This window comes from Corylus avellana, chromosome 2 (assembly GCF_965113065.1).
Source record: "Corylus avellana chromosome 2, dhCorAvel1.hap1.2, whole genome shotgun sequence".
Classification (NCBI taxonomy): domain Eukaryota; kingdom Viridiplantae; phylum Streptophyta; class Magnoliopsida; order Fagales; family Betulaceae; genus Corylus; species Corylus avellana.
Genome location: NC_142491.1, coordinates 43,239,928 through 43,375,297, shown reverse-complemented (window position 1 = coordinate 43,375,297; position 135,370 = coordinate 43,239,928). Strand labels below are relative to the sequence as shown.

At 34.8% G+C, this 135,370-nt stretch overlaps 15 protein-coding genes across 15 annotated transcripts; 6 read left to right on the top strand and 9 right to left on the bottom strand.

Moving 5' to 3' along the window:
- Nucleotides 1–1,779: 1,779 nt before the first annotated feature.
- Nucleotides 1,780–6,048, bottom strand: LOC132166947 (Pyridoxal phosphate (PLP)-dependent transferases superfamily protein). The gene is made up of 2 exons (XM_059577814.2): nucleotides 5,721–6,048; nucleotides 1,780–3,200 (listed from the first exon to the last, which is right to left on the bottom strand). The coding sequence occupies exons 1-2, from the start codon at nucleotides 5,949–5,951 to the stop codon at nucleotides 2,049–2,051; spliced, it is 1,383 nt and encodes a 460-aa protein (XP_059433797.2). The 5' UTR covers nucleotides 5,952–6,048; the 3' UTR covers nucleotides 1,780–2,048.
- Nucleotides 6,049–16,800: 10,752 nt separating this feature from the next.
- On the bottom strand, nucleotides 16,801–18,687 carry LOC132167709 (GRAS family transcription factor). Its single transcript, XM_059578722.2, has one exon. It carries the CDS (start codon nucleotides 18,641–18,643, stop codon nucleotides 17,066–17,068), a length of 1,578 nt encoding a protein of 525 aa, XP_059434705.2. The 5' UTR covers nucleotides 18,644–18,687; the 3' UTR covers nucleotides 16,801–17,065.
- An 18,229-nt stretch (nucleotides 18,688–36,916) lies between these two features.
- LOC132169418 (caffeic acid 3-O-methyltransferase-like) lies at nucleotides 36,917–40,378 on the bottom strand. Its single transcript, XM_059580483.2, has 4 exons — nucleotides 39,963–40,378; nucleotides 37,568–37,881; nucleotides 37,409–37,473; nucleotides 36,917–37,338 (listed from the first exon to the last, which is right to left on the bottom strand). The coding sequence occupies exons 1-4, from the start codon at nucleotides 40,376–40,378 to the stop codon at nucleotides 37,045–37,047; spliced, it is 1,089 nt and encodes a 362-aa protein (XP_059436466.2). The 3' UTR covers nucleotides 36,917–37,044.
- A 4,386-nt stretch (nucleotides 40,379–44,764) lies between these two features.
- On the bottom strand, nucleotides 44,765–47,624 carry LOC132162255 (histone-lysine N-methyltransferase). The gene is made up of 3 exons (XM_059572517.2): nucleotides 47,434–47,624; nucleotides 45,420–45,488; nucleotides 44,765–45,159 (listed from the first exon to the last, which is right to left on the bottom strand). Exons 1-3 carry the CDS (start codon nucleotides 47,611–47,613, stop codon nucleotides 44,962–44,964), a joined length of 447 nt encoding a protein of 148 aa, XP_059428500.2. The 5' UTR covers nucleotides 47,614–47,624; the 3' UTR covers nucleotides 44,765–44,961.
- A 180-nt stretch (nucleotides 47,625–47,804) lies between these two features.
- LOC132167487 (uncharacterized) lies at nucleotides 47,805–49,501 on the top strand. The gene is made up of 3 exons (XM_059578484.2): nucleotides 47,805–47,917; nucleotides 48,074–48,139; nucleotides 49,013–49,501. Exons 2-3 carry the CDS (start codon nucleotides 48,090–48,092, stop codon nucleotides 49,245–49,247), a joined length of 285 nt encoding a protein of 94 aa, XP_059434467.2. The 5' UTR covers nucleotides 47,805–47,917; nucleotides 48,074–48,089; the 3' UTR covers nucleotides 49,248–49,501.
- Nucleotides 49,502–49,588: 87 nt separating this feature from the next.
- On the bottom strand, nucleotides 49,589–54,983 carry LOC132167479 (uncharacterized). Its single transcript, XM_059578472.2, has 7 exons — nucleotides 54,849–54,983; nucleotides 54,625–54,763; nucleotides 53,244–53,345; nucleotides 52,895–53,019; nucleotides 51,804–52,090; nucleotides 51,632–51,722; nucleotides 49,589–50,257 (listed from the first exon to the last, which is right to left on the bottom strand). Exons 1-7 carry the CDS (start codon nucleotides 54,960–54,962, stop codon nucleotides 49,880–49,882), a joined length of 1,236 nt encoding a protein of 411 aa, XP_059434455.2. The 5' UTR covers nucleotides 54,963–54,983; the 3' UTR covers nucleotides 49,589–49,879.
- An 840-nt stretch (nucleotides 54,984–55,823) lies between these two features.
- On the bottom strand, nucleotides 55,824–62,564 carry LOC132180335 (Ribonuclease II/R family protein). Its single transcript, XM_059593132.2, has 7 exons — nucleotides 61,999–62,564; nucleotides 60,904–61,307; nucleotides 60,748–60,801; nucleotides 60,571–60,639; nucleotides 57,565–59,793; nucleotides 56,890–56,961; nucleotides 55,824–56,776 (listed from the first exon to the last, which is right to left on the bottom strand). The coding sequence occupies exons 1-7, from the start codon at nucleotides 62,117–62,119 to the stop codon at nucleotides 56,360–56,362; spliced, it is 3,366 nt and encodes a 1,121-aa protein (XP_059449115.2). The 5' UTR covers nucleotides 62,120–62,564; the 3' UTR covers nucleotides 55,824–56,359.
- Nucleotides 62,565–68,612: 6,048 nt separating this feature from the next.
- Nucleotides 68,613–77,115, top strand: LOC132166978 (uncharacterized). The gene is given in 6 exon segments (XM_059577856.2): nucleotides 68,613–69,171; nucleotides 74,979–75,104; nucleotides 75,259–75,410; nucleotides 75,578–75,737; nucleotides 76,711–76,866; nucleotides 76,868–77,115. Coding segments are annotated over 6 exon segments (1,140 nt in total). The 5' UTR covers nucleotides 68,613–68,664; the 3' UTR covers nucleotides 76,907–77,115.
- On the top strand, nucleotides 69,854–72,723 carry LOC148587767 (S-locus lectin protein kinase family protein). The gene has a single exon (XM_088513771.1). The coding sequence runs from the start codon at nucleotides 69,854–69,856 to the stop codon at nucleotides 72,515–72,517; it is 2,664 nt and encodes an 887-aa protein (XP_088369897.1). The 3' UTR covers nucleotides 72,518–72,723.
- A 3,300-nt stretch (nucleotides 77,116–80,415) lies between the features above and the next one.
- On the bottom strand, nucleotides 80,416–83,063 carry LOC132167416 (flavonol synthase/flavanone 3-hydroxylase-like). Its single transcript, XM_059578383.2, has 3 exons — nucleotides 82,609–83,063; nucleotides 80,801–81,128; nucleotides 80,416–80,714 (listed from the first exon to the last, which is right to left on the bottom strand). Exons 1-3 carry the CDS (start codon nucleotides 83,061–83,063, stop codon nucleotides 80,502–80,504), a joined length of 996 nt encoding a protein of 331 aa, XP_059434366.2. The 3' UTR covers nucleotides 80,416–80,501.
- An 11,656-nt stretch (nucleotides 83,064–94,719) lies between these two features.
- Nucleotides 94,720–96,925, bottom strand: LOC132167442 (flavonol synthase/flavanone 3-hydroxylase-like). Its single transcript, XM_059578416.2, has 3 exons — nucleotides 96,300–96,925; nucleotides 95,063–95,390; nucleotides 94,720–94,976 (listed from the first exon to the last, which is right to left on the bottom strand). The coding sequence occupies exons 1-3, from the start codon at nucleotides 96,839–96,841 to the stop codon at nucleotides 94,761–94,763; spliced, it is 1,086 nt and encodes a 361-aa protein (XP_059434399.2). The 5' UTR covers nucleotides 96,842–96,925; the 3' UTR covers nucleotides 94,720–94,760.
- Nucleotides 96,926–99,315: 2,390 nt separating this feature from the next.
- On the bottom strand, nucleotides 99,316–106,714 carry LOC148587766 (flavonol synthase/flavanone 3-hydroxylase-like). The gene is made up of 5 exons (XM_088512806.1): nucleotides 106,530–106,714; nucleotides 106,312–106,462; nucleotides 104,813–105,264; nucleotides 99,629–99,956; nucleotides 99,316–99,538 (listed from the first exon to the last, which is right to left on the bottom strand). The coding sequence occupies exons 1-5, from the start codon at nucleotides 106,712–106,714 to the stop codon at nucleotides 99,326–99,328; spliced, it is 1,329 nt and encodes a 442-aa protein (XP_088368932.1). The 3' UTR covers nucleotides 99,316–99,325.
- Nucleotides 106,715–112,306: 5,592 nt separating this feature from the next.
- Nucleotides 112,307–116,158, top strand: LOC132190452 (uncharacterized). Its single transcript, XM_059605443.2, has 4 exons — nucleotides 112,307–112,394; nucleotides 115,431–115,534; nucleotides 115,642–115,786; nucleotides 115,886–116,158. Exons 1-4 carry the CDS (start codon nucleotides 112,376–112,378, stop codon nucleotides 115,918–115,920), a joined length of 303 nt encoding a protein of 100 aa, XP_059461426.2. The 5' UTR covers nucleotides 112,307–112,375; the 3' UTR covers nucleotides 115,921–116,158.
- An 8,971-nt stretch (nucleotides 116,159–125,129) lies between these two features.
- On the top strand, nucleotides 125,130–127,658 carry LOC148587765 (flavonol synthase/flavanone 3-hydroxylase-like). The gene is made up of 3 exons (XM_088513278.1): nucleotides 125,130–125,591; nucleotides 126,504–126,831; nucleotides 127,403–127,658. Exons 1-3 carry the CDS (start codon nucleotides 125,134–125,136, stop codon nucleotides 127,613–127,615), a joined length of 999 nt encoding a protein of 332 aa, XP_088369404.1. The 5' UTR covers nucleotides 125,130–125,133; the 3' UTR covers nucleotides 127,616–127,658.
- A 2,370-nt stretch (nucleotides 127,659–130,028) lies between these two features.
- On the top strand, nucleotides 130,029–130,539 carry LOC148587764 (uncharacterized; the record flags this gene model as incomplete). The annotated part of the gene is made up of 3 exons (XM_088512805.1): nucleotides 130,029–130,151; nucleotides 130,238–130,385; nucleotides 130,485–130,539. Coding segments are annotated over 3 exons (306 nt in total), but the record flags the coding sequence as incomplete, so codon positions are not given.
- Between the last annotated feature and the right edge of the window lie 4,831 nt (nucleotides 130,540–135,370).

The following is a 135,370-nucleotide window of genomic DNA, read 5'->3' as shown; positions in this document are numbered from 1 at the left end:
CCAAATTAAGGAAAAATGATTTGGAAGCTGCTGCTAGTACTCTTATCTTATCGATTCGGCTTATGTAATGTTATTTTACCATGTATGTTGTAGTTTAAGCAACTGTCAAGATTGAATCTTTCAAAATCTTTCTTTATTTCCTCTCTCCTTTTAAAAGCTTCTAAAAAAAAGTCAACTTTGAGATTTAATCTTAACCGTTGTTTACACTATAACATACATGTAAGCCAAATCCTTTGCTTATTACGTCCACAAAATTTTGAAATATAAAAATATAGAGCTTCAATTTTATAGTTGGTGCTTCAAATTTAATTACAATATTATAAGAAAAATCGATGGGAATACGTGTCATTTTGTGGTTACAGGCTTACAGCCAACTTAAAACTCTCCAATCGCATGCATGTTGACACTCGATTAATATGTGAAGAGTAGTATTATTCTTTTTGAAAATCCTGCTGTGGAGTTCTCTTCCAATCTTACAATCTCTACCGTTTATTTTTTCACACGAGATCTCTAGTTTATTTTTTATTTTTTATTTTTAATTGAAAGCATCCCTAGGTTTTAATGTGATTTCAATTTGATATTTGGAATTTGAATTTTGACAATTAGATTTTTAGATTTTTCTCTTATTTTCAAAAAGGTCCCTCCATTTACTTACTATCCAATTAATTAACGGTATGACTTGTCATACATACTAAACAATTAAACCATACTCTATGAGTGTAAGAGAATATGAGCCAAATATGTATGACCTGTGACACGTGTTACATATAGTAGGCACATGATGTGTCAAATGAAAGCCACATGTCATTAATTGATTGATTTTACGTAGCATACCGTTGATTAATTAGACAGTAAGTTGATGAAGTGGCTTGTTTGAAACCAAAGAAAACCATGACGACCTATCTGTCAAAATTGAAAAAACCTAATGACTAAATTGAAATCCCACAAAAACTTTAAGGACTAAATTTGATTTTAATTTTTTCCTGGTTAAAATTGTGAAAGTGACATTTTACCATTTTAGGGAAAATTGACATATGGGTGTCCCTTTACTGCCAACCAAAGATCACGGGGAGCCGATGTGGTACTTTGAAAATTCTTAAGAGCCAAAGACTTTGGAATGTTGACGAGGCTTTTAAGATGCCAAGAATGGTACTTCTTCAAGAGAAGTTGGTGGGTTCGGAGCTTCAAAAATGCATGCAAGTGTATGCAGAAGGTGAGCTTCGAGAGTGAATTCTATGGTGTAAGGATCGAACGAAAGAGCTTCGTCCTGTTTGCCAAGAAAGCCATGATAATTACATCTTATTTTCTCTGGCCTTGTTTGATCCAAATTTGCTTGAAAACCCAATGGGGTTTATTGCGGCAGAAAATCTTGAAGTCAAAGAACGATGATGACTTAAACTCCTGCAGAGGGAGGCTTCAGAGCTTTTATCATCAGACGAAGTTCAACTGCATGCGTTTATGGAGTTTCCAGTCACTGAGGTACTTCCGTACTTAAATAATTGCGCTTTTAAGATTCCAATGAATTAATTACCATAAATAATATCTGCCTAACAAACCCTTTTGAAAGTTTTCTTTTTTCCTTCTGGGTTTTTTTGGCTGTGTTTAGGTTGGGGTGACAATGGTGTGCGATTTTATTATGATTTTTGGAGCAAATCTAGAGATTTTACAATGTGTACATGATTATCCCAAGAAAACTAGTTTTTTTTTTTTACTATTCCTAATTTTTACTCAAGACGATTATAGGCTAGTATATACTATATATAATAGAGAAAGTGGGAAGGCACAGCCAACGACCATTAACCGTCTGTATTGATGTAACAGCAATAATAGAATACAACCAGCAAGTAGCGAAAGGATAGCCATCACAACAAATCAACAATGGATGAAATTTGGAGGAACAGGACATAGTCATCCCCTGGTTTTCACCTTTGAACAGGGCAAGCAATTTTATTAATTAATTCATAAAATAAGAAAGTAGGAGAAAGTCGTCTTCAAATTGGTAGACATAAACACAACTTCAAACTCCATCCTAAAACCATGCTGTCGGATCATTTTCTCATCAACTTCTCCTTCATCCTCTCAACTGCAGCCTTCAGAGTCCCCTCATCCTTGCAGAAAGTAAACCGCACCAGATTCTTTCCATCTTCAGGGTTCAAGTAAAATACACTGGTTGGGATTGCTACAACCCCAACTTCCTTGATCAGGTACTCGCAAAAAGCAACATCATTTTCCAGCCCAAAAGGGGTATGATCTACAACCACAAAGTAGGTCCCGCTCGATGGAAATACCTTGAAACCAGCAGCCTTCAATCCCTCCACTAAAATTGTCTTCTTTGCCAAGTAATCTCTCTTTAGCTCCACATAGTAAGAGTCTGGGGCTCTTAGTGCTACTGATGCTGCCCACTGCATTGGAGTGCAGGTAGCAAATGTGAGGAAAGAATGTGCCTGCCGCACTCCCCATGTCAAATGGGGAGGAGCTATTGCCCACCCAATTTTCCATCCTGTTAAGGAGAATGTCTTCCCCAAGGAATTCAGAGTAACTGTGCGCTCATACATTCCAGGAAGAGATGCCATGGAAATGTGATCCATTTCAAACGTCAGCTTATCGTAAACCTCATCGGTAAAAACCAACACATCATTCTCAATGCAGAGGGATGCAATCGTATTGAGTTCCTCTCTGGTGAACATCTTTCCTGTTGGGTTGTGTGGAGTATTTATAAGAATTGCACGCGTATTCTTTGAGATAGCGGACTTGAGCTCATTGATGGGGACAGCAAAATCTGGAGGGCGCAATGTTATACATTTAACATTGGCACCAGCCATGGAGAGTGTGGCTTCATATGAATCATAAAAGGGAGCAAAGAGGATCACCTCATCTCCAGGATTTATCAACCCTAAGATAGTAGCAGCAATCGCTTCTGTGCACCCAGAGGTAACAGTGACTTCCTTCTCAGGATCTACCACAAGCCCAGCATCTTTCTTGAACCGTTCGACAATTGCATTGTTCAAGTCTGGAACTCCATATCCACGAGCATATTGATTTTTCCCATCCCTAATGGCTTGGATTGCTGCTTCCTTCACAAACTCAGGACCATCAAAGTTGGGAAAGCCTTGGCCGAGGTTTATCGCTCCATGCTTGATGGCGAGACTACTCATTTGTGTGAAAATTGTAGTTTTGAACTTCTCCAAGCGCTTTGCAACCTAACAAACAAATGCCAATTCACTAGATGCAAGGAATAGTAGAAACGATACAAATAATGACACACCATTCATTTTTTAGAGAGAAGAGAAAACTGCACAGAAGTTTTCGCCATCAACAAGGCAACTAACCCATGTTTAAAGAAAGAAAAGGAAAATCACAACAAAGCCAAGCCAACAATAGGTCAGGCTATATGACTTTCAATAGGATAAACAAAGTTCAAACCCAAAATTGATATGTGCTTCTATGGTTGCATGCACATGTAATATTTACGAGTATGCATTTATATATGCGTTGGTGTCACTTTTTCTTTTTCTTTTTTTCCTTCTAAGCATGCATTGGTATTCCTACATATATAAAAATCTATGCATGTGTAATGTGCGCACACATGTAGCTGAATCAGAAATGAACATTTGATGAAGCACACTATACTATGATCTGGACTGGAGATGTCATAATCACTATGTGATATCATCCGAGTCAAATCGCTCTGCTGGGAGAGGGGATGAGGGTAGGGGAGATAGGGCTAGCATCTATCAACTCCAGACCTCTAATTTGGAACCACAGATGTCAAAAGATTCTGGACGTAATACAGTGAGAGTGAAAAAAAAAATTCTATGATGAGAAACTTAAGCCCTCACAGAATATGAAAAGCTTAAAAAAGATGGAAAGGTTTTTACAATTGGAAAAGAAGACACAAGCCACCATATTGTTGCAGAAGAGAATACTTCCGCATAACCCAAAACAGATATAGTTTCAGAAATTGCAGAAATTCCATTCCTTTGATCTGTTACTGTTAATCGCATTCACCTCATTTGACTATCCAAGCACTGAATTCCCTAAGAAAGTGGGAATAGATCTTGGATCATTTTGGAAATTTAGAATTATTCACAATGTGATGTATTTCAGCTTCAGCGGGATTAAATTAATCTCAAAGTATAGCTAACAATTAAGTCACATTCATAATTTGTAGTCAACTAATTACCGTTTGAAATTACCAGGAATGTCCATGCAGCACTTTATTTTTTAAACTTTTTCCTTTCCAAAAACTTAACCTTGATTTGGTATTAAACTAAAAGTTGCATACTAGTGAACAGAGCCTCATTCCCCTAATGTGGTGAGTAGATACTGGCCCAATCTTTATATCCTCCATATCAAAGGCACACCTGGCTAATAAATGGTCAACTTGTTGCCTTTGAAATATGAAGAAAATCATAAACATTTAGATGTCTGCTATCAAAAACCTTGACAAGCTCAATAAAACTATCCATGATAGGTATAAGAAAAAGAAACAATCATCAAGAAAAGTCTCCCTGCCGAAGGTTCACAACCAAGTAAAACTCTGAGATGCAAACTCCTGCAGTAGCCAACCATCAGACTATTGAGGAAACCATATAATAAAGTTCTCTTAGAAGAGACTGCATCCCTTTTACTCAAAGATGGATGACCCATCAAAGGCGTACCCATAACATGGACCGATTGCCTATAACAAAACACATGCACTAGCACGCTCTTGGATATAAGCAGAGGAAGTTGACAGCATGGATAATTAACATTGTTCTAACTCGCGCATTGGTTGTTTCAATAAAAAGAAGTTTCTTCAAAATAGTTATTTCCCAATATATATATATATATATATATATATATATATAACTTTCCCTCCACTTGTGTTTTTAAACTGTCCCCACATTGGAAAGAAAAGAGAAATTTTGGTGCCTTCTAAGTGAATTATGTTTCACAAGGATTAAATTGGCTTACAAAAGTAGACACATGACATTGGTGTTTCGAACGCACACTCTGCCGAGTTGGGCCGCATCACAAAGTCACATTGGCGCTTTAGGCGCACTTTGCACTGTGCACCCTCACTTGAACGAACATTACTTTGATTCAAGTTTTTGCACACAAATAACTGCTTTTTTTAACAGTCATATATCAACGGTTATTTTAACAATCATATTTTCGCTCCTATATAAATCAATCAGTTCTATTAATTCATACTCAACTTTTCTCTTCTTTCTCTTTGGCTGTTATTGTTATGATGCTTCAGCGTATACCATGAGGGGTCAACGCAGTTTAATTTCTAGTAATTTACACCAAAACTCAATCTAGTCACCCTGAAAACACAACCTTCGAATATCCCCAACCAAAATAATAGCAATCAATAAAGTGAACAATAATCCAAGATACAACTAGACTCCAAAAATTCTTAATTTAATTCAAACCGGCTAAAATTTCAGATACTGTTTTTTTTTTTGAATACAAATTTCCGATACTATGAAGGGGCGGGGGGGTTGGAAAGCACCTTAAACCAAATAAAAACAAAGGGCAACCATTTTCGAATCAAGTCACACCCATTTTAAACCGAATTCAAACACAAAGAGACACATGCAACAAGCAAAAAAAGAAATTATAGTTATAAAGGAAATTATACGAAATGGCAAAGAGGAGGAAAACCCATTTCATCTAAAATCAGACCCACAAAATCAAACACAAAATATAGAAGAAATCAAATTGGGTAATACCTGCAAAGGCTGAGGGGTCTTCTGGGTCGATCCGTTATGAGTCGAAACGGCATCTTTCTCTGTCGAAACGGCAGACATGGTGGCCACAAAAGATGGGTAACCACTGCTCCCCCTTTCTCTTCCTCTCCGAACACTATCGACGTGGAGACTACGCAAATGCTTTGAAAAGTAGAGCACTGTGGATTGCCTGAACCGAATTCCAGGGCATGTCCAGGTGCATTGGACCTGCATGGCAGATACAGTCGGATCTTCTTTAGGGTTTTATAGCGAACTAACTTCAAAGAGCATAGACACCACTAAGCACTAATCATCTTTGAGTTCAAATCGACTACTTTGTTGTGGGGCAAACCTCGTACGCGTGGTTCATGCCACCAGGCATTCAATATTGAATATTGACCGTAGGATGGGCTGATTGGGTGGTCAACGAGGATTTTGATTATGTATATTGGCATGGATTGGAGCAGCAAAAACCTAATAATTCCAAGAAAAGAAAAAAGGCAAAAAGATGTAATAGTTGGTGAAAAAAATAAAAAGTAACGAGCGTTTTGGGTTGTTTTTTGTTCTCAGTACACGTGGTGTGATCTTGTGCGTTGGAGGAGGCAAAATGTCGACAAAAATGGTTATAAGATCTTCACTTATCCTATACTTCATTGGACCTGGAATGCTACAATGCATTCTACCCACTATCTCTTCACCTTATCATCTTAATTAAAAAAAAAAAAAAAATAGTGAAGAGAGAAGAGATGGTGGGTAAAATGAAAAAAAGCTTCTCTCTTATGGGACGGATGGTCCATATCATGAAGAGACGATGACTCAGCATATATTTTATTGGATCGATGATCAATATCTTAGAGGATTGATAGACCAGCCTTTTTTTTTTTTTTTTTTTATCATGATCCATATTATGAGTTTTGGGGTCCAATGGACCACAAAGAGAGACGCAGCCCAAGCCGGAACCAAGCCCATAGTCCATCTCGCTGGGAATTGGTCTAGCAAATTTAAGGGGTCTAGGCATTTTCCAGCCGTCCAGCGGTGGGCCAACCCCTGTGAATGAATTGTTCAATGAGGCCCAAACGGTAGAGAAAGCTCACGTGTGCGGGCTCGATCAGCCCATTTGAAGCTTTTTATTTATTTATTTATTTTATCCAAAGGAGCCCAACTGAAGTGTAGAACAAAAAAAAAAAAAAAAGAGTTAAAAAGGGATCAAGGTTGCACCAATGTAACTGTAGACACGGCAGCACACAAACATATTCACATGAAGACTATGATTTTCAATTCTTTTTTTTTTTTTTTTAATTGAATAAGGAAAGGGCTATAGGTAGGGGTGGGCAAATTAACCGTTACCGTTTAACCGGCCGTCTACCGGCTTCGACCGAACCGATATAAACCGTAGCCGATATGCCGATATCCTTATCGGTTAAAAAAAGTATACCGGAATTCGGTCCCGTCCGGTCCCGTCCGGTTAAGCGGTTCTTATCGGTTAACCGGTTAACCGATAAGAAACCGGAATTTTTTTTTTTTTTTTTTTTTTTTTTTTTAAGTCCTAGTCCCAAAACGGCGCCGTTTAGTCTTTTAGAGAGGTTTCCAAATTCCCACAAGTGACACAGGTTTCCGAATTTGTGTAATGGTGTTGCCCATGACTTATTTTCCTTTTGCTAAGTGACTTTAATTAGTTAATACTTTGTTTATTATTCATTAATGAATTTTATTTTAATTTGGGTTTGGGTAGGTTTGATGTTTTTTTTTTAAGTGATGGCATTTGATGAGATTTCTTTGCCTTTGGTAAAAGCATTTTTCATTAACTAGTTTTGCTAGTCTAATTAGCATTCATTATGTTAATTAGTCCATTTGCTTTGGAAAAATGTATTTTATAATATTAAAAAAAAAAAAAAAAAAAAATGAAGTGGATCAATATAAAAAAGCTTCAATTTTTAGCCCAAAAAACACATATTTGGGTCCCAACAAAAAGTATTTGGTCCCTAAAACAACTCATTTTTAATAAATTATTTTATCCCAACAAAAAGTATTTGGGCTCTCAAAAGTCAAAAAAACTCATTTTTGATTTTTGGCCCAACAAAATAAATCAATATAAAGCTCTCGGTTAAATCGGTTAACCGGTTTAACCGGACCGTTTAACCGTGTACCGTTTTAACCGAAATTATCGGTTAAAATTCTTATTGGTTCGGTATCGGTTAATAAACCGTTTAACCGAAAATTATCGGTTAATAACCGATAAGGTCCTTAACCGGACCGTTTTGACCGATACCCAGGCCTAGCTATAGGGAAGGATTTTTCCCACTTCTGATCCGAACGGAAAGAAAAGTGGGAGATCCTGAAAACGAAAAAGAGGTAGGCTCCCCAACAATAAACTCAAAATAAACTAAAACAACACAGAAATAAAAACTAAAGGGAAAGCCACCCCAACAACAAAGCCCAAATGGTAAAAAAACAGTGCAAATACAAGAACAAACTCTGGATCCAGTCCAAAAGGACCAAACAACAGGCAATGGTAATTACCAATGATCCCAAAAGAATCATAAGCAAGCCGGGCCTATTCCAGGACCGCACAAGGCGGTATAAATTGCAAATAAACTCCGTGAAGAGATCATTGCGGGTAAAACAACAACCACTGTTAAATAGTTGTTGCAGAGTAGGCACTGCAGAGAACCAAAAGGAAGCCGGTATAGGACGACCACCAACATCAATCTCCTCCTCAAAATCAAACCAAGTCATGACAGGGAGATAAAAAACCACAAAAAACAATACTAACAGCAAAATAAAACTAAAATTACAATAAAACAAAAAGAAAATTACAACAAAACAAGGCCAGGGGCGGTGATAACCAGCCGAAGAACAGATCGGGCACCGGCAAGTGGTGGACTGAACGAGGATCGGCTGGCGGAAAAGGGGAGCTAGGAGGACAGGGAGGATGGTGGAAGGCCTTGATTGGTGGATGGGTCGGTGTGGAAGAGTAGATCGGGTTTTGAAAAAACCCAATCTAAACCCCCAAAAACCAGATCCACAACTAGGAACTTCGGCAAAGCAGTGAACGGCAACGACGATGTCGACGATGGACTGAACGGCGACGGGCTGGGCGACGACGATAGACTGAACGGCGACAGGGTGGGCGACAGGCTGGGCGACGGGCGTGAACGACGACGGTGGCTGGACGGGTTTCGAATCTGCACAAGAAAAAAAGAACAAAACACAAGAAACCCAAACAAAAAACACAGCAAAGAGGGAAAAAAGAAGGGGAGGGGGAAAGGAAAAGGCAAAAAACCTTTTCCTCCACCCCGGGAAGGCCGCACAAGGCGGAGAGAAAGACCTCACTAGGAGGCGGCTGCGGAAAAAAACCCTAAGGGTTTCCCAGAGTTTCTCTCTCTAGGGTTTCAATTCTTGGATATAGCAATAGTTGGGTGGAAGATTTATAATCATATATTAATTTAATGATAAGTTGTAAATATGGGTGAAGTAAAAGAGAGCACGCCGTGTACAAATTTTTTATTTATTTATTTTTTTTTTATAATTAAAAAAAAAAAAAAATTTGCACAGGCGTGCACAGCATGCCGTGTGCTGTGTATCAGCACTCTGTAAATATACGCGAAGAGGATGGGATTGTATTTATTTATTTATGAGAAATATAGGCATTTGGGTTAAGTCTCTCAATGCCTATCCATGCATTTGTAAGTTTGTTGACCATTTCTCTATTTTTGGTACAAATCTTTGCTTGCCTCTTGCGTCATTCCAAGCAAACAAAATAAGGTAATTTAATTTACAACTCCCCACGACGATCCTTGCAACCCTCAAACAGTACTGTATTTATGGACCATATCCTCTATACAAACTTGTATTATTATCATTATAAACGTTGACTTTTTCCCCTTTTTACTTCCTTTTTTTTTGGGGGGGATTCGAGGTCATGATTATTGACTGTCATTTTCCATCTAGAACGGAAATTTTTTCTAAATTGGTTTGAATGAAATTTTATTCAACTTACTTTAATAAGTGTTAAGTGTCATTTTTTACATTTTTTTTTTAATATTTTTATCAGTCATTTATTATCATTCTACTAGCCTACGAAGCTAAATATTAATTTTTGAGAAAGTCAAATATGTTATATGATACTTGACACTTATTAGAATAGGTTGAAAGAAATTTCTTCCAAATTAGTTTGAAGGAAATTTGTGTCCTTCCATCTGACATATACCCATCCATGAAAATCTTTTTATTTTTTATAATTATTATTATTATTATTATTGGGTCAAACGTACAATTGACAAATTAATCCATATCCAATAAGTACTTGGAATTGAATCCAAGGCTTTTATTTTGATTATAAGGGGAAGTATTACTAGGCCAAAATGTCAATAGTCATCCGTAACTTTTGATAAAATTGATAGTCATGAAAACAACGAATAATATATCCATAGCAAATAATTGATTTTCAGTGCTCCAATAAAGTTATAGCAATCATGTTCAAAGTTCAAACATATAGAAATATCATTTATTTATTTTGTCAACACAACTCGTAAAAAATCTCTTCCAATTAAAGCACTTATATTATTGGCTTTATTTTTTAATTTTTACATGCATGAGAATTATACAAGAGAGTCTAATACCCTAAATGCTACTATAATCCAAGAAACAAATCAAATCTATGAGATTTTTGAAAAAACACATTCGACTCGCTTGCCTCACATTAAGAAAGTAGGAATAACTTTGCGGATTGCCTCTTTAGGGTGTCCAACCCTGTAAATTTCTAGTAATGAAACATGCAGTTCCAGAATGTTAGTAAACATGACCCAAAAAACCCGGAATATGTTGAGAATTCTACCGTTTGCATGTGCTTAAGGGTTTTAGGTTGAAAAAAAAAAAAAAAAAGAATAAAAAACATAATAGAATGACTTTGTTTTTTTTTTTTTTTTTGAAAGAAATACATTCTAATTTCATTGATAATAATCACGAGCATAAAGCTCTTACATCGCAGGAGTACAAAGCCCTGAAAATGCAAATTATAGCCGAAGCTATAAGGATACAACATCACCTAAAACCTCCGCTAACCTATGACTATTTTTCAATTGAAATAACAGATCTGCATAAGACAGACGCAATCTAATGCATAGATAGCGCAAATTCCTCCTCGACCCAAAAGCCAGGATGAAGTTCACGTCCACAACTCGAAGGTTTGGACTAAAATTCATATCCACGAACTAAAAGATCTGGACCAAAGTTCAGTTCACATCCAAGCAGGCAGATCGAGTGGCCAAGCCTTATTACAAAACAGAAGCAAGAAAACTTTAATAAAACGTGGGCGAACCAAAGAGGCAGGACCTTATTACAAGCAAATAACAGGAATGAAATGCATACAGGGATAAAACATGAACAAAGACAATACGAGGAAAATAAAACAAACGGGAACAGGCACACGCAGCGTGGATGCTGATTGTGCACTCGCCGGAAACCGACACTGAAAGGGAACGATGGAAGCACGACGCTGTGGGGATGCGGAAAAAGCCCAAAATAGTGGACGGAGGGTGGCGAAACCGATCGTCAGCTGACCGGAAAACCATCGTAGCAGGAGACGTTGAAAAGCTCATCGCTGGAGGGACACGAGGAAAGACCCAGCATCGGACGGTGGGCGGCAGGGCGGGCGGATGAGATTGGCGGCGAACATAAAACAAAACTGGGGGGAGTTTAAAAGAAACCCCCAAAATCAGCATCCACACCGAATGGCACACAAGCAAGGCTACAAGAACATCACACAAAAAACGCAGTAAAAAAACAAAAAGGAAAGGAGCAGAAAACAACCAGAGAGCCCCATCAAGGACAAAAGCGGAACAAAGAGGAAGGGCGGCAGAGAATGACTTATTTGTTGTTACAAGACCAAAAATAGAAGTTTTAATTGTCAATATATTACACATTCAGACCTTTAATTATTATAGGAACAAAGCTTATGAACATTTGAGAGAATTTTCCAATATAAACATATTCTAAGAAACTTTATTGTAACCTGTTCTTTTTTAGGAGACAAAGAAGAAATAAAATAGAGAGTATATCTTGAATAAATCGGGTTTATAATTAAATTTAAGGCCGATAATAAAAAGTGAACTGAATATATATATATATATATATATATATATATACACATATATCATGCATCCATATGATGCTTAGGCATGCGATAACAGGATCCGTTGAGGGTAATTAATTAAGGGCTTCGTCTGTGAAACTCAAAATAAAAATAAATAAAAATACAAAATATACTCAAAAATATTTTTATTTTTTATGTTACTTCATAAGACCCTCTTTATCCAAAAATAAAAAATAAAAAATGGCCCCCAAAATACATTAATAAAATCACTTCAAAAAAAAAAAAAAAAATCACTATTAAAATGTTCAACACCAAATATTTGAAGACCTCTATAAAAAAAAAAAAAAAAAAAAAAAAATAATAATAATAATAATAATAAAATAAAAACTTGAAATTCAAGACAAAAAGAAAATTCAGAAATTACAGCAACTCAGCAGATGAACAGGATTTTGTGTTTAAAAAAAGTATAGGCAACAATTTCCTGCGTTTATTAATAGGTTTAATTAAGCTTTTTTTTTTTTTTTGGGGGGTGGGGTGGGGGGGTGGGGGTGCATGGGGTATTGCAGCTGTCTTTATTTATCTATTTATTTGCTTAATTACTACTTAATTAATAATTAATTTATATATACCTTGTCGCCCTCTAGAGAGGCCATTAAAATCACAGAAGGGCCAATTTCATCAGTATCATAAGCACAGAAAATATTGGGTTTAATTATTCTTCATGGCGTCAAGTTTCCCCCGAATTTTAAGGCTACATTTGGATTTGGGTGTTTCAAAGGGGTAACACATGCTGCAAATGACCCAACACTCCCTTGTCAATTATTTCACTATAAAATCCACGTGTCACTAAAAGGCAAGTCAAAAAATTGCGAACTAAACCCGGCCCCGACAATTGTAGATAATTTACTAGCTAACACAAAATGAGACACATTTTTTAAATATGAATCGTAGCACAATAATTTAATTTAATTTAATAAACAATGCAAACAAAGGTAGTTATAGTAACTGCCATGAGTAATGTTATAAGTCTTCTTAAAGTCCTCCTAGAGTCATCACAGATGTGATGTGGCTTTTAAAATCACCAATAGATAAAAAGTCAATAAATCACATTTGAAGTTTAACGGTGATTTTAAAAGCCACATCACATTTGAGATGACTATAGAAAGACCTAGGAAGACTTATATATAGCATTACTAAGGTGTCATACAAAATTACTAATGCTTGAGTTTGAACCAAAAAAAAAAAGTAGTACATGTGTGTTTATGTTATTGATTCAGGAATAACATATCAACGTTGTTGGGTTCTCACAAAATTTTAGATCGATCGATAGAGGTTTTCAACAATTTTGTTATTTGAATTGTGTAAAGATAATCTTATGAGCCCCACATTTTGAGAATATTTCGACCAGTCCACCCATATGTTGAGACATGAAGACTTTATTAGAGCTCTCTTGCATGTTTTTAATAGACAATTACTACAAATTCGGATGCGAAGGAATGAGAGATGAGAGAAGGTTGGAAAGATAATAAAATAGGTTAATATTATTTAAATGTGAGTACGTTAATCTATTATCATTTTACAACCAAATTAAGGAAGAAATTAATGTCTTAGAATTTGAAGAGAATTTTCAAAAATCTAGAAAAATATCTTGAAATATCAAACACAATGATTGAGAAAGAGAGAAAAACATGTTTTATGAAGAATCCAAAAGGAAAATTTATGAAGGACAAAGGATAGTTCAAAAAAGGCAGGGACAATTAGTAGTATTAGTGATGAATGATGATGCATATAAAGTTGGATAGAAATCCAAAAAAGAAAGACTTGTTAATGGGTGATAGCGCACATTCTAAGGAATCTTGGATCCAGTTCTGTCAGTTAGTCGCTGTGAAAGAGATGGACATGCTAACCACCAACGCCTCTCTCTTTCTCTCTGCAGGGTGTCTGTTGGTTTACGGCAACATTCAACTGCTATTTTGTTCATGCAACGTTCGAACTAGAAGCACATCGATCTCTTCCATTTCTTAGACATGCAACATAATTAATTAACGGTTCCTTCTCATTTCCAGTTGGGACAACTTGGTATACACAATCAATTTCTAATTAATATATGGACCACTTTTAATCATTTGTTTCAAGGCACAAGAATCTGCCTAGCTTGAAATCTCCGGCCATTTTCCTTGTATTAAAATCACATTCAAGTTTGGGATTCTTTTTATTTCTTGGTTTTTATTAAAATCAAACTGAACACAACAGAAGTTAAAGGCAGAGCTCAAATTAATCAAACACGTCGCATAATTTCAAAGACAAAATTGACAAATAATAATTGGCTGGAGAGCAAATTAACTAACAATCATATATTGCTTGTTAGTTTTTAATTGACGTGTTTTAATGAAGTTTAAGAAAGAAGAAAAAATGACATTTGGTTGGTTTGGGAAGTCCAGTGTGATTTTAAAAGTCAGGTCAACAAATATATATGGAAATGAGAGTGTAAAAGTGAAAGTCTCTTAACATTTTTCTTAAAAAAAAAACACTCAAAAAAACGATGTAACCACGGATGCTAAACAAAACATGCATCTACCTATAACCAACACCAAGCTCTCTCTCTCTCTCTCTCTCTCTCTCTCTATATATATATATATATATATATATATATAACCAAATTCTTGAAAAATATCTTGAATCAAAGACAGCGATAAAGATAGAAACATCTTATCATGAATCCAAAAAGAAAATTCCTGAAGGGCAAAGGATAGTTTAAAAATGGTAGTGACAAGGCGTCCATATATATATATATCCAAGTAATATATGCATACAAACATGGGAAGAAATCCAAAAAATATATAGTTGTTAAAGGGTGATAGGCACATTCTAAGGAATCTTCCACTGTCAGATTGTCACTGTGATTCTCGCCCAACTTGGCTGCAGGCTTACGTATGAAAGAGATGGATATTGCAAACCACCAAAGCCTCTCTCTCTCTCTCTCTCTCTCTCTCTCTCTTAACTCAGAAAAAAAAGAAAACTCTCTGGTTGTCTGTTGGTTTACTGCAGTTTGCAAATGTAACAATATTAAACTGCTGTTTTTTTTGTTCATGCAACGTTCAAAAAGTAAATAATATGTACCCCGTTTATTAGTATTGTGTAATGTGTACACACCATTAAAAAAAAAAAGAAAAAGAGAGAGAGTAGTATTAAATATTGATAATTTGAAAGAGAAGAAGAAAAAAAAAAAGAGAGGGTCAAATGAGCGGGTAAAATGATGGCATATTAGTTGTTGATTTGCATAGAATAATCAAGACATAATTGGTGGACATCATGTTATCGAAATAAAATATGTATTAGTATATTCTATGGTCAAGACTTGAATCTGTAAGATATTACCGAAATGGAATATATATATATATTGTAATCTCCGAATGAAGTAATTAAAATTGTATATGAAATTTGATAGATTTATATATCTAGAAAATTGGATCAATTTCCGTTGAGATAATCTTCAATTCATTTCAATTACTAGGAGTGTCAACCCGGTCCGGTTTCCCGGTTTTTGGCCAAAACCGGAACCGGGTACCCCGGTTCCCAATTTTGGGAAACCGGAACCGGAACCGGGACCCCGGTTAACCGGGGTCCCGGTTACCGGCCGGTTCCGGTTTCCACCCGGTTTTCCGGACCGGGTAACCAGTTTTGGCCAAGTCATTTGAGTTTTACTCTTCAAGTAGACATTTTTTTTTTCCAGTATAGAAAGATTTAGTCTTTGTTTTATGAAAAACCGAGTCTTTGAGTAAATGTTAGTGATAATTTCCAGTTTGAAAGGTTATTGAAGCTTTATTTCATTCTGGAAACCAATAGATTGGAAGCATTACAGGTTCTTTTACATACCCTTTTTCGCATTTGTCCTTTTTGGGTGTGTTCTAGCTTGAAATAAGATTTAAGATTCTGATGGGATTGGTGTAGGATGCAAATTTTTTGGGTGTATTTTGTGATAAAGCTTTAGGCCTGTAGGTAGGATTGTTCAGAATGGTGGAAAATGAACAAGAAATGTGATCCGAGAGAAAGAAAACCCTAAAGTAAAAATAAAAACCAATATATATATATATATAAAATATTAAAAAAATATTATTATATATATGCACCCGGTTCCGGTATTCCCGGTTAAAACCGGGTGCCAAAAACCGGAACCGGAACCGGGGTCCCCGGTTTTTGGTTTTTCCCAACCGGAACCGGAACCGGTTCCCCGGTTTCCCGGTTCCCGGTTTTCCGGTTCCGGTTCCGGTTTCCCGGTAATTTTTGACACCCCTATCAATTACCAAAAAAAAAAAAACTTCAATTACCAAGAATGATAACAGGAACAACAGAAGCTGGTTAATTATTATATTAGGAAAGTAATTAATAATAATTGATAGTAATGAGATTACCAAGGCCATGATCAGAGATAGTCAAATAGTACTCATATATATAGGATCCGAGGATCTGGCTTAGGTGTGGTAGTTATTGGAAGCTAGCCTAGATTAACATAATCAAGCTTCAACCAACTTTAGAAGCATGATTGAGAATTACGTAAGATTGTTTGTTAGAATTAATGATCTTTAATAATGTTTTGGTAACACAAGGATTTAGGCATAACTACTGAAAGTACACAAGTATAATCTCCTGAATTAAGATTCTATTTGGTTTGCATCCGACTCACGAGTACAGCTTTCCTCTAATTGGTCTTTAATTAATGTCTTCCCCATCAATATCTCTGACATACTACAATCAAACATTTGAAAGCATTCTCAAGTACTGCTCCTCCACATCACTTCTTCCATTAGAGTAGGAGTTCTCCCATGAAATCTCTCCTTTTTCTTGTATTGCTTAGAGCCTAGAGGGGAAAAAATCAGATGGAGAGATGGAGAGAAAGAAAGAGAGAAAATTGAAGCACATTTATTATCCATTTGAAGATATATAGTGTGGCATACTTTTATTACAACACAACAGAAAGGGAAAGGGAGATGGAGCTCAAATTCTAAAAAGCCACATTAATTATCTTATCTTAAAAACGAAATTGACAAAACCGTGCCTGGTTACAAATGAAATTGGTCCCCTGCACTGCACATTTTGTCGACCGACCTAGAAAGTAGAAACTTAATTGGGGAGATATCGAGAAGGTTCAAGACCCACATCTAGGTGTTAAACACTAACAACACAGAGAGCTGAAAAGAAAAACGATGGAAGCAGACACAAAAGCACACAAATTAATGGATATTGAGCAGATTAATTAAGTTACAGGGTCAGAGTCCGGCGGCGTCCAAACAGAAGCTGACAGCAAACGCCGCGATTTCCACCCCAAAACAATCTTGTTATTCGCCAGCTCCTCCACCCTATACCCGTCATTGAACAGGCCCAACAAAAGCTTCGATTGACAATGGTTTGCAAAGCTTATGGGTACAGCCCTGAGCCCTCCCGCAGCCAACCACTCCCCCCAAGACCCACTCTCGTCCTCCCCAAGCCCACGGTAGATCCTGGCCAATGACCCGGCTATTCGGGGCCCGAAGAACACCCGCTCCACCAAAGCCCTGGTCCGGCTCTGCATGGGCGACCCGGCTTCCAGCGAGTCGTACACCGCCGAGTAGTGGTGCAGGATGTCCACGAACCGGTCCAGGAACTCGCCGCCTTTGCCCACGTGGCCCATCTCCTCCTCCACCAGTGTCACAATCCTCGGGTTGAGGGTCTTGGCTCCGGATAAAAAGGAAGCCACGGACTCGGGTGCCCGGTGGTTGAAGTGTGGGAGGTGAAGCATACAATTGATCACAAGCGCCTCCCCTCTCACCTGCTTCAAACCCGACGGCCGAAACGTCTCGTCAGAGTCCAACCGACACTGGTGGAAAGAGAAGGGCTGACCGATCGACGCCGCAAACGCAGTCAATCTGCGGCCTGTCTCCTGGACGGTGGAGATCGATTTTCTTCCGCGGCCGGAACCACCGGCACGGGAGATGGCGGTGATTCGGAGATGTGGGGCCGGGGGGGCATCCTTGCGGGAGACGAGAGCTTGCATGAGGGAGGCCCACTGGATGCCTTCCATGATGTCGTAATCGACGATGTGGACGCGGCGGTCGTTGGCGACGGCCTCGAGGATGGCTTGGTTGGCGGTGAAATGGCCGAACTTGACGTAGGGTGACATGTCCTGCAGGAGCTGGAAAGCGTGCAGCACATCCGTTTGATTGTGGTGGTCGTCACGGTGGGAACCGCTGGTGATGAGGTGCTTGGTGTGGACACCGCCGGCGCTTTCTAGCAGCCACTGCAGGGCCTCCGTGAAATACGCCGCTAGTCTTTCCATGTTAGTTCCATCTGTGGGAGAGACCAATCCCTTGAGCCGAAACAATATCACTCGGGCCAGATCCCGGCTTTTGTTTGCCGGTTTAAGCGCCTCCGCCGCCGCCAACAGGAGGTGTACTAACCTCAGCCCGTTCCTGTCCACGCCGTTGGTTTGTTCTTCCACCGTCATCACCTCCACCTCGGTGGACTCGGAGAGAGACGACGACCCTTCTTCGACGGACGACGCTTCTTCCACCGACGACCCGTCTTCAACAGACCCGGTTGGAGCCAGGTTGTAGACAAGTCCTCCTGCATCGTCCATCATGGACTCGATGACGTCCAAGTCGTTTTGGCCTACAAGATGTTCCCAGTCCTCCACTGGGGGCCAGTCCGGCCAGTTACTAGAGCCCACTCCACTCACTTCATATTCCATGGCTGCCGTGCCAGTTGCGCCGGAGTTGTTGCCATAGCCTGAATAGTCGAACCCAAAAGTATGGTCCACGGCCATGGCCAAAGCTATGGCGGAGCCGACTAAGCTCATACAAGAGAGAGAGAGAGAGAGAGAGAGAGAGAGAGAGAAAGAGATCAGAGATAGTGTCTCAGTTGGGCGTGTCGTGCGGGAGATAACTAGGTGTACTTTTAAGGCTGATCAAGAGACAGCGGATCGAGCTTCGCAAGTTGCTTACTTTTTGTGTTTTAAGGTTTTTTTTTTAACTGGCCCTCACCAGAGACTTGAATGATGAGCTGCCGATCCCAACGTTGCCTTTCCTTTTTATATAGCGCGGGTGCTCCACCTTTCAATTACCTTTAATTAACAATTAATGCCTATAGAATTCCTGTGATGCCCTTACAAAGTGTCTCTTTTGTGTTTTCCACCTCTATATTTAATTTTATTTTTTTTAACTAGCTAGGGAGTAGGGTGTACAGTTGCTCTACCTGCATCCCTAACCACCTTCAAAGCATATATTTTACCTCGGAAATTATAGTTTAATTCTAGTTATTACTGCTGTTGCATGGCAAGTCGGAGGTTAGGGGTTCAAATTTATTTTTAGTCTTTTTTCTGCAAATAATTCAAAATCACAAGTCTGTATCGATTAGCGACAAAGATTAGAGTTCTGTTAACGCGACAAGTATGGTCGGTATATGAATCTATTAAAGTAAGTGGTGATTTACTATGATTGGACAGTAAATTTGTCGATTCTATGCTTTTAATCGTTTAAAATTAATATTGACTATTTAATTTTATCATTTGTTTCTTTGGAAGAGGTAGATTCTTCCTATGGTTTTTCTAAATTATTAATATGTTACACGTTTCATTCTAAATCAAAAGTCTGTAATCATGACAAAGATTAGAGTTCTGTTAAGCGACAAACATTGTCCGTATATGAATCTTATTTAAAATAAGCCGTGATTTAGTACATAGATTTGTCAATTTTGTATGTGAAGCGCACAAGTTCACTTATTGCCTTTCAAGTTATTGGTTTTAATAATTTAAAATTAATATCTACTGTTTGGTATCGATCTTTATTTTCTTTGGAAGAGATAGATTCTCCCTATGGCTTTTCTAAATTATTAATATATATGTTGAAGTTAAGAAATAGATTCTAAATTGAAAGTACCTTATAATTACTAACATGATCTTTTGCATGTGTACGTGTGTATATATATATGAATGTAGGTGTGTGAGTGATATATAAACAATCTTCCATTGTATTGGCCAATATAAATCGGTATCATTATGTTTTTTAGAATATCTTCAATTAGCTAGGTCACGGTGTAAACTGAGGCTCTCTTAAAACTTCTCTTAGAAATTATGGTGGGTTCAGGGTTTGCCCAATTAGAAATATGTAATTTTAGAGTTCTAGAAAAGCAATGACAATATATATATATACTTTTGAACAAATTTTGAGAGACACTCACAGCCTTAATTTAAAAAAAAAAAAAAAAAAACTGTCCCACACCGGCCGTAAGCCCTTAGATCGGATTCAGTCACTATACGCCATACGGAGTCTTCAAAAGCTCGTTTGACTGTTCTGAGATGATGGCCACGTCAGCAGCCCCGCCATTGGAGAATGGCGGTCCCCACCGGCTAACCGCGGCGTCTTCCCCCGTCATAAACCACTACGTTCGCTTTCTTTCCAGTTTTCATGGCGCTAGGAATGTTTTACTATTGTACGGGTTGGACTACGTCAAGGGCCTCCACCACGCATGGAAATATTTTAGGTCAAAAGCAATTGATTGGCTGGAGAGAAATTACCATTTGATCAATGGCCGGGTGCCTACTGGGAGAACTGCTGGGAATATTTTATTAAAAAAAAATGAAAATTAATTAATTAATTATTAGCTGTTAATTGAATGATGAGTCTCTGCATATTCGAAGGGTTGTTTCGATTTTTTGTGCCAGGCCCAGGCGTGTCGAAAGCTGGTGACTTTGAGTCAATCGCCTTTTGGCCAAGGTCGACCGTACATATATCAGAATATATAAATAAGAAATAATATATATTCATCCTTTTGGTAGGGTTGCATTTTCATGTTAAGGCACAACTTGTTTCACAGTTGTACGCATAAAATATTATTCAACAACATAGAAAATTGAATTGGTAGAGAAGGAATACAAAAATAGAGTGGAATAACATAAATAAATTATTTAATTTGGTTAACACCAATGAGTTAGGAATAAAAGATGTGGAGTTAGAATATTTTTTATCGTATTTTGATGAAGTAGATCATGACAGAATATAACGGTATAACAATTAATGTAGGTATTATCATGTTGTTACATGTAGTTAATTAAGGTTGTGTTTTCTCATAAAGGTGCAATTTGTATTCTTATACAAACAGATATCATAGAGATCGAGTGGATTGCCAGATTGAGATTATTTAACTTGGTTGAATCCGATGAGTGAGGAATAAAAGCAGTAAAATTAAAATATTTTTATCGTACTTAACTGTTGTATAAAAAATGTATTATCATTTTAGGTAATAGTTAAGCTTGTGTTTTCTCATAAAGCTACAATTTCTATTCACATGCATATGGGTAAGGAAGACATGAGAAATTATTCAAGAACACAGAAAATTAAAATAAATAGATCGATGATGATCAGTTAAATCATGAGTGGAAGAAAACAAGTTACAATACAATATTGATAAATACTATAAATCACATTTTTATTTTACAATTATCTCATAATGTTGAAGTGGTATTTCCAACAAACCCTTATTTATTTATTTATTTTTAAACATGGATTGATCTAAGAGTTGATTCAATTCGGACTATTATGTGTTAGGAAATTAATCTTATTTTTCAATTCTCGTGAGATGCAAAAAATAAGAACGACACAAAATAACAAAGATTAGGCAATCAGATACAATACCAAGATTTAAATGGTTCGGCTTAACAAGCCTATATCTATTGGCGGAGAAAATTCACTATAAAAAAATGGATAAAAAATCATTTAGATCCCAAAGCACCAATATACTCAAATCTCACTATCACACAAGAGAGATTATTCTCAAAATATAATACAAAAGATAGATGTACAAACTCTTTATTTTGCTGAAAGAGATGACACTCTGCAACACATTTTTCTTATCATCACTTGCTTTTGGCTCCTCCAAAAACACCAAGAAGAAAACCTTGTGCGACACTCCTCCTTTTGTTCTTACTTACCTTTTGATCTTTCTCTCACGTTTGTCCACAACACCCTTAAAAACTCAAGGGCTGCTCCTTTATATAAGAGCACTAAGTCTGGTATAATAGTATAAGAAATATCAACATTTTAGGTAAGGTTGCGTTTTCTCATAAAGGTACAATTTGTATTCTCATATAGGTAATAAATATTAAAGATGAGAGAAATTATTCAAGAATATATATATATATATATATATATATATATAATTGAAATGGTAGAGAATTAACGAATAGAAAAAGAGAGTGGAATATAATTAATTAAGAACGACAATATTATTTAATGTAGTGGTTGAAACCAATGAGTGAGGATTAATAAAAGAAATGAGACTATAATATTTTAATCATCTTTTGATGGAGTCACGATCGCCCAACAGTATAAAAAATATCATCATTTTAGGTAAGGTTGTGTTTTCACATAAAGTTACTGTTTGTAATCTTATTAATTAGGCAGTAATTAAAGATGTGATAAATTATTCAAGAACATGGAAAATTAAAATAATATAGGATGAGTGGAATAACACAATGAAATTGTTTAATTCGGTAATTGGAACGAGTTAGTTAGGAATAAAAAGAAGTCATGAGATTACAATATTTTTCTTCTTCTCTATTAATTAGATCGATGGAATCATCACGATCGCGTAACAGTAGAAGAAATATGATCATTTTAGGTAATATTGTGTTTTCCGGTAAAGGTTCAATTTGTATTCTCATCAATTACTTGTGATAGATAATTAATGAGGATGCATGTGTTGGAAATTATTCAAACAACATAGAAAAGAGGATGATGATGAGTTGAAAAAGAGAGTGGGAAAACATAATGAAATTGTTTAATTAATTTGGTTAGAACAAATGAGACTAGAATAATTTATTTAGGCCTCGTTTGGTTCGCTAAATATACCCCTATAAAGAAATAGCTAATTCTACGTACCGTATAGCTATTCATTTGTTTGGTTACACACTATTCATGTGAATAGTTTATTCTTATGGGACTACTAATTTCATACACAAGATCAAAAATACCCATATAATTTTTTTTCTAATTGTAAACTTAAAACAAAATTAAAAAAAAATAAAAAAAATAAAAAATAAAGTGGGTGGCTTGACCACCATTGGGGTGGTCGGCCACTCACAGAAGAGGTCGAGGGTGGTCACACTGCGTAGTAATATGAAAAATATCATAATTTTAGGTTAGATTATGTTTTCTCATAAAGGTGAGAGAAATTATTCAAAAACTAGGGAAAAGAAGGCTTAGGCCCTCTAAACTACCACTTGTTAAAAAAGTCTTCGTCAAAAGTTAAAATGGGTGAAAATATGGTCTTCTGCGTTGCATGTGATCATCACTCTGATGAAATTCTTTTCAAAATAATTTATCAAACAACTTTAATGTAAAAAATAAAAAAAAATGTGCAGCCTCTTTGTTCCTTTATGATCAAGTTCCTCCATAGAAGGTTGATATATATAGTTAAATCATCACTTATTATAAAAACTTAAGCTGGTAGGAATAAATAAATTTAATTATTTAATCAAATATTTTAACAATCTTTCTCATATGTGGATTCAAACTCTCTTTCAATAGGTGAGATCAAACACATAAAATATTTAATTTAAATGAAAAATGAATAGACGAAGTCAAGGTTTGACCTCTTGCTTTGATAGCATTAACATGTTATTTGATTTTAGGTGTTTTATTCTTATTGTTGTGCAGTGCTAGTCTCAAAGAGATAAGTTATGGCAGTGTTGGAAGGATGATGTTGATGTGAAGGCATAATTTGAAGTGAGTGAAAGGGCATGGTGCTTAAGGGTGTAAATGAGCCGAGCTTGAGCGAGCTTCCCTTGTTCAGGCTTGGCTCGTTTAAATTTTACTCGAGCTCAAGAGCGAGCCAAAAAAATTGAGCTCGAGCTAATAATAAGTCGAGCCGAGCCAGCTCGTGAGCTGGCTCTTATATTTAATGTTTTTGTTTTTTTAAAAAAATTTAACTTCAAGTACTCTTAAACATCTTAAGAAGTTAGTTTGCATATGAGTATTTGCTTAACCTGGCTAGTCGAGTATGGAGCATGAGTCAATACAGCAAGACATTTGGTTTCAAAGAGAGATGATATGCATCCTTTTATAGATAAACAAACTTGGAGATTAATGTTTTCTTAACAATGTGGGACAAGTTAACAGGTTGCATTCAAACTGCATTGGGATAACGCCCCTACAAAAAATTATTTTTTCAACGTCTCTCTCTCAATCCCCCTCACCAGTCACAACGCATCTTCCAACTGAACTCTCATTTCTCACTCTCTCACTCTCGCTCATCAAACAGGTAGTGATAGTGTTTGGGTCTGTATGATTCTTCAATAGTTTATGCCTTTTGCAATCTCCCTCAATAGTTTCTTCTTGATTCTTCTTCATTTCGTTTGGGTCTGCTCTAATTGAATCGATGTCTTTTTAATGATTGCTCTCTCTCTCTTTCTTTGATCACGAAGGATTTAGAATTTTTCATTATCTAACGCTTAAATATAAATGCAATTTTAAGATTTTAATAATTATGAGATTTATAATTAATTATGTATTACTTAGTTTTTATATATACACACACACACACACGAGCTTATACGAACTTTCTCACGAGCCTAGCCGAGTCGTGCCGAGCTTGCTTCGTTTAATATTCGAGTTAGGATTTGTGTTCATGAAGCGCTTCATTTAATATTCGAGTTGAGTACGAGCCGAGCCCGAGCTTGCTCGCGAGACGCTTCGCTCACTTAACAGCCCTAAATTGGTAGTAAAGCCTATGGGTGTACTTTTGTAATGTCAATTTGTTGGAAACTTTTGTTTTACTGTCATTCTGCAAGTTCCAATTAATATAGTAATAGTTCAAGTCTTCTATTTTGTACTATCATTGTTGTAATGTGATGTTGCAACTACTAATCTATATTAATTGTCGTTAGGGGCGAGTGTCGGTTTGGTCGGTGTCAGTAAGGGTATTTTCACCTACCGAACTGTAGAAGTCAGTTAAGTTGATTAATTAACCGACTTCATAACAATAAGGAATAATTTTGACATTTTCAGTTAATCGGTTATTAAGTGGTCGGTTAATTGGCGGTTACAAGTTATTATGTTAAGATTTATCAACGTCCTTGTAACTACATAGTCACTAAACATATGCTTTATAAATGAAAAGAAAAAGTAAATCTATGAAACACGAACCAAAAAGACAACTACAAATCAATTAGACAAAACAATAAAGAAATCTAATAGATAAAATTCAAATTCCACTTGAAAAATCGTTTAAGTCGGTTAATCGACGAAAACAAATTTATACCGCCTATTGTACCGAATCGATGTTGAAACAATATTTTAATTCTGCCTACCGACCACCGGAAGTCAGATGTCGGTTGGTTACGGTTCTCTTTCGAAGAGTGCATCCTCCACAACCTATGACTACTTTCATAGTAAAGTTGTATTCTTAACCTTCACAATCATAGAAATCAAAGCCTACCCCTACCATTAATGCTAGTGTGAGTAGTCCTATTTTGTTTTGTTTCACCATTTATAAATGGTATCATAGGGCTCCCGCTAGCTGTGGGTTGTTTTTCTTTTCAATCACAAGTGGATGTTATAAAGAAAAGTGCAAGTACAAGAAAGGGTACACTAGGAATGAGTGGATTAATTTTAATGCAATTGGAAGCTTGGACTAGAAAATGACCCAAAATGGATTATGTGTAGTCACTAAGCATGGTGTTTCTTAGTGATCAATCGGTATATATTATAGAGAGATCGTGCAAGTACAAGAAACGGTACTCTATTAATGAGTGGATTAATTTCAACGCAATTGGAAGCTTGGACTAGAAAATGACCCAAAATGGATTATGTGTAGTCACTAATCATGGTGTTTCTTAGTGATCAATCGATATATATTATAGAGAGATCTTAAGAATCTACTTTACAAGTCTTTAAAAAAAAAAAAAAAAATCCATCACCTTTTCCACCCATGGCCACTAAGATCCTTAAACAATATAATTAACTCACGAAATAGCTTGTGTGTGTGTTGTATAACTCTGGTCTAGACCTAATCACATATTATCTAGTTATGAAATTTTGTATGGTACAAAAAATCACCTCCTTTCTCCATAAACAACCAATTTCCTGACTTGATTCACACTCTTAACAAGCTAAACGACATTTAATCGAAATGTAAACTTAATTAACAGTCATGAAATAGAGACTAGGGCTTCAGATTATGCCTCTTAGTAATGTAGATTCCTCCTCCTTAGTCTCGAGGAACCATAAAAATAGCCATGTTATATATATATATATACTTTAAGACTTCCATCAACCAGGCATGGACCGGTTTCAGGAGCCTTTGATTGACATAGTTACTCCAAGACTTCCATCAACCAGGCATGGACCGGTTTCAGGAGCCTTTGATTGACATAGTTACTCCAATGAGGCGGTTGCCCAGTTTGTCTCTAGATGGCGAAATGAAGCTATATATATTTTAGTGACACATGTCACAATATTATTAATGTTGGTGTGGCATATTAACAGTTAATTTCTATCAACATTTTTAACGTAGAAACATATTTGTGTTTTTTTGCCTATCTCCATAAAACTGTTCGTACAACCGCAAATCATATAGACCAATTTCACAATTTTTTCTTGTTTTTATTTGGTATAATTGCTATGTATACTTAGATATTTATCAAATTTTTTTTTTGATTTTACCATGCCATGATCAAAGTAGCTAGATTTTGACCCAAAGCGCTCTTGTTTTCCATTATTAAGGAAAAGAAAAGAAATGGAAATTAAATTATAAATCACTACATTACTTTAAGGAGTAGCTCCCTTAATTAATTTATTCTAATATTTACTTTTTTTTTTAGTTGTTCCAGACATGCATTTACACTAGAGAACAATAAAGTAAGGGAAAGTCAAGAAAACACTTCAAAAAAAAAAAACCCTCCAAGTTCTTTATTTTTATTTTTATTTTTTTTCATTTTCTCATCATGCTTCTTGATTATCTAAATTACAGTTGAATGTGTGATTAATTACTCTATAAAATTCTTCAAATTTGAATTTCTTACTAATTAGAATAAGCCTAAGAATTTGGCATTGATTATTAGACCATTTCTTAAATGACGTCCTGTGTCATCAAAATTTAAATTGGACTCACTAATTAGGCTGTAGAGTGAAATAAAAAGTCAATGAATTGGATGACTATGATTGAATCGAAATTAGATCCTTAGCAAAAGTCAACGTTTATGGCCAAAGTCAGCTGAACAATCCTGTTGGCTATGGTTGGTACAGGATGTGAGTGTGCAACACGGGTTCTGGTTATTTCTGTTGTAGCCAATATTAGAATCCAAACGACTCATTCTGTTCTAAAAAAATTGGATCCGAAACCAACCCGAATTACTTGAAAAACCGATCCAAACAAACCTGAAAATTTTATTTTGTGGATCTCCGTCTGGGGTAGAATCAGGAGTTTTTGCATCATGCATGTTTCTGTAAAATATAAGTTTTCTATATTTTACATAAATATAGTCATTGTATTTAAAATAAAAGTAGACAAGTCTTAAATTTAATTGCATACCAAGTCATAATTGTATACAAAAATTACACATTATAAAATAATCTTCAAAAAGAAGTTCATTTTTAAATACAAAATTAAGTTTTCTAGTCAATATTGTTCAAAAAATATTTTCGTTGGAAAACATTTTCTTTGAAAATGATTTCTTAGTAAACATTTTTCGGTATTTAGCATATACGGAAAATCAGGCAGCAAAAAACATTTTTCGGTATTTGGTGTGTACGCAAAATCATATTAAACACTAAATTACGAAAATGTCCCTATAGGGTCTTGGGCAGGTCCTGCCAAGGTCTCGGGTTGATCTCAACGGGGTCCCAATAAGGTGTAGGTGGGGTCCGAGCTGGTGCCGGGTGAGTTACAGTGGGTAATTTCAGTTGTGAATAAAAATTACATTTTATAGGTTAATATGATTAAATAAAAATATTTGTAATTTTCCGTGCACACCATACGCCGAAAAATGTTTTCATCTTAAAATATTTTCCTATAAAATGTCTTCCCTGAAAATATTTTACGACGGAAAATATTTTACGCCAAAACAAATGTAGCCTAAGTTTTCTAATTTGCTTTGCTATAAACATGTATAACTGTAGAAATTAAGTTAAATCATCTAGGCAACTATAAGGTGAAAAAGTCATCATTAACAAGACCTAAACTACGACGTTTAGGTTGGTCGCACAAGGTTGTCAATGAAACCGCTGAAGCTGAAAGTAGTTGACTTGCTGATCTTTTGAACTAGGAGCTGAATTTTCAAAAGACAAGAAACTGTGAGTGTTTTATATATGTTTCCTCTATTTTCTCACCAAATGATTCAACAAGTTAATTAAACAAATCCCGTGTGATCCATGTCATGATATTTAACATGAAGACTTTTGGCCCAATTTATATATATGGAGATCGATCATATGGATGATCGTGTTGGGTGGAGCTATGACCTCGTAAAGGGAATAATTGTGTGTGTCATCAAGTACTGATAATTAAGAAAAGAGTGGGTCTTTGAGTATTCATGAAAACAAAAGAGAAGATGTTAATTATTTGGATTCTGGATTACCAACCATTAATTACCAAGCAGTCGCCTTATAGGGTTAGGGTTAGAATATCAATCAGTCTTGAGGGAACACCGGTTTTGAACGACATCCCATGTTTCTTAATATCTTCCATGATAATTGAATTAACTAATTTTGGCTAATCATATGATAGTTTATCAAAATAGTTTTTGATATGATATATGATAATAATTAAATTGGTCAAGTTATAATTGAAATGGTTATAATGTTTTAATCTTCAATTCAAAAATAATTAATAAAAAAACTCTTATAGCTTAGTGTCTATTCGTTTTAAAAAAGTGTTGCTTGAAAACTAGCGATTTCAAAGCGTAGTTGATGAAAATGCGATTTTGGCCTTTGTAAAAACCTTTTGAATCAATTTAAAAATATAATTAAGTGTTTGATAAAATTGCAGTTCGACATTTAAAATCACAACTCATCCTTTAAAATTGTACATTTTTAAAAACACATCATTTTACTTACAATTTTTGAAAACATAGATTTTTTTCAAATACACTTCCAAATGAAATAATATTCGTCATTTTATTTAAAAACACATTTTTGGCGTGTAAAATTACAGAAGTACACCCTTTAGTCTTGCAAAAGTTAAATTCTTTAATTTTGTACGGACGCATGAGTTGCATGTATCATGTATGTCCTACTAAAAAAAAAAAAAATTTTAAATAAAAATGTAGAAGAGCTCTTAGACCAGTCTTGGTCTCATAAATTCAATTCCATTTATAATTTCCATTTAGGAATTAACGGAAATACCACTTTGGGATAAAATGCCAATTTCCACGTGTGAATTTCATTAAAAATGAGAATTTAATTGCTTGAGGAATCATCCATTTAAATTCATGGAAAACCAATGGGATATCATAGATCCATCATCCATCCACGTTAAATTTGCATCGGATCATGACAGTTGTTTTGTTTTAAAAAAAAAAGTGTCATTAGAGCTACATACTTAATTCAGTTGGGACTTGGCATAATGCAAAAGCGACTGTTCATTTTATGGTACCTTAAGAAAAGATCACGACCCTTTCCATTTCAAATCATTTGGAGACCAACACTAATAATATCATTGACTCATTCAGCAGGAGTACTACTATATATAGTTGTCAACTCCTATAAAGAACTTCATTAATTAAAATATATGATGAGATTCCTTTGTCTGTTGCAAACTGCAAATGATCGATCCATAAGATTCCCTTCTTAAAAAATACAACTCCGATGTTAGTACTAATGTGGTACACATCTCATGATCTTCCCAAAAAACCGTGCGTCTATATATCTTTATTTACGATTGTCAAAGTCCGACCCAATCTGGGAACAAACCCCGCCGATTTGAGTTTGCTCTGTGTTTATTATTAATTAATTAGTATATATATATATATATATATATAGCCAGCTCAAAAGAGAATCTCGTAAACGATCAACCTCATCACCAAGCTTCTTAATCTGATCAATAAATTAATTAGTTTTTTTTTATATATATCATGAGTTCTAATTTTCTTACTTTGACATCCTCAAGGAATAGTTCAATCGGTTAGGGACTACGTCTAATGAAGAAAATGTCATTAGTTTGAATTCTCATCTCCCTTTTGTATGAACATGTCAAAAAAAAAAATTTCTTACTTTGACAATGGAAGTAATTAATTGCTCCTTAGAAGAGCTTAATGTTCAGATTCTGCTTTGTTTCTCTAATGTGTCGTTTTTTGCAGTTGCGAAACGCTAACAACTTCCTTAAGCAATAAAGCTCCAAAGTTTTCTTATTTATTTAACCAAATTATTATTGGGGCAGAAATTTCCTACAAATCAGACTGGAGGAAATATCCTCCAACCCATTTAAAATAGTGTCAAGTATCTATAAACATTTAAAACGTTTGTCTAAGTTAGTAAACTGCAGTTAATGACCGTAAGAATTTAATGTGCGTTTTAAATGTTTATAAACACTTGGCACTATTTTAAATTGGTTGGAGGAAATTTCTGTCCATTATTATTATGCCAAACATAGTATAATCATTTACTTCGTTTTAATATTTAAAATGCACCAACATTAACAAGCATATATATATATATAAAACTGAAAATGGACGACTTGGTAAGCAACATATGAGCTTCAATTGACCTGCAAATTGGACTTAATTAGTTTGGAGAAGGAATCTTATGGCCCTTCCAACGAACCGGGAACTCCACATATATATTCCATGAAAGTGTAATTCAATCCATGGAAAATTATGTCCCACAACCTAAAGGTATGTTTAAAAATTAGGGAAAAATACAAGTTATTAGTTTTGCTCACTTTTCAATATTTGACCCCTTCGGTTTATATATATATATATATATATATATATATATATACTCTCATGGTTAATTTGTTATTTTTTCAATCAGATTTTTTTTTTTTTTTTAAGGAATTAACAAAAAATGTGACAGAAATATCTAAGTTTTATTGAAAAAATTAGAATTGAGGAGCTAATTTAAAAGTGAGAAAAACTCATGGCACTAACTTGCATTACGGGCAATTGATTAAAAATGCAAAGATGATGCGTACGTACTTAGAGGTCTTCATTAATCATGGAATAATTGAAGCACATTAAAAGGCAAAAGAGAAGCAAATATGGCAGCTCATAGGCTTGCAAAACGGAAATGCAACAATCAATGAAACAAGTTTGGGTGGAAGACTACCCTACGTTTATTCATGATATTATAAGCATTGAAAATGTTATGTTATTATGATTTTAATGAAAGCCTGAAATTTTACCAAAAATAATAATAATAATAATAAAAATTATATTTCAAAACCCAAGTAGAAGTGGTGACCCATTTGGTTTGGGAGGAAGAAATACAACTTTTTTTTTAAAAAAAAAAAAAAAAAAAAAAAAAGAAAAAAAAAAGAAAAAAGAAAAGAGATATACCTACATGAGCCCCTAGTTAGGGGCAGAACTATGTGCTTCGTCCCCCATAAATTTTATAATTCTTTATAAAATATACATATTTTATGAATTTGTCCCTTAAAAATAGTATATTTGTCCCCCCCAAAATTAACATATTATGCATTATTCTGTTTGTATTTTTCTTAGCAATCTTTCTCACATCTTATTTTTCTTGCATTTATTTGTGTTTTTGTTAGTGCAAAAATGTGGAATATGATGAAAATATATGTTATTTATTTATTTTTTGAGTGATTATTGTACAGTCATTTGAGTTTACAATAATTATTTTTGGTACCATTTTTCTTGAACTCTATATATCGTATATAATTTATTTTACTAATTGTTTATACTATTATGTATTTGTGATATCACGAGATTAAATTTAAGACTTATATGTTTTTGTTTTATATAAACACACCTATAGAGAAATTATATAAGTCAATATTCCCAATTTATAAAATAAAAAAATAAAAATCTATCCCCCCGCTCTAGAAATCCTGCAGGTTCTACCCCTTCTGCAGTGGTGGACCTAGGAAATTCGTCCATGAGGGGCATGGTTTTTTTTTTTTTATTCTTTTTTTTTTTTTTTTTTTTTTTAAATGAATACAAAAAATAAAGTTTAACAAAAATATAACAAGCCGAATAAGTGAATAATTCAACAAAAAATTTAATTATGTTCTAAAACATGTAAATATAACTTACAATTTGTTTTGTCACGACTAGCACTAAGGCAATTGTCCTCGACGAGTCTTCATACCTTGGAATCGCTTTATGATTTCTTCATTATTGATAGTCTTGAATATATCTTTCTCAATGTAAGTAACCTAGGCATTAAATGGTAGCTTTTGTTTTACCGAGGTTTAAATGATTTTATAGACCATTAGATTTAAAATGAAGGGCCACGATTAACAATTGTAGAATTTCCAATTTTTTTTCAATTGAAAATTTTTTAATTTTTCCCTAATTAAAGGAGATCCGGATCCGAATTTGCAGCCTGGCAGGCCTAATGCCTGGCCTGCCCCCTTGGCCCATGGCCTTGGACTTGTCTTACACGTATCCCCTGGAGGCATAATTTTTTTTTGTCTTGTGTATTGTGTCAATGACAACATATTATAATTTTATTAATTTACAATTTTATTTTTTCCACTCCAAAGTCCAAAGCAGGCTGCACATGTACAAAATTGTCAAATGAAAAACAGTGCATTTGAAAACTAAACTGTTCATCATCTTCAAGCTTTCAACATTTCATTTTTCTGCAAGACTGCAACATTCAAATTCTTAAAAATTTTCAAATTTCAACGGAGCATAATATGGCCAGAGCTTGAGGAAGGGGGCATAATCAGGACATAAAATTTTTTTTACCATACTAGGGGGGATTTTTGGGAGTTGAGGGTGGGCGGATGCCCCCCCTCGACCCCCCCTGGATCCGCCCCTGGCCCTTCTGCTAGTTGTTACTTTCTAGTAGTTGACTTTCAATGGACACTACTTGTGTCTTTGGTCCCAATGTGGGGCTACTTTGGGATTATCATCTCCTAGAATTTAAAAAAAAATAGTAGAGTCTCAAATTACGCTATTTTTGTCGTATTTAAGCATCGAAATGCTTGAAAAATACTATCTATTAAAATTGTGGTATGCTCCATTTGAAAATTGAGTATATTTTTCTCACGTCCTTGCTCTCTATGCAGTTAAAATGCTTTGAGCAAAAAATTATCTTTTTATTTTATAAAAAAGAAGTGTCTCTACAAAAGTGAAGAGAAAGCTTTTTGGGAAGAAAATTCTTTTTGGATACCTCCATAACATGCCACATTTTCGATAGGTAGCATTTTTCAAGCCTTTTGATACCTAAAAATGTTTGAATTAATTACTTACTTAAAAAAATCTACAATTTTAAAGAAATTACAAGGAATCTTAATCCAATATGTAATTATTTTTTCTCATGATCTAAGAAAGATGGAAGTACACCAAATATTGCTTTAGTTTTGCACCGAATATGGAATACAAGCGCCTAATAGGAGTACAACAGTATCTTTGCTCATGATTTTTTTTTTTTTTTAATCTTTTAATGATAATTTAGCGATGATCCAAAGTTATTGTTAAAGGTTTTTTTTTTTTTTTTTTTAATTGAATAAGGAAGAAAGGACTACAAGGAATGATATTTCCAATTTCTGATCCGAATAAAAGAGAGAATAGGAGATCCCATGGGAATGCTTCCAAAAACAAGATTGGAAGCGGCCCATAAGAGTCGTCGCTACAATAGTCACATATGCTCCCTCAATTATAAAGATAAAAATATTTATAATGAGACGACTTGTCACTACTATTATCACGATATCAACGATAACATTCTATCGTTACTAATATTGATCCTACAAATGATGACTCAAAATGTCATTACTAATGATATGTATGTTAGCAATGACAATTTTGTGTCGTCGCTATTGAGACACATATCAGCAACCACACTGTCGTCGCTAATTATATGTTCAACAGAGATTACTATACATGTAATGTTGTCCTTTTGTTTTTTTTGGTGGAAATGAAGGTAAAACATGACATTACGAGGCAAGCTCTGTTAGATGAACAACCACTCCAGCAATAGGCCGGGCAGTGCAACACTAAGTTACTAACTACATGGAAGACGAAAAATTTGAGAGACGACGCTAATTTCTGTGCTTTGTTTTTTTTATTGTCTCTTTTGAGAACCTACAGGGTATTAATTATATTAAATCTCTTAATTAATACTTTAATTTTATACGCTTATGTAATTTAAGTGATTAACAAATTAATGGGCTCTCTCGACTTTCGGCCAACCTTCATTATTTTAGGTAACAACAACTTTAGGTGTGTTGTTCCACCTTTCGTGGATTATAATATATATATATATATATATATATATATATATATATATATATATACACACACACACTACAACAACCTAGATTTGGAACCGATTACCTTTTTATTAATATTCTTATTTAACTCCACTACATCGTACAGTGCCCCTTCTATATTCACCCACTCATATTTTATATATGCCCTAATTACAAAATGAATGGGAAATGGTTTTAAATTAATAGGTAAGGCTGATGTTCGACATTATCCATTAACACTTAGGGTTCGGGTCAAAATGGATTGACCCAGTTGGACACGGTTTAAATTCATGTCAATCCGATTAACTCAAAATTAACTATGCATAACCCATATAATTAATGTATAATTTTGTTTTTCTTTTTCTAAATGAGCTTAACGTAGTTTCTTATTTGGGCACTCTGCACATGTACGTATATCTTATGATTCTTATATATATATATATATTAAAACCAAGCTTCCAAGAAAGATACAATATGTAAGAGCCGATTCTTTTATTTTTATTTTTATTTTGTCTTCATTTACTTCGATTTTTTTTTAAAAAAAACGAATGAGTAGCAGCAGGATTTGAATTATATAATATCCAAATGAAGGCGCAATTATGAGATCGAGGTCCATTTCCACAAAAATATTCATCCGCGTGCGTATGGGAAACCCCATTATTTTTCTTTTTAACAAACTATTTGTCAACTCCCCTAACTATAATTAAGTTTAATATTCCAATAATAAAATATGCACTCGTGTATTCTATTAAGGGGTTAGAGATTCTTTGGGATCGGAGGCAGCAAGCTACCATTTAAGTTGTTCATAAATTCAAATCCTCCTTTCAATATTAACCTAAGTCGTTGAAATATTGTTTCTTGAACAACAGGCAAATCAATGCAACACATGTACAAGTTAGAAAAAGTGTTTGGACTTATTCTGTATCAAAGGATTAAAGTGACAAAGCTACCAGTATATTTAATTAATGAAAGGGATAAAGTAACTTAACAATTAAAAAGAAAAAAGAAAGAAAGGTATAAAGTGATAAACACAGAGTTCTTTTGCCTAGATATATAGTCATGATTATTTTGTACTGTAATTATATAATAATTTAACACAAAGGAACTATGATAATATAATTTAACAACTATAGTATTAATAGAAATAAAACTGAAATAGGAGGGGGTGGGGATCCTAACAAACACCTAAAACAATATTAGAAATAAATGAAAAATGAATAAAATATAATCCGGTCTCATAGTAGTAGCTTGACCAAAAGGTTAAGTAGAGGTCGTCTTGATAGCAGTATGTAACGTACTAATTCAATGGTTGGATGGCTAAGATTAAGTGTGTCTATTAACAATGACTGCGATGAGGCGGTCGATAAAAAATGCCTATCACATGTAATCGAAGCTTCATTATCACTTTTCTAACAAATATATTTTCATACTAACGTCAATTTTTCTTTTAGTTCTCATCTTTTAAATGACACGATTCATTTGCCGAACTACCATGGTTCATCGATGCTTTTTACTAATTAAGATATTGGGTGGCTTTCTAATTCCCAAAGAGTAATACAATTCTTCACACTTATTTTCATACCGACGACTAATGTTGCATATTTTATGTTTTTACAAATACATGCTACTAAAGAAAAGGCAAATCCGGTTACCAAAAAACTTCAAAATCATACTTTGGCTAAAGGCTAATATATTCGTGAGACTTAATATTAAAACATTCACTTTGGCTCGAAACTTTATCTTAATCCATTATTTTTTCCATCGTCTTCCACGTGGAGCGCAGGATGCATGTTGTACTCATGTCATATTCGCTCGATATAATTAAAATCTTATAAAGAGCCTAACCAACAACTAAGATGGAAAGTTAGCAATATTAATTTCTGGTTCAGAATATCCATAATTCAATAATTATAGTTGGCATGGCATTGAAGAGATATTATAGTATTGGCTAATTAATAAAAAGCAAATTAAGCCTTAATTGCCTTTGTTTAAAGAGCTATTTATGGGTTTTGAAAGCATTATGGATAGGAGTGTCAGAAATTACCCAAAAACCGGAACCGAAACTGGGAAACCGGGTGCATATTAAATTCATATATATATATATATATATATATATATGGGGTAAGACAATGAGCCTTTTTCTTAAAGAATGTGCAAATAGGAGCATTATTAACACTAAAGACCACTTCCAAAAAAAAAAAAAACACTAAAGAGTAAAGACCGAATGGGAGGTATTTGATGTTATTGTCTTCTTTCTCTTACGATGATTTATTAGGTCTTGGAACCTTTTTTTTTTTTTTTTTTTTGGTTGTGTACTGCAATATTAATTTGGTATTGCTGTTTTTTCTTAGGTTATATCCAAACTTGGGTTGTTGAATAATCAAATAAATGAGGCCATGGTTAAAATCTTAACAAAAATGTGTTTAATTTTTTAAAAATAATATATTATGAATTTTAAGGCCGGGTTTGCTTGGGCTGGCTGAGCTATAGGTCACCAATAATCAAGTCCGATTAGCTAGACTGCATATTTTTTGGGCCCAAGAAGAAATTTTTCGAGCTGGACAGGCCGGGCCTTCCTTAATTACTCCACAGTGGTATATATGACTAGAAAAAAGAAAAAAAAAAAAAAAAGTAATGATAATCCCCTTATTTATGAAAAAATAATAAAAATTACAAACGTTTACCATATATTAATGCTTATGGACCAATATTTGGTGTTTCAGTAATTTATTAAAACACAAATCAAATTATCTTTTGATCACCTCCAATGAGAAGATGACATGTGACGTCCCATCGAACACCAATTTAGTTTCATCCTGTTAATTATTTGGTGAACTCCATGATCCAATAACCAGAAGCACAGCAAGCAACTCGGGAAGTTGAAAAACCAGCTGCTAAGGCCAAGGCCTTGAACTCAATCTCCGTCCTTTCTTTTCCTCCAAGCATACTAAACATAATACTGTCAGACTGGGAAGCAAAACTACCCATGAGGGTCGTCTCCGGAGCCACAGGCACAAATGAATCAATCGCAATTACCTTTCTGCCCTCCCCCAACGCTTTGTAGCAATTCCTTAATATTTTCAAGCATTCCTCATCTTCCCAGTTATGGAGTATTTGCTGTCATGAAAACCAGTTTAATAAATTATTTTACCCTCCAATCGAATTTGGAAGAAAACTTTGTACTCACCTTCAACATTATGGCATCGCCTTTCGGAACTTCTTCAAACATATTGCCTCCAACATGCTCTATGCCTGCATCATGCATGGATGAATGATGAGACATATGACCGTTAAATATTTTTATTTTTTAAATCGCACATTTTAAGTTTAAAAACGCGATACGAACCATTATAAGACGGGGCATTCCTTAATGGTTCAGGCAAATCGAAGTTAATGCCCTTAATGGAAGGGTAGTCGGAGACTATCAAGTTGAGGGTGGAGCCGACTCCGCCACCGACATCAACTAATGATGAAAGGCCCTCAAAACCCTTGTATTTTTTGAGGATTTGTTTCGTGATAAGGGTGGAGTATTGACCCATTGCCTCATCGAAAGCCTCTCCGAATGTAGGATCTACTACGTTGTTGTACTCATAAATCGGCATTCCATGGGTTTTCTCGAATGCAAAGCCACCTTCAAGCACCGCGTCCTTCAACTGGAAACTAACAAGAGTCCAAAGAAATTGGGAAGAAAAAAAAAATTACTCGATAAACTCATGGCAAGGGTGTTGTGGGGGGGTTAAGAACCACTATGCATTCACTATATATGATTCAGTTTGTATTTTCATATTATAATTAACTTGCTAGTGTATTTCATTAGATAAAAGATTAGATTAAGCCTATTTAAAACAAAAAACGAAAAACAAAAAACTCATAAAAAGCTTTAGAAAAAACAACAACAAGCCGCCCCTCATAAAGTACAGATGAGGATGTGGAATAAGGTTATAATCCGCTCATGTAATGTGGTTTAATTTACACCCCTACTTTCTACGTAGTGAAGGATTTGGTTGAGTTCGATCAGAGGGAGTCGACCGATTTAATACAAGTATAAACCGTGGCCTAGGGATGAAATTAGTAATTTAGCAACAACAAAAAAAACTTCATTTTGCCTTTGCTGGGATCTGGTAAGGTATCATTTATTAAACTTTTGAAACCAAATGATCGTTTATGGTGTGATTACACGTAAGTGTTAAACATGGTATCAGCTTAAGCTTTTGGGATAACTGGTGGTTTAACATGGTATTAAAGCCTACCACAGGACGAATGTGGCTCACACTACTTACCCTGTGACAATGACCAGGAAAAATACTGTCTTGCACGTGTGTTGAGGAATAATCTCACATTACCTGTGAACAAGATCTTGGGCATGTTTATAAGGAATGGACAACTTTCACTTATTTAACCGGTTTTATGAGATGTGTTAGGCCCACAAATTTCTTTGTGGTATCAAAGCCAAAGGTCTTGAGATCGAACCCTGACTCCATCAATTCACCCCCAGGGCCGGCTAGACCACTAGGTGAGTGAGGCGCTAACCTAGGGCCCCCGGATTAATAAGGCCAAAAAAAAAAATTTTGCCCAAAAAAAATTTAAAATAATAATTTTTTTTTTAAAATTAGGCCTAATTTTTTATTTTTTTTTTCATAAAAACTTAAAGCATCTAATCATGATAAGTAAGTAATTTAAAAAATGCCTCAATTTAATAAGGCCCGAATATAATAACCCAATTTCTACCTATGCATCAGAAATTATTTGATATTGAAAGATCATTTTAACCCTACCTAACCATCCACTTTATTTCTTTTCTTTTTCTTTCTCTCTTTTTTTTTTTTTCCAATGTCGACAACCTCCCCTCTTATCTTCTTTTTTCTCTCTCCTTAGTTTCACTCAAAATAGAACGTGATGGAGAGAGATGAAGAGAGAGAGAGAGAGGTTGGGCGAGATAGAGAAACGGGTGTATCAATGGGGTAAAGATTCATAAAAATAATAATAATAATAATAATAAAATATTGATTTTTTTTTTTTTTTTTTTGTAATGTTTATTTCCATACTTGACTTTTCTTGTAGGTTTTGTATGGGTTTTTGTCAATTTTTTTGGTAGGTTTTGTTTGAAACAGGTGTATCAAAGAGGTAAGGATTCATAAAAAAAAATAAATAAATAAATTGATTTTTTTTTTTTTTGTAATGTCTATTTATGTGCTTGATTTTTCTAGTGGGTTTTGTATTGGTTTTTGACAAATTTTTTGATGGGTTTTGTTCGAAACATAGGTATATCAAAGAATTAAGTGAGGAAGTTACTGCCACAATATATATATAATTTTGTATGGGTTCTTGATAATATTTATGGAGGTTTTTTTTTTTTTTTTTTTTTTTTTGTTAGTTTGCTTTTGTGTGCTTCAGTTTTGGAACATGTGCTTAGCAGAGATTTGGGGCGGTTCTTGAATTGATTCATAAAAAAAAATTTAAAAAAAATGATTTTTTTATGGTTGTGTTTATTTTTGTAAGGATTAATAAAAATTAGAACTCTAAATATAATAATAATAATATTAAAATAAATATTATTTAATTAATATATAACTATTAAAAAAAAATAAGGCCCATTTAAAAGTTGAGCGGGCCTTATTCACCCCTCACCTATTAAAAGAGAGTTTGCTTAAGTTTTTAGGATAACTAGTAGTTTAACAAGAAGTATATTTAAAAAAAAAAAAACAAAAAAACAAAAACAAAAACAAAAAGTATATTCATACCACGTGTTCATGATAGCCTGGTGGCGAAAGAAAAGTGAAAATGGGGCCAGCGACCCTTTATCGACGCTTCTAACGAAGCAGTTCCCGGCAAGCGTGAGCCCGTAACGTCTTTGAACCTCGCCATCATCGAGAGCGTGCACAGAGCAAGTGAGAAGAGAGTAGGAAGCAAGCAGATGCAGCATGCGGTCCAGCACAACGGGCGCATGAGGATTGCGAGTTGGAAGGTGAGAGGCGATAGTATAAGGCGAGAGTTGCACGTCGGGGCCTGCTTTGTTAATGATCTCCAGCACTTTGAGCTCTATGCATGCATTCAACACCATTGGGAAAATGAAAGAGCTACATAATACGCTTGCATACATAATTGCTTCATCCTCTTCGTCCTGTCTACTAGTACTCTGCTTTCCTGTAAACTCCATTCTCAGTACTCTATATAAATTTTACGTGATTCTGGATTTATTTATTTATGTAATCAAACTAATCTTATTTATAGAAGCTATGCACGTTAAAGGCTAACAATATTGTAAGATTAAGACGTATGCCTAACTTGGCTAGGTTGTCTTTTCGCACCCTACACTATTTGGAGGTGATCAAACCACTATTTTGACACAAAACCGCTCAACTCACCTTTTGTTTAATTTTTATTGTTGCCATGATTTGGACTATTAATTTAAAATAAACGGTCCAAAAAACAGATTGAGATCCCCTAAAATTTTTCTTAAATTTAAGATTCTCAAATTCATAAATTTTAACTTAAGCCATGTTTCAGCATTTAATGATGAAACATGGCTTATTAAATTCTTTAAGGGTAACTTCCTCATTAAATTTTCTCATTAGATACTAAAGTATGGCTTATTTTAGACGCCTATATAAGATGAACGGTTGAAATTTATGAATTTAAGAATCTCAAATTTTTAAAAAATTATAGGGAATCTCAGTCCCTAAAAAAATCCTTTTAATTGCACTCTTACAATGTAAGTTAGGTATATGTAATTTTTATGAGTAGTGAGCACAACTACCAACCTTGCTCGCACCACATTGATAAGGAGTTCTAGGGTTGGTAGAAAGAGAAGTGAGCACAATTATCAATTGTTAACAATAGTACGTTCTCCTTCCCTAGCTATGAGCATAAGATATTCTTGGGGGAAGATTCTATCTAAGAGTTTGGCTAAGAATTAATTAAGGAGAGTAGTATATATGTATACATTTTGACAAATAAATATCCATTGAACTAGATTGTGCGCCGTAGAATTGATAGTGCTGCTAGGTGGGGTCTATTCCATGTAATCTCTCTTCTTCCTCCTTTCATATAGTTTTACTTGCTTTAAAATAAATAAATAAATAACCTACCACATGCTTGAGGGGAGGGGCATACTTAAATAAGTGGTCCATTTTGTAGTCCCTGTATTTTCCTAACAAGAGACAAGAAACAGGAAAGAATGATTCGTGGGAATTATGGACAAGGAACACTTTTATGTCTAAGTTCAGAGTAATTCTAGGTAGCGTATTTGTGTTCTACTTGTATCCTACTAAGAATGATGCGGTTATTAAAATCATCTTTTGATTAAAATTCAATAATAATTAATCACAAGTTCAATGGTAATTTTAATAGCCACATCATCTTAGTAAAACACAAGTAAGTCACCTAGAATTACTCATAAGTTGGTGAGGATTATTTATAATTACACCTTTTTTTTTCTTCTTTTTTTTTTCAATTGATTAGCCTTTAATCCATTAATATTCCATTGGGTGGAATTTTTGTGCATTCCCATAGCACTTCCGACTTTCGTAGATTTGATCTTAAGGCATGGCCGTAGTCTTTAGGTATGGGTATTTAATGAATTGAACGATTGATTATTCATTTATTTTTTATGAGCGATTTTTAATTAGGACTAATAATTTTTTACGCAACCTGTAAATTTAACATGAACTCAACATGATATTAGTGAGTTAGAGTTGTGAGGTATAACTTATTTAATTAAATAGATTTGGTTAGAATCGACCTTATATAATCAAATAAATACCAATACCTCGACAAAACCCGAACCCGACACGCGACAATTAGTAGTAACAATTTATGACACAAATCCTACATGAAATTAACGAATTAGAATTGACATATATAGTTTTATACACATGCTTTCACATTAAAATGACCCAAACCCGACAAACAAACACGAATTTTCAGCTTTTGTTGATAGGACAAATGCGAAAGTTATTGGGCTCTAGATTACGATATCTCTAATTTCTGTTCCAAGGCCACAGAACTTGACTCACATGGTATTGACTTATTTATTTTTTTCAGAGCATATGGTATATAAATTATCACACAAAATCCCATATTGAACCTTTAGATCTTTGCGTTGGGTTGACAAAGTCGCCCAAGGAATTTGTCCTCATAATATATAAGGAAAAGTATTATTTGCACAGCTCCAATGTGAGAATATGCAGTTAAACAAAAGTGAACCAAACAATGTTAAAGAGAAAGAAAGAAAAGCAAGGGGGGCGAGGTTGGAACACCCCTGAAGGTTCTATTAAACCTTCACGGGGAATTCGACAAGGCGATCCCCTCTCACCATATTTGTTTATTCTTTGTGCTGAAGCTTTGAGTGCATTACTTCAACAGGCGGAGTCCACAGGGTTATTGAAGGGTGTTCCAACCTCGCCTAAGGGGCCAAGATTATCTCATTTGTTTTTTGCAGATGACAGCCTCTTGTTCTGCAAATCCACCTCCCAAGACTGGCTTAATCTTACGGGCATTTTGGAAAAATATGAGAAGGCATCGGGACAACGACTAAATAGAGACAAGACCTCTATTTTCTTCAGTCGTAATACCAGCTCAGATCAAAAGGCATTCATTCTCCAGTTGGCGGGTGTGCCAGCTACGCACAGATATGATAAATATCTTGGACTTCCAGCTTTGGTGGGGAGATCCCGAGTTCAAGAGTTTCAAAATATCAAGGAAAGAGTGAGAAATCGGATCAATGATTGGAAGACAAAATTTCTCTCTCAGGCCGGGAAGGAGATTCTTTTGAAAGCGGTTGTCCAAGCTATACCTACATATAGCATGAGTATGTTCCTACTTCCTAAGACTCTTTGCAAGGAGCTAAACTCGCTCATGCAAAAGTTTTGGTGGGGACACAAGGAGAATGAAAAGAAGATTCATTGGATGAGTTGGGAAAAGATGGGGCGATCAAAGGCGCAGGGCGGCATGGGCTTTCGGGATCTTCATTGTTTTAATAAAGCCTTGCTTGCAAAACAAGGTTGGAGACTCATAAAAAATCCCAAAAGTCTGGCGGCAGAGATTCTAAAAGCAAAATATTTTGCTAAAGGGTCATTTAAAGAGGCAACTATTGGCAGCAGACCTTCTCTAGTCTGGAGAAGTATCATGTCAGCCAGGGATCTTCTTCTTGAGGGGCTTATTTGGCGTATAGGAGATGGACGAAATGTACGCATCTGGGGAGATCGGTGGCTACCTAGACCCACTACTTTTACAATACAATCCCCGGTGATTAGATTGGAAGCAGATGCTACGGTGAGTGAGCTGATGGGACCTGGTGGGACTGGATGGAATGTTCATTTAATCCGTGACATTTTCGTGGAGGAAGAAGCGGAGCTAATATGTAGTCTGCCGGTTAGTAAATACCAGCAGCCCGATAAGGAAATATGGAGAGCCTCACCGACGGGGGATTTTACAGTAAAAAGCGCATATTATTTGGAGCAGGAGAAGGCTAGGAAGACATTGGGAGAGGTATCAACAGCGGAAAGAGGGACAGAGATGTGGAAACTTATATGGGCGTTAGAAGTTCCTAACAATGTGCGTGTGTTCATATGGAAACTGTGCAACAATATATTACCCACAAAAGCTAACCTCCTCCGAAAAGGGGTGGTGAAGGATGCTATATGCATGCTCTGTGAGAGAGAAATAGAAACAGGCAAGCACGTTATATGGCAATGCCCAGCGGCTCAAGATGTCTGGGGGGTGGGTCCACGGAAAATCCAAAAGTGCCACAGCTTAGACACAGAAGCTATGGAGTTTATGGAACTTCTCCGGAGCAAATGTAATAAGGAGGAGATTGAGCTGTGTGTGCAAATAGCTTGGGGGATTTGGTCCCGTCGAAATTCAGTGTTGCATGGGGGCCTATTTACTCACCCAGTCCAGGTTGTCCATATTGCAGAGAGGCGGTTGCAGGAATATAAAACAGCCCAGGCTAAGGAAAGAGGAACAAATATTGCTGTTGAGGAGAGACGGGAGATCAAGTGGCAGAGTCCTCCTGTGGGAATTTTTAAAGCAAATTGGGACGTGGCCCTGGATAATACGAGCAAGAGTATGGGGATAGGCGTGCTGGTCCGAGATCACTTGGGCAAGATCACTGCCGCCCTGTGCAAAAATGTGGAGGCTTACCCAGAACCGGTTATAGCAGAGGCAATGGGAGCACTTAGGGCCATTGAACTTAGCCGTGAAATGGGGATTCAAGAAGTCATTTTTGAAGGAGATTGCAAAACGGTTGTCCAAGCAATAAACTGTAAGGCATACCAGTGGAGCCGATATGGACAAGTGGTTGAGGACGCAAAGACACTTCTGGGGGATTTTAGAAGATGGGAGGTGAGGCACGTCAATAGGGAGGCAAATGCAGCGGCTCATGGACTGGCGAAATTTGCAATTAATGGGCCCATCGACCGCATCTGGAGAAACGAAGCACCCAGTTGTATAGCTGATATTGTATCCCAAGAGCTTTTTGCTCTTTCTATGTAGAGTCAAGTACTCTGTTTTTGTGATGAAATGCAAGAGAAATTGTTTCAAAAAAGCAAGGGGGGCAAATATCGTATAGCCAAAGGGAGCCTTACAATGTTCAAAACCTTTCACATTTCACGGTGCATACGTTTTATATCCTCCATTCTTTCTGATCTTTAACAAAGAAGAGGGGTTTTTGTACGCTCCTGACAAGTAACATAAAACATCCTATAAATCTGACTTTCAATAACCTTGATCCTGATATGATTATCTGGTATTTTCACTGCCGCTAAATGGTCCTTGCTTTTGGTTCAAACAGACATGATGGATGGCCTTGGCTGATGCTAAGGCAGAGTCTCCTCTCTTGACTACTTTCTCGAGCTCTCCAACCTTCTCTGACAGCAGCCTCACATTTGAGTTGGTGGAATGGACCAATTTGTTTGCATTTTCCAGAGCAGAGCATAACTACCAAAAAAACAAAAGTGGGAAAGTTTAGCAACATGGTCAGAATAAAGAAAAACACTCTTTTTTTCTCAAGGAAACAGCATTCTTCAAACAGCTCGAGGGTGTAGAACAAGACAACGTCTCAAGTTTCATGTGGTGTAACACATGTTTGTGTGAAAAGCTATCAGCTGTGAAATGATTGCAAGTTTTTTTGTGTAAAGGGCGCCCCCCCCCCAAAAAAAAAAAAAAAACCAAGTATACTACCCGGACTTCAATTTCACCTTTAGGGTTAGAGCTGTCCATGAGTGGTCTGTGCCAGAGAGCGCCTCATTCAAGCGGTCATAGTCTTCCTGAAGCAAGATCAATGGAATTAGATGCTTCTTGCAGTAGAATCTATATATACTGGAGATAGTGAATAAAAATTGGGAAGATAGTATCATTTCTGGTAGATTTGAAATGCTTACATTTCTGATCAGCAATTACTAGGATTACCGTTACTTCAGAACCAACATGTAAAAAAATAAAATTACAGGATCAAATTTGTAACGCAAAGCAAAGTTAGTCTACTCTGGAGTTACAAGGCATTCCATGCAACACACGACTCTCCCATATATTTATTATTTAGAAATATGGAGCTTTTCAAATTAGTGTTTGAGACCCAATACTTTGAGATGTAAACCTTAAATACTTCAGTTATTTATTGTTATGTATACCCAGTGGCGACAATGAAATTGAGAATATAATCCTTAAATTAGAAAGCCTATATATATATATATATATATATATATATATATATATATTTGATAAGTAATGAAATTAGAAAGCCTATATTCAAAAATAAGAAAATGGTGAATAAATGGGATAGCTACACTCCTAATACTTGTTATCATCCCACAAGCCACAGTAAGTTCACTTGTCCAAAGTCAATGAGCTGTTGAGAAAGACTTTAAACTTTTCAGTTGTAATGCTTGTTACAGAGCATCATATTGGATAGAAATCTTCATGAACGCCAAAAGGTTCTTCAAGGTAGCACTAACACTTTACACATAAGGAGTGGCAAGATGATTTAACTTAAAAGACCCACAAGGAAAAGAGGAAGGCTAGAAAGAGTGAGTAGAGGGTATGAGCACAATGGCCTATAAATAAACCAAAGATAGGCTCCACATAGAGCTGATGGCAAATAAAATCACCATATCATATCTAGTGGCTGGAAATAGGCATTCGCTTGTGTATAGCATTTAGAATCTGAAGAAATCCACAAAATTAACACAATTAAACTTGGTATTCAGCTTTACTTACATCAAATTTTTTATTTTTTTAACAAGATAAATAACAAGCATTAAAAGATTAAATATCCAAAACTAATTTTCAAGCAATAATAAATAGGAAAGAAGCACATACTTAAAGTATAAAGAAACTGTCTCCATATTTAGCTTCCATAGATAACCTCAAAATACAATACCCATAAATATCCCTAAAATAACATCAATCAATTTGCTTTTTGGTCCTTCAAATGTTCAGATAAATTAGATTCCCTCTTCTACTCAAAATAACTTGAAACAAGTATTGCAAAACTCCATTTTTTATGAAGAAAGTTTTATTTTGTCCCAACCCAATTGTCCGAGCCGTATCATGGCCGATACGTGTCGGACTAAATACTTCAGCCATTTTGAAGTAACCCTGCTTTCTAGGCCAAAAGAAACTCTCTTCAAGTGCGTAGATCACCATCAAGATTTGTGATTCATTTTACAATCTGAGAGCGCTAAGCAATCACAAATAAGTAATAACTCGGATGAATTGTGCCATCCTACCAGTTCAGTTTAGCTGAGTGCTACAGATGGCAAATGAAACTCTTACTCCAGTTAATTACTCAAGGACAATGTTAAGAATATATTGCTACAATTCCAAGCCATCTTTCAGAGCTGGAGATCATTTAGGACAATTAATTACTCTAGACCAGTTCTTTTGACTCCTACCAACTTAGTTTTTTCCTTTTTCTTTTTAACAAGACCACTAGAAATCAATTTGACCCGAAACTACGAACCCCATATGAACAAGCTCAGAGTGCTTCCTTAAATTCCAGCCATTGTTTTCCAATTTTGCATCATAACCTTTAAAAGTTCCTTATCCGTTAACCAATCTTCTGATTCGAGAAGATTCCTTTGCAATTGGAAAATTGGTTCGAGTTTCCTAATGGGTACTCCCTAAGATCTAGTATAATAATAAGTTCACACAAATTGAGAGCTAAACGAACGGAAATAATAATAATATAATGAAGTTGAACGGGAAGTGAACCTGGAAGAGCTTGGTGAGGTCCAATGTTTGCGCTTGAGGGGTGTCAATGGGGCTGGAAATGGAAGAGGAAGACGATGAGAGAGGGGTTTCATGGTGGTGTGGAGGATCAGCACCGTCCGATTCTCCAAGATCGCTGAGCAGATCGCCTATGCATAGAAGCGGCCCTCCTATTCCTTTCATCTTTCATTACGCAACTTGAGTTTTCCCTTTCGAGTTACACCAGATTTATACCTTAGCTTAGCTGGGTAAGCATTGGGCTTCCGCCACAGGCCCACGGTAATTTCTTCTAAGTAAGGCCTATTAAAGGGTGCAATGGATCGGGCCGGGTCTTGGATCGAAGTTGAACCGGGGGAGCCCCTAATCACATTTTGTCAGCGGAGAGTACCATCTTCGTCTTCCTCACTCGGGTTTTGATCAGGCAAGCTTCGAACCTTGGATTATTTCGCAGGTCCAAAGGGGTTTTCAGAGATTTGCTTCGGATTTGGTAGGTTTGAGGGCTTTGGCCTTTTGGGTATTACTTGAAAATTTCTCACCTGCTCTTTACATCGACTTCAGTTATCGAAATTCCATAATCAGAAAAAAGTTTACATGTACTATACAGTTTCATGATTGTTCTTAATCACAATGACGAGTGAAACAGGTTGAAGAGTGGGGAAATGGGAGGCGAAGAGACTGTCAAGCAGCTCGAAGACTGCTCAGTTTCCAAGTCGGTATTTTTCTTTCACATTTTTTTTTTTTTTTTTTTCTATTTATCTCTCTTGCTATGTTATGGTGTTGAATTAAGAGTTCTCTCTAGTAATACAGCAAATGGGGATTGAAAATTGTGATGCTTTTCTACTTAACCTCAATTTTGGCGTAGTTGAGATTGTTTGTTGGGTTCTAGTTGATGACATTTTTGGCGTAGAGGTGTGTAATAGGCTTTCCTAAATCTCTTTATAACCTAGATTCTTAAGCAGGTTCTTCCCATTTTGTGAGTTATATTTTAATGTTATGTTACCCATTCTTGATGAGCATAAGTGTAACGAAGAGATCTGTTTGTGTTTATTTGACAAGTACAATCAATCACATAGCTATCTGCAAGTCATTCAGATATTTTGAGCTGTGCATATCTTGAACATCTAAGTAACCAAGTATGCTACTTATCTAAAATTCCATCATTGAAGTTCTTTTTTGTCTTCTTCTTCTTTTTGGTGGGGGCAGAATAAATCAGGAATTTTGCTTATGACTCACACCTTATTGATTTGCATTCAATTGTTTAACATAATAATTTCCAGAGTTATATTGGTGCTTCTCATTTCAATTGTTTTGATTCCTTTGTCCATCTATGATCTTGGAAGGAAGAAAAAAAGAAATTCTGTCAAACTGTTTATTTCCAATCCTTGCAATTTTGCAAATATAGCTTCATTTTATAAAGTCACATCTCAAGCTTCTCTTTGACACGATAGATGAACATCTTTTTGTTGTTGTTGCAGTTGGCATGTTGTTTGTTTTCTTTTAGTTATGTAATCCTGTATTTGCTCAAGAAAATAAAAGTGTTTTAATAGAAATATGAGTGTTACTGAATGTCAAATGTTTGCAGCGCACTAGGCACATGGGTTTTTTCAGTGGCAGGGGCTTTGCTAGCAATTCCAGTGGGTATAAAACGGAAATCTCTAGCACCCCTTGTGTTCTTTGGCACAACTGGTACCATGCTTGATATTATCATGGGAATCACTGCTTGTGAAAGAGAACATGCGGAACGCCAAATGAAGCTATTAGAAGCTCAAAATTCTGCAGCTGAAGCTTCTCTTGCCGAGACAGCAGCGGATTCCTGATCTGAAGCTTATATTCTCATATGCCTCATGTTTGGTAGCTGTCAGTTTGTTCAACTTGTTTGGCTGTAAAAGATGAATAGTTCTTGACAGTCCTTTGGTGAATTGGTATTTGTTTTCCTTTGTTTTGATTTCTCACTGTTCACTTGTTCATCACTTCAAATATCACTCTACAGTTGTTTGTGGTACAACTCCAACTATTTATCAGCCGCAAATCTATTATCAGTCAATAACACAAACTTCTTGTTCATTTTTCATTGATTTCTTTGGAGACTCGGAGAAGGGGCCTGGTTTGTTAGGTTGAAGATACGCTTCTATAGGTGGTTTCTACACATTCAGTTCACCTTAGCTTTGCAGCAAAGTTGTGAGGTTGCAAATTGAGATAAGTTAGCTTTTTCTGCGATTTGTTTTTAAATCGCATTTTTTAGTCTGCAAAGTTGCGATGCCAAATGTACTCGAAGTTGAACATTTGACACAAGAAAATCATTTTTATTCGCTTAAAGAAAACTGTATATCTTCTTTGAAGATCTCCAAACACTTCCCCTTGTTCATATTTTGATTTGCAAGACTGGGTAATTAAAACGAAAACAATGTAACATTTATTCCTCAATTGCAGGTATGAAATGTACATCGGATCATTTTGCTCTGAAGCATGGCATTGACATAGAAACCATTTCAAACCTCCCGTTTGCCCTATCTAAACTAGCATTTACAGTAACTTCAAATTTCAAAGGAGTGTTTTTTCCTTGTTGCAACAACAATTTCAGAAAAATTAACCAAATCGAATAGAAGTTCATCTTTTTATCACAATGGTGATTTTCCTTCCATTTGAGATTCTTATGTGCATATGAAGAATCAGAACCTTGAACATCTTTTGGATTAGGGTTCCAGTCATGGCTTTGCCCTCTATAGCATAAGTATACTCTTTCAGCCTTGATGTTTCCAAACAAGACTTCTGCAGCCTTGTTCCTGACGAGGAGGGGCAAGTATTTTGATTCATCCCATACGTATAACTGCATTTGCAGGCAGAGATTAGCACTTAGCATGTTGAATACAGAGGAGAACATGCAAAAAATAACAAAATCTAAAGTAGTTGCCAATTACAAGATTATTGTTGACAATGAAGAAGAATCTAAAACAATGTTATTACAATAAATTCAATTCAGATGTTTGCACGGTTTTTCTTTAGGTTGTTTCTTGAAGAGACGAGTGGGGAGAATGCCCGCAACAAAAATTGGCGACTCATGAGCCATTAAAATATAAGAAGGAACTAAGGAGATAAATCGAATAAATCTGTCATCCGGCCTATGTAATGATTTCCTCTTTCTGAAATTGAGGCAAGAGCAATCTACCACGTAGAAGGGAGGCAAATACCAATTTCTCTTGCGAGCCAAAAATAAAAGGAAAAAGCCAACCCGCACATGCATGTATGCATAACAGATACTCCCAGAAGAAAAGGCAGAGAAAGAACTTCAGTTGTATCATGGTTTAGGGTGTGATGGAATGCCAAGTTCCAATCTTAAGTCCTAACCTCTGAATATTAAATCTCCATGAAAGCATGGGCTTTCTAAATCACCATGTCATCAAGATTTCAAAACACTATCTTTCAAGACCAGGAAGTAGTATAGAAATCACCATTCATGAAGCTATGTACTTCAAGGAAGTACTACTGAGAGGCCCAAAATATAATAACCACATAAGGAAAAAACATCATTAAACCAGAAATCACCATTTTCGAAGCTATGTATAAAGGAAGTAATTGTGTAAGGCCCAAAATGTAATAATAACATAAGCATTTAACATCATTAAACCAGAAATTCCACCTGCACATTAGGTCTATCAAACAATCTTAATACCATAATAATAACATAATAGTCTGTCCATTGTTTATTGATTAAAATGTTGCAAGTCCATTTTTTCGGAAGATTTTAGGTTCTAAAACATTTGTCTTCATACCAAGTGATGGACTGATCCCCTCCTCTTTTCTGCTTGGTTATGGATACATTGTTATTTCAGGGATTTGAGAAATACATCCTCATGTTTTTGCAACTCATGTATTTTGCAGTTCTCCACATTAACGAGCATTAAGTTAGTTGATATCAATTAGTCCTTGTCTAGCTCTACTGAATAAATCTGAAGTACTTAGTACTTTCCCTCTCACCATTTCAGTTAGAGAATGTAAATTACTCCAAAATGATTTTGTTACATGCGAAGTGACAAGATACTGTGAAGATAGGTGGAGAGTTTAATTCAGTGCATGGGATAAACATGGATAACCCCAGTGAACATACGGTTTTCCTTCAAGAATAAAAGTTGTGGCATTTTCATTATATTTATGAGGACAGAAAATTAGGCAAATCACAACAAGTGCAAGAACAAATCCATACCATAAAGGGTCTATATATCAAGCTTACTGCACGAAGACGGTCTGAACTTTTTGAGCAATAGAGTGGAATGGTGTTTTGCTCAAACATGGACCTGCTTCAATAAAAGGTAAAAGGCATTCAGTGATCGTACTGATTGCCATTGCAACAAAGGAGACAATATAATCTTCCATACCTATACTCCAAATTCAACGGGGAACCACACAGCTGGCAGCCAGTGCAAATGAGATCCTCCGCTAAACTATCATCTCCAGTTCTATATAATCTCCTGCTGAGAAACATCTTTTCCTCCTCGAAATCACCAAGAGCTATCTGGATAAATGGCAGAAAAATTTCCCCAATCGATGCATGAAAAACTGCCTTGCAGGAGTTTGTTAGACATGATACCTCTGAAAGGGAAACACAGTCCCTAGATTTTCTCTCTTCCACCACTTTCCAGTTTCTTGAAAAATGCCTCTTTTTCTGTGCAAGTTGTTATCAGTAATTCGTCCAAATATTTAGATGATGCAGTCGAACATGGAGATCAGATATATGAAATGAAGACGCAAAATACATCTGAATACAGAAAAATCACCGAAAGCAAATAACTCACTCCTCACCCAGGGTCTACATGCAACAGAAAAGAGATAAGCTTTCCCATTAACAATAGGGGTATCAAGGTTTTATATGTATAAGCATTTAGTATGATGGCATAATCCTTCAAATGAAACTAGTATCTGTCTGTTGTAAAAATACTACTGATACCCTGCACAATTTTGAGCTTATATGCTAACTGAAAGCTATTTCAAGAGGGAAAGAATGTAAGTTCATGGAGGAATCTTTCTTTACCTAGATAATGGATATGTGTACGTAATAAGACATGATAAGGAAACATAATATTACCAAAAATTAAATGTGAAATTAAGAAGCAAAGGGCACAGCATGCGACTCTACTCACTGTGCATTATAAGTGAACTGAAGTGACAATTGAAGACTAGAAAAAGAAGCCAAGCATAGAAAACAGAGCCACAAAGTGGGGAAGCATATACAGAACATAAAGCAGCAAAGATGGGAAATTTTATGTGCATGCAATAGAAATCACTTGGACACAGCTCAACACATGTTCATAGCCACTAAAAGTGTAGAAGAAAACATTTTACATAAAATTAGTTCATTTAAAAGTAAGTCTGCATCCATGTTCCACAAGCAACAGTTACATATTATTAGCCATGTCAAAAGACTGTGAAAGTTGAAAAGGCAGCAAACATAGAAGGGTAAAGAGAGTACTTGATAACTGTGCAAGTCAATATTGCAAAGAGTGGATCCAGCTTGCTGCACCCATCCTATCACCTTCCTAAGCTTTTCCTTTGTTGTTATCCCAACTCGACAATTGGCTATTAAGTCATCAACACCTAAAAATATAAAGATATTACCTTATGTGCCTTTCGTTTTGTCTAAATAAACTTCATACTAACTACATGCTGGTGCCTAAAATCAGTTAAATTTTAAGTAGGTGGAATAAGAAGAATGATGTGTCTTACACTAATTATTTTGAATCATCTAAGAAGGGTAAATAGCAAAGTAATTTATGCAGAACATCCCAAAGTCTCCAAGGAAATAAAACCAAATGAGATACCCTTTGAGAAAAGTGATTCGTGAGGGTGGATCAAACATTGTAACATTGAGCACTGAACAGTTCTGGCCTCAATAGTACCTCCAAATTTTGTAATCTTGACATCTGAGTTAAGCAAAAAGATGTTAAAATCCAAAACTCAATAAGATTAAGAGAATTATAACAGTAGAATAAGTCAGAAAATCAAACTTTAAAATTGAAATACCGTAAACGAAGATGGTTTAATAGAACACAAGTTCGACAGAAGGTACTCTAATTTACTAGAATCCAATGTGAATATCCCAGAGACTGTAAATACAATAAGATCCATAAGCACAGCACAATTGACAAAATGGCAACACAGAAATCTACGAAGCTTTAGGAAACATCAAAGCCTTGTGCTCTTTCATCCTGAAAGAGATGAAATAGAAGCTATATTTCTACCGAAACTTGTACTTACATGCGGTGAAGTGAATTTTAACTCTACTTTCAAAGTTATTTTTAGGGAAGAATACACTTACCCCAATGAACTGACACCTAATTCACATTTATCTTTCCAAACCATTTGTGATATTCAACCCCCTTAAACTACCATTTCATTGCAACCAATTTGTAGTTGACGGGGGTTAGGTATCAAAAATGGTAGTTTGGGAGTAAGTGTGAATGAGGTGTTAGTTGTGTATATATTAATAGCAAGAAAAAGAAACGGTGAGTGATATCTCAAACCAAGCCCGAGGAGGCATTGTTATTTTTGTAATTGGTTACTTCCACCAAAAGGAAAATTATTAATGAAACTTTAATCGTTCTTAAATACCAACTATGACTGAGATCTATCACAGTTCATGGGGGATAAAACTTAAGAGTATTTTCCCCTTAATTTTATCATGCATGTCCAGAATCTCAAAGCCATACACATGAATAATCAAACGAATGTTGCATCTAAAAAGCACATAAGATTAAAAAACTCCAACATGTGAAATGTAGACATCAAATTATACTAAAACAATTAAAAGCTTAACAGTAGAACTATCATAGAAGAACACCATCACTTAATCCATGTAATCCCCTTTTGTTTTTCCTTTTTTGTGATGTGAAATGACCACCGATCTACAGCTGAATTTCACAGCTTTCATATTTCTAACTTCAAAGATGCGTACTGCATTAAGCCTCAAGTGCATTTATACAATCCAAAGCTTAAATTTTTTTTTTTGTAAATAGCATTGTTTGCACGCGTTATGTGCACCTCTCATCTTGTATCATTATTATCACATCCAATTGTGAGATCCGTTAACTCCTTATGCACAAGAAATGGGCAAATAACATTTTTCATTGGGCCCAAGCCACATAATTTTGGATGCATATATAGGGTTTTAACTAATTAAGAACAAATGAAAGTGGAACTCACTTTGTAGAAGTAGGATATCACCAGCAACTGCCAATGATGCCATTTGTTTCTGCCATAGGGACACCGAAAAAAATGGTCGCGTGTTGTCGCCGACCTGAATGTGTGTCTTTATCACCTCTCCGCCATTCGACAGCTTATACTGCATGCAACAATTAATAACAAAATTTTGAAGGAAATTCTTACAAATCACACAGTCACAGACAGACGCATAGATAGGGAGAGACCTGAACAGGCGTGGACCGGTGAACTAGAACGAGAAGCTGAACGAAATCGCCGACGTGGAGAGCGGCGTTGGAGAGGTCGATTAGAGGTCCGTACCATCCGATTGCTGACGTCATTGCTCTACAGACCGAGTAAGAGTTATTTGCTTTTTTCTCTTTTTTGGCGCGTAAGTCAGGACTTTGATATACACGGCGTTTGGTCGCCAGCTCACCATTTTTTACTCCCATTTATTATACTCCTTTTATATCATTATCATATATTTCCAACACTCATTTTATATCAACTAATACGTCACTTAAAATAAAATAGGTGATAAAATTAATTTAAAGAGTAACATTACTGATAAAAAATAATAATAATAATGAATTGCTACAGTTTTTACTCTTAATTGCGTAACATAAAATAATAATAATAATAATAATAATGAATTGCTACAGTTTTTACTCTTAATTGCGTAACATTTCACACAATGTTACATACACGAACACATTCTTCAAATACTTCAAAGCAATTAATGCATTTATCAAAAAAACTCAAAATGAGGAAAATGTTTCATTCTCTTTTGAGATCACCCTTCAATATCGGGTCAAAAAGCCAAAATAAATTGTTTAAAAATTCTTTTTAACATGTCCGCACAAGAAAAAAAGGAATATTCGAACTAGTGACCTTCATTTTATTAAGTATAATCCCACCTCATAAGGGTTTAAAACTGATTCTTGAGCTCCTTTCATGCTCCCAAAGAATTGTAAAAAAAAAAAACAAATTATAATAAAATTTAAAATTGGTAGCACTCGAAACATTTCCCAAATAATGCTACCAATATAATCCAGAGCCGGTAACTAATAGGTGCTGGTGAATCACTATCACATCATTGGGACAAATTGTTAAATTAGTACCCAAAACATCCAGAAATGAGATTGTACCAAACAAATATTAAAGGCAGCCATTTTTTAGCACAAATATAACCCACGCAGCACTTGAAAGAAGAGAACATATTATTCAACTGAGAATAACAGTCGGCCACCCAGTTTTGGCAGTACAACATAGAACAAATGCAAGAACATACCGGATTGAGTACTACTAGATCTTGCCACCCAAAATCAAAAATCTATTGGGCTGCAGTCAAAGGGGGAAGAAGAAAAATACAGCATTTAGCTTTGAAGCTCGTAGCTCCAGATGACAGCAGATAGTTAACCAAGAAATATTGGATGGAACTGGCCTACAAAAACAAGGGCCTATTCCAGCAAGCAGCTTCTGTTAAAAAAAAAGCCACAACAAAACCTCCAATGTTGTTATCTACACCTACCACCAGATGTTTTAGCATACCATAGATTCATAGAGCATCAACAGACTTAAAAAACCATAATATTTTCCCTTCTAGAACTCTATTTGAACTATACACTAATTCGTATCTACAACAGAGCTTTGCCCATTCCATACAAAGCTCTGTTATCTTCATTTCCTGTGTCTCCTTCAGTTCCAATAATTTCTGTGACACTTCCAAACACCCAAATTACCTTAAGTATGAGCTCATGTACAGCTTCACCCCAATATCAATGGGTCCATCATCCCCACCTACTGCATGAAGTGATACAGGAATTGTTGAAAGGAGATGCACAGTAAGAGGGAAAACTCCAGGATCAACTTCAGTATTTGTAATGTCCGATTTGCAAACGGGCTCCAGATTCTGAGCAACAAAACCAGCATCTCCTACTTGTTCATTAGAACTCCCTTCAAACACCCCTGGTTCAATTTCCAAATCATATGGTCTTACTACAAATGCAACATCTTCAAGTGGCTTCCATCTCCCAGGGCTACCTCTCCTAGACGAATGTTTGTTGGGACATAAATTAAGCACCAATGTGGATGTAGCCTCCAGCCATTCTACAGTCAAGCTTTCAACTTCATCGTAATATATCCGCCGCTCCATCTGAAAGCGTGAAGGCAAAAGCATTAGAAAAAAAGATGCGAAGCATAAAACAAAAAAATGAAATAGAGAGAGGCTTTATTCCAGAAATGCATAGAAAGTCAAAAACAACTTACAGCTAGCTTTTGAATATAAATGGACATGAATCTTGGCCCAAGACCCAATACTCTTGCTTCTGAAAATAAAATCTGCAGGACAATAAATAGGCCAAACATGAAGCAATAACCAAATACAAAAATATTCTGCGCAGACACAAAGACAGCAACACCCAAACCACCACATCACTAACTTTTTTTCAAAGTATTTGGTTCTATCAGACAGATTAAAATTTTTTATTTAATTTGCATTAAGCTTCTAATCAATGACTCTTCAAGACTGGAACACTAAATTCATTGCAATGCATTGAATCATCAAACTATCAGGTCTAGTAGAAGACTACTCATAAAGAGAATGAGTGCATACGCTTTCACATATTCCTGCCAAATAATCAGGATGTATATTTCTACATCATGCTGGAATTCAAGTTTAAAGATAATAAAAGTCATAATGTGAGCATATAATATGATATCTGTAGTATACAGAGCTATGGCAGCAGGATCCATGGACAACATAAGGAGAAAGGCACAAGGCAAAAGCAGACATAGAGAAAAATCATAAAACCAATGCAGCATGCTCTTGTAGGACAATCTAGCTACAATCTTGCTGGCAAACACAATCCACCAGTGATAAAAACGAGCGCAATTAAAAAATAACTGCAAATTTCGAGGGGATAAAGGGAGAATAAAATATACCTCATTTTTCTTTAGAAGGACCCACATGCAGAGTTTCTCACAGGCATCCTTAACATTCCTACTTGCCAACTTTCTCTTATTGCAATAAGCAGCAACACCTGCAAGTAATTCAGTGCAGGGAACTCTGTGCTTTAGTGCTGCAACTGACAATGCTTCCTTACCTTCCAGGGATTCAGCAGCATCTCTATCAAACTGAATACCAGTGAAACATCTTCTTGCCACTTCATCTCCCCTGCTAAGTTTGTGCGATGTTCCTTGATGTTTTAAATACAACTCCTCAGCTTCTATGGCTGCAGCCAGTGTCCGGTGTACTATAATATCAGCATACCGACGCAGTGGTGAAGTAAAATGAGTATAGAGAGGAATAGCCAGTGCATAATGACCCCAATCCTTTTCACCGACATTTAAATCTCCACTACAAAAGTATGTAGCCAATTGCATTGGCCTTGAAGCATAAGAAATAAGAATATCAAACAGCACAGCATCATCCTTGAGCTTTTCCTTGATTTGCTCTAGTGACTGATTAAACCGGCCAGAAGAAGTGTCCAATTCCAGACCATGCTTACAACAAAATGCTTCAAACTCTCTGAGCTTCCGCATATTAGGTTCAGGATGCCTCCGCAGTAATGCACTATTAGGGAAAGCTCTAGATATGATTTCAGCAGCTGTCCTATTTACCAAAAGCATAAACTCCTCAACCAAGAAGTTTGACTCCTTCTGTTCACAAAGCATAATATCAAAAGGAATACCATAGGCATCAAATTGAAAAACAACTTTGGTGCTTTCCAGCCGTAAAGCCCCATCACTAAACCTCTTCTCCTTCAAAATTTTGGAAACATCATGGAGGCTTTTAACAGATCTAATTACATCAGGCCACTCAAAATGGCCATGCAGCTGGGGATAGCCATTTTCAATGATGTTAGAACTATCCACATTAAATATTCCATCAATAATGTCCTGCGCGTGTCCATATGAAAGCTTGCAACAAGAGTGTATCACAGTACGGCCAATCCAGCGATTTACAACATCCCCAGCATAGTTGATGTCCAAGAAAATAGAAAATGCAAGTCTATCTACTCCTGGACTAAGCGAACCTAGATTCTCTGAGAGCAGTGGGGGCAACATTGGTAATTTATGTTGAAACATGTAGACACTCGCTGATCGAATCTGAGCTTCTATGTCTAAAGCTGTGTCAGGTAAAACAAAATACGACACATCAGCAATGTGGACTCCTACTCTAAAATTGCCATTGGACAATTTTTCAATGGAGAGAGCATCATCAAGATCAGTTGCATTGGAAGGGTCAATAGTAAATATGCACAAATTTCTAAGATCTCTTCTACTTTGAAATTCCTCAGGTGGCACCTCCCAAGGAATATGTGGAAGGCTTGACAGTAATTCAGGAGAAAATTCAGATGAACGAATCGCATTTTCAAATAAAATTGCATTGATCTGGGGCTCTAATTCACTTCCCCGTCCAAATGTATGCAATATATGTGCTTGTGGAACAAGACTTTCTTCATCCCAGTCATCAATTCGCGCAGCTACCAGCTCCATTTCAACTGTTGAATCACCCTTCTCCAATCTTTGCCTGATACAGTCTGGCAAGCCCTTGACGAGGACTATCATTTTTGGAAATTTAGGATCATTTGGAGTCAGGTGTATATACTCACGATCAGATAATGACAATGAACTCTTGTTCTTCTTTACGTCTTTTCTGCAGAACTCACGGGAAGAAAACCACTGCTTAACATTAAGATAACCAACAATAGCATCTCGACGGGGCGACCTCTCAATTATGGCAACAATTCTGCCAGTTGGTCGTTTTGACGGGAATGAACTAATCAAAGCACACATCCTCCCCACTGGAGTGATAACTTCATTTTGCCCACTGGAAGAATCTACATGTGAAGAATCTGAAGCAGTGGGGAAATTTCCATCAACAGTATTACAACTAGCTGGTATAATCGGGTCAAAGTGAACAGTTTCACCATCACCATAAGAAAGCTTCTTCTTCTCAGGAAAGGGGCAACTTCTATATCGGAAATACTCACAATCTGCCTCTATCTTACTTTTACCTTTATAGCTATCACTAGCAACATCACTATCTTCCAGGAGCAAGTTACAATCTTCCACCTGTGGGGCATTGTTACATAACCCAATTGACCCTTTCATCCGGGTCCATAATGACAAACGATCGACCTTCACCACTACAATGTCTCCTTCCACCTGCATAAAGAAACCATGTCAGAGAAATTATAAGCATCATCCTCTAGCAAAAGTAATGAAATAAAAAAAAATTAAAAAAAATCTCAATGACAACACTTAGATGATGAATTTATCTGAATTCTGATAGCAGATTTTTATTTATGACATGGAACCCCCAACCTTCAGTGGACCAGAGTAAACCCCGGATACCTGCCCCCACCCGCAAGAGACAAGTATAGCTTAAGACCTGGGTGTTTGTGAAGGATGTCAAACCTGGGCATCCTATCAGGGAAGTGTATGCATCCAACAAGGGTGTCATAGTAAAAATGGTACAAAACTGGTCAGCATATACTTGTTTTTAATATAAAACAATGTACCATAACAGATACAATGGTGGATCTAACTCATCACCAACTACCAACAAAACCAATTAAGGTACACCATGTAAATGCACATAACAATAGCACAAGGGAGATTTTTTTTTTTTAATAAGTACTCGGCAAATATCATAAAAGCGTTAAGGTGCCCTTCATTACACAGAAAGTATACAACATGCAGCACAAGGGAGAATTAAAAATATCACTAAAGCATATCGATACCTCCATTCAAAAAAAGAATACAGCATGATAATATAATTGGAATGTTGTAAAACCAAAATCCAACAGCTTCATTAAATGTAGAATTGGCGAAGGGTTGAGAGGGGGAGAGAAGGAGCCGGAGGCTTTCCACGTATAAAATGCATAATGCAAGAGATGAGTCAATCAAAGAATATGTAGACCAAACCCAATCCAGACTTACAGCTCTATTCTGGGCTGCAAATCCACTAACTAGAACATCTGTTGGTACCCCATCAATTTTGCAATAAGCCTGCAAGTAAAACAACATAGCATCATATCATTCATTCAGGAATCTATACATGAGGAGCTCAGAAAAACCAAAACGTCATAATTTTTATTCAAAAAAAATGTCACAAACCTCAACTTTATTGTAAGCATTGACACGAAACAAAGCTCTAAAAGCATCGCCTTTCTGAAACAGAAGATAACAAATGAGAATAATTTCCATTCTCCAGCAACACCGGTGCAAATATTCAAACATATATTACACATCAAGACCTGTTTACAGACTGACCTTTAATGCCTCATTAACAGCCTCCATGGACCAGTGTGGATCAAAATATTTTTTTCGAGAACCCTCAATGTGAGGTAAAGGAAACAGATCCTTGTTTGTAAATGTCCCAGGTAATCCACAAGCAAGTGGTTCAGAGCAAGATAGTGAAAACGCTCTTCTACCAAAATCAGATACACACTGATTTGGTATGCTTAGCAACTCCACGGAGTCCGCTTGTTCACTGATATGCATTGTTGGCATGGAATAGAAAGCAACATTGGATACTCCAGTTAATCCATTCTCATTTGGATGATGCATGTACACTACTTGCTGCTTAGATGACGAATTACTCAAGGATGCAGGTACAGCATTACATGTTCTACCATCTCCCATGCACTCTGATGCTTCCCCACGTATTCCATCCACTGAACCACAAGAAACCAACAGATAAGGAGATAAGGGGAGAAAATGACAGTCAAGGTCGATGGGTTGAAATTTGTACAGAGACTCGTATAGGGGCAGAGCCAGAATCTTCTTCCAAAAGGGTATTATACCATTCACAGAGAGAGATAGAGATTAAATCGCAAAATTAATGCAAAAAACTTGTGGATTGCAACCGCCCTAAGCAACAGTTAAGGCGGTATGAAGTGGCATAAGATAGAAATAGTTTAGGCTGCAAACCGCAAAATTGCATAGATTATACTGGAATTTATGCACTTCATATCATAATAAGCAGTTGCAAGACAATCCCAGCCATCAGCATTCAGCAAGCATAAAATTTTCCAAGAAACCAAACGGACGCCACAAGACCATTGACAAAAGCGTCAACAAAGAAAGGCAAAAAGACCACGAATCTAATTCCTGGCTTAACTTACTCAACCACCTCAAAACTTTAGATTTTGATCTTTGTATCTGAAAACAAAATCTCTCTCTGTCGGCCTAACACAATTGTCACACAAATCCAGAAATGAAATTCAACCAAGAGAAGCTCATTAACGATACAAAAAAGTGAAAATATTTTTACCCGAAGTAACTCTTAGTGCAGAATCCCCAAAATCCAGTTATAAATTTACCAAACTCTCCAAAAAGAAAGAAATAAAATAAAAAATAAAAAACCTGAAGCAGGAGGGGTTTGCTTAGATCGGCGATTAGATCGGCGCTTCTTCTTCTTCTCCTTGTCACCATCGCAATTCACCGCAGACGTTTCAACCACAGATTGCTGAACGACGCCCCTCATAATTCAATGACAAAATCAACCCGCGAAAAAAGGAAAACCCACCTCCCCCCACCAAAAAAAAAACACCCAACAAATAGAAAACGAGAGGGAAAAAAATCGAAACCCTAGATAGATCAGAAAAAACTGAGATAGAATCCGGGCATCCTCCGATTGGTTAAAAAAATATACCGGAAGAAACCAACAATAAAAGTAATAACAATAACACCAACAATACGAAGAGAAAGAGAAAAATAGTCTAAGAAGCAAAAGAGGAGGAAGAAGAAGAAGAAAAAGAAAAAAAAAAAAAAAGAAAAAAAGAAACAGGTGAAGAGAGAGGGCAAGGGGTTTTATATATTATGGAGGAGGAAGGTATAGTGGTAGTAGTAGTGGTGGTGGTGGAGGAAAATGACGTGTTGAATGGTCGGCGGGGACATAGGCGCCGACTCTCGATTCCTTTTGTCCGACTCTGACCCTCTCAACCCTTCTTTACTAACCTTTTCCCTCTCGCAAGCCTTTTCTTGTCGCCTTCTTTTCTTTTTCTTTTTCTTTTTCTTTTTATTTTCTAATTTATGAGTGAGGGGAGTGGGGGGAGCTGGCCTGGGTTGCTTCGTCTTCCGACACGTGTTATGCTTCTTTTGGACTTTTGCAAACAGCTTGTGGCGGGGTGGCGACATTTTTCTTTTCTTTTCTTTTCTTTTCTTTTTTTTTGCGTCATCAGCAAGTATTAAAAAAAAATTCCATATGTAAATTCTTTGACTTTATTACAAATGCACATGGTGATAGATGTGTTGCCAACTTGCCATTGGCCTAGATTTGTGCATGAACAACCCACGTGCTCGAATTTTCTGTGAATCACTATGAAAAATATCTTTAACTTAGGAGTCTGTTTGAAAATGCGTTTAAAAAGTATAGCTTTTAAGTTAAAAAGAATTTTTGGGTAAAAATTTCATTTTTAAGTTTTTGTTAAAAGTACTTTTTAATAATTTTTAAGCTTTTTGGACCCTCAAAAACACTTTTAATTTTTTTATCAAACGCGTACTTTTTTTTTTCAACAGGTTTTTTAATTGTTAAAAGCACTTTTAGACCATTCAAACGCAATCTCAAACATGCCCTAAAGCTATGTTTACAGTTTACTTCTAGGCTAAAAGTTAAAAACTTTATATATATAACAATACTATTTATTCATTTCATAAAAATATAGCATGTTGTTCTCAAAAGGTAAGTAAATCGAGTATGAACAACGCTTTATAAAGCGGAAGTTACTAATTCGAATAATCCGACGCATCACGTCTCTTTCCATTGCTCGATCTATCAAAACTTTCTCAATTATATAATGATTTCCTTACTTTTTTCATATCTACAACAAGTGCATTTCCAAACTTAATCACATTTGTTGCCTCAACGGCTTTACCTTTAGTGAATTTTAATATATTAGTGATTTGCTTAAAAAAAAAAAAAAAAAAAAAAATCGAGATAAAACAAAAGATAGGCCGAAAATCTAAGATCACTACTCCAAATGTTTCGTGGAAATAAAACCTTGAAAAACGATTAGAGGAAATCAAAACTCAACAAAGCAAGAAAAATAAAATCACCCCGTGATGAATCACTGCTGAAATCAAATATAAAAAGAAAACAAACAAAAGCCACTACAGAGCTTAAGCATTACTAAACTCTTTAATAATAATTTTATTGACATTAACTCTTTAATAATTATAAAAGATAAATGTTATATACCACGTTAATATTTCATAAATAAATCATTATGCTAATTAGGCAGAATGTAGTGACACTTAAATCAATCATTGTTAAAAATAAAAAATAAAAAATAAATAAATTAAAAAAAAAATAATAATAAGTCTTACTAAATTCTACTATGTCAACATAATAAAATAAAAAATAAGATAAACGTGTAGTGTTAGCCATGTATAACATTACTTACTATAGAATGTCAAGAAACCTATAATAAAATGTGTAATATACAAGTATTTTCCAAACTAACCTTACTTGAGATCTAAGAAATGGAAGGAGAAAGAAATAATTATCAATAATGATTGTGGTCCAGGGTAAGAATTATTTATTTTTTTGGCTTTGCACGAGCATTATTCATCTTGTATGACTTTTTTCCTTGATAAATCAAGCACTTCATTAAAAAACAAAAGCAAAAAACACAAAACATGAAAAAGTCCCATAAACTCTCATGAAGTCGACCTACATAGGAATGGGACCATTGCGTCATGCCTAAATCCATAACATGTCATATCAAGGCATGAAGTTTGCAAGCAAAATGTGTGACAAAAATCCCCTTCGACAAAATATTTGGCACCCTGTATAAAATTCAAGGCCGAGAAACGGCAACCGAGCAAATCCAAGCGCAAGACCAGGCCCAATAGGCTTGGAGGTTGTCCATTTAGCCTGGAATCCTGGGGCTGATCATTCAAGACATACATATGCCCAATTCTTCAAACAATAAAGAATTTATTATAAATTACATTTTACCCCCAAACTAATACCTCATTTGTACTTTAATCTACAAACTATCAAAATATTATGAGTTATCCTTATGTCAAACTTGGCCATTAATTTAGATAGCAAACATCACAAGTGACTAGCATGTGCATTTTAAAGTTGTTTCTTTGCATGATTAATCTACCATTGTAAGAAACGACATGATGGTTTTTTTCTTAACAAAAAATAAAAAAAACTGAAGCAAAAACATAAGGGTGATTGCAGCCTCCTTTAGCATAACATAAAGGGTGGTCTTGTAGCCACCCCTTTATTTTATATGGGGCCAATCGCACAACCACCCCTTTTATTCAAATGGGAGAGGGAAGACGGGGGCCGACCAACTTTCTACTTCATATGTAATATTGCACGATCATTTCTCTATTTTATCGAACGCATCAACTTTGTAATATATTATAACATAAAAAGAGGTGTTACCATGTTTAACTCTGTTTAAATTTGTAGAAACGATCATTCAACTAATAAAGTGAACTAAATTTCATGTTATCTGCTTCAAATTTACAGGAGAAAAAAAAAAAAAAAAAAAAAGGAAAATAATTAAAAAAACAAGCTACCAAAGGTGTTTCCAAAGAACATTACATTTTTTTTTCCATTACTAAATTGATAATTTCATTTGTACTTAAAAAAAAAAAATACAAATATCACAAAAATAATAATTTTATTAAATAAATTGCAAGCAAAGACAGGATGGGAGCAACCTTCATTAATAAAGTAGTGGCTCATAGGGGCGGCTCTCTTAGGTGTGACCCTACTTCCTCGGTCAATGAAAGTGGCTTAGGGATGGCCATGAGCCACCCTCTTTTATTAGTGGGAATCGTGGGATAGCCGCAAGTCATCTATTATTTGCGAGGTAGTCGAAAGCCCTAACCCCTCTGGTTGGTGAGGGAGGCAAGGAGGGAAGACCCACCTCCTTAGAAGTTGTTGAAACGGCATGGGTGGCTAGCCTCCCTTTTGTTTGTCTGTTTTTTTTTTTTTTTTTTTTTTAAGTGGAAGTCAACTTGTACTTGTTTTTAAAAGTATTTTTTGAAAAATTGAACTAAGTTTTTATGTTATTTTTGAAAAATTGAAAATGTATTTTCAAAACATTCTCATATGAAAGGTGGAAAAGTTTTCTATAATTTTTTTTTTTTTTTTTTTCTGAAAAACGTTATGTGTTTTATGTTTTAAAAAAGTGTTATAAAAAATGAAAACTAAAAAAAATAATAATAATAATTGTGGGGCTCCATAGCCTCCATATTAAAAATTATTTGAATAACTATGTCTAAAATATATTTCACCTAAAGCCCTTTTTAGCCCCCACCAAACACACCTTTTGTTCAGTGACAAGTGTGCTTTGTCAATTCATAAGGGTGGAGATAGAAAATTTACTTTATATTTAATTATTTATATATCTTTAGAGCAATCAACATCTCTTTTGGTTCTGTCACCTAATTTTCACTTTTAAGAGTCTAAGACAGCCATTATTATTATTATTATTATTATTGTTATTGTTATTGTTACTAATTTTAATGTTCATTAGATCATCACCACACCATGGGAACTTTCATTTTTAGATACCATTAGAGCATTCTTTCTTTTTTTTTTTTTTTTCTAATTAATTAGAGCATTCTTTCTTAATTTAAAGGAAACAGAGATTAGAAGAAAAAAATAAAGTAAAATAAAATAAAACAAGGGAAAAAGAGCTTTACACCATGTATAATCAATTCCCCTTTATGTTTATTACCAGTTTAATTGTACTTTGCTTTTAAAATATTTTATTATATCTTGGTTATACTCACCATCGCAATTAGGGGTGAGCAAATACCCGCCCAACCTGACCCAACCGCCCTGATCCTTTCCATCCCGCCTGCTTTTCCTCACAAAAAAGTAAATTCGGGTTAAATATTAGGATATTTGCGGGGTGCAGGTCGAATTGCACATATCATTTTTAAAATTTTACAGGTACCCACTTCGCTCCGCCCCGCAATACAACCCAACCCTAAAAAAAAAAAAAAACCTAATACTCACAAATCACAATAACCCATCATATCTTCACTTCACGCCGCCTCTTATCATCGTCATCATCATCTTCTTATTTTTTCTCTCTCTCTCTCTAGCATCTACTTCTTCTTCGCGCCTCTCTATTTGTTATTCTCTGCACCTCTTTTCTTCTTCTTTTTTTCTTTCTTATTCTTCTTCTTCTTCTTCTGCCTTCTCCCCTACGCCTCACTCTCATCGGCGACTCTCTCTCTCTCTCTCCTACGGCTCTCTCCCTCTCTCTCTAGCAATCTCGTCTGCAGCTCTTTGAGTTTTGGGTTCCAAACCCGCGTCACCCGCCCAAACCCGTATCACACGCTCCGCCCTGCAAACCCCAAAACCCGGCGAATATTGTTGATTATAACCAAGTTGCGGGTCTTATTTTTAGTACCCGCAACCTGCCGGGTGGGTTTTGAAAATACTCAATATCCGACTCAATCCGACCCATGCTCACCCCTAATTACAATGACATAAACAATGCCGAAGTCCTATTAAAGTAGCTCAGACAAAACAAAAAAAAATAATAATAATAAATAAATAATAAATAAGGCCCAGTTGAAAAGTATGATGTATGTTCACCATGTGAATTTGAAAACTTCAAATATCTTCAACTTGGCTTTGTTAGGCTAACAACGTGTTTGGCAATTGTAATTCATAGACAAAACGTACAATTTTAAATTAAATCGTAAAAAATAAATTATTTAAGATTTTTTTTTTAAATAAAAATAAAAAATTACATTTTGAAAACCTATAAAATGAGTTGCAGTTTAAAACACACTATTTTAAAGGCCGAACCGTAATTTTGCCAAGCAATTAACATTTTTAAATTTTTTATTTTTAAATCGTATTTAGTAAAGTCGCAAGCCCAAACATATGACTAAAATAATTGATATCTCCTTCTCATGTATTTCTATCATGGTTTATTTCATGTCATCTAATACTGCTAAAGTCGTTGGTCGGCAACTAATTTATCACCTTGACTATTACGGAAACAAATACTTTTTTTCTTCCTTTATCTTTAACTCAAAGTATTCCTTATTGGCTTCAAGAATAAGTCTGTTTGATATAAATTTGGGTAAACATTATTTATAATCCATAATAAATAACCGTTTGGCAACCATCTCTTCAACATTTACATCATCTTCAATCAACATCACATCATGCTCGAACCGGGGCCGGTTTTAAAATTTGCGCATAATTTGAGACTCGTGAACGGCTTTTCGATTCCATCTCCAATCACGTCATAAATTGATAAATTGCTCAAATCATTAGCGAAATCGGATTCTTCCAAAATTTCATGTGATGGATAAAAAACCTCAAGCTTGTTAAAAGGGTATAATTTAATGGATATATATGACATTTACTAACTGTTGCTTTGGTGAACTATATACTTTCGACGACGTTGTCACATTATTTAAAATTTTAAATGGCGTTATTTAACCTTTCACTGAGATTTGGTCGCTGAGATGATGAACCTCCAAGATATAGTGGATACATCACAAAGACAACTTGCAAGTTGAATGAGCTGGACTTTATCAATTGGCATTAAACTAAAAATGTGATTATATCCGGTGGAGGTGGTTTGGCGACCACCTCTTCCATTGCCAGTTGCACCTTTGTCTAATATTTTTTGTATAGTTTTATTATTATTATTATTATTTAATTAAACAAATGATGACATAAATAAAAATTGAACACGTTAGTGTTGACTTCAGAATAAATGGTTCCTATTTATTTTGTTTTATACTATTTTTATTTTATAACGTTTGTCCTTAGCTTTTTATCTAAAATGACATAAATAAGAATAGTTTTTTTTTTTTTTTTTTTCAATTTAGTATATAAAATTATATTGTTTATTTTTTTCAAAAACTTTGTCATTCTAATATTTACTATTAAATTATATTGTTTAAATGAACTATTAGTGTTGTTTATTTATTTTCAAATTTTTTGAATTTTGGTGGAACAAACGGTTGAATTTTAACTGTACTACCGAATCGGGGAAACTGAAAGAGTGTGTGAAAAGAGTAATGAGTTTCAGTGCCATCCACCATCTTCTTCTCCTACTGAAGCTCGATCTCTCGAACCAAAACCCAAGTCTTTTTCCTACTCCTACTCCTACTCCAACTCCACATCCACTCCCTTTCTTCACCCACAAACCTCCAAAACGTTCCAACCCAGTGAGCAGGCGAGTCCACTCGGCCCCCCCATTGCCACGGATATCCTCTCGGAACTGCGTAAACAACCACTTCGTCTCGGAAATACTAATCCTATTGACGTTTTCCTCGCTCCTTCTCTGCCTCCGGCTCTTCTCCAATGTCTTCCTACCTGATTTTCCCAGTCGGTGGAGTAACCTTGTTGCTTTCTCCGCAGAAGCCGAAGTCAGAGCAAGTTCTTATCCTTGGCATGTGTGGCAAGCCATTGTCGCTTACGAGGACCAGCGCTTCTTCACGCATTGTGGGATTGACCCGGTCGGGATTGCCCGTGCGGTGTTGTCATTTTCGGCTCTTGGGGGCGGCAGCACCATTACCCAACAGGTGCAGTTTGTAATCACTTGAATTATTTATTGTGCAGACCATATGTTTGATGGTTTCTTTCAACCAAGTGAGTTTTTTTTTTTTTTTTTCTTCTTTGGAATAATGGGCGTTGCTTATTTATCAATTATTGCTAATATCGTTGAAATCTCTGATGTCTAAAGAAAAGTTTTATTTATTTATGCTCTTTTGTTAATGTTTGAGATAGAATATGCATAAAAGAACTTATAAAGGGGAATCAATTATTCATCAAAAAAAAAAAAAAAAAAAAAGAAGAAGAAGAAAGGGAAATCAGTTTACGCCTTTAGCTCAGAATAAAGAAACAACAGGTTAGGTCCAAATTGCATTATTGGTATAATTTAAGAGAGCAGGAATTATGATGGTGCGTGTATCATGTAAGGAAATCAAGACAGTGTGAAGGCAATAAAATAGGGGAAGAAAGGGTGTTAATGCATGAAACACCAATCTTCTTAGAATAAATAAATATGCACTCAGGTTTGACCAGCACTTACAATTATTACATCTTACAGACGTGGCTGATGTTAGCGTTGAATAAATATAATCTTGGCCACCAATTAGAATCAAGTTGGTGGATAGAGAGTTTCATAGTCAACACAAAACCCATCTGGAATTGGGAGGAAAGAAATGGAGGAAACGAGAGCAAACCACATTTACCCTCACCATTATGCTTTTCATCAAACACTCCTCTTACTTTTCTCTCTTCTTCATTCCATCAAACCTCTGCATGGGATACTTCTTATTCTTCCCAACCATCTTTCTTGTCTTTCCTCTTGTCTCTGGTTTTCCACTCTCAGAGTTCATACATCCAAATTTCACATCATCAAAATATCAACTTATTGACAACAATGGTGCTTTCTTGTCCTCCCGCAACGGCACATTCACAGCTGCTATCGTCAATCCCGGTGCTCAACAAACCAATTTCTACTTGTGTGTCATCCATGTGGCATCAAACACAATCATTTGGTCTGCAAACCGTGATGCCCCCATCTCGGAGTCTGGCACAGTCACTCTTACGACCAAAGGGATTGCAATAGCTGATCAAGATGGCAAGCCCGGATGGTCAACTCCGCCATTACAGTCATCAGTATATACATTACTGTTAACTGAGACGGGTAATCTTGTCTTACTTGATCATTCCAATGGTTCGCTTTGGGAGAGTTTCCACCATCCCACGGACACAATTGTGATTGGACAACACTTACCTGTTGGGACATATCTTTCTAGTGCCGTATCAGATTATGACTTGTCATCTGGTGATTACAGGCTCACGGTAAGTACTTCTGATGCCTTACAGCAATGGTACCAGCAGACATACTGGAAATTGTCAATGGATACAAAGGCTTATATCAACTCGAACTATAATGTGGAATACATGGCAATAAACAGAACAGGTCTTTATCTCTTTGGTCATAATGAGTCGGTGGTTGTCATACGGCTCATCTTGCCGCCAGCAGACTTCCGAATTGCCAAGTTAGGTGCATCAGGGCAATTTAGTGTCAGTAGATATTCTAGTGCCAACTGGGTTCAGGAATTTTTGGGGCCAGATGATGATTGTAAAATTCCATTCATTTGTGGGCAAATTGGATTGTGTACTGATGACCCACCATCCAGTACCCCAATATGTTCATGTCCATTGGGCTTCCATGTAGGTTCACAGAATATGAGTGGCTGTGTGCCAAGTGATGGTTCTTACTCTCTGCCATTTGCTTGTAACTCAACCAATAACGACAGTCAGTTAAACTCATCACTTATTTCATATTTGTGGCTTGGTTATGGAACAGAGTATTTTTCCGCGGAATTCTCCGATCCTTTAAAATATAATGTGAGCTTGTCAGTTTGTAAAGATCTCTGCTCAAGGGACTGTTCCTGCTTGGGAATTTTCTATGAAAACTCATCTGGTTCTTGCTATGTGCTTGAAAATGAGCTGGGGTCCATTATATCAAGCAATGCTGATGAAAGTGACCTGCAGGGCTACATCAAAACTCTTGTTGGATCAAATACACCAAATCCCAATGGCAGTAGCAGTTCTAGTAAAGAAAGACAAAAGGTTCCCGTAGCTGCTCTGGTGCTTTTGCCTTTCACTGGGTTCTTTCTGTTAGTGGCACTAGGTTTTCTGTTGTGGAGGAGATGGAGACTCTCCAAGAGTAAAGAAATAAAGTTACGCCGCTGCAACTCACATTCTTCCGAAGACCTGGATTCCTTCTACATCCCAGGCTTACCTAAAAGGTTTTACTATGAGGAGCTTGACGTGGCAACTGATCGTTTTAAGAATCAGATTGGATCAGGTGGGTTTGGTGCTGTATACAAGGGTACGCTGCCTGATAAAACTGTTGTAGCCATAAAGAAGATAACCAATGTAGGTGTTCAGGGGAGAAAAGATTTCTGCACTGAGATTGCAATTATTGGAAATATTCACCATGTCAATTTGGTTAGATTGAAAGGTTTTTGTGTCCAAGGCAGACAACGCCTATTGGTTTATGAATATATGAACCATGGTTCACTGGACCGGACTCTCTTTGGCAGTGGACCAGTCTTAGAATGGCAAGAGAGGTTTGATATTGCGCTGGGAACAGCACGTGGGCTTGCGTACTTGCATAGTGGATGTCAACACAAGATCATCCATTGTGATGTCAAACCAGAGAACATTCTCTTGGATGACCACCTTCAGGCAAAAATCTCTGATTTTGGGCTCTCAAAGCTTCTGAGTCCTGAGCAGTCTGGTCTGTTCACAACCATGAGAGGCACTCGTGGCTATCTTGCACCTGAATGGCTAACCAACTCTGCAATCTCTGAAAGAACTGATGTCTATAGTTTTGGAATGGTACTGCTTGAACTTGTGAGTGGAAGGAAAAATTGTTCATTACGATCACAAAGCCATAGCATGGATGACAGTAATAGCGACGGTGGCGACTCTTCATCATCATCAAGGTCAGTACTCGTTTATTTTCCTCTACTTGCATTAGAGATGCATGAACAAGGGAAGTACTTGGAGCTTGCTGACCCAAGGCTACAAGGACGGGTAACAAGGGAAGAGGTGGAGAAATTAGTGCGTGTTGCTTTGTGTTGTCTTCATGAGGAACCAATGCTTAGGCCGAATATGGTTAATGTTGTTGGAATGTTGGAAGGTGGGACTCCTCTGGTTCATCCAGCAATAGAATCTCTAAACTTCTTGCGCTTTTATGGGCGTAGGTTTACTGAGGCTTCCACAATAATGGAGCCAAATGGTTCTGTGCCATATCCACTAGCAAATGCTTCTACAAGCACAAGAAGTGGCTTTCATACGGGTTTTTCTTATATCTCTTCACAGCAGATCTCCGGCCCAAGATAGTGTTGAATGGCCAAGATTTTGCCACTTCTGTATAGTTTTCTGCGAACGACCATGAAATACATGTTGTTAGGGGTTCTAGTAATTGCTTTCTCTTAAAATTGGAATGTACTGTACCATTCTTACATTTTGCCACAATGCTCAAGATGGATTTAGTTACTGTGATTCTTTACACTTGTGTAAAGGGTTCTTTTGATATAATATTATATGTAACCTAGAGGTTGATTCAGTCCTTATATTTTACCCTCTTAATGTCATTACGTTGTTATATCTAATTATAGTAGATTGGCAGTATGAGAAGATGCTCAAAGGTTGTCATGTTATATCTTTTTTACACATTTTTTCATTTCACTGTATAAGTACAGAACCCCTTTTAGCAACCTAATCATCAGATTTATTTTCCCTCTGGAAATCTATGCGTAATATCTCTATTTCTGTCATTTTGTCCAGGATGATTGAATATTTTGTAAATTCTGTGTCATTAATTTTGTTGTTACATGATATTCATTGATTTGCTGTGCTAACTGTTCAGAATTGAGGAGATTTTGTTGTTTGCAACATAATTGCTGTGTTCCTGAGTCATGGTTATTGTTAAGCTTGCCTTAGTAAGTGACTTTCTCGAATTAGAATTTAATTATGCAAAAGAAAAGAGACCAATGTTTTTCGCCTTTATCCAAATGAAAAAGTTTAACTGTTGAATGCTATAATAACATTAGAAATTATCCAACAACTGTCATTGTTTACATCTATTTTATTTCATGAACTAGGCTGGTCTTTATTTTTTATTTTTAGAATTATCGGATCTGATAGGTCCATAGTTAAGTTATTATTAGTAAGTTTTTTTCTTCACTTTGTTTTTTGGTTAGAACATAGGTCTAGTTGATGTGATTCCAAACATCAAACATCATCCTGTTGATGAAATCAATGATGTTCTAGTTTTTAAACTCCTCAATATAAAGTCTTTCTGCTGTCCTTGTTACCCCTTTTTTGTCTTTGATGTCTTTAAACTATGTGAAAAGTTCATGTCCGTGCAACATGAAATTGTTTTGAGGCTGTAATGTAATAGTGGGTTTGTTTAGGGTAGAAGTATAAACGCATTAATGATTTGGCTCGGTACAGTTTATTTAGGACTTGGGAATTTTGTCAATGTGTATTTTGTGTGATACTGTGATTGTTTTAGTTTTAGATTACTACTGTTAAGGTGAATGAACTAATACATTGAGCAGTTTCAACTTGTCAAGGTGCTACTGGTTATCATATTAACATGCCAAAATTTTGATGACTCCTATCAGAATTGGAGCTATTGGCCACCATGAGGCCATTATTGTTTGGCTTGTTTTTTCCATTTGATGGTCCTAATTAGTGGTATTAGTTTGTTAAAAGCCCAAAGTAACAAATTTGTACAGTGGCCGTCATTTGCATTCTCACCAACGGCATGAAAAGAAAAAAGGACTTTGGGAGAGGAACATTTGTTTGTTCTAGGCCAATGCATGATAATACTTTGAAATATTTGACTTCCATCAAGGGTTAATGGAGATTGATGACAAATTTATCTCTTAATATGATGGTTGAATTAATTGACATAGAAAATAGAACATATTGCCCTGCAATCATAATACTCAAACATAGTTATCTTTCCTATAGTTGCTTTTCACAATTTTAGAATATTATAATAGCTAATGTTGAGAGGATTACATTTGTATGTGTTTATTTTGAAAGACAAACATTTTAGGTATGTTCATTAATGAATTTTCAGAAGTGTTTTTTGTGTTTTGATTTTAAAAGGTTTTTGATGCGATATGAAGTTGAGAAGTGTTTTTGGTGGGGTTCACATTTGAGAAAATGTTTTTTGTGGGGTTCCCTTAAGAAAATTGTATGGTAAGCTTTTTAGAAAATATTTTGTATTTTCAAAAAAACAAACACTAAACCTGTTTGATAGAGGTAGAGGTAGAGGTGGTCACACAACCACTTTTCTCTCTCTTTTTTTTTTTTTTTTTTTTTTTTTTTTTTCTAAAAAAAAAATTATTTTTATAAGTAATAAGTCAACCTCTACACTAGAAGAAGTAAGCACCCACTTTCTCAAAATACTCTTATAAGGTGTGAAAATTTTTCTGAAAAAAAAAAAAAAATTTGCGAAAAAGTGTGTTGTGTTTTGAAAATGAATTGCTACTAAATGTTTTAAGAAAAATGTGTTTTTGGTTTTGAAAAGAGAATACTTTTTGAAACCGTTACCAAACATAGTCTTGATTACTTCACTATTCATTTGTAAGGGTTCTTTAAAAGGTCTTGAGACCTAGCCCTATATAGTTGTTCTTGGGTTGAATCATCCTGTGCCTTTGAAAACCTTGACATGGAATCAAGTGCTATGCTTATTTTTCAGTTATCTTCTTCTTTTAATTGATTTCAACACTATGTGTTTTGATTATGCCAGTTGTTTCCTGACTGTTCTTAAAACGCATTGCAGCTTGTCAAAAACACCTTCCTAAAGAATGAACGCACTCTTCCTAGAAAAATAGTTGAGATGGTGTTGGCTCTAGCATTGGAGAGGACAATGTCAAAAAGGAGAATTCTTAGCTGCTATGTGAATAAGGTTTGGTCAACTGTGCTTCTTATAAATCTTATTTATCACACGATGCTGTCTCTTAGAATCCTATTCCCAATATCATAACCCTACTATTTTTCAGATATTTTCATATAATTTTTATTGGGTGTAAGTTTGTAATAGAAGTCAGACAACATTACAGATTTACTGGGGACATGGTATTTACGACATTAAATCAGCATCACTTTTCTACTTTGGGAAGCATCCATCTCTTCTAAGTTTGGGGGAGTCTGCAATGCTTGCTGGGATTATACCTGCCCCAGAACTTCGATCACCACTCAGGGATCTTAACAGGTTTGGTGCTGCTATTTATGCATTAATCCTACTTTGGTAATCGATTCCTTGCTTCAATCGCATACATTCTATTAAAATGATTTATGCACTTTGTTCTCGGCTCCCTTATATGTTTATTACCAATAATTGCATAAAAACCAAAATCTGAATTCTCACTTTCTGCATAGGGGGAAGACCTTCCAAGCTAGAGTCTTGAGGAGGATGGTGGAAGTTGGTTCTCTTGATATTGAAACGGCACTTTTGGTTGTGAAACAATCTCTTCAACTGCGTGTTGATATGTCAGAATATGCTGATGGATTGTTGCACCTATTACCTTTTTCCAAGGAGGTAATCCTTTTCCACCAATTAAATTTAAAAGAAAGTTTCCTTTCAAATCCAAGCAAAGCCTCTGCTCTATAAGATTGTAATAAAATAACCTCTCTTTTTTTTTTTCTTTTTTCCTTTTTCGCTTTTTTATTTTAGTGATCTTGGTAGTGAATTACTTTTGAAAAAAAAAAACAGAAAAAAGATTTTGGTTGTGAATTTATATGACATGATGTCTCTACAAACAATTATCGTTATTACATATCTATTAGTAAGTCTACAACTGCATTCCAATTTCTAAATGTTTCTGCGGTTGATCCTACTTCTGTGGCTTTGTATCATAATGAGCTTGATCTAATTACTGTATTACCTCTTTCTTCTTTCTCTTTTTTTCCCCTTTTTTTCACCATACTAGTATAGTTTTCCTGCAATGAACGGAGATGTAAACTGAATGAATTTAAGATTCACTCTAGAACATACCTCTTAGCCTCACAACAAATAGTCTAACTGGTTCACTTCTTCCTCCTCTTTTCTTTGTTTTTATTTTTGGCTTTTTTCCTTCTTAAAATGATTTCTCCTCTTAATTCTTGGGATTGCACTAGAAGGGTAACCAGAAAAACAAAGGGAAAAGGTGCTTCTGGCCCTGTTTAGATGTCGCTTGAAAATTGAATTGGTTTATCTGATTTGCATATAACATTGGAACAATCTCATACCTATGAGCAGGATAGTTCTAGACAAGCATCCATCACCATGTTTGATGATGCTATCTCGTCATTTATAGTGAACCTCTAACTTTTTGGGGGTGATCCAATTTAAGCTGCTGACAATGTACCATACAGGATTTTTTTCTCTAATGAAGCGATTTCAAATTGCGTACTCTTGATAATTTACTTTCTCCCTTTTTTCTTTTGGTGTCAGTTTATGAATGAGAACTATACTAAATTGTACTTGATTTCTTAAAAAACTTGTCCAAAAGTTTGTTTGATTTGCCACCTAGGGACTTGATGCGTCCAGCAAACTGAACCAAGGAGGAACTATCTCAATTTTAAAGGATGTATGGAACTGGGAAAGAGAGAGCATGATATGTGAAGCATGGGAAGATATGGAAAGATGGGCCAATAAGGTGCGGCCAATTGTGCATGGAACTTCAGCAAAAAAATTCTGGTTGTAGTGACAAAATGGATGTTTCCTAGCTAGTACATAGTAAGTACTGTCTTCTGATTTTTGTCGTGCCTCTTTATTAGACTGAACTCGCTATAAAACTTGGATATCTTCACCAGCACTATGCTAATTCCATCAAGTCTTTCTTTACCATTTTAATAGGCACCAAACCTTATAATAACTGCTTGTGTGCATGTATCTTAAGTTTTCTGTGATATTTTCTGTTATGTGGCTAATGTCAAACTAGGTCTTATTTGGAGGGGCTTCGAGGCTTCTGGAAAAGTTTCCTGTTGATGATTACTGACACTCAAGCCTCATATCAATTTTTTTTTTTTTTTTTTTTTTTTTTTGAGTATATCAAATAGTATTTAGGTTTGGCATTTCTCTGTTTAGATCATGAAAAATATGTGTAAACATTTTGTTTAGAAGCATTTTAGTTGAATTAGGATATTCTCAATTTCATTTGAACTGAAGAATATCTAGTTAGTCATAAAGGAGGAAATTTTTGTCCCCTCAAAAAGTTAAAAAAAAAAAACAAAATTACTCATTCACTATAACTAACTGGATATTATTTAGTTAATTTTAACGATTAAAAAAGAATGCTATGTTGCATTTTTTGTTTTTTCCTAATTTTATAATCTCTTTACCAACTATCTTTCTTCATAGCAATCAATGAATGTTCTTGGTTGTCAAAAGTCAAAAGAATGCTCTTGTCAAGACAATAAATAAATAAATAAGTAAACTCTTTCTTCAAATCAAACAAAGAAACTCACATGAGAGTTGGACTTTTAGCTGTCAAAACTCAAAAGAATGATTAGGCTGGAAGTCTTTTTTTATTTCCAAAGCAATCAGTTATTAAACTTTATAAATTTAACTACTTTTTCTTAAATAATGTTGGTGCATTTTTAGGTCCAAAAATTTGTTACCTCATCAATTTTTTTCATGGCTAAGCTGTGAAGGGACCCTTGTACGGCAATGAGGTTGCTGCAAAACAAAAACAAGGTAAGAGGGTCTTCAGTTTGACCGAAAACTCTCCAATACTTAAATTAGTATATTTAGTTTTGGGTAAAAAAGATAATAAAAATTTGCTTCTAATTTTTCATGAATCAGTGTGTTGAGAGAGGTATGCAAGAAATGAGAGGGAGAGAAGGTCGTGAGAGAGAGAGTGAGAGAGATGTGAGGGTCTCTAGGAGTCCTACGAATATTCAGACGTATGGGTGGAAGAAGAAGAAGAATAAAAAATCCCCTCTTTCCTCATTTTATCCAAAGATGCAAAAAAATGTGGACACATGTGATTAAGCGAGTGGATGATGACATACCGTAAATAAGTGTAAAATAAAATGAGGCCCACTAGGAGATATTTTTCTCCCCAACAAATACTTAAATAATCATCATCATTAGATGTGGACTAATCATAGGTGCATAATAAAATGAAAAGAAATGCTACTTTTCATATACATTTATCATATTCATTTTACATTTATAAAATGAGTATCACAAATACCATTACTTTAAAATGATATAGGAGAGAGGTTAGCTTGACTATTGTAAATTTAATTTTTTTTCCTAACACTAAAAATTACAAAAGAAAAAAAGATTATATATATATTCACGAATATGTTGTGTATTTCTTATATTGTTATTTTATCAAACAAAATAAGACTTGTTTGTTAATAAATGATTTACAAATTGGAAAAAGAAAATTAGTTTATATATTTTAATTATTGATAAATAATTATTGTATTCATTACTTATAGTTTTAATTTAATTGCATTTTGCTCAACTATATCTTTTAGTTATGTTTATAGTGGACCTAAATTTTGACTCCATCGTTGTTTGTAACCCTTTTTTGTTTTTTCGTGGGGTTTTGTAACCCTTCTTAAGACGAGGAGTTTTTTTCCTTTCACCGACCTTCTCGCTTTGAGCAATTGGACAGTGTATGTGTGGGGTACATTCACGGACACGGGACACGGGACACGTGACATGGTAGGACCGTGCTGAGAACAAACCTGCGAAAGGAAACCTTAATGAATGATCTGCGGAAACCTTAAACCGATGTTAAATCGCATTTTTATTTTATTAATGTAATAGTGTCAATAAATCCATATAACTTGTCCAAAAAAAAAAAAAAAATTAATCCATATACCATATATATAGTAATACTATTTAAGTAACCTGTTATATAATTACTATACAATTGAGATAATGTATAAGTGAAAATCAGGCCTTATTATTTTTTTTTTTTAAAGAATAGAAAAAACAAAAAACAAATTTGTAACAAATAAAGCTATATATTATAGTAAGTGACTAAATCAATTGAATAATGTTTTTTTTTTTTTTTTTTTTTTGTTGAGAAAATGGCATACGCCGTATATTTATTGCATAGCTTGCAAAACAAAGATGTCTGCTTGCAAAATTCGCTGATACATTCTGGTGGATTATACAACCACACCATGAGAACATTGTCCTTAATCGCCATCCTAGCTAAGGCATGAGCCACCTTGTTCCCCTCTCGACATACATATCTCATCTCCCACGCCGGTATTGGACGTAAAAAAGAGCATATGTCCGCGTTAAAAAGACACGTACTTTATCCCTGGCCAATTCAAACTCAATGAAAAAAAGGTTATCTCCCAGAATTTTGAAAGTGAAAGACCCTTTCAACCTCCACCAACGTATTAGCCTAGCTTTGATTGTTTCCTTGCTTACAATCCTCTCTGATAGTAGTTTACCCACCACACAGGCTTGTCCTCACTTGACTACCCCCTTCACTTCGATCTCCTGAATCTCTACCTCGCCATCTTCTTCATCCGCAAGAGAAAAGTTTGCCCATAGATTGGACAGTTCATCCGCCATTGTTTCGATTTGATCACACGTTACTCTCAATAACCAGCAAAGTTACGAGACACTATTACACTCTTACTTTTCCACACCCTTGGATGGCTTTTAAAACCTACAAATTAAAATCCAATAAAAATTAATTGTGTAGCGCTAGCATTACTCAAATTCAATTATGATTTTAAAGGGCGTGTGAAAATTCCAATGTGTAGCATTAGTCCCCAAGCAATCATGATAACAAATAAAATACGGATAACTGAGTACGTAATGGTGTAAGGCTTTTTATTTACTAGCTAATTAACAACAAATTCAAATGCACGTGCTTAATTATTGCTAAACTATTTTGGCTTCCTTTTTATTTCATTTAGTAATTTCATTCCATTAATTGGATTGGGAAAACTATTTGATATATAGTACTTGGCAAAACATTGGGCGGCGAAATTATTATTATTATTTTTTAAAAAAAAAACAGAAATACAAACAAATAATATAAAGTGGGGCCATTCACCATACAAATGGTCCCCAAGGCACTTACAATAAAAGATCTGGATTCTGGATTCGATTGATAGCAACTTAATATTAAAGGGATTGAAAGCAACTTAATATTAAAGGGATTTCTTTTTGTGTTTGTTTTTGTTTTATATATATAAAAAGAAAGAAAGCAATGACCACTTGGCTCCATTTGATTTTGACCCGCCGCTATTATTAAAGACCGACATCGAGTTCACCGTATTTTCCAATGCAATCATTGAGCTTATAATCTAATACCCATGATTCATATGCATGCTATCACTGTGGGAGCTTATTGAATTTCCGGTAGCGATACTCAGCGTAGGTCTTGGTTGAATATTTGGGTGGATTTGCATCATTCACAAGCTGTGGAAGTGGCCCAATCGTCGCCTCCTGTGGAGGCACAATGAACACCGCCCACGACATGCGTGTGCGTTCTTTGTTCACCAAACTCCTGTGAAGAACACTCTTGTACTTCCCGTTGCTCAGCACCTGAAACATCATTAACAACAATATAATCCTATGAGAAAAAAATGTAATTTGTTTGACACCAACATGAGAAAAAATGTCGAGTGTACCTCAATCTGATCACCGACATGGACAAAAAGTGCATTTGGGAAGTAATCGACGGCAACCCAGTTGCCATCTTTGGAGACTTGAAGGCCTGGAACATCGTTGGGGACAAGTAAAGTGAGAGCAGACATGTCAGTATGAGGTTCAACCCCAAGAGCCAGTTGGGGTTGTGGGCATGGTGGGTACATGTTTATTTTCATCTCCACCTCCATTTCTTCATCCCTTAAACTGGACTTCAAAACCTTCCCTTCCAAACCAAGCCCCTCTGACAGCAGCTCCAATAGCTCGTCTGTTATTCTTACCATTTCTTTGTTATATTCTTCTGTCACTTCCCTGTTTCAAGTGCTCGCATTAATTTAATTACACGCTGGAACTAGGGACTCATATTAGAATACAATTGAAAGGTCAAGTAAACGAAAGTGGAGTGAATGTCGTGATACGGAGGAACGACTAGGTTATGGGATGTGGGGGCAACAACCCCATTGCGACCCTCCAAAATTTAAAAATCCTTAAGTTTTTTGTTTTTTTTTAAAAAAAATTTACTTCCTCAGACAATCAAAATGACAATAAAATTCCTACTATCAAAATTTTTTAACAGTCGTTAATTCCAATTAAAACGCAATGTTTTACTTCATTAAAATATGAATTTTTTTATTAATTTAATTTTAAAATTTAAATCTAAAAATAAAAAATAAAAAATTGAAGGGGTGGCTAGGGGCGGCACTCCACCCCAAGGGGTTTGGGATGGCATGCAGGCCACCCCTCCACCCCTAGACTCCCCATGGGGTGGCTTCCAGCCACCCCAAACCCCCCATCAGCCACCCCATGTGTGCCTAGGGGTGGCTCGCAGCCACCCCTAAGGATGGAGGGGTGGCCTGCGAGCTACCCCAAACCCCCATAACCACCCATGGGGTGGCCGCGAGCCACCCTTTGTCACTATTCAATTTTTTTTTTTTAATTTAGATTTAAATTTTAAAATTAAATTAATAAAAAATTAATATTTTTTAAGATGAAATGGTACGTTTTGATTGGGACTAACGGCTATTAAAAAATTTTGACGGTAGAGATTTTATTGTCATTTTAATTGACCAAGAGAGTAAATTTTCGGGAAAAAAAAAAAAAAAAATTAAGGATTTTTAAATTTTAGAGGGTTGACTTAGGGACTTATTATACAATTATGTAACTTTGAATCATTGATAGTAAAATACAGTCCCACTCTCTGTAAACGTAGGCACATTGCCTAATTATGTTAAATTTGTTTCTTGATTCTCTCTTTTCGATTATATTATTCATCATTGTTGTGAACTGTAACAATACGCTGGAATCTTGTTGGGACCTAGCTTTATGATGCTAGAGAGTTTTGAACACAAATTATGTTTTTTTTTTTTTTTTTTTTAGTTATTATCCACTGTACAAATAAAATAAACTCACACCTCATCCTTTAGGTTTAGGTTAAAGAACTCCAATGTCATTATCTGTTTAACAATATTTTATATCTTAATTTTAAAAGACAGCATCGTACTTAAAAAACGGATTTAGCTTGAGCACTGTTGTAAAAAAAAAAAAAATTAGTGTACGTAGTATTTTTTAAAACCGTCTAAATTAATGTTATTTCTTTGAAAAATATATGAAATTAAATGTACTTTTTTTACGGCACCGAACCAAAATTTACTTAAAACGAGCCAACCAGCCATTGTACGATTCCCAACCCTACTCATGTATTCAAACAAATTAATAAAACAGTACTATACCATCAAATATATATATATGTGTGCATGGATGATGAAAAGATGATATATGTATGTAGGTATACCTGTAAGCAGGAGGGTTTTTGGGCCATATACCATAATTGACCTTAGGAGGAGGAGACATGAAATGGAAGAAGTAGTCAATCCACTCGACCTTCTCATCGCTGTTCTTAGTCATCTTGGTCCCGTACCCTTCGAACTTTCCAGTAGCGGCGTCGTTTGCATAGGCCTCCTTTTCCTCTTGTGGGAGCCGGAAGAACTCCTGTCCCACCTCTTGTAGCCGTTGGGTCAACGACGGTGATAGGCCGTGATCGGTGACGAGGAAGAACCCCCACTCCTGGCACGCCAAAGCAACTTGTTTAACGAGCACGTCATGCGGCTGAGAAAGTGAGATGACAGGCACACTCACCCCCTCCATGGCCTTGCTGTTCTCCGGCCGCTCGTGGGCTGGGCGGATGAACTGCTCCGGCAGCTCCTTCAGGCCGCTAAAAGCCAAGCCCTGCACTCTCTGCACGTCCATTTTTTCTGGGTTGTGAATAGATCGACAGCGCAGAGAGGTGATTGTATATATATATATAGATGGAACTTAATTACGTGTGTTGTGAGTTTGCAATGGTAGGTTTAACTATAAAAAACGTGCGGCTTCTGCTTGAAATCCATCTACTAGTCAGCCTGTCGTATAATCAATTTAGTGCGATGGATCATCGGGGAATTAATGGAAATGGGTTAACGAAAAAATCTCATATATATACGCATGTGTTTGATTGATCAATAATTGTTCCCTTATGCTTAATTTCAGCTTTCTCTACACGTACATTGCCTATTATTATGGGTTTGTTTTTTTGTTGCACATGACCTATCTTCGCTTTTCTTTCCTCCAATAACGTTCTTTGTTCAATTAAAGAAATTATGGGTGTGTTTGATAATTTGTTTTACAAGGAGGTTTTTCGTATTTTGGTTGAAAAAGTGTTTTGATTTGTTTTAAATTTCTGTTTAGGAGAAGTTTTTTGTATTTTGGTTGAAAACGTGTTTTGATTTGTTTTAAATTTCTGTGTAATTGTTCTACGTTAAAAGTTTTTGTTAATGTTTTAACCTTTTGAGTAAAAGAATAAATAACAGACACGATTAACAACCACACCAAAGGACCAAGTTAAAATGCAAAATAAAAAAATAAAATAAAAAGAAAAGTTGGCCCTTGGGGTGGTGAACTATCTCCATATGCCATGGGTTGGTTCGGCCACCTTACCCAAAATAGGGGTGGTCGGCGCGCCACTCCTTATGTTCGTCAGCCACTTATTTTTTTATTATTAATTTTAATAATATTTTATTATTATTTTTATTAGTGAGATATGTGTATTATTTATGGCCGTAAAATTTTTGAAAAAATATTCTAACCATAAATTAAATATTATTCGATCCATAATAAAATGGAGATTATCCTATTCCTGATCCCCCACCATGCATACACACGACACATGCACGATGTGTTTAACATAGAATGGCGAAGAAAATTAAGATAAGAGAACAAATAAATGAACCCTTTAATGCACATCTAGGGCTGTGTGCCCATCCTTCCTTCTCCAGGGTGGGGACATAGCCCTTTCTCTACACGTACATTGCCTATTAATGGGTTTCTTTTTTCTTGCACATGACCAGCTTTGCTTTTCTTTCCTCCAATAACGTTCTCTGTTCAATTAAAGAAGTTATGGGTGATTTTATCTTTGAAGTTGACTGCGATTTGAAAAAGAATAGTTATTCAATCATGGTTCTAATTAATATTGTTGCACGCATTTTCTAGGTGGCAAACTCTTTGAAAATCAAGAGCTTTCTAGATCTGAAATACCAGACTGTAGCATACATGATCAAGGGGAAGACATCGACGGAGGTTTGCAGGGCCTTTAACATCAAGCATCAGTTCATGCCGAAGGCCACCTCTGCCCAGACGAGCCACCCCATATGGGCTGGGGGTGGCCACGTGGCCAACTCCACCCATCTGGGGTGGCTTGCCAGCCATCCCAGACGGGTGGCTGGCGAGCCACCCTTAATTCTTGCACAATCTTAAAACAATTAAAACAAAATTGAAAAAACTTATATAATCTTGTGGTTTTTGTGTTTTTTTGATTTGGTACAATAATCTTACGTGACCAATTTCTATTGTGGACACAAAGAAACTGGCGTAAGAATTTATACTACTTGGCAAAACATTGGGCGGCGAAATAATAAATTTTTTTTTTAAAAAAAATACAAACAAATAATATAAAGTGGGCCATTCACCATACAAATGGTCCCCAAGGCGATAATAATAAAAGAGTATCTAGATTCGATTGAAAGCAACTTAGTATTAAAGGAATATTTTTTTAATGTAAAAAGAAAGAAAGCAATGGCCACTGGCCCACTTGGCTCCCTTTGATTTTGACCCGCCGCTATTATTAAAGACGGATCCGGCTTCATAAATGCTGTTATAGGAAACGGTGCTGTTTTGCTAAAAGCAAAACTATGTCTTTTTTTATGATTACAACAAACGGCACAGTTTTGATCACAAAAATAGGTTTATGAACCTCACTACGTGAGTTCACGCCGTCACAGGAAACAGGTTTCGAATTATTGTTTTCACAGTTAATGAATTGACAGGGTACCTCAGGTAGATCCATTGAGCGCTTACTAGTCAGGTTCTGCTGATGGCTCTGACCTACAGGCTATAGATGGAGAGAAGAGAGAGGAATGGGAGGAAGGTGAAGATACATGACTTATAGGGTGGTGTTTGGTAAATGAATTGGCCTAAATATTGTAGTTGATGTAGATTGATGTGAAAAAAATAAGGTTAAATACCTAATATTTCTAGGGTTTATGAACTTTATTTTTACCTTCAGAGAGTTTCATTTTTATCACATGACCCCCCTGGGGTTTTGATAAAGAACAAACTTAATCCATCTATTAATTGACCGTTAAGATTGACACGTAGACCAATCAGATGTTAATATGTGGCACCTATTTAATTTTTTTTTTTTTTAAAAAAAAATGTATTTAAAAAAAAAAAAAAGGAAAAAAATTGGGGGTGGCTCAAATGGCCAGGCCACCCCAATTTTTTTCCTTTTCATTTTTCTTTTTTTAAAAAAAATACTTTTTTTTAATTAAAAAAAAATTAAATAGGTGCCACGTGTCAACATATGATTGGTCCACATGTCAGTCTTAACGGTCAACTAATGGATTGATTAAGTTGGTCCTTTATCAAAACCCAGGAGGGTCCTGTGATAAAAATAAAACCCCATAGGGGTAAAAATAAAGTTCCTAAACCCCATGGGGTATTAGGTATTTAACCCAACAAAAAATAAGAATATTTGGTATAAAAAAAATGAAAAAGTGAAAAAAAAATTTGTTTTGTAGTGATTTTTTTATTTGAATAATAATAAAAAGTGAATGATTTAATATAAAAAATGAAAAAGTTAAAATGTTTTGATGTTAATTTTTTTGGGAAATGGTGATGAATAGTATCTAGGCCAACTTCAACTCTTTTACCAAACAAGGCAGATCTCTATGGTAGACTGGTTCGGCTGTTGCAAAACCTTCATTCTTAATGTATTTGGGAGTTTTAGGCAAAATTGTAAAATTGAGCCTTATTTTTTTAATATTTAAATATTAATTAAATAATATTTAGGAAAAAATATAAAATGGCCATCCAAACTACCAGCTATTTGTAATTTAGTCCCGCAATGTTCAAAATGTAATAAAGTAACCCCTCAAACTACCAATCAGTTGCAATTTGGCCACTCTGTTAGTTAACACCGTCAAAATGGATGGAAAATGCAAAACGACGTCGTTTTGTTGAGATTAAGTTACTAAAATACCCTTTTAAAAAAAAAAAAATTAAAAACAAATCCAACTAAACGTTGTCGTTTTGCTTTAAAAAAATCTATTGCACGACAACATATCATACTTCCGTCCATACTGTTTCTCACTTCATTTTCTTCGTCTTCTTCATTCCAGTTCGTCACTTCCAGCTCAAAACCTTCTCCTCTCCGGCTCACAGCTCGTCAATGATGGTTTTAAAAATTAGGGGTTTTACAAAATAAGTTTCTTAGAGTTTGTTTGTGAATCGCAGCCGTTCAGTCTCTCGATTCCAGGTATCTCTCTATCCATCTCTTATCTCTCGCCCTATATCTGTATTTCTATCTCTCATCTCTCTGTTTCTGTTTTCGATTTTCCCTCTTTGTATTTCTATCTCTCATCTCTCGGTTTGTTTTGGAAGAAGATAAGGTTTCATTTGATCTATTTTGTGATTTGGTACTTATTTCTTTGTAGGTCTTATATTGGCATGTATTGTGATTTAGATTCGTTATTTCGGTCTCTGTTTCATATTGATTTCGGGTGATTGTGGTTGATAAAGTTCAAATCAATTTGGGTATTTGTTTCGGTGATTGAAGGGTTGATTAGGTGTTCTTGTTCAGTTGCAGTTGATTAATTAATTGCAAATTTTGGGGTTTGATTTTGGAGGTTTTGTGGTTGAATTGAAATGTTCTGGGCTGTCAAACTAATTGGGTTTCGAGAGGAGTTTTGATTTGGTGATTTTTGGGGGATGGCCGAAAACCTCAAATCTTCAGCCATAATGCTATGAGAGAGATTGGAGAGGATCTTGATATCGGAATAGAACTCTGAGTTCGTACACTCCAATCAAGAAGATAAATGATTTCAGCATCTGATGGTACACTCCAATCAGTTGATCAAATACTTACAAAAAAAAAAAAAAAAAGATTAAAAAGATAAGTCAAAGAAGAAGGATTAAAAGTCCAATTAGTTGACGAAAAATTCAAAGAAGTAGAAAAATGGTTTCAGCATCGGATGGAACACTCCAATTAGTTGATCAAATTCTTACCCAAAAAAAAAAAAAAAATGGTTTATCAAAAAGATAAGTCATTATTATTATTATTATTTTGGGTACTCAGTCGTGACTCGTGTGTTAAGAGTCCCATTGCAAAAGAATAGTCATTTGTCAAATCCAAATCTTCTCAGAACCCCAACAAGATGAAAAAGAAGGAAGAAGTTACTATTTTTTCATGTATTTATTTATTTATTCTTCATGTGTAATGTAGGAACAATTTTGCAATGCTTACATTAAATTTGAAGTTTATTCCACCTCACTTGCCTGGTTTTGTTGTTGAGAATCATAGAAGATGGAAGTGAAATTGCATTCATGAGCATTGCCATTTTGTTCTGTTTTCACATTTCTTAAAGAGTTTTTTGTACTCTCTCTTTTAAATGAAATTGAGAACATTCAATTAGTGTATTTTGAGGGGAATTTTTTTTTTTTTTTTTTAGCAGGTTTGTTGTCAATTTTGACCGTATGAAGTTTGATTTTGTCAATTTAGTTCGTAGACTTTTAGATTACATTTATTGTGATCCCTCCCTCCTCTTCAATGTCAATATTCAACACTAAAAGCAAATATTTTCATTTTTTTTTCCAGTTTATATTTTTAACCAAAAAAAGGGAGAGTGATAAAGCATAGAAGTGAAATTGGATTTTCTCAGGACCATATCATGTTTCACATGTGCTTTTCTTATTTTATCCAACAGTACATCAAAATTAAGAAAAATATTCAATGGCGGGTGCGAGGGAGTGGCAATGGGGGCTTTATGCTTAAATTCTTAATAGGTCAACATTTATTCAGTTTCTGTCACCCACTGTATCTTATGAAGTTTTTTCATTGGTGTGTGATTGTCCTTAACCAAGTTCATCCTTATCCCTGTTTACTTGAAACTTTAACTTTAAGTTCTTGTGGTGCATGGAAGGATAGTATATGAGGAGCAAAATGTAAATTTGTTGTTTACATGAAAAGGGAAACCTTTATTCTTTCCATAAAGATTATAGATAGGTACTGTCCTAGTTTTTGAGTTTAGAAGCTGGATGTTTTATTCAGGTTCTTTAAATATATAGAACGAACAATTGGTAACTAATTCTCATTTATGAAATATGCAGAACGAAGGTGATCATGGTTGTGTGATTATTTTATCTGGCTTGACGAAGACGCTATGCTCCCTGTGTCATAGTTCAATGCCCAAATAGCTGACACTACAAAAAAAACCATATTTACTAACGCTTGATATAGGGGCATTTTAATTAAACGCCTTCATATGGGGGGGTTTTACAGTGCAAACGACCCTAAAAAAAATTAGAGACGCTTGCCCAATAAAATGCCTCCAATAATAATAGGTGTTCCAGCAAAGCACGCCCCAATTTAATATATTTGGGGCGCTTGCGCGACAAGCGCCCCAATATATTGTTGTCATATTGTTGTTAAGGTGTGTTAGTGTCTTTACTTGTGATTTTTAGAACATAATTGTTAAGCATTCTAAGCCAAGGCCCATTTCTTTATATTTTGTTGCCTTAATAACACAATACATGTAGCAACGAACAAGAAAAAGGAAATGCAATGCCGTTTTGTGTTTGGCTCAACTTATGGAATATGAAAAGAGTACCAAACTTCTGAACAAACGATTTATGCCTATACTAATTTAGTTTCTTGTTCTTTTTTTTGACTCAGGGGGTGAAGAGGTGCTTGAATGAAGGAGGAATTGGATTTATGATGGCTCCAAGATATCACCCAACAATGAAGACTGTCAGCCCCGTGAGGAAAAAGCTGAAAGTGAAAACTGTGTTCAACAGCTACCTACCCAATGTTGAATCCAGCAAGAGTACCCTGTTATTTGTTTCTGCAAGTTCCATTACCAATAAAACTCTTAGTGGCTGCATGGGTGATCGTATGCATGATTAATAATCCAAGCTTTATGGCTTTGGCTGTATACTATTTCCTTAGATTCTCGGGTCTATGAAAATTGCTTTGATCCTTTTGGTTTGATGATTGCAGAAATCAAAAAAAGATGCAGCAATTAAAAGGCATATGAGGTTTGGTTTTATAGTGAGAGTGGCTTGTTTTTTGAGGTTTGGTTTTAGAGTGAGAGTTTTGAATGTAATTATAAGACTTGTATTTTGTAAGGAATTGTAATTTATTGGGAGCAATTGAGATTGTATTTGAATAAATTTTTGATTCAAAATATATATTATGAGATTGTATGGTATTGAATTTGGACTTTTTATCTATTTTTCAAACAGGGGAAAACAAAACACAATGAAAAGGCATATGAGAAAAAAAAAAAAAATATATATATATATATATATATATATATATATATATATATATATATATATATATATATATATATATGTTATGGGATTGCAGTGAAAACTACCCCATATATGCCGTTAAGATTTTGGTCGGCTCAGATTTAATCTATGCTTTTTTAACTCAAAAACTCACGCCGTTCCAAACAACAAACGGCTCTATTTTTCCGTGATATTTTCTTCCATCAAACAAAGCAAACCTCTATTTGCGAAATGTCTCCTTTGATTTGCAATGGGAATTGTTGGCATTCTGTGGGGTGGCAAAATGGGTACCCATACACGACCCGATTACGACTCGCGGGTACCCGTTACACGATTAGCCTATATCCAGACACGACCCGTTTAGCTAAACGGGTAATCGGGTTTGACACGATTATGACACGAAAATAACCGGGTAACCCGACACGACCCGTTTTACCCGTTTAAAATAACCGGGTCTAATTGTGTAGACACGACCCGATTACCCTAAACTATAAATTTTTTTTAAAAAAAAAATTAAAATTCAAAATTGTAATAATAATACTGATACATCAATATAGTCAATACAAAAAATTGAGTTATAAGAGATTAAAGGCTTTAATAAAGGATAAGAAAAAAAAAAAAAAAATTGGAAAGTGACCGTAATTGACAAATTGTACTCCAAAAGAAATTATTAAACTCATAATTTCATATAAACTTAAAAGTTAAAAGTTAAAACAAGTAAGTTCATTTATTAAAATAGTCCACTTATAATTTAGTCCAGGGTAAATGAAGACAACACGCGGCGTGTAAAATTTTTTCTTTTAATTAAAAAAAAAAAATGCACAGGCGTGCTATGCACGCCGTGTGCTCTCAATCATCACCCTTTAGTCCCACATGTAACAAAAGTGCTAAAAAATTAATTTAAACAATGAAAATCACAGTTTCTTGTCAGCTTGATGAATGGAATTACTCCTTTGGAGTTTTCTTGTTGGCTTTCTCTTTTGTTGGTAATTACGTACTTAACTCCTTTTAAGTTTGATATATATGCATCTGTTTGGGCACAAATGGCCTTAAGAGTACGGAAAATCTTCTCACAGTAGTACTTAACTGGTTATTAGATCTGCTTGTGAATTGAGTGCCAATAATAATATTTCCAAAAATTTCTTCAGACAAAAGGTAGAGAAAACAATTAAAGAAAAAGAAAAAAAGAGTGATAATTTTGGTAGAAGAGAAATAGAATCAAATAGAATCTGTTTTACCAATTAAATCGTAAACTTCTACTTCCACATGTGTGATTGAAAAAAGAGAAAAGAGAAAACTTGCATACATACATGTACCATAATGTAGCCATAGCCCGTAGGCATGTTTTGTAAATCTTGCTACATGGATTTAATTACCATTATTGTATAAATTGTCAATAAAGTGTGCTACTACAAAGAAATGCAAAAAAAAAATAATAATAATGAAAACGTGAGGTGAGCCGTCTGACGCGAGGCAGAAAAAAAGAAAGAAAAAAAACCGGGTCTGGCGGGTCGACCCGCCAGACACGAAATTTTCGGGTCTTAATCGGGTAGACCCGATTACGACCCGAACCCGATTAGCCTAAACCCAATACCTGTTTTTTCGTGTCGGGTTCGTGGGTCGTGTCAAAATTGCCGGCCCTAGTTTCCAATCAGAGATAGAGCAAAACATGTCTTATTCTTCTAGTCTCTCTCTCCCTTATATTTGTGAGATTTTTATTTTATATATATATATATATATAAAGACTGTTCTTTACTGCCTTTTAGCACATCCAAAATAACCGATTGTTGCTTTCACAAGGTAAATGTGTCTACTATTAACCATATATATTACACATCGAACATGACAAATTGTTGCTCTCACAATTCCTTTCTTTGGATCTAATATTTTTGCCAATCCGACCTCTTCCTTTTTTTCCTGTCAGCCTCCATTACTACAATTGCCTTATCCACGGTTGGTACAATAGTTTTACCTCTTCTGGCAACAGTTTATATACATGCAGTAGCTAGCCCCAATTGTTGTTGAGGAGGCTGAAAAGATCCAATTCGTTGAGTAGATCCTTCTGGTTGCGATGTCACATGTTCTAGCGTCAACAAGTGTGTGCTCACATTAACCAACCATCAAATTCAAAATAAAATAAAATAAACACTTAGTGTATGAAGTACTCACAGTAGCACTAGCATTGCTCACACGCGCATTGCTCTGAAACTGTGTTGACTGTGTTTGAGGAGGTCCATATAACCGTACTGTGTTGACAGTACCCTGAAACTATATAAAATTAAAATACTAACTTTCATTCAAAAGTAAGAATTTGATCAATTGATTGGAGTGTTCCATCAGATGCTGAAACCATTTTTCTGCTTCTTTGAATTTTTCGTCAATTAATTGGACTTTTAATCCTTCTTCTTTGACTTATCTTTTTAATCTACTTTTTTTTTTTTTTTTTTTTCGTAAGTATTTGATCAACTAATTGGAGTGTTCCATCCGATGCTGAAACCATTTTTCTACTTCTTTGAATTTTTCGTCAACTAATTGGACTTTTAATCCTTCTTCTTTGACTTATCTTTTTAATCTACTTTTTTTTTTTTGTAAGTATTTGATCAACTGATTGGAGTGTACCATCAGATGCTGAAATCATTTATCTTCTTGATTGAAGTGTACGAACTCAGAGTTCTATTCCCATATCAATATCCTCTCCAATCTCTCCCATAGCATTATGGCTGAAGATTTGAGGTTTTCGGCCATCCCCCAAAAATCACCAAATCAAAACTCCTCTCGAAACCCAATTGGTTTGACAACCCAGAACATTTCAATTCAACCACAAAACCTCCAAAATCAAACCCCAAAATTTGCAATCAATTAATCAACTACAACTGAGCAAGAACACCTAATCAACCCTTCAATCACCGAAACAAATACCCAAATTGATTTGAGCTTCATCAACCACAATCGCCCGAAATCAATATGAAACAGAGACCGAAATAACGAATCTAAATCACAATACATGTCAATATAAGACCTACAAAGAAATAAATACAAAATCACAAAACACATCAAATAAAACCCTATCTTCTTCCAAAACAAACCGAGAGATGAGAGATAGAAATACAAAGAGGGAAAAATGAAAACAGAAATAGAGAGATGAGAGATGAGAGATGAGAGATAGAAATACAGATATAGGGCGAGAGATGAGAGATAGAAGAGATGGATAGAGAGATACCTGGAATCGAGAGACTAAATGGCCGTGATTCACAAACAAACCCTAAGAAACTTATTTCGTAAAACCCCTAATTTTTAAAACCATCGTTGACGAGCTGTGAGCCGGAGAGGAGAAGGTTTTGAGCTGGAAGTGACGAACTGGAATGAAGAAGACGAAGAAAACGAAGTGAGAAACAGTATGGACGGAAGTATGATATGTTGTCGTGCAATAGATTTTTTTTTTAAGCAAAATGACAAAGTTTAGTTGGATTTGTTTTTAATTTTATTTATTTTTTAAAAGGGTATTTTAGTAACTTAACCTCAACAAAACGACGTCGTTTTGCATTTTCCATCCATTTTGACGGTGTTAACTAACGGAGTGGCCAAATTGCAACTAATTGGTAGTTTGAGGGGCTACTTTATTACATTTTGAACATTGGGGGGCTAAATTACAAATGGCTCGTAGTTTAGGGGGCCATTTTATATTTTTCCCTAATATTTATTTTAATACTGCAAGAGATCTTTATCTAATAAGCACTGATTCTGTAATTAGTGATTTTTTGTTTGAAACTAAAATTACCATTTTGCCCTTATTATTTGTTCTTTATACTTAAATTAAGCAGGCTTATTTTTGTCTTTTAGTATTTTCGTAGATTGCAAAATAACTATTTTAACATTTTTAAAATATGAAAAGTTGAACATTTTAACCTTTTGTGAGGGGTTGGATTTCTGCAAAATAACCACAACAGACAAGTCTGTGGAATTCTCATATATATATATATATATATATATATATATATATATATATTTCGTTCTTATTTTATAGAGGGCTCAATATTATAAACAAATAATATATATATATATTTTTAAAAAAAACATGTTGACTGTTGAGGGACTCGTGGCCGTTGTGCAGAAGGCTTCCATATTATAAAGAAATAACAATATTTTTTTAAAGCATATTGAAGGCCTCAAGAAAGCATGTTGGGGCTTTGAGGGCCTTTATGCAAAATAATATTTTTTTTAAAGCATGTTGAGAGCATTTATGCAATTTTTTTTTTTTTTGCTTTATTAAAAAATATTTTGGGCCTTAATTTTTTTTTTTTTTTTGCCTTAAAAATCTGAGGCTCTAGGCGCTGGCCTAACTCACCTAGCGGTTGGGCCTGCCTGCCTTCATAACAACTCCATTTGTGCCATCAACACTCAACAGGTTATGATTGGGTAGCCAGGTCCAACCCAGGAGCTTGGTTGATTCATGATTGTTCGACCTGACGTTTGCAGGCCTGAGAGCTCTACTTTTTCTCTAACTACTGTGATCTTCGCATTTTGTACAGGATTTCATGTTTAGATCTTTACTTGCAAAAATTGTTCTACTAAAGTATAACAGTTACAGCCTGCAAGAGAGCAATCTGCCCTAGCATGACTTGGGGGAGGGTAGTTTCTTTGAAAAAGCAAGTTTCAGTGACTCCCAAAAGGATGTTTCAGTAGAATTAGTGGAACTTAGTTGCGTATATATGCTTCTGTTTGCCACTACTCTGACGTTTAACCCCTTCCTCTCTCTTCTCTGTTTTGCTGTGTGACGTTTCAAATATTTGCCGTTTGTTGTGACGGCGTGAACTCTACGTGAGTTCATAAAAGAAACCTATTTTTGTGATCAAAACTGTGCCGTTTCGTGTAATCATAAAAGAGACCTAGTTTTGTTTTAAGCATAACGGCACCGTTTCCTATAACAACATCTATATCTATACGGTAGTTTTCACTACAACATAAAAGCCAGATCCATTAAGGACCGACATCGAATTCACCGTATTTTCCAATGCAATCATTGAGCTTAATTATAATATAAAACCCATGATTCATCTGCTATCACTGTGGGAGCTTATTGCATTTCCGGTAGCGATACTCAGCGTAGGTCTTGGTTGAGTATTTGGGTGGATTTTCATCATTCACAAGCTGTGGAAGTGGCCCAATCGTCGCCTCCAGTGGAGGCGCAATGAACACCGCCCACGACATGCGTGTGCGTTCTTTTTTGTTCACCAAACTCCTGTGAAGAACACTCTTGTACTTCCCGTTGCTTAGCACCTGAAACATCATTAACAACAATATAATCCTATGAGAAAAAAATGTAATTTGTTTGACACCAACATGAGAAAAAATGTCGAGTGTACCTCAATCTGATCACCAACATGGACAAAAAGTGCATTTGGGAAGTAATCGACGGCAATCCAATTGCCATCTTTGGAGACTTGAAGGCCTGGAACACCGTTGGGGACAAGTAAGGTGAGAGCAGACATGTCAGTATGAGGTTCAACCCCAAGAGCCAGTTGGGGTTGTGGGCATGGTGGGTACATGTTTATTTTCATCTCCACCTCCATTTCTTCATCCCTTAAACTGGACTTCAAAACGTTACCTTCCAAACCAAGCCCCTCTGACTGCAGCTCCAATAGCTCGTCTGTTATTCTTACCATTTCTTTGTTATATTCTTCTGTCACTTCCCTGTTTCAAGTGCCCGCATTAATTTAATTACACGTCGTGATTTGTTTGAACTAGTTACTCATATTAGAACACTAATGAAATGCTAAGTAAACGGAAGCAGAGTGAATGTTGCGATACGGGGGGAACGACTAGGTTATGGGATGCGGGGGCAACGACCCCGTTGCGGTATGGTACGGGATACTTTGAGATTTTCAAAATACATCAATACAATTAAGGTTTAAGGTTTTCCTATATATATGTTATCATGTAGAGAAATGCTACACATCCCACATTTTTCTCCCAAAAGTTTGTTCTCAAATGATGTATCACAATCTTATAAATTGGTGACACACTTCCCAAAATAATAAATCTCATAAGATAGTGACACATCATTTAAAAGGAAAATTTGGGATGTATAGCACTCATCTATAATGTAACTCTGAATCATTGATAGCAAAATACATCTGCACTCTCTGTAGACGTAGGCACATTGCCGAACCACATTAAATCTGTGTTTCGACTCTCTCTTTATCTTTCTCTCTTTTCGATTATATTGTTCATTATTGTTGTGAACGGTAACAATATGATCCAATCTTGTTGGGGCCCTAACTTTATGATGCTAGAGAGTTTTGAACAAAATTTATGTATTTTTTTTATTAGTTATTACCTGATGATATGCATGTCGTTTGGATTATTTATATGTTCTGTTCTTTCTATTGATGAACTTATTCGATCTGGTTGGTACGCAACTTAGTTTTCTGGTCCACTCGTACAAATAAACTAAACTCACACCTCATCTGCTAGCCATTGTACGATTCCCAACCCTACTCATGTATTCAAACAAATTAATAAAACAGTACTATACTATCAAATTAATATACATATATATATTGTGCATATATATATAAGTATGTAGGTCAGTAGGTATACCTGTAAGCAGGATGGTTTTTGGGCCATATACCATAATTGACCTTAGAAGGAGGAGACATGAAATGGAAGAAGTAGTCAAGCCACTCGACCTTCTCATCGCTGTTCTTGGTCATCTTGGTCCCGTACCCTTCAAACTTTCCAGTAGCGGCGTCGTTTGCATAGGCCTCCTTTTCCTCTTGTGGGAGCCGAAAGAACTCCTGGCCCACCTCTTGTAGCCGTTGGATCAACGATGGCGATAGGCCGTGATCGGTGACGAGGAAGAACCCCCACTCCTGGCACGCCAAAGCAACTTGTTTAACGAGCACGTCATGCGGCTGAGATAGTGAGATGACAGGCACACTCACCCCCTCCATGGCCTTGCTGTTCTCTGGCCGCTCGTGGGCTGGGCGGATGAACTGCTCCGGCAGCTCTTTCAGGCCGCCAAAAGCCAAGTCCTGCACTCTCTGCACGTCCATTTTTTTCTGGTTTGTGAATAGAACAGCGCAGAGAGGTGATTGTGTCCGAATTAGAGACAAAACGGTTGGTGGCTTCACATATGACATATATGTATAGACTATATAGATGGAACTTAATTACTTGTGTTGTACGTTTGCAATGGTAGGTTTAACTATAAAAAACGAGCTGCATGCGGCTTTGCTTCAAATCCATCTACTCGTCAACCTATCGTATAATCAATTTAGTGCGATGAATCATCAGGGAATTAATGGAAATGGGTTAACGGAAAAGTCTCATATATATGCATGTGTTTGATTTTTTATTTTTTATTTTTTTATTTTTCTAATTGAATAATATTCATGTGTTTGATTGATTGATCAATAATTGTTCCCTTATGCTTAATTTCAGCTTTCTCTACAAGTACATTGCCTATTATTATGGGTTTGTTTTTTTCTTGCATATGACCTATGATCTCTTTTCTTTCCTCCAATAACGTTCTTTGTTCAATTAAAGAAATTATGGGTGTGTTTGATAACTTGTTTAACGAGAAGTATTTGGTTGAAAAAGTGTTTTGATTTGTTTTAAATTTTTGTGTACTTGTTCTACGTTAAACGTTTTTGTTAATGTTTTAACCTTTTTAGTAAAAGAATAAATAACAGAGAGGATTAAAAAACATACCCAAGGGCCAAGTTTAAAAAAAGGGTTGGCTCTAGGGTGGCCAAATCACCCCTGGCTCAAAGGGGTTGGCACCCCCCTTTTGCAAGATGGGGGTGGCTGGTGGTTAGTTACTCTCTTATTTTTTTATTAATTTGCTTCATTTTTTTTAAAAAAAATTATATTTTATTAATAAGATATGTATCATATTTGTTGTCTTAAAATATTTTAAAATTTTAGATATGAACCGAATATTTTTCAGTATGTTATAGACAAAAAAAAAAGAGTCTCTTCTCGGTTCCCCACCCATGTCTACGCATGAAACTTGCACCATGTGTTTAATATAGAATGACAAAGAAGATTAAGATAACGGGACAAATAAATGCACCACTTTCACCCACATCTAGGGCTGTGTGCCCATCCTCTCTAGGGTGGGGATTGGGGAGGTCGGAGGCATGCAAATGATGTCAGAAAAAAGCATGAGAACATGTAGGCCCTTTTATTATGGAATGGAACTTTGACTAGGGAAAAAAACTCCCACCACTTCCATATAATTTCTCTCTATTTTTTTTTTAAAATAAACTTTTTTGGAAAGATGGAAGTTGTATGATCTACCGCCGTCCGTTCACCTTTGCCATACCCCAAATTATTAATAATTTAATAATTTTTTATATTAATTATTTTTAAATTTACTATTATGTAATAAAATTATCAATCTAAAATTTATATTCATATTTTTCTTTTAAATAAATTGTTGATATATATATATATATATATATATATATATATATTAATCGTATAAAATATATACTTGAAGTAAAAATATATACTTGAAGTAATTTGAGATTATGAAGAATAATGATTTGATTAACAACAAATTATTAATCAAATCTCTAAGAATAAGGCATTGTCAACGAACTAATCATAACCTTTTACAAAGAGAATTTAGAAAAACGATGTCCATTGTTTCTATTTACTTATTTATTTATCTTATTTTTGTTGTGGTAGGCACTAGGCAATCGCAAGTAACTTAAACGTAGATACTGATGTTAAATCACATTTTATTTTATTAATGTAAATATGTAATAGTGTCAATTAATCTATATATACCTAGTAATATTATTTAAGTAGATTGTTATATAATTACTATACAACTGAAATAATGTATATATAAGAAAATCAGGCCTTTTTTTTTAAGAACAAAAAAAAAACAAATTTGTAACAAACAAAGCTGTATATTCTAGTAAGTGAGTAAGTCAATTGAGTAATGTTACACACTCTCACTATTAAAATTTAATAAAAATTAATTATGTAGCATTGCTCAAATTCAATTATAATTTTAAATGGCGTGTGAAAATTCCATTGTGTAGCATTAGTCCCTAGGCAATCATGATAACGAATAAAATACGGATAACTGAGTACTTAATGGAGTAAGGCTTTTTATTAACTAGATAATTAACAACAAATTCAAATGCACGTACTTAATTATTGCTAAACTATTTTGGCTTCCTTTCTATTTCATTTAGTAATTTCATTCCATTAATTGGATTGGGAAAACTATTTGATATATAGTACTTAATTGGCAAAACAATGGGCGGCGAAATAATATTTTATTTAAAAAAAAAAAAAAAAAAAAAACAGAAATACAAACAAATAATATAAAGTGGGGCCATTCACCATACAAATGGTCCCCAAGGCACTAATTACAATAAAAGATCCGGATTCTGGATTCGATTGAAAGCAACTTAATATTAAAGGGATTTCTTTTTGTTTTTGTTTTTGTTTTTGTTTTACATATATAAAGAGAAAGAAAGCAATGGCCACTTGGCTCCATTTGATTTTGACCCGCCGCTGTTATTAAAGACCGACATCGAGTTCACCTTATTTTCCAATGCAATCATTGAGCTTATAATATAAAACCCATGATTCATATGCTTTCACTGTGGGAGCTTATTGAATTTCCGGTAGCGATACTCAGCGTAGGTCTTGGTTGAATATTTGGGTGGATTTGCATCATTCACAAGCTGTGGAAGTGGCCCAATCGTCGCCTCCTGTGGAGGCACAATGAACACCGCCCACGACATGCGTGTGCGTTCTTTGTTCACCAAACTCCTGTGAAGAACACTCTTGTACTTCCCGTTGCTCAGCACCTGAAACATCATTAACAACAATATAATCCTAGCTATGAGAAAAAAATGTAATTTGTTTGACACCAACATGAGAAAAAATGTCGAGTGTACCTCAATCTGATCACCAACATGGACAAAAAGTGCATTTGGGAAGTAATCGACGGCAACCCAATTGCCATCTTTGGAGACTTGAAGGCCTGGAACATCGTTGGGGACAAGTAAAGTGAGAGCAGACATGTCAGTATGAGGTTCAACCCCAAGAGCCAGTTGGGGTTGTGGGCATGGTGGGTACATGTTTATTTTCATCTCCACCTCCATTTCTTCATCCCTTAAACTGGACTTCAAAACCTTCCCTTCCAAACCTAGCCCCTCTGACAGCAGCTCCAATAGCTCGTCTGATATTCTTACCATTTCTTTGTTATATTCTTCTGTCACTTCCCTGTTTCAAGTGCCAGCATTAATTTATAACACTCGAGGAATTTATTAGGATGGTTAAGAATGCTTTAGAATAAATTTTAGTCTTAAGTTAAATCAAATATATTAAAAAAAATATCTTTGATGTCTAATTTAATATTCTCAGTTCGAACTGAGAAGTAGATAGTTAAAGCTAGGTAGCTTTGATTCACATTATAGATTATTTGTCATTTAAGATTTAATTAATTATACTTAAAATAAAAATGAATTAGTTTATTTATATATATATATATCGTTGAAACAAACTTTTCTGAACTATCTTGAAATGGTTGATACAAGTAAACTTATTCTGTTAACAAATTCTATAGAAAGAAGAAAAACTGGTTCACGCCTATTTCAGATTCTATGTTCCCAAATATTCTCAAAACTCACCAAAGCTGGTTTCGGCGCCCACAATAAAAAGCTGCAGTTTAAATTTTGTTTTACTACTTTCGGTTTATTTCCCACCATGTCGTAAGCTTTCATAAAAGATTCCAGCTCTGTCCCAAAATTCAGCCTATAAATAGGCCGGGCTGTACATGTTTTCAATCGCGAAATAAAATGCTCTCTCTCTCGTATTTCAAGTGAGAAATACTTAAAATATTTATAAGCTTTAGAACTTAAAAGCTTTGGATCTACTTAAAAGGGGGAGTGACAGGTATAATTATTTTATTCTTAGTTTATGTCAATTTTAGTTATTAGAATTTAATTTATGTCGTTATGATGTCTAAATTGTTCGGGAAAGTTTAATTGAATATCTCGGGAAGGACATAATATTCAATCATCATTTTATATATTACAAATGCGTTGTTGTGCTGCATAAATTTTATTAGGTATTTTACAATAGTGCCGTTGTGATACCCAAGTAATATTAGAAGTTTTAAATAAATATTACATTAACGCCGTAGTAATGCCCATATAAAAATATGTGGTAATGCTACATAGTCGTTATGATTAGGGGTGTCAATAACCGCCCGCTAACTCCTAACAGTTATAACCGCTAACTGCTAATCGCCTTTTTATATAATATATTTTTATAATTATATTTATACATATAACATAATCATTTGATGATTAAATCACAATTTTTTTTAAAAATAATTAAATCACATGATCAATTGATCATTAAATCATTTGATTATATAATAACAAATTATACATATATAATATGACATAACTCATAAGTATATCAATTCATACTAATACAACAATTAAATATCTAGAAATTTATTTTCAATGTATGTTATAAACTTATAAGTCTATATAAGTCTACATATGCATATGAATAATATAAATATATAATATCAATACTTAATCATATGATTCAATGATAATCAAATACTTTATTCAAGACTTTAAGTAAATCATATTATTAATATACAATGATGATATGATTCGTATAATATCAAATTAAATAATTAACATTTAATTAAACAATGACTAATGTGTTACTTATAAACACAATTTAAGTATTAATGTATTATCATTATAATTTTAGTAATTTATATATTATCACTATAATTGATATGATTATATCACATGATAAATTGATCATTAAATCATATGATTATATAATAATAAATAATACATATATAATATGACATAATTCATAAGTTATAAGTCTACAAGTTAATCATATGATTAATGTATAATGATAATCACAACTGATTCAATTAAATTAAACAATATATTACTTATAACTACAATTTAATTAAAGCATTATTACACTAAAATACTAAAAAAAAGAGGGTAAAAAACAAGCCCAAAAATGCCCAAAAAGCCCCAAAAAAAGTTCAATTTTGAAAAAGCGGTTAGTAGGCGGTTATCTATTTCACTAACCGCTAACCACTAGGCGGTTAGCAGTTGGGGGTAGTGAAATCTACTAACCGCATTGACACCCCTAGTTATGATGCCCGAGTGACATTATAATATTTTAAATATATGTCGTTATACTGTCCAATTTTGGATAAAGCATAGAGATAAATTAAGAGGTCGTTATTTTAGCCTTTTAAATATAATTTTAAACTAATATATGGTTGCGCGCGGGCGTATCAAATGCTGTGAATATTAGAATCAAGGGTTAGAGCAGGAATTCAGCTTAACGGTGAAATGTAAGTATAACTACTTACTGAGCATAATACTATTTTTGTAAGTATAACTACTTACTGAGCATGATACTATTTTAGTAAGTATAACTACTTACTAAGCATGATGTTATTTTTATAAAACTTTTGAAGTATGATTATTACATGATCCTGAATATTTTATGAATAACATGAGTATATGCTTTCAATTATTTTTATATGTGTTGAAATAAGTTGCAAAATGAAAGATATGATTATGAGAACAAAATGATGATTTTAAGAGACATATTATTGCATACTATTGAATATTGAGAATAAGAGATGAATTAAATATGAGGCAAGAAGGTTTTCTTATATTAACGGTGAGAGCCGAAGGAGCCTCTCAGGTTAAATAAGAAGCGTTTTGCCTTCCTAAAGCTGAATGTAAAATTATAAGCCATTCTTATGTTAACGGTGGAAGCCAAAGGAGCCTCCCAGGTTAAAATAAGAAGCCAGGTGGTAACCGATGAGCCGAAGGTGTCTCCTAATAGCCGTAAACAAAAGGTTCAAGTCCTTTAGAAAGCCGAAAAGGCTAGAGATTGCATTGCAAACATTGAATAATGTGATTTATATGTTCTGTGATTTATTTGTTTTACCTCTTTATATTTCTATGCATATTCATTTTATGAGATGCAAGTAAAATACATATATGTATAAATATATATAAAGTCGTACATAGTAAAGAAAATGTCTAGAGAAGATAAATGGATTTTATTGCAAAACAACTCTACAGTGCTTATCTTATCAGCTATGGATTATACCAAAAATTAATTTGTCTAGAAAACCTAACGTAGCTGTTATTATAATCATCATGTTAGAGATATTATCGAAAAAGATGGCTCACATTGAAAGTTGTCAGTAATTCTTATACTTATTGAGAGTTTGAGACTGTAGGCTCATCAATCCGCCTATGTAAATGTGGAACACCACAATTACACTACATTTACATAGATGTTGATGCAGATGGTGAAGATGATCCATATGCCTGATGGTGAAGATGATCCATATGCCTGCCTAGGTTATTATGGATAAGGCTTTCTGGTACTTTAGTTTGTTGTAAAATATCATGAAGATGTCTATATTTTGAAATGTATCTATAGCTAGACATGTTCTAGGTACTTTTGATGTACATTTACCCATGTGCCATTTGTTGCACTTTTGATTAGTGTGTTTTCTTGTCTTGTAAAGTGCAATGTATAAATTTGTTTAATATAGAAGTCTTGTTATCAGTTCTGATATGTTCTGTAAGCGTTACATAAGAAAAAAAATAATTTTTTCTGCTACGAGATTTATAATCTCGATGATATTGAGGTAGAGATAGTAGTGCTTAGTGGCAATTGGAGATTTCCACTTTCGCCTTTCATTAAGTAAAGGTGGGGTGCTACATGTAGTGATGGATTTGATGGAACTAGTAACTCATATTAGAATACCAGTGGAAGGCCAAATAGATGAAAGTGGAGTGAACGTCGTGATACGAGAGGAATGACTAGGTTGTGGGGTGCAGGGGCAGAGCAACGACCCCGTTGCGGTGTAGTACAAGATATTTTGGGATTTTAAAATACGTCTTATAATTAGGGTTTAAGATTTTTCTATATATATGTTGTGCATGCACTTGTGAGCTTTGTGTCTTACATTAGAAAAGTATAAAGAATAAGAGCGGTTAATATACCTAAGTAGACCTAAGCCCATTAACTTAGGCTTTTGGACTAGAAGTGATGTCCTAATATGTATATTTATTATTTACTTATTCTTGTTTGACTCCTCTTGATGTTTCTCTTCCCATTAATATAATGAAACCCTGAATCATTGATAGCAAAATACAGTCGCACTTTCTATAGACGTAGGCACATTGCCGAACCACGTTAAATCTGTGTCTTAATTTTCTCTTAATCTCTCTCTTTTCGATTCTATATTTTATCATTGTTGTGAACGGTACTAACAATATGATCGAATCTTGTTGGACACTAGCTTTATGATGCTAAAGAGGTTTGAACACAATTTATGTATTTTTTTTTTATTAGTTATTACCTGATGATATGCATGTCGTTTGGAATATTTATATGTTCTGTCTTCTTTTTTTTCTTTTTTTTTCTTTTTTTTTTTTTTTTTTTAATATTGATGAACTTATTCTGGTTGGTACGCAGCGTAGTTTTCTGGTCCACTCATACAAATAAAATAAACTTACACCTCATCGTCCTTTAGGTTTAGGTTAAAGAACCACTCCAATATATGTCACTATCTCTTTAACATTTTATAGCTTAATTTTGAAAGACAACATCGTACTTAAAAAATGGATTTAGCTTGAGTGTTGTAAAAAAAAGCTTGAGTGTTGTTAAAAATAAATAAATAAATAAAAAATGTACGTAGTATTTTTTAAAACCGTCTAAATTAATGTTATTTCTTTGAAAAAAAATCTGAAATTAAATGTAATTTTTTTACGGAACCGAACCAAAATTTACTTAAAACAAGCCAACCAGCTGCCATTGTACGATTCCCAACTCTATTCATGTATTCAAACAAATTAATAAAACAGTACTATAGTATCAAATACATGTATGTTTAGTTCTTGAAGCACACCAAGACCTAGACGTAGGCTATCACATTATCAATCGTAAAAATTATATTTCGCATATATATATATATGTGTGTGTGTGTGTGTGTGTGTGTGTGTGTGAGCGTGCATGGATGATGAAAAGATGATATATGTATGTCGGTATACCTGTAAGCAGGAGGGTTTTGGGGCCATATACCATAATTGACCTTAGAAGGAGGAGACATGAAATGGAAGAAGTAGTCAATCCACTCGACCTTCTCATCGCTGTTCTTAGTCATCTTGGTCCCGTACCCTTCGAACTTTCCAGTAGCAGCGTCGTTTGCATAGGCTTCCTTTTCCTCTTGTGGGAGCCGGAAGAACTCCTGGCCCACCTCTTGTAGCCGTTGGATCAACGACGGCGATAGGCCGTGATCGGTGACGAGGAAGAACCCCCACTCCTGGCACGCCAAAGCAACTTGTTTAACGAGCACGTCATGCGGCTGAGATAGTGAGATGACAGGCACACTCACCCCCTCCACGGCCTTGCTGTTCTCCGGTCGCTCGTGGGCTGGGCGGATGAACTGCTCCGGCAGCTCTTTTAGGCCGCCAAATGCCAATGCCTGCACTCTCTGTACATCCTTTTTTTTTTGGTTTGTGAATAATTAACAGTGCAGAGCAGAGAGATGTTGTGGGCGAATTTGAAACAAAACGGTTCGTGGCTTCATGACATATACAACATATATATGTATATAATATGTTGTGTTGCAACTTTGAGGTAGCTAGGTTCAACTATAAAAATCGTGCGGCCTCTCCTTTAAATCCATCTACTAGTCAACCCTAGGGGCTAGAATATTGAGATTGGGGTAAAATTAAAAATAAAAAATAAAAAAATTAAGGGGTCAAAAGCTAAATTTAATTTAATTTTTTTTTAAAAAAAAAAAAATATTTGAGACCACCCCTGGGCTTGGGGCTGGGGACTCCGAGGCCAGGGGTGGGGACCACCCCTGACCCATCGGACAATGATCAATTTGTTGAGAAATAATTTTATGTTGTTTGTGAACAATATTTTGGATATGTTTCTAAAAAATTGATAACCAATTTTTATTAAACCAGTTTTATAAAATAAATTAAGCCCATAAATTTTTTCACAATTTACTACTATTGATTACATAACAGAAAGGTGGGAAGTATTTTTCATAAATTTTAATGAATTTGTGAAATTGAAAAATTAATATATTAAATTTTTTTTTAAAAAAAATTGAGTTTGTTTTTTCTTGCAATTACCTATGTTCGCTTTTTTGCCTTTCTTTCCTCCAATAGCGTTCTTTGTTCAATTCAAGAAATCATGGGTTCGTTTATTTGATAACTTGTTTCAGGAGTTTTTTTTTTTTTGTTTTTTGGAAAAAGTGTTTTGCCGTAATATATAAAGGTAGAAAATATTTAAAATTTTTGGAACATGGTGGAGCGACTGGTTCATATTTCGCGCCGAGTCTGCCGACAAATTGATGGATTCAAGGCCACAAATTACAAATAGTTGCCACTTGCCATTATTTATCACACTGGTCGTCACTGTACCAGTGGACCATGCGGTCCATGCATTAGGTTTGGTTTGTATTCAATTATTCCAATTTAAGTCGTGTATGGACCATGCCTGATGAAATTTATCACCCTGGTTATCACTGTACCAGTGTACCATGCATTAGGTTAGGTTTGTAAGAAATTCCATTTAAAGTGTCCACCGGAATCGGAGCTCGCCGGCTCCCTACAGCAGCGGCGGGCCTTGGCAGTGAGCGGTCATGGCCGCCTGTTCTGGTCGACAAACGGGCTGCCTGTGTGCTAAAAAAAAAAAAAAAAAAAAAAAAAGGGGCAACTTTGGCCACTGGTTGTGCATCAATTTCCCCACCTGGCAGCCCTTTTTGGCCGCATAAAGCTCCCGTTTTTGGCCGCATAAAGTGAGCGGCAGCCCGCATCGGGCCGCCTGGGACTCAAGCAACGACAGCCCTTCTCAGGCTGCCTGTGGGTTCGGATGGCGCCACGGCTTCCTGCCGATCGGCGTCGTCTGGGGCAGCTGGTTGGTGGCCGGCACATGGTGAAGGTGAGGCGGCAGCGGGGCATAAGGAAGAAGAAGGAAGGGGCGGCGGGTGGGTTGGGTATCTTTGGGTTGGGACTTAAGGTTTTCGGGTAGGGGTTTTTAACCCATAAGGAAACCGGGTTTAGTGTTTTTGGGCCACTGGTATGGGTTTATTTTAACCCAAGCCCGATCCAGTTTTTTTTTTTAAAAAAAAGGATCATTAAGTGGGCTGACCTAGAAGCCCAACCCGGATCAAGTAGCCCATCTAGTTTTAAAAAAAAAACAAAAAAAGGGGCGGTTTGGGCTCTTAAGGATAAAGGGCCTAAGGCCACTTCAAGAGCATTAGGCTATTCAGTTTATTGTGCTTTAATGTTATATTTTTTTTTTTTAATTTATCTTATGATTTAAATTGTTCGGTATTAAATTATTGTTTCTTTAATACATGAACTTAAGGATATATTTATTCTTTTAATTGTTTCAATATAAATTGTTTGATACCTGGATCTGAGAATAATTAACTAAGCCACATATGTTGGTAAATGTTTATGGTACTATCCAAAATTGAAATCGGAAAGTTCTGGCAAGGCAAGTTTTGGGACTTAAGTGTGCCGTTGTGCGCCCCCTCACTTACCTGGGACACTATTTGGTTATACTTTGGAAAAATACTATTTACCCACTGACATGTTAATTTTGTCTTTTATTCTTGAGAATTTTGTTTTGGCATCTATACAGTTATTGGATGTTAATGAAGTCGTGATTATCATAATAATTTTAGGAGAGCCATAGCATCCCGATTTTAAAATGATAATTGCATCTATATTATATATGTGAACTTCATAAAGAAAATTAACATCATGTTGTAATTAATTCATAAATTTAATTACTAATTCCCACAGGGACGTTATTATTTTTATAATTTAATTAGAATAAGATAGTAAATTTAACTTTAAAAATAAAATTTCTCTTCGGCCCATAGGTACGGAGAATTTTATTTATTAATATTAAATTTATTAGTCCTATTAATAAAGAGTAAATTTCATGCGTGATGCAACCTTTGCTCACAAGTAAGTTGAAATTTATTATTAAATTAGCATTGGTTAATTTAAATAAATTATATGTTAATGAAGTCATAATTGTCATAATAATTTCGGGAGAGCCACAGCATCCCGATTTTATAATGATAATTGCATCAAGATTATATATATGAACTTCATAAAAAAAATTAACATCGTGTTGTAATTAATTCATAAATTTAATTTGCCAATCCCCACAGGACGTTTTTATTTTTATGACTTAATTAGAATAAGATAGTAAATTTAACATTGAAAATAAAATTTCTCTTAGGCCCACAAGTACGAAAAATTTTATTTATTAATGCTAAATTTATTAGTCTTATTAATAAAGAGTAAATTTCATGCGTGATGCACCTTTGCCCACATATGGGTTGAAATTTACTATTAAATTAATATTGGTTAATTTAAATAAGGTTATTTCATAGCATTGAAGTATATTATTTTTCTTGGTTATTGGATGTATTCCTATTCCTTTAATTATTAGTATTTTATGTTCCAATAATTCATAGTGGTAATTTTTCCTGACCGAAAAGAAAATGTGCTTTTCACTTTGGGGTATTTGCAGACTGAATTGGTGTTTCGTGTGGACAAAATCAAGTGCGCCACATGAGATTATTAAACATGAACGATTGTAGTGATTTAAATAACTAAAGTCTCAACGTTCATAAAATCTTATATCAAGAAAATTATTAGGGTTTTATTCCTTAATGTTTTAGGGCCAAGGAAATCATTTGAATTAGATAATATGTACCCGTGAAAGACTAGATAGTGAGGATCTAAGGTGAAAAATTATGCCACGTCATTTTAAAAAAATAAGCGGCAAACCTAACATTTTGGACAGTGGGAAAGAAAAGGAAGTTAAAAAAATAAAAAATAAGAAATAAAATAAAATTCAAGCAAGCAAGCGGGAAACAAAAATGAATAGGAAAACAAAATGTTAAACATCAGCTTCAGCGCATCCCATTGGTGCATATCCTAGGCTGGAGTTCTTTATGCCATATTGTCATACACATGGTTGTCCCTTTCAGCTGCTTTTGCTAATTCAGAGGGCGTATTTCAGATGCAGCTGATTTTTTTTTTTTTTTTTTTCATAATCCATTTTAAGAACTTTGGAAAAATGCTTTCAGCGAAAAACAATTTCTTCAAAAATATTTTTTTTAATGTTTCGCGCGTATATATATATTAAACCTTAAATTACGATAATGTCTTAAATAAGTCAAAGTGTGATCCCTATCGAGTTCGGTAGTGTCCCAACCAGGTCTTGACGATATCTGTGCGGTGGCTGACGAGTCCTAGCCAGGTCTTGATGGGGTTCAGACCGGATCCTAGTAAGGTCCAGACCAGACCTAGTCCTAGCGATATCTTGTTCGGGTCTTGTTGGTGGCCTAGTGAAGTACTGATAGGGTCTCGCGCGACGTCTCAGTTGGATTTGTCACTTTGAGAATAAGATATTTAAACTCAAAAAAATAGTTTATAATTTTTAAAAATTAAAACAATTTTTTGAGAAAAAAAAAAAAAAGGATACTTTTTTATCAAACCGAAAATATTATTTTCAGTCGTACTAAAAACCAAAAAATACGAAACTATTAATCATTTTATGTCAAAAAAAAAAGGGAGTCTAAGAATAATAAAACATACGTCAGTAGTGGAACTTTCCTTTTTCATTCTCATTGTTTTTCTTCTTGGCATCGTAATCTTGACATTATTTTGAAATCTTTGTGGTTCAGCGTCTTTTCGAATGGATATACAATCACTATTACCCGGAAATTACACTTAGCTGTCTCAAATTTATATCTAATTTGCAATCATTACCTTCAAACTTTAAAAAAAATAAGGGTTAAATACTTAAAATTTCCTTAGGGTTTATTTTGTATAACAGGAGGTCTTTATAATTTTGGTAAAAAACCAAATTAGTTTGTTTGTCCATTGACCGTTAGTTGACCTAATGAAACTCCACGTGAACCAATTAGAAATTGACATTTGATATAAGTGACCATGTCATTAGTGATGACGTGGCACCTAATTAGATTTTTTATTTTTTTTAAATTAAAATTGAAAATATATATTTTTCAAAAAAAAAAAAAAATTGTCCAAGGGGGTGGCCAAAACCACCCCCAAAGAAACCACCCCCAATGGTGGTTTGGGGGTGGTTTCGACTAGATGGCTTGGCCACCCCTATGGCCAAAGGGTTGGCTTGGAAACCCCCAAAATGGCTGAGGGTGTAACATCCCCAACCTGTTAAGACTGAGTTTGCCACTTTTCTTCTTTTACAACAAAAGTTTTTGCAAAGATTTGATTTTAGAGGATACGATCAATGTATCAAATATTTTTCAAGAGATTTTATTACAAGCAAAATTAGTAAACATTAAACTTTAGTTGCGGAATATCATATTATTACAATAACTGATATGAAAAGACTTTAAAAGTTAATAATTATTCCAACCCCCATTTCGGCCTCCTATTCCAGTGTCATTTCTAACTGAAAACAATAAATAAAACTGAATGAGCCAAAAGGGGGCCCAGCAAGTAAAATTCACAACCATAAATAGTTTTACTCCTTATTCTCAGTTTTGAAAATTGTTTTCACAAATAAATATACATCCAGCCATAATAATACATGTATGTACGGTTGCATCTTCCGTAACATATACGTACTATTACATCTATTAATAGATTATTGTCATAAATTATCTTTATAAATCATTATCATAATGCATTGTTATAAATTATCATTGTAAATCATCATAGTATATCATCGTTGAAAATCATTATAGTATATCATCGTTGAAATTATATTATTATTTTCTCATATTAGGGCCCATGTACACTATTACTCCTGTGTACAAGGGTTGCGGGTCTTTGTGATCATGGCACTGAACTGTGACTTCAGCCATGTCCGACCGTCAATTAACTCTTTTCTTAGTACACTCAACGGTCATGTTGATGGAATACCACCTTCTGGCATAACCTCCTTCAGTGGTTTCGCCTCCATCCGAGTATCGGTATCGAACTCCTCTCATCCTTACTTATCTTGGGGCAAAAAATACTCTCCTCCATACATGTGCGCTCATTTCATAAACATTTAACTTATTTCTTGTACTTCTTTTGATGCATCTTAGGGCAACATGTAGGAAGGTTTATCATCATTCTTCTTTTTTATAATCATCATTTCTCAACTTTATTTTCTCAAAATTGGAAATTTTTTAAAATATAAACTTGTTGTACTTAGAAAGCATTTAAAGAAATAGAAACTTTCTAAATAATTCTTTTAGAAATCCTTCATGCATGCAACATATCTCCATGATAGGTAAATAAAATAATAATTTGCAGTTTAATACAAGAATGTATAAATAGCATGACATGAAGTAATTTTAGAAGGGGTAGTAAATTTATTTACTTTTAGACTGAAGCTAAAAAGTGGTTTGAAGGATCTAGTTGCTCCAATCTGACTAACACTACTAGTATATATTTTGAACTAATTTCTCAAGTCCGTTCTCTCTCGTGCTCTTTCTTTCTTGCAACGCTTTGTCTTGCCCTTTCTCTCTCCGTTTCGTGTAAACACTTTCAGAAAGAAGAAAGACCGAGTAGAAAACAGAAGAAGGAAAAATATGTGAAAGAGAAGGGAGAGGAGATGAGTGGTGAAAATTGTGAAGGGTGAGAACTCTATTTACAGGAAAAAACCAAATACTATTCCGCCTTTCATTTACAATTTTACCATTCATTTACTATTTCACCTACCAAATATTATTATACCTACCATTTACTATTCTACCTTCTATTTACTATTCTACCTACCCTATACTATTTTACCTACCAGTACAATTATTCTTACCATTTACTATCCTATTATTTTACCAATTATCATACTCTAATTATCACTTTCTGTAATACCATAAATTTTCCAAGAATTAAAATCATAGGCTAAAATGAATATCAAAATAACATCATTATCAAAATAATCTATTTAAATAACTTTGAAAATTATGGGGCACTACAGAGGGGGTGGCTCGGCCACCCCATTTTTTTTTTTTTTTTTTTAAAAGCAAAAATATTTTTTTTTTAATTTTAATTAAAAAAATAAAAAATTTAATTAGATGCCACGTCATCATTGATGATATGACCACTTATGCCAAATGTTAGCTTATAATTAGTTCACGTGGAGGTCCGTTAAGTCAACTAAAGGTCAATGAACGGAATGATCAATTTAATCATTTACAAAAACCATAAAAAAATTTTGTGATACAAAATAAACCCTACGAAAAAAAAAGAAAGAAAGAAAGAAAGTGAAACCCTAAGGGGATTTCCATATTTAACCCAAAGAATAATCAACTCCTCGAATTAGTAAACGCTTTTAAAAAATAGAAAATGCAGCATTGGGTTAAATGGCCGCCACATTCACTTAAAACATGACACGTGCAACTAAGTATTAGAAAAGCCATGCGGTAGCCAATTAAACCCGAGAGAACGCGCAATATTGACGTAAAAAATACCTGAAAGTCGGTCGTCGTGATAAATTACCAAAATCATGGTTGGGCCAAACATATTAAAAGACCAAATTGATCGGTCTCGTTTGTGGAAGACCCTGGAATATCTCTCTCTGCTCCGATGGCTTACGTTGAAAGAGGTTAGCTCTCTGTTCCCCTCTGCCTCCCTCTGGTCATTATTTCGTGCTTTAATTGTAAATCTAATTATTATTATTATGAGAAATCAGGCTCTACACGTTCGCTTCTCAAATCGTTCATTCGCTTATTGAAAAAATTTGGAGATTTAGGGCTTTTATTTATCGGTTTGCTGTAGATTATGCCTTTGATGAATTGACTGGTTTGAATCGCTACACCTTGGAACGGTATTTGATTTGGTTACTCACAGTAAGCGCCGTTGTCTAGTCTATTAAGAATTGAATAGATGTATCTGCAATGTAATATAATTTCATTAGGGCTTTTCTAACTGTGATTGGGGATTGTGTATGATGCCGGAGATGAACCTGGTTTATTTTCCTTTTCACAATTTTGCCATGCAATTTCTCTTTGGGAAAAGGGAAACATCCTTCTTCAGTTGTGTTGGTTGAGAACGTCTAAATTCCTGCAATTTTCTTTGGAGTCCTTTTTTCTAACAAAAGAATAAGAAGAATGGCTCTTTCCTAGTGCGTTTTGTAGGCCCCATACCAATGCATGTATTCTCTCTTCTTCTTTTTTGATAAGTAATCGAAAGGGCCCTATTCAAGAATATATGAAGTATACAAGAGAGACACCTAAACAGAACAAAAGAAGATAAAGAAAATCGTGGAAGTTAGGAGAATGAAGACAATCAAAGGCTGTTGTCACCTCATGTCTTCTCTTTTTAATTGGGAAGCCATTTGAGATTTAACTTTCTGTCCAAATTTTAGCTTTATAGTTGAGATTTTGGTGCATTACGTATCCTTGATCTTCTGTGCAGCTTGTATATCTAACCTTCTGGGTACGTGTGCTTGTCTAGTTTCATATGAATATGTTCTCTCTTTTTGAAGTTGTTTGGTTAAGGTCTCTTGTTTTCTGATGAATGATTTTCTAGCCTTGATGGAAGCAACCATGTAGTCCGTGTCCCTAAAATATAATTTTAAAAGGCTATTAAATGGTTCCCTATTTCACGTGTTATTGCCCATTTAAATAGTATTTAGATAGAAATCGTGCTTTTATATTTTTCCTGCATTGCATTTGTTTTATGGTCCCGATAGTTTATTGCATTTGTCACCTGCTTCACTTAAGTAACTGACATGCTGGATATTTCTACACTGTCATTCATGTTACACAACGATAGGATGCCTGTGACGATTGATTAGAGTGTTTAGTTGTTACTTATGTATTGAAACTTTCAATGTTGATTATACATGTGTAAGTGTAAAAAAGGTTGAGTCCCACAATGGAAAGATATCACAACTATGAGTGGTTAATGTAATATAATTGGGCACAAACTCATAGATTTAAGTTTTTGGGTTAAGTGATGTCTGAATATGTTTGATCATGATCTCACTAAGCTTTGAGTTGAGATCTTTCCTAATATGTTACATAATGGTCTCACGAGAAGACTCCTCAAAGTTTTAACCTTCCCAAAAGGTGGAATTAGAGCCAATGGTGGTGTGTGATATAGTCAATGATGGTGGTCCCTTTAGCAATTAGAGTGAGTCTTTGGAGTAGGGACAAATGTGCATGGCGTGAGCATTAACAAATGTTTTTAAATCTGTGGCTGTGGTGAACATTGCACGCTGTGGGCACATATGAGGGCTCAAACTATAGGTTTAAGTTTTGGGTTGAATGGTGTTTCAACATACTATACTCTCTCACTAGAAGACTCTCCAAGCTGTTAAATCTCCAACAAGTGATATCAAAGTCGATAGCGGAATGGCACAGGCATTGACGTGGGTCATTGGAGTACAGGTGCATGTGCATGCATGGATGAGGGTTTCCTAAAGTAAGGGTAACGATGCATAGTGCGAGCATGGACAAGGGTTCCTAGAGTAGGGGCAAAGTTGCATAGTGGGGGCATAGACGAGGGTCCCTAGATTAGGGGCAAATGTGCATAGTGCGGGCACGGACAAGGGTCCTTGTGGGAAAAGCAAAGGTACATGGTGTAGGCATAGACAAGAGTTTTGGGGTAGGGATAAATTAAAAAGTGCATGGCGAGAGCAAGCCCAAATAAGACATCAGTGATCTCGGACTGCTTGTAAGTTCAATAAAAAGCTTCATTTTGAGGGGGAGTGTTGTAATATGGTAGACTTAGACGTGAAGGGGAGATTGTTGAGTATACAAGTGTGATTGTGGAAAGATTGAGTTTCATGCTAGAAAGATGTCATAGATGTGAGTGGCTAAAATAACATAATGGGCTCAAACTCATAGGTTTAAGCGTTTGGGTTGAATGGTATCCCAACATGCTATCTTATGATCTCTCTAGAAGATTCCTCAAGGTGTTTATTTTCCTGACATTCAGAATGCTTAGCAGTGGGTTGTTAGTTTCAAGTTACATGGACTGAGGCTATCGTAGTACTATTTATTTTGATGTATTTGCTTTCCTCCTTTTGTTCTCCCTTTCTCTCCCAAAAAAAAAAAAAAAAAGTCAGAGAATGAATCCTTGATGAATTTCATTTTTAGCATACTCGATACATGCTACTTTTTTAGGAATGAGGCTATTCTAAAACAAGGAGTTCAAACTTGTCAATATGATACTATATGGTAATCTTGCCATGCCATATACCTGTCGGCAAAATTGCTATCTGGCTAAGCAATTAAAAAGAGGATTTGTAGCCTAAAAAATGATGTCGCAAATAAAGAAGAACTATTCTTTGAAAAAGTTGTTCTTGTTGATGCTCTTTCTCTCTCAGCAGTGTCTTAGTTTTTCCTGCAAAAATTTGTCTTGTCTTTACAGTTATGTCAGGTCGTTTCCTTGTCTCTAGAATTTCAATTCTTGTACTATTATTATTATTATTATTATGTGGGGAAGGGGGGAATGTGTCTTCCGTTACTTTCTAGTTCCGTTCCCAAAGTTGATTGGAATGCTGAAAGTGCTAACGCCAAATTTTAAATGTCTAGCTATATTGTTAATTTTGGGTGATATAGAAAACATTCCTGATGAGGCCAAAATAACGAACTGTGGTTCCTTTGATCATCTCTCTCTATTATTTGTTCAGGCGTTGTGAAATCCAAGCGATCAATATGGCGGCTCAAGACTATCACAGACTTCTTCTGGGCTATTGTTAACTTCTTTGGCGTGTTTTTTGCAACTATGTTTTCGGTAATTCTGATATTTTTCCCTCACTTTTTAATGATTTACCCTACCTTGGTTTATCGAAGAGGTCTTATGCATTTAGAAGCTTAAGTTCTCATTGTTGCATGCCTCAGATGGAGAAGTCAGATGCTTACAGAAAAGGCTCTGGCGCTGGCAAGAAATGGGATGGTGATGGGCCAGGAGGTCCAGGGGGACCATATGGTGGTGGTCCACGTGGGCCGCCTCGTGGACTAGACAATGTTCGTGGAATTGATCATAGTAAGTTTATATTGTCCGCCTTGTTTATTTCGTTTGTAAATGTGTTTTTCCCTGCCCCACTCCTTTATTTCATACAAATGTCTTCTTCCAAACTCCCAGGTTCTTTACCTGCATGCGGCTCTTGCTGTGGCTGAGTGTCAAGAGGTATCTATTGTGCATTATCCATATTGTGTCTCTAATGCTATGTTTGGAAATGTGTAAGGAATTACTTACCAAAAAAGAAACAGAAAATGTTTTAAGGAGTTGAAATTGTGTAATATGTAATGTGGATGTCCGTAGATTTATCATGTGACCTGAGTATAGGGAAGGAAACCTAAAATCGTTAATAAACCACGATGGTGTTTGCACTTACCCACCCCTTTGTGTTTGTTTTATGCTCGAGGTAAAATGTTCTTTTGTTGGAAATTATTTTCAGCGAAATTATCTTTTCCAGTTAAATGCTTTTTGTGGTTCGTATAGAAAATACAATGGCAAAGGCAGTGGTAGCGAATGAACTGCAAGAAAGAGTACTGCGTGGTAAGAGGTTAAGTGTTGTGGGTTGAAAATGAGAAGCTTAAACTCAAAAAATGGTTTACGAAAATAAAAAATTAGTAATCAAACATAGTGGATGACGCTGAAGGATTGTTTTAGGATTTTTGGGTATTTCTTCTCTCTTTCTCTTTCTCCCTTTTTTTTTAAGGTAAAGACGTAGATTTAACTTTTAAGCATCTTAAAAATGTTGTTAATCTTTTTTAAGTTTTCAAGGATCTTAAAAGCACATATCAAAATTATGTAGTTTTAATGAGAGATTTTTTAAGTAATAATAAAGAGGGAAAAATGCTTTAGAGGTCTTGAGTTGAGGTATCACCTTTTATTGTTTAAATTTTATTAGTTACTCACTAAGTTAGAACCATTATCAAATAGATATTTCCACCTACCTTTCATTAAATTTTTACTGTTGTCATGTCAAACCCAATCAGATGGTGACATGTGTCCCCTTTAATAAAAAAATAATAAAGAAAAATATACAAACATAAAAAATTATAAATGATTAAATATAAATATAAACAAATCATTATTGTTTTCCAATTCGTAAGGCAGCCTATTTGGAGAATCGATTTATGTTGTCATGTCATGTACAACAATAGATGCATCATTATAAGATCATAAATAATCCCTCTCTATTTCAAGCGAAATAGAAAGAATACTTGTCCGTCAATTTGGAACAGAGGAGTTTATGTTAAACTCCTCAGTTCCCCCAAAGGTTCACAAGAGCACCTGGCCACCTGCCATACTCACCTGTTATGTATCATGAAAGAGAATACACAGCAAAATAAAAGGAAAACCCCAAAAATCCTTTGTTCCAAATCTCCTTTGTTCTCCTCTGTACCAACTCAAGTAAACAGAGGTGAAATTATAGACAAAGTAGTTAGAAAAAAGTAACAAAAAAAAGAACATTTTTGTTATAAAATTGACAAACTCAGAGAATTACATGACAAACCCAGAAAATTAGAGAAAATGGATAATAGAGAAAAATTATAAAGCTTAGAAAACTCTCACCAAGGGCGTTGAGGATTTGAGGCTTAATGAAGCAGTGTCGTGCTCTTCTGCTGCCTTGAAACTCTCCACCAACTAAGAAACCATATTTGAGAGAGATTTCTTGGGCAGGAAACACAGAGCTTGAACTCAGTGCGGGAGGGGAAGGAGATGTGGAGATGTGAGCGAGAGAGAGAGAGAGAAAATAAAGGTGCGGTAGGGGCAATAGGATTCTACAAATTTCCAGACTGCTTTCTTTACAAGTTTTTTTGGGTGCCGTAGAGGAGGGAGAGGCGGAGACGTGAGGGAGAAAACAAATTTTAGACGGAAGATTTTTGGAGTTAACGGTGGTTTGTGAACATTAGGGTATTAAAAAAAGACATGCGAGAAGCATATATTTGAAGACATATGTCAACTTTAAAGATTAGATTGGAGGAATTTTCTCGAATCTAATTTGGATAAAAACTTTGTCCCTAAAAAGAATGTCAAAACATGCATTCAAATGCATGTAGTGCAGTGGTCATTGTCTTAAAGAAGGTGAGGTGTCAAGGCATTAAATTTTGGCTGAAGAAATCATATGCCCATTCCATGCCCTACTCTACTTTAGAAGCATTGGAGTGCCATGATAGGGGGCTAAGATTGTGGGAAGATGGTCGTATTAGAAAATTAAGAGCTTGTTTGAAATTATGTTAAGAAGTTTATAAAATATTTTAGTACCTAAAAAGTGCCAAACAAAAAGGTATGTGAAATAAAAAAAATTTAAAAGTAGTTCTTTAATTTTTTTTTCTCTAAAAAAGGTAAATACACACTTTTGGAAAAAAAACCTAAAAATAAAGTTTTATTTATTTATTATTATTATTTTTTAAAAAAAGTATTTTTCTATAAAAGTAGGTACGTCTAAAAAAGAAAAAAAAAAGAAAAGAAAAGAAAAAAAAGAAAGGGTCTAGGTAGGAGTCGTAGGACCACTAACTTGTAGAAATGCGTTCAGGTTGTTGCTTTATTAATTCAACATTTCGTATTTGTCCATTCCATTAATTTTTTTAGGATACCTGAGCAAGAGTAGTGTTAGATGGATCGAGTGCATTTAATTTAACCCCTTCAAAAACATCGATGCAATTAATGAAGCTGTAAAAAATCAATGATGTTTTAGATAACAACTTACTCAAATTTTACCAACAAACACCCGTTCAAATTCAACTTATCAAAAACACCGATTAATATTGTTAAGAGTATAACGTGGTTTTTAAAATTAGGGTTAAATAACTTATTTATTTTTAGAGTTTTATATCTTTATTTTTTGATTTTTAGGACTTATTTTTATCACGAGAGGTCCTTGTGATTTGCCTAAAGGCCGAGATAGTCCTTCTATGCATCCATCTGCCGTTAGTAAACTTAATGAAAATCCACGTCACTGACTTGAGAATCAATTACATTTCGACACGTGTCCTAATTGCCAAATCATTAAATATGACTGGATTTACACCCTTGCTAGGTAATAAATTGTTTTTTATAATCAAAATCTAATATTTTTTTTTGCATCTTTTTTTCAAATGTAACGTGACTTTTAAAAATATTAACAGATTAAAATTTAATAATGATAATTTTAAATTGAATGATAATTTTAAGGGTTAAATACCTTATTCACTTTGGGGTTTCATAACTTTATTTTTTGACCTTTAGGATTTAATTTTGATCGCAGAAGGTCCCTATAGTTTACCAAAATAAAAAAAAAATAAAAAATAAAAAACAAAGTCCTCAGTTTAGCATTACTTCAAAAACACTTGTTTGGCTACACAAAAATTACTCAAGATTTTTTTCTTTTTTCTGACACTTGGGACCGCTCCCTGATTCTGAAAATGCCTCTCGCCTTTTTTAAACAATAAATGTTATAGTTTTAAATATATTTTTTTTCTTCTTAAAATTAATTTTAAAATGATGTATCATCATTTTATGAGTTAATAATATATTTTTTTATTTTTAAGTAATAAATCTTATAAAATAGTAACACATTTTTTAAAAACTAACATTTTGAAAAATGTAGTCTTTTAAAACATACATCAATTTGCTTTCATGTTTCACGTGAAGCCTCTCATTTGTTTTTTCTTTTTCAAAAAAAAAAGCTGAAAAGATCTCCTACTTTTGACTTTTGACGTAAAAAGTTGAAAAGCTTCTCTATTATTTAAGGGAGACAGGGAGAGTGATTGAGAATTCTTTTAAACCCTCTTTTGAGCATGCAACTTTAATGGGAACAATTGAGCCGCCTCCGAATATTATTCATCTCTTTTTTTTTTAAAAAAAAATATTATTAAAATATTTTATTTTTTATATTCATTATTTATTTTTTATATTATATAATTTAATTTTTAATATTATTAAAAAAAAAATCATTACAAAATAAAATATTTTATTTTTTTATATTAATTATTACTCTTTTTTTTTTTTTCTCACCAAACGTAAACAATATTTGTGGATGTCATGCAACACGGAAGAGATGATGTATTATTTTGTACATGAAACTATTGCATTAAAGACCCTTCAGAAATAAAGCCCCCTAAAAATCAAATTAAACGTCCCTAAGAAATTAAAGTCCTAAAAAGTAATTTAGATGGCGCAAAAAAAAAAAAAAAATCCCTTATAGAGAGAGACATAAACCAAGAAAGTGGAATAGTGGCCCAACTGTAATTAAAGGAAAAAATGTAAAATTAGATAAGAAAAAATGTAAAATTAGATAAAAGTCTATATATATATATATATATATCAATGCCCTTTGAAAGTTGTTGCTTTACCCTATCATGGGCATTGGTTTACGCAATCATTTTTTCAAATTTAATGGATCAATTATTGAATTTATCTGCTTATATAAGTCTTATACAAATTTTATGGTGAATTCATTTATTCACTACATAAAAATAGTTGAAAAATAATTAAAATAATAAATTTTATCATTTCTCATTTATAAAGTAATTAGTTGCAGAAGATAAATGTTTGCAAGTATTTAAGAGTAGATAAACATATACATTTGAATCCCCATTTTATATACAACTACCCCAATCTTGTGTAGCATGAGATTGGTTAGACTTTGAACTTGGCTGATCTTGTTGTTGAGATGAGGTGGTTTGGGACAATTTATGCCAATAACTTTACAAAAGTTATTCTCTTGTTATAATCTAATTTAGTTGGATTTTAGTACATGAATAAATGTTATATACCACAATACTAGAGTGAAATTGGGAAACCAACCCTTAATTTTTTTAATCAATGACTAATTTAAGGGTTAGTTAGAATTGCCATAAAATAACTGTGATTTACTTTATGTGTATATAAATTTTAGAGCTTTTTTGTTTGATTAATTATTGTGTCGTGTCACAGTTTCAATCTAAACCCGACATAAATCTTACCCATAACGCAAAATCTTGTAATTGAAGGTACTGGTATTGGTGCTATATGGCTACAAAATCTTATGATTGTAAAACAAAATCTTGACAGCTATGATTATTTTAACAGTGATATAAGGATAAACTTCGAACCCTTGAAATTCAATAAGAATTTACCAAAATTTTGGCAAAAATTTACAATGTAGGAGATAGATATGCCCCGCTCATAATTTTGTGGGATGAAAGACACCAAGAAAAGGCAAACAAATGTAGACCATGGCCAGCTATGGTAAAAAAAATCACTCGGAATTTTGTTCATGGAAGAAAATGACAAGATACAGCTAATTTGGATGGTCATGAACCAATGCAATGGTGCCGTACCACGTCTAAAGAAAGATTAGTTGTTGGAGATGATTTGATTGGGAAGCCAATCACAATCACAATCACAATCACAATCTCCATTTGTGCGGGTGATTGTGAGATACTAGGCACAAAACTAGACCTTCACCGCTCCACGTGCTCACCCATGGCCAACTGGCACTTATTGCTAATCTCTATGGGTTAAAACAATCACTCTAAGTAAAACCATTTTCTTTATTTTCTTGTCGATCAAGAGCCCACCCTCAACAGTCAATACTGAAATATGCCTTCTCTCCTCCAAGTTTTCCCTATTTTCAATCAATCTTGTGTAGCATGAGAGAACTTGGCTGATTGTTATAAAAATAGGGGAAATATAGAAAGCGAAAATGCTTTTCGCTTCTAAGGTGTGTTATAATATCACTTTCCTTAAGAAAATATTTGCTCCCATTAGAATTGGTATGCAACAGGGTTTACAGCAATTTTTTCTTCAAAATACAATGGAGCCCAAAAACTTCTAGATATAACTGTGTTATGCACAAATAAAATTAAAACCTGAAAATACTCTCTCTCAAATTTTCTATTCTAATCAGGGACCAAAAAATAAAAGGATAATACTTATTTAAAAAAAAAAAAAAATCAAACAAAAGAATTGAATTGTCATAGATAATTATCTATTCTTAGATAATTTTGAATTTCAAAATAAAACTGTTATTTTGAATTTCGAAGATTAAATTGCTATAAACTGATAATCTAACTTACACTTAAATTTGAACGTTAGATTAAATAATTATCTAAATGATTTAATCTCAATAGTTAGATCAACAATCCAGTAGATCCAACCACTGGATCTACTTAAGAAGCATCCTACGGTTTATATCAAATTATTAGATTGAACGATCTTGACCGTCCAAAAATGAATAGTCATAATTAGATCGCCATCAAGTGCCAAGTACGCCACTAGCGCGCTACAGCCCATGTTGTGGGTCCGGTGCTTCACACCGTATGGTAACATATATTAGGGTGTACCGTATAGCTCATTTAACAGCTTAAATTTGTTGAAACTTATAAATGCCAACAAAATCTTCACTCTTTCTTATGTGGGACAACTTTCATAGGAAAACATTCCATTTAAAATATTCACAAGACACAAAATAATATCTATATATATATTTATTTTGAAAATATTTCAACATTGATCTTGTTGTTGAGATGAGGTGGTGTGGGACAATTTATGCTAACTCTTTACAAAAGTTATTATCTTGTTATAATCTAATTTAGTTGGATTTTAGTAAATCAATAAATGTTACATACCACAATACTAGCGTGAAATTGGGTAACCAACCCTTAATTTCTTTTTCTTTTTTTTTAATCAAGGACTAATTTAAGGGTTAGTTAGAATTGCCATAGAATAACTATAAGATAAAAATGTGATTTATAGCATTTTAAGTTAATCTTGTTTGTAAATATTCTAATATTAAATTTGTTTGGTAGAAAATTTGGCTCTCGCCTTTTCTTTTTCTTTTTTAAAGAGGAAAGTAGAAAAATCTTGAATAATTTGTTGTCAATAATAATAATTTTGTATTTCAAACAATGAGAAAAATAAATTTTAATTAATTTTTGTGATAAATAGTCTACCTATAATAACAATCTACTAAATAATATTACTCTTATTTCATTAGGTTTATATGACAATATCTATTCGCTCAATAAAATAAAAAAGATAAAAATGAAGTATTTATAATTAATTAGTCCACAAACAGATAAGCCTATGTTGTCCCTCACCTCATCAGCCATAAAAAATCCTAACTCCTCCACTGAATACGCAAGCCAATCGTGTACGAGAGAGACATATATATATATATATATATACCCAAAAATATGCAACCTACCTCTTTTCTTCTCAACCCCGGGCTATGTAGCCTATATACCTACCTCCTAACCTTTCCCTCTTCTTTTTAACTATAAATTATTTATTTAATTGACAAAAATTTTCTCCAAATTAATTTAGGGGAAATATTCTTCAACATTTTTTTTTTCTTTACATATCCACACACAAGAGAGAGAGATTCAAATTAGTGACCTCCGATCCGTTTTATAAGACGTGATTCTCAGCCGATTGAACTACTATTTGGAGACTCAATCTATTTAAAATAATGTCAAATATTTATAAACATTTAAAATGCACATTAAATTCTTAAAGTTATTAATAATTGTTTACTAATTATAATTTAGATTAACATTTTAAATGTTTACAGACACTTGACGGATCCGGATCCTCCCCAGTCCTCAAAGGACTGGAGAGTATCCAGTTAACGGTTTAAATTTCTTAAAAGAAATCTAAGTGCCAAAAATGAGACACATCAGACCTAAAATAAAAGAATAAACGGAAAAGTTAACTTCAGACCGTCCAACGAAGAAGTTAATATCTCAAATCTATTTTTTTTTCTTTGCTTTCTTTTTCCTCAGACCCCACGAACAGTACTCAAAGCATCGACCCATCACCGCCTCGGAGTTTTCCAGCCTCCCCACTGCGTAAATTCCAACTCTCACACTACTGAAAAGCACCTATCTTGGAAAATTTTCACCATTTTTGGATGCACCCAATTTGTTATTTCAGATTCTTCTGATTTTCCAGGAATCCAGTCCAGAGAGAGTTTCCTCAGCTGAGAAAGTTCCCAAGTGAGTTTTGTTGAAGTTTTGTTGAGTTTTCTTTTTTGTTTTTGGGGGATTTTTGTTTTGGGTTGGTGGGGATTGAGCATTTGCAGTGGGTGAATGGAGTAGAAGATAAGGTTGTTCCACAAGATTGACTCATTCAAATGAGTGCCGAGACCCTTGAATTCAAATGATACAACCACAACTACTGCCAGTATACATGATCTAGCACGGATTTTGGAGTACGAGCAAATTGGAAGAGCAAATCATTCAAGCAATAATCGTCCATTAGCAACAAATGGTTTTTGGGTGGAAAAAATATAAAGAACCCAAAAAATAGAAGTTTCACCGCTACCAAACAGAGGAAAAAATAAACACAAGCAACACAATGATTTCGAAATGAGGAGAAAATTAGGGATCTGGCTTAAGCCGGATCAAATTAGAACGACCACAACTACAAAAGTCAAAAAATGAAGAACGATGAAAAAAAAAAAAAAGCCTTAAAAATAAATGAAAAATCCAGCACTGAAAAGAGGAGAAAATAAACAAAAGCATCACCATGATTCCGAAATGAGGAGAAAATTAGATCGACCCATGAACTACAAAAGTCAAAAAATGAAGAACCCACAAAAAATGAATGAAAAATGAAGAACCCAGAAAACATAAATGAAAAATCTGGCACCAAATAGAGGAGAAAATAAACAAAATCAACACAATGATTTTGAAATGAAGAAAATTAGAACGACTCATGAACTACTAAAGGAAAAAAAAAATGAAGAACCTCCTGAATCCGTCCCTACTCCCTGCAACTCTTTTTTCACGCCTTTGCCTTCATCGTTCTTTGCTTTCTTTCTTTTTTTTTTTAAATTTTATTTTATTTATTGACTTTTTTATTCTCGAAAGACTGTCTAACGGAGAAGTTAACGTTAACTTACCCTTTTTTTTTTTCTTCTTTTATTCCAGATCCGACGTGTCTCATTTTAACGCTTAGATTTCTTTTATGAAATCCAAGCCGTTAACTGGATACTCTCCAGTCCTTAAAGGACTGGAGAGGATCCAGAGCCACACTTAACACTATTTTAAATTCCGAAGAAATTTTTATATATCCTTATTTAATTATGATCCCTCTAGAGCTCGACCACATAAATTTATTCTTTAATATTTACTAAAATGGGTTAATTAATTGCCTCCCAAATTAGTACAGCTTGGTCAATCTCTCATAGCCTAAAACTATATATATATATATTTTAACATGTCCGCACAAGAGGGGAAGAAGAATTCGAACTAATGACCTCTACTTTATTAAACGTGGTCCTAATCGATTAAACTACCTCTTGAGAACAGCCTAAGACTATTTATTGGTACATTTGCTACAATCTACCGTAAGAAGGGATTGAAAGAGTCAGAGAGAGAGAGAGAGAGAGAGAGAGAGATTGGCAAACAAAAATGGGGGTGGAAAGAGTGCAAGACATTGCTTCCTTGTCAAAGGACGAGATCCCGGCCGAGTTCATAAGGTCGGTGAACGAGCAACCGGGGATCACAACCGTCCATGGCGAGGTCCTTGAGGTGCCGACCATTGATATGACGGACCCAGATGAGGAAAAGGTCCTCCGTGCGATAGTGGACGCTAGCCGCGACTGGGGGATGTTCCAAATCGTGAACCATGGAATTCCCGTTGAGGCCATAGCCAAGTTGCAGGCTGTTGGGAAGGAGTTCTTCGAGCTCCCGCCGGAGGAAAAAGAGGTTTACGCTAAGCCTCCAGGTCAGTCGGTGGAGGGCTATGGAACAACGCTTCAGAAAGAAGTGGAAGGGAAGAAAGCCTGGGTGGATCATTTGTTCCATAACATATGGCCTCCTTCTGCCATCAACTACCGCTTCTGGCCTAAGAACCCTCCTTCTTACAGGTTTTGGAATATCCCTTTTTTTTTTTTTAAGAATTGTTTTATATATTATTGGCGTCACTTTTTCCGCATTGATTCCTTACCGTTTCGGCGAAAGGCATGGAGAACTCATGAGGCTCATGGAATTGATGTTACGTCCCATACATGCACTGCTTTGCCGATTTGTTTAACCTAGTGCGGGCATTGGTAGACGTGACGATCACCGTGAAATTTGGAAATTAAGATTCTCGTGTCTCATTTCATTTGAATTGATAATATCCGGTTGGTTATATTAGAAATGTATTTTGTCCTATCAAAAGTAATAGGACAAAAATACTTGTCTAATAGAACTAACTGATTTGAATCGAAATGATCATGTTCCGCAATTTGGGGCCATGACTTTATCTCGAGAGAACTTATTTGAAATTGCGTTAAGAGGACTTAAAAAAAAAAATTAGTGCCTAAAAAGCCATACTAAAGGAAAGCTTACATATTTAGTAAAAAATTTTAAATGTACTTTTTTAATTTTTTTTTATTCTAAAGATGACAAAAAGCATTTATGATTAATATTTTTTTTTGACTTTTTTTTTTTTTTGGAAATATATATATTTTTTTTGACTTAAAAGCATTTAATAGTTTTTTTTTTCTTGTTTCAAATACAAGTTTTTAATATTAATTTTCATTAATTTATTAGCTTGTACGTGTATAAAAACTGATATATCTCTCTCTCTCATATAAATGAGATGGTGTGAAAATAAAAATTATTTTATGATTAATAAAAGCTTGTTATGATAGTTTATATATATATATTTTTTAAAAAAATATCCCCATCGATCTCTTTTAGTACGTATAGAAACGCGAAACAAAGCATCATTTTTCTCTTCGATCTCTCTTGATATTCTTCTCATGCATTAAGATTTTGGGTGATGGCTGCAGGGAGGCAAACGAGGAATATGCGAATCACATGCATGGGGTAGTGGAGAAGCTGTTCAAGAGCCTGTCATTGGGCTTAGGGCTTGAAGGGCATGAACTGAAGGAGGCTGCGGGTGGTGATGATTTGGTGTACCTTCTCAAGATCAACTATTACCCGCCCTGCCCTCGCCCTGACCTGGCTCTTGGGGTGCCGGCTCATACCGACATGAGCGCCTTCACCATTCTTGTCCCCAACCACGTCCAAGGTCTCCAGGCTTTAAGAGATGCCCATTGGTACGATGTCAAATACATCCCCAATGCCTTCGTTATCCACATTGGGGACCAACTTGAGGTAATCATTCAATTTCCAATCCAGCTTCAACCAATAAAAAACAAAAAGACTTTAATCTTGTATTCGTATTTCTGTTGAGTTTGTGTCAAGTTCACAGGTAATGTTAAAAATTATCACTACTAGTGTCAGAATGTCACGACACATAAGACTATATCTCTTTTAATTAAATGAGTCATATATTTTAATTATGATTCGTTAATTTTGTATGTCATGAGATCGCTGAAAATGTAAAAAATTGTTAGCCCAAGCAAATTGATACAAATTTTGAGTAGATCTCATCTTTAAAAATTGGCTTACAAGAAATGGACATCAAAGAACTTATATAGTCTTAGTCAACGTTCATGGCAACCTATTTTGTTGTTCAAGTCTCGTCCTATATATGTAACTCGAACTAGTGATATTATAGTACCTAATTCTTATATCAAATAATATAAATCTTGAATAAAATTTACCATTGAAAATCGACTTATAAAGAGATAATGCTTAAAAACTTATATACCAAGTGATAAAAAATTGAAACACAAATCCAAAGCGAAAAGCTTAATAATTAGTGAAAGATTTGGTTGTGCAGATACTTAGCAATGGAAAGTACAAGAGCGTGCTGCACAGGACTACAGTGAACAAAGAGCACACAAGAATGTCGTGGCCGGTATTCTTGGAGCCTTCGCCAGACTTTGTGGTTGGGCCTCACCCGAAGCTCATCGACCATGAAAATCCTCCAAAATACAAGACGAAGAAATACGGTGACTATGTTTACTGTAAGCTTAACAAGATTCCCCAGTAATCTACCTGGGGCCCACATAATGTAACTCTAAAATAAGGGTGTGTTTGGACATATTATTATTATTATTATCATTATTATTATTATTATTATTATTTTTTTGTTTCAACATTAAAGTCTAATTGTTTATGAGAGCTAGGGGTGGGTATCGGTCAAAACGGTCCGGTTTTGGCTCTTATCAGTTATTAACCGATAATTTTCGGTTAAACGATTTCTTAACCGATAAGAATTTTAACCGAAATTATCGGTTATAACGGTACACAGTTAATGATTCAATTAAACCGGTTATAAATCTCACATTGTTTAGTGTTCTCTACTTCTCTAACCCCCAAGCACCAAAAGGCAAAAACTCTTACCTGATTTAAATCTTCGATGCTAAAAGAGAGGTCTGTAAGAGTAATTGGGGGTGGATGTTGCGTTGAAAAAAAAAAAAAAAAAGGGAGGGGGGGGGAGAAAGCCGTTCTCATGCAATGGTGAGAAGGAAAAGAAAAGAAAAAAAAACAAAACAAAACAAAATGAGGAAAGAAAGAGTGTGCTGCATGGGAGGAGGAGAAAAAAAAAAGAAAAAGAAAAGAAATATGTGGCGTGAGAATTGGGAAAAGAAATTGTGAAAAGGAAAAGAAAGAAAAACAGAGGAAGAAAGAGTCTACTGCGTGGGAGGTGGAGAAAAAAAAAAAGAAAAAGAACCATAGGGGCTCAAACCCACAACCACAAAGATCTGAGCCTTGTGGTCTAGTGCCATACCAACTGAACTAGACTGATTTTGTTACCAACCTTCGCCCGTACCGGTTCTTATTAACAAATGGTTAATAGGACTGAACCAGACCGATAAGAATTTCGGTACAAAATTTTTAACCGATACGAATTTTGGTTAAACAATTACAGTTAATATCGGTTCGGTCGAATCCGGTAGACGGCCGGTTAAACGGTAACGGTTAATCTGCCTACCCCTAATGAGAGCTCTGTCCACCAGGCATATCTGATAAATATCATTGATGTATTGCACTTTTTAATACAAAAAATGGTATTTTTAGAGGAATATATATCTATCCATGTTAATAATGATGACATGGTAATTTTAATGCTTTTGTCAAAAGTGAGTTTTGGCCATTTTCACTTTTAAACCTTTAAAGCGCTTTCAATTTTTTTTTTTTTAATTTTTTTATTATCAAATATGTACTTTTTCTTCAAATTGATTTTTTTTTTTAGTGTTAAACATAATTTTAAACTCCTCAAACGCACATTCATACAACCCCTTATTCTTTCAATAACTTTTATTAAAAAAGAAAAAGAAAAATGCTACCCGCATGTTGAACTAACTTTAGAATTATTTTTTAGGACAAGGGTCCTTGTGGTAAAAGCAAATCTTACATGGCGTAGGCATAGACAAGGGTTTTGGGGTAGGGATAAATTAAAAACTGCATGGCAAGATCAAGCCCTAATAAGACATCAAGTGATCTTGGACTGCTTGTAAGTTCAATAAAAAGCTTCATTTTGAGGGAGAGTGTTGTAATATGGTAGACTCAGACGTAAAGGGGAGATTTGTTGAGTATACAAGTGTGATTGTGGAAAGATTGAGTTTCATGCTAGAAAGATGTCATAAATGTGAGTGGCTAAAATAACATAATGAGCTCAAACTCATAGGTTTAAACTTTTGGGTTAAGTGGTATCTCAACATGCTATCTTATGATCTCTAGAAGATTCCTCAAGGTGTTTATTTTCCTGACATTCAGAATGCTTAGCAGCGGGTTGCTAGTTTCAAGTGACATGGACTGAGGCTATCGTAGTACTATTTATTTTGATGCATTTGCTTTCCTCCTTTTGTTCTCCCTCTCTCTCCCAAAAAAGGAAAAAAAGAAAAAAACGTCAGAGAATGAATCCTTGATGAATTTCATTTTTAGCATACTCGATACATGCTACTTTTATAGGAATGAGGCTATTCAAAAACAAGGGGTTCAAACTTGTCAATATGGTACTATATGGTAATCTTGCCATGCCATATACCTGTCGGCAAAATTGGTATCTGGCTAAGCAATTAAAAAGAAGATTTATAGCCTAAAAAATGATGTCGCAAATAAAGAAGAACTATTCTTTGAAAAAGTTGTTCTTGTTGATGCTCTTTCTCTCTCAGGCCGTGTCTAAGTTTTTCCTGCAAAAATTTGTCTTGTCTTTACAGTTATGTCAGGTCGTTTCCTTGTCTCTAGAATTTCAATTCTTGTATTATTATTATTATTTTTTTGCGGGGGAGGGGGGAATTTGTCTTCCGTTACTTTCTAGTTCTGTTCCCATAGTTGATTGGAATGCTGAAAGTGCTAACGCCAAATTTTAAATGTCTAGCTTTATTGTTAATTTTGGGTGATATAGAAAACATTCCTGATGAGGCCAAAATAACGAACTGCGGTTCCTTTGATCATCTCTCTCTATTATTTGTTCAGGCGTTGTGAAATCCAAGCGATCAATATGGCGGCTCAAGACTATCACAGACTTCTTCCGGGCTATTGTTAACTTCTTTGGCGTGTTTTTTGCAACTATGTTTTCGGTAATTCTGATATTTTTCCCTCACCTGGTTTATCAAAGAGGTCTTATGTATTTAGAAGCTTATGTTCTCATTGTTGCATGCCTCAGATGGAGAAGTCAGATGCTCACAGAAAAGGATCTGGCGCTGGCAAGAAGTGGGATGGTGGTGGGCCAGGAGGTCCTGGACGGGGACCATACGGTGGTGGTCCACGTGGGCCGCCTCGTGGACTAGACAATGTTCGTGTAATTGATCATAGTAAGTTTATATTGTCCGCCTTGTTTATTTCGTTTGTAAATGTGTTTTTCCCTTCCCCACTCCTTTATTTCATACAAATGTCTTCTTCCAAACTCCCAGGTTCTTTACCTGCATGCGGCTCTTGCTGTGGCTGAGTGTCAAGAGGTATCTATTGACTATTGTGCATTATATCCATATTGTGTCTCTAATGCTATGTTTGGAAATGTGTAAGGAATTACTTACCAAAAAAGAAAAAGAAAATGTTTTAAGGAGTTGAAATTGTGTAATATGTAATGTGGATGTCCGTAGATTTATCATGTGACCTGAGTATAGGGAAGGAAACCTAAAATCGTTAATAAACCACGATGGTGTTTGCACTTCCCCACCCCTTTGTGTTTGTTTTATGCTCGAGGTAAAATGTTCTTTTGTTGGAAATTATTTTCAGCGAAATTATCTTTTCCAGTTAAATGTTTTTTGTGGTTCGTATAGAAAATACAATGGCAAAGGCAGTGGTAGCGAATGAACTGCAAGAAAGAGTACTGCGTGGTAAGAGGTCAAGTGTTGTGGGTTGAAAATGAGAAGTTTAAACTCAAAAAATGATTTACAAAAATAAAAAATTAGTAATCAAACATAGTGGATGACGCTGAAGGATTGTTTTAAGATTTTTGGGTATTTCTTCTTTTTTTCTCTTTTTTCCTTTTTTTTTTTTTTAAGGTAAAGACGTAGATTTAACTTTTAAGCATCTTAAAAATGTTGTTAATCTTTTTTACGTTCTCAAGGATCTTAAAAGTACATATCAAAATTATGTAGTTTTAATGAGAGATTTTTTAAGTAATAATAAAGAGGGAAAAATGCTTTAGAGGTCGTGAGTTGAGGTATCACCTTTTATCAAATCGTTTAAATTTTATTAGTTACTAAGTTAGAACCATTATCAAATAGATATTGCCACCTACCTTTCATTAAATTTTCACTGTTGCCATGTCAAACCCAATCAGATGGTGACATGTGTCCCCTTTAATAACAAAATAATAAAGAAAAATATACAAACATAAAAAATTATAGAAGATTAAATATAAATATAAACAAATCATTATTGTTTTCCTATTCATAAGGCAGCCTATTTGGAGGATCAATTTATGTTGTCATGTCATGTACAACAATAGATGCATCATTATAAGATGATAAATAATCCCTATCGATTTCAAGCGAAGTAGAAAGAATGCTTGTCTGTCAATTTGGATCAGAGGAGTTTGTGTGGAACTCCTCAGTTCCCCCAAAGGTTCACAAGAGCATCTGCCCTTTAATAACAAAATAATAAAGAAAAATATACAAACATAAAAAATTATAGAAGATTAAATATAAATATAAACAAATCATTATTGTTTTCCTATTCATAAGGCAGCCTATTTGGAGGATCAATTTATGTTGTCATGTCATGTACAACAATAGATGCATCATTATAAGATGATAAATAATCCCTATCGATTTCAAGCGAAGTAGAAAGAATGCTTGTCTGTCAATTTGGATCAGAGGAGTTTGTGTGGAACTCCTCAGTTCCCCCAAAGGTTCACAAGAGCATCTGCCATACTCACCTGTTGTATATCATGAAAGAGAATACACAGCAAAATAAAAGGAAAACCCGAAAAATCCTTTGTTCCAAATCTCCTTTGTTCTCCTATGTTCCAACTCAAGTAAACAGAGGTGAAATTATAGACAAAGCAGTTAGAAAAACAAAAAGAACATTTTTGTTATAAAATTGACAAACTCAGAGAATTACATGACAAACCTAGAAAATTAGAGAAAATGGATAATAGAGAAAAATTCTAAAGCTTAGAAAACTCTCACCAAGGGCGTTGAGGACGTGAGGCTTAATGAAGGAGTGTCGTGCTCTTCTGCTGCATTGAAACTCTCCACCAACTCAGAAACCATATTTGAGAGAGATTTCTTGGGCTTGAAACATAGAGCTTGAACTCGGTGCGGGAGGGGAAGGAGATGTGGAGACGTGAGAGAGAGAGAGAGAGAGAGAGAGAGAGAGAGAAAATAAAGGTGCGGTAGGGGCAACAGGATTCTACAAATTCCTAGACTACTTTCTCTACAAGTTTTTTTGGGTGCTGTAGGGGAGGGAGAGGCGGAGACGTGAGGGAGAAAACAAATTTTAGGCGGAAGATTTTTGGAGTTAGCCGTGGTTTGTCGACATTAGAGTATTAAAAGAAACATGTGAGAAGCATATATTTGAAAACACATGTTAACTTTAGATATTAGATTGGAGGAATTTCCTCCGACCTAATTTGGAGGAAAACTTTGTCTCTAAAAAAAAGGTCAAAATTGAAATGAATTCAAATGCATGTAATGCAGTAGTCATTGTCTTAAAAAGGCAAGGTGTCAAGGCATTAAATTTTGGCGGAAGAAATCATATGCGCATTCCATGCCCTATTTCTTGGTTTTGCAAGAACTACTCTACTACTTAGAAGCATTGGAGTGCCAAGATAGGGACTAAGATTGTGGAAAGGTCATATTGGAAAATTAAGAACTTATTTGAGATTATGTTAAGAATTTTATAAAATATTTTAATACCTAAAAAGTCACGTCAAACAAAAAGGTTTGTGCAGTAAAAAAAATTTAAAGTAGTTCTTTAACTTTTTCTCTAAAAGATGTAAATACATACTTTTGGAAAAAACCTAAAAATGAAGTTTTTTTTTTTTTTTTTTTTAAAAAAAAAGGTCTAGGTAGGACCACTAACTTCTAGAAATGCGTTCAGGTTGTTGCTTTAATTCAACATTTCATATTTGTCCATTTCATTAATTTTTTTAGGATGCCTGAGAAAGAGTCGTGTTAGATAGATCGAGTGCTTTTAACCCCTTCAAAAACATCGATGCAATTAATGAAGCTGTACAAAATCAATGATGTTTTAGATAACAACATACTCAAATTTTACCAACAAACACCCGTTCAAATTCAACTTATCGAAAACACCGTGTAATGTATAAAGTTGTTTTTTGAAATTAGGGTTAAATATTTTATTCATTCTTAGAGTTTTATATCTTTATTTTTTTATTTTTAGGGTTTATTTTTTATCACAAGAGGTCCTTGTGATTTGCCTAAAGACCGAGATAGTCCTTCTATACATCCATCTGCTGTTAGTAGACTTAATGAAAATCTACGTCACTGACTTGAGAATCAATTACATTTCGAGACGTATCCTAATTGCCAAATATTTAAATATGACTGGATTTACACCCTTGCCATGTAATAAATTGTTTTTTATAATCAAAATACAATTTTTTTTTTTTGTATGTTCTTTCAAATGTAACGTGATTTTTAAAAATACTAACAGATCAAAATCTAATAATGATAATATGAAATTGAACGATAATTTTAAGGGTTAAATACCTTATTCACTTTGGGCTTTCACAACTTTATTTTTTGATTTCTAAGATTTATTTTTTATCGCAGAAGGTCCTCGTAGTTTGTCTAAATAAAAAAATTAAAAAAAAAAAAAAAAAAAAAAAACAAAGTCCTCATTTTAGCTTTACTTCAAAAACACTTGTTTGGCTACACAAAAATTACTCAAGATTTTTTTCATTTTTCTGACACACTTGGGACCGCTCCCTGGTTCTGAGAATGCCTCTCACCTTTTTTAAACAATAAATGTTATACTTAAATTTTTGTTTTTTTTGTTTTTCTTAAAATTGATTATTAAATAATGGAAAAGGATCCTCTCCATTTCAAAATCCCTCCATTTCTTCCATTTAGTGCATTTTGAAGGGTAGTGTTGTCCAAAAGTTTTAATAATGGTAGTGCATTAAATGCAATACCCTTCAAAATGCACTAAATGGAGGAAATGGAGGAATTTTGAAATGGAGAGGATCCTTTTCCTTAAATAATGTGTCATCATTTAATGGATTGATAACACATTTTTTTAAGTAATAAATCTAAAAAAATAGTAACACGTCTTTTCAAAACTAACATTTTGAAAAATGTAGTCTTTTAAAACATGTATATCAATTTTTTTTTTTGAAGGACATGTATATCAATTTGCTTTCATGTTTCACATGAAGCCTCTCAATTGTTTTTTTTTTTTAAAAAAAAATTATTTTTAAAGCTGAAAAGATCTCCTACTTTTGACTTTTGATGTAAAAAGTTGAAAAGCTTCTCTATTATTTAAGGGAGAGTGATTGAGAATTCTTTTAAACCCACATTATAGCATGCAACTTTGCTGGGAAGGGTAATAATACAGTTTATGTCGGCGTACATCACAGCATAAATTTTTTTTTTTTTATTAAAAAAATTAAAATAATAAAAAATATATATATACACCTAGCGTGCATCATTGTTGATGCACGCCAAGCGTAAACTATATCATTACCCTTGCTGGGAATAATTGAGCGGCCTCCAAATATTATTTATCTCTTTTTTTTTTAAAAAAAAAAATTAATATTAAGATATTTTATTTTTTATATTCATTATTTATTTTTTATATTATATAACTTACCTTTTAATACTATTAAAAAAAAATCACTACAAAATAAATTTTTTTTATTTTTCTATATTAATTATTACAAAACTCTTTCTTTTTTTCCTCAACCAAACGTAAACAATATTTGTGGATGTCATGCAACGCGGAAGAGATGATGTATTCTTTTGTACATAAGACTATTGCATTAAAGACCCTTCAGAAATAAAGCCCCCTAGAAATGAAATTGAACGTCCCTAAGAAATTAAAGTCCTAAATAGTAATTTAGATGGCAAAAGAAAAAAAAAAAAAATTATTCCCTTATAAAGAGAGACATAAACCAAGAAAGTGGAATAGTGGCCCAACTGTGTGTATATATATATATATATATCAATGCCGTTTGAAAGTTGCTGCCTTACCCTATCATGCGCATCCGTTTACGCAATCATTTTTTTAAATTTAATGGATCAATCATTGAATTTATTGACTTATATAAGTTTTACACAAATTTTATGGTGAATTCATTTATTTATTATATAAAAATAATTGAAAA

Bases quoted from the DNA above. Each gene is read 5' to 3' on its own strand.
- LOC148587766 (XM_088512806.1), bottom strand. From the start codon at position 106,714: ATGTGCCGGCCACCAACCAGCTGCCCCAGACGACGCCGATCGGCAGGA. The intron at 99,957-104,812 runs GTATACCGACAT...CACTTGAAACAG, and splicing joins CAAAACCCTCCTGCTTACAG to GGAAGTGACAGAAGAATATA. The intron at 99,539-99,628 runs GTACACTCGACA...ATGATGTTTCAG, and splicing joins ATGTTGGTGATCAGATTGAG to GTGCTGAGCAACGGGAAGTA.
- LOC132190452 (XM_059605443.2), top strand. The intron at 115,535-115,641 runs GTAATTCTGATA...TGCATGCCTCAG, and splicing joins TTTTTGCAACTATGTTTTCG to ATGGAGAAGTCAGATGCTTA. The intron at 115,787-115,885 runs GTAAGTTTATAT...CCAAACTCCCAG, and splicing joins TGTTCGTGGAATTGATCATA to GTTCTTTACCTGCATGCGGC.
- LOC132167709 (XM_059578722.2), bottom strand. From the start codon at position 18,643: ATGAGCTTAGTCGGCTCCGCCATAGCTTTGGCCATGGCCGTGGACCAT.
- LOC132167416 (XM_059578383.2), bottom strand. From the start codon at position 83,063: ATGGACGTGCAGAGAGTGCAGGGCTTGGCTTTTAGCGGCCTGAAGGAG. The intron at 81,129-82,608 runs GTATACCTACAT...CACTTGAAACAG, and splicing joins AAAAACCCTCCTGCTTACAG to GGAAGTGACAGAAGAATATA. The intron at 80,715-80,800 runs GTACACTCGACA...ATGATGTTTCAG, and splicing joins ATGTCGGTGATCAGATTGAG to GTGCTGAGCAACGGGAAGTA.
- LOC132169418 (XM_059580483.2), bottom strand. From the start codon at position 40,378: ATGGAGTTTACAGGAAAGCAGAGTACTAGTAGACAGGACGAAGAGGAT. The intron at 37,474-37,567 runs GTTCGTATCGCG...TGCATGATGCAG, and splicing joins GAATGCCCCGTCTTATAATG to GCATAGAGCATGTTGGAGGC. The intron at 37,339-37,408 runs GTGAGTACAAAG...TTTTCATGACAG, and splicing joins GCGATGCCATAATGTTGAAG to CAAATACTCCATAACTGGGA.
- LOC132167487 (XM_059578484.2), top strand. From the start codon at position 48,090: ATGGGAGGCGAAGAGACTGTCAAGCAGCTCGAAGACTGCTCAGTTTCC. The intron at 48,140-49,012 runs GTCGGTATTTTT...AAATGTTTGCAG, and splicing joins GAAGACTGCTCAGTTTCCAA to CGCACTAGGCACATGGGTTT.
- LOC132162255 (XM_059572517.2), bottom strand. From the start codon at position 47,613: ATGAAAGGAATAGGAGGGCCGCTTCTATGCATAGGCGATCTGCTCAGC. The intron at 45,489-47,433 runs GTTCACTTCCCG...ATCTTGCTTCAG, and splicing joins ACCTCACCAAGCTCTTCCAG to GAAGACTATGACCGCTTGAA. The intron at 45,160-45,419 runs GTGAAATTGAAG...TTTTTTTGGTAG, and splicing joins GGACAGCTCTAACCCTAAAG to TTATGCTCTGCTCTGGAAAA.
- LOC148587765 (XM_088513278.1), top strand. From the start codon at position 125,134: ATGGGGGTGGAAAGAGTGCAAGACATTGCTTCCTTGTCAAAGGACGAG. The intron at 125,592-126,503 runs GTTTTGGAATAT...TGATGGCTGCAG, and splicing joins AAGAACCCTCCTTCTTACAG to GGAGGCAAACGAGGAATATG. The intron at 126,832-127,402 runs GTAATCATTCAA...TTGGTTGTGCAG, and splicing joins ACATTGGGGACCAACTTGAG to ATACTTAGCAATGGAAAGTA.
- LOC132167442 (XM_059578416.2), bottom strand. From the start codon at position 96,841: ATGTCATATGTGAAGCCACCAACCGTTTTGTCTCTAATTCGGACACAA. The intron at 95,391-96,299 runs GTATACCTACTG...CACTTGAAACAG, and splicing joins AAAAACCATCCTGCTTACAG to GGAAGTGACAGAAGAATATA. The intron at 94,977-95,062 runs GTACACTCGACA...ATGATGTTTCAG, and splicing joins ATGTTGGTGATCAGATTGAG to GTGCTAAGCAACGGGAAGTA.
- LOC132167479 (XM_059578472.2), bottom strand. From the start codon at position 54,962: ATGACGTCAGCAATCGGATGGTACGGACCTCTAATCGACCTCTCCAAC. The intron at 54,764-54,848 runs GTCTCTCCCTAT...TGTTGCATGCAG, and splicing joins ACCGGTCCACGCCTGTTCAG to TATAAGCTGTCGAATGGCGG. The intron at 53,346-54,624 runs GTGAGTTCCACT...TGCTTAACTCAG, and splicing joins TGATATCCTACTTCTACAAA to ATGTCAAGATTACAAAATTT.
- LOC132180335 (XM_059593132.2), bottom strand. From the start codon at position 62,119: ATGAGGGGCGTCGTTCAGCAATCTGTGGTTGAAACGTCTGCGGTGAAT. The intron at 59,794-60,570 runs GTAAGTCTGGAT...TTCTTTATGCAG, and splicing joins TTGCAGCCCAGAATAGAGCT to GTGGAAGGAGACATTGTAGT. The intron at 56,962-57,564 runs GTATATTTTATT...ATTGTCCTGCAG, and splicing joins TCCTTCTAAAGAAAAATGAG to ATTTTATTTTCAGAAGCAAG.
- LOC148587767 (XM_088513771.1), top strand. From the start codon at position 69,854: ATGCTTTTCATCAAACACTCCTCTTACTTTTCTCTCTTCTTCATTCCA.
- LOC132166947 (XM_059577814.2), bottom strand. From the start codon at position 5,951: ATGCAGGTCCAATGCACCTGGACATGCCCTGGAATTCGGTTCAGGCAA. The intron at 3,201-5,720 runs GTATTACCCAAT...TTTGTTTGTTAG, and splicing joins AGACCCCTCAGCCTTTGCAG to GTTGCAAAGCGCTTGGAGAA.